Raw genomic sequence first — 144,179 nt, 5'->3', positions numbered from 1 at the left:
ACACACACACACACACACACACACACAACTGTAAACTGTAGTACATACAGCCCGTCTGTGCGTCCAAAAATAGATGCTGAAAGTTTTTGTCAGAAAACCAAATATAATGTACTATATGTGCATTAAGATGTATACATTATATATAGTAATATGTAGTATATACTGTATGTATATAAAACATATGTATTATAATACATTATAATGTAATACAGTACTCCTAATGCATTTTCCCAATGCCTCTCCTCAGAGATGCTTTATTTGATACAGAAATAACAAAGTGTCTTCTAAGCCAAGTCCGTGTGGTTTTGCAGGCTCAGGTTTTGGCCATGATGGGTCAGACAAAAGAAGCTGAAAAGATGACCAATCACATTGTGTCAGAGGAGACTGGATGCCTTGAATGCTATTGCCTATTGTCAGCCTTCTACAGCAAGCAGGAGCTCCACGACAAGAAAGCCACTCTTGGCAGTGTGTTTCGACTCCAAAGTAGAAGAAGTGACATAAATAATTCATGAATTTGCACATTGAAAAGTCTGAGCAATCTTGAATATTGTCGATTGGCAAATTGTTCTCTCTTATGGAAGCTCTTCGCAGATAAACTATCAATCTTAGATTTCCCTTTGAAATCTGATTTTTAGCTCACCTCTGAGCTAAAGACTTTATGTGGTATTATCTCATCCTGTCATCAGTGATCCCTATAATAAATAAAGACTAACACCTGTGCACAATGTGGCTTGTCATCTTCATGTTGATACATTTAATCTTGATAACAATCCTTCAAAGCTGATAACCCACCATCAGTAGAAGTTGTTATTATTTATCTCTATTTTAAAAGCCACACAAGCTAAATCCATGAATAAACTCAACAAATATTTGTGAATGTCTCTTATATACTAGACACGCTGCGGGTACTGGGAATTGAATAATGAGAAGAAGAAAAGACAGTGCCTGTGTCCTCATGGAACTTACAGTCCAGAGGAGGAGACAGTTATTAAATAAGTTATCGCAAAACCAATGTGGAGTTATAACCATGCTCTCTGATGTCATAACGAGTAGCACCATCCCTAAAGAGAATATAATCAGGGAACCTGAGTGGTCTGGGAGGTCAGGTTTTCCTGTGGAGTGATATGGAGGTGAGGGCTGGGTGATCAATAGAAGTCTCAGGAAAAACAGCAACCAAACAGCACATACAAAGGCCCTGTGGCAACAGCAAGAGGCCTGCTTGAGGGATGGGCATGAGAGAACAGGGTGCAATGTGAGATGTAGCCACAGGGGCTACTGGAAGAATCTTTGAGGTTTTAAGAAGAGCAACATGATAATATTTGTGCTTGGAAGGGATATCTGGCTGCAGGGGTGGGGCAGTAGGTACTGGGGGCAGAGTGGGTATCAGGGACCTAAGAGGAGGCTATTGGAGGGTCCAGATGGACACAGGTCAGGGCAAAACATCCAACACCAGATCTTGTTTTCTTTCAACTCTATTACATGACTTCCCTGGAAGGTGATTCAGGGACATTCTATTGTCACTGTAAATGGAAAACCTAGAGTAGAGGGAAATTATTTTGTCAGAGCCATATTATTTCTCAGTGAGAAAATCAAGAAGAATGAACAATGTAAGTGTTTTGACTCTCACCCCACTGTTCTATTTCACTTACCATGCCAGCTAATACATAAGAATAAGAAGTATGCATATTATTGTTTTAGCAGGTTTTACTGTAATATGTTTTCATTCTGTCTTAATTTGCAACCTCTGCAGCACTAATGTTATAGGCGTGGCTGTTTGGCTGAAATCAAGGTTCCCAACGTCCTATCCGAGCTTTTGTTAACAAAAAGGAACTCAAAGAGCATAAACTTCCTGACAAAGCTCTCAAGGTAGAAACATTTAATCGAATCAAGGCATTATGTATATGAATATCAATACTCCAATCTTTAAGTATACGCAGTAAAATCCAACATCATCGCATGTTTGCCTGATGAATTTTTTGGTTAATTGACATGATGGTTTAAATTTGTTTTTACAATTGACCCTTCAGTTTTTTATTTCCAGGCACCCATAATGCCTCAGGGTTATCGTGTTCAATCTCCTCTTTCTGTTTGCCTGCCAAAAGCCTCTCTTCCATCTTGACTAGTGTCTACATGTGCTTTGGCCATTTCTCCCTCTGCCTCCACACGTCTTTCGATTAGCCCACCCCGACCTAATTACTATCCATCCATGAAGATGCACCCTGTTTCTTCCACTCTTGGGAAGATTTCCCTAACCAGCACAGCCACCTCTACCTGGCTTCACCTGAGCTCTTAAAATACTTACTGTCTATGCCAGTCAATTGAAAGTCACAGTCTGCTGACCTGCGGGGTTCCGTCTCTATGTTAGTATATTTTACATCCCCTCCTGGATTGGACGTTCTTTGAGGAGAAAGTCTGTTTCGCTCTGTGTTTACAACACTGCACCTTGTATCCGGTAGGGTTTAATATTTACAGCATTAAAATTAAAAGTATACACAGTTTGCTCATTGATAATTTACTGTCAGAAACACTATCCCTTTTTCTTTGATCAGGCAAAGCCAGTGATTGGAATCTGTAATAACTTAAGATCATACCAATGATACTTGGGACCAAATTCCAAGTGACATAATTTTGTATGAAAATGAACAAATGACTTAAAATGTGGAAAAGCAAGTGCTAAAACATTAGGAGAAATTAATTTGCTGTTGAACCTTCAACAGCAATAATAATGTCCAATTTGAGATGGAAATTATCTGGATATTCTCTTATCTGGTAAACATTTTCAACACCAGCCTTCTTACCTTATTATTACTAATATCATAATATTATAAATCTATAACTATATATACTACATGTATACATATATAGACATATTATTAAAACTATAAAGACACTTTTTTGAAAATAAAGGTATTTGCTGATTGACCAATGGATCAAATGATCATCAGATGAAGGAAAATATATAGACTAGAACACTGAGCTAATAATAAAACTAAAATGTGTTGGGGACTTACTATATGACATACACTATTCTAAGAATTTTTTATGTATTAACTAATTAAATCTTGGCAACAACCCTATATACTGTAGGTAATATTATTATCCCCATCTTAAAAATAAACTAAAATACAAAAAAGACTAAGTAATTCATTCAAGGTCACACAGCTAATAAGTAACAGAGACAGGATTTGAACCCAGGATTTTGGCTACTACACTATATTCCTTTCCTGGTTAAATATTAATTAGTCTCAAAATACATACCCTACGAGCTTATTTTAGCAGTTCCTCTCAAGATCATATTTCTTCACTGTTTGCTTAATTTAATGAAATTAATATGATGAAGGGGTGGACCAGTTTTGGGCATTTCCATATTTATTTTCTGTTTATAAATGTCTTATCAATAAGCAAACTGTATAGAAATTTATTTCAATGCTATAGATATTGAACACCCACAGGATGCAACACACAATGTTGTAAACACGAAAACATGTATCAGTTTTTACATTACAAATAAATGTTCATAATTGAGGGCAACATTACTAATTGTTGGCTTCATTATTTTGAATTAATGTATCTATGGTGATTGCTCTATTGAAATTGAGTATTCTTTTGCTATAAAACAAACCATTTTTTAAAAATTCCTAACAGATATGATACTCAAAGGGATACTTATGTTTTCAGACAAAAAATATGGGAGGGGTGGGATAATACTCTTCAACCACTAGGAGCTTGTGGCAGGAGAAAATAATTTTGCTCTAGATAGACTGAACATCGAATTAAAACTGAACAATAGACACTAGAGGCATAAAACCTTCAGCTTAAAATACAGAGACTTTTTAGTTCTTTCAGTTTTTCTAGACTTTCTTTCCCTAGTGATCCTGTCTACTTTAGAAAGTATTAAGCACCCTGTCATGGAGATACTTAAGGATGATAGGCCAGGTGACCAGATTAGTGATATAATAAAAGATGTTACTGAACTGAGCTGGGTTAGGTAATTTTTGTAACATTCTATGATAATAAAAAGTTTTTCTAAGGTGAAATCTTCACAACATTGGATTTGGCAATGATTTCTTGAATCTGACACCAAAGGCACAGGTAACAAAAGAAAAAAATAGACATATTGGACCATGAAATTTAAAATTTGGGGGCATCAAAAGACACTATCAAAAGAGTAAAATTTAAAGCAACCCACAGCATGGGAGAAAATATTTGCAAATTATATATCTAATAAGGGATTAGTATCTAAAATAGAGAACTACTAAAAGTCAAGAGAAATAACTCAATTCAAAAATGGGCAAAGAAGTTGAATAGACATTTCTTCAAAAGAGATATATGAATAGCCAGTAATCACATAAAGAGATGCTCAATATCACTAATAACTAGGGAAATGAAAATCAAAACTACAAGGAGATACTACCTCACACCCATTAGAATGGCAACTATTAAAAAAAAAACAGAAAATAAGTGCTAGCAATGATGTGGAAAAATTGGAACTTTTGTGCTCTGTTGGTGAGAATATAAAATGTTGTAACTGCTATGGAAAACAGTATGGCCCTCAAAAAATTGAAAATAAAATTACCTTATGATCAAGCAATTCCACTTCTGGGTATACATCCAAAAGAATTGAAAGTAGGGTCTCAAAGAGATATTTGCATAGTAGTAGTAGTATTCATAATAGCTAAAAGGTATAATAGATGCAACCTAACTGTTCATCAATAGATAAATTGATAAGCAAAATGTGGTATATACATACAATGGAATAGTATTCAGCTTTAAAAGGGTAGGAAGTTCTGAGACATGCTACATGAATGAACCTAGAGGACATTATGCTAAGAAATAAGCCAGTCACAAAAAGACAAATACCGTAAGTCCACTTATAAGTCCACTTATATGAGATGCCTAGAATAGTCAAATTCATAGTACAGAAAGTAAAATGGTGGTTGCGAGAGGATGGGGAGAGGGTGGGAAATGTAGCACAACAATATAAATGTATTTAATACCACTGAACTGTACACTTAAAAATGGTTAAGAGGGTAAATTTTATGTTATGTGTATTTCACCACAATAAAAAAAAGTTGGGAGGGAAGAAAAGTTTTTCTTCCCAACTCCATTATAAGCAGTTTTTAGAATAGCTGAAAAGCACACTTTTCTGACAAGTCAAGGCCAGCAGGAAATGAGGCACTATAATAGAAATCCTCTGGATTCCCTGCAGGCAACTTCAGTCTCCTCAAGTTCACAAAATTATCTCTGCAGGGGAATTACATATTCCAGGTTCCTTCACTTTAGAATCAACAACTTGTGCTGGCATGGTATTTTGCAAAATAACAGTGACTGGTTTTCTATTATTAAAATAATAAAAATAATAGTGATGATTATTGTATTAACCATTTAAATGTTTCTATGTGAAGAGAGTGGTTTCTACAACCCTGTAGTGTTAAAGATGGTTCTCATTTCCTAACCTGTCGCTATTTCTTATTTATTTAGAATTATAAAGCAGCCATGGAACTAAATCCAGATCAGGCAGAGTCCTGGATAAACTTGGGTGGAATACAACAAACCAAGATTGAAGAAATAATCCACTTACGTTGTGAACTGAGGTTCCCCTTTGTGCCGTCTCTGTGTTTTTCTCTCTTAAATGATTAAAAACCTATACCTTCATTGAATTGTTTGAAGACCATTCATGGATGTTTAAAAATGAAATTAGCGGTTTGTGCTCTGCGTTAGTATCTCGATGTTGACTATCATGATTCCCTTGTTCTTTAAAAAAAAAAGAAAGAAAGAAAGTATATTCATGAGGCACCGTGATTTTATTGATCGCAAATAGAATCATAGGACCAGATAGTACACAGCAATTACAAACTAATTTATGTGAACTAAAGACCTATTAGAATTTGGTTGGCTTGTTTTTCGAGACATTTACTCAAATGTCAAGACTAAAAATTTCCTTTAAATATTGTTTTTCTACATCTCTTATCTTTTCTTTCCTTCCTGACTTTTTACTGGTAAAGAATCTTGCTTCCCCCCCCCCCCTTTTTCTTCGAGAGAAAAACTACCCTTGATGAATCTTCCAGTCAAGAAGGCCTGAAAATTATTTTGGATCTATCTACTAAAAGCAAAGATTCACTATCTTTTGTCCATTTTTCTCCGCTCTGACTCAGTACCCAGTCCTAGCCCTTCCCCCTCTCCCCCCCTTGCCTCCCTGCTCCGTGTCCCCCTCCCCCACCCCACCACGATCATCCCACTAAAAGGCAGGAGACTTTTGTTCCGGCTTCCTCAGCAGTGAGATCTGCACTGATGCCCTGACCCTCACCCAGCATTGGGAAAAAGAGAATGCGAGAGAATTGGTACTTGCTCTGGTTTAGCCTCTTGCTCATAGTATGGCCGTATACGTTTAAAGGCTTAACTGCTCTTCATTTTGGCTTGTCATCTTAGCTACTGCAATACCTCACAGCACCGCTGAGCTCTTGAGAATTAAGCAAAACAGATGGAGCAGAGGATTCTGGGAGACAGTAGAATGGAAAGCAGCAGGAATCAGTCTCCCTACCGAGACAACAATTGCGCTGGCAGAACCCCTTGTGGGACAATGCCGGTGCCTCTGGAAAAGAAAACAGGGATGGAGGTTTTGCTTTCACATCAGCAAGGGCACAACCCATGAAGCTTTCCTCTCGAATTCAGGGTGGCACATCGTGGGGCACATGCTGATAACTCTGGTGCCAAGAGATTTGCATTTCTGTGGCAATTAGGGAGAAGGAAGGGGGTGAGCACCCTACTGTTGTATCCATTTATACTTGGTTTCACTTCGGGTTTCATAGATACCTTTCTCTACAATATGCAACCTAGGGATTTAATTCCATTTCCCAGCCTTTAATGTCCAAAACTACAAAAGCATGGATGTAATGGAGGCAGAGCACTTATTATTGATGGAGTGAGATATTTCTACGTGGGCAGTTCCTGCAGGGGTAAGCCAATTGGGGAATGCTTCTGAGAGGAGGCTAATTTGATTCTCTACAAACCTGCAATACTTGCGACATACTAAAATACATCATTCTTTATCTGAAATTCAAATTTAATGGGGTGTCCTGCTTTTCACTTGCTTGTTGTAAATCTGGCAGTCCTTCAGCTTTGTCCCATGCCATGCAACGACTGGATGGAGGATAGTCAAGTCAGCATGTGTTACATTCCTACTGAGACTCTGGCTGTCGGGATGATGTGAAAGAAGTAAATTACATCACCCCATACTTGAAGACTTGGTACCTGGAGGACTTGCACAGCGTCTTGTGCATGGGGAGTGCTCCAGAAATTTCTGTAGATGCTTGGGATTGAGTGATGCCATGAGGCTTTCTACTGCAGGGTGTGTAGGAAACAGCAGTTACAGATCACAATGATTTCAGATTGTCTTTAGGGAGCTGAATGATGCTGCTAATTGTTTTTACTGGAAAGAAAGAATATTCTGCAGAGAAATAAGAATTCCATTTGAGGGAAATAAATTTGATTGAACTAACAAACCATAACAGTTTGGCATGTGTCCCACTGCAATTTAGTGGATTAGAAGCTACAGCTGCTGACCCATCATTCTTTTTGTTCTTCCTATTTGGATGAAATTTGCCACTTCTTCATAGGTGGTACCCAAACGGAAGGGTTTGGAGTTAAGGAGGAAAGTGTTGATCTGAGTATTTATCAGGTGTGAGGCCTGCATCAGAGTTTTAGGAGAAGTCATCAGCTGAATTGTGTTTCAGGCCCAGCAGTGTTGGTAACATACTGCTCTTCTCCAGTCTTTTTGAAAACATGTTCAACTTCAGTAAATTTAACTAGAGTTTATGGAGAACTCAACACTGTGGGAGATGATGGAGAGGACAGAGACTCATGAGAGTCTGCCCTAAGAAGTCCCTGAGGCACTAGGTTCCACGCACTCCTGCTACTCCGGGACCTCATGCCGGTGATTCCCGCATCATCCCTGACACTGTCACCTTCACTTATCATTCTCCTCCAGACTGAACCCATTGGTGTACAAACACATTGCTATTTCTCCCGTCCTACATTTAAAACAAAGCAAGACTTTTTCTGGACCCCACTTCCCCCACCAGCTACTGCTCTATTTCTTTTCACCAAAGCTTCTAAAAAGATTTTTCTGAACTCAATTCCTCATCTCCCATTCTCTCTTAAACCCACTCTAATCGGACTTTCCATGCATCCATCCCCAATCCCCTGATACTGTTCTTGTTAAGTTCACCAAGAACTTCAAGCTGGTAAATTCCATGTCCATTTCCAGTCTGCAACATAATAGATTTTTAACAGCAGTATTTGAAATGGTTCATTTTATTTACTAACTTCCAAGACCACATGTTCTCTTAGCTTTCTTTCTGATTCCTCAGCTTCTGGCCACAATAACGCTGCACAACAAACAATCCTAAAATCTCTGTGGCTTGCAAAAGTCACCATTTCTCACTCTCAGATCTGAAGGTGGGCTGTGACTCAGCTGATCTAAGTTGGGCTCAGCTGGGCCAGGTAGGACTCCAGGCTTCTGGTTTTGCTCTATAGAAGGATTCTTTTTTTGAAGGATTCTTTTACTCAGTGTAATGTTTTTGTAATTTACCATGTTACCACATGTATGAGTAATTCTGAACTGAATGAATATATATAATGTGTATATATATACACACACACATTAGTTCCACCTACTGAAAGGACCTTAAAGTGATGACACCCTAGTAGTGATGAGTACAAATACTAGTGCCCAGATCTTGATTTTTCAATACCATTCCCACTAAAAGGAACCAAAGCTCCTTGGACAAATGGCTGATTTCAAGATTGATCCAGGGAAATTAGACAGTGAATCTTGACTATTGTATACCGGAAAGCAAGGAAGTGCTTCAAGACAGATGGAGACATGTTAAAAGGAGACGGGAGCCACTTTAAAAAGTGTTCTCACGTAAGGTGTCAGATGACTACTAGCCTTATCGGGGTGATCACTTCCTAAGTTATACAAATGTCTGATCACTATGTTGCACGCCTGAAACGTATGCAATTGTATGTCAGGTGTAACTGAAATTTTTTTTTTTAATTTTAAGTGTTCTCACTTGCCCAATTAATTCACTGAATTTCTTTTTAAAATGTAGAATCATGACTAATGGGACCAACTCACAGTAAGCACTTCTTGATGAAATAGCATAGGAAGCACACTTGTGTAGGTTTCTTGCCAGAAATATTTAACCTCCATTTTAAGCATGAGGAAACAATCAGAATATCCAAATTATGAGATATTGTTTAACAGAGTTGACCTGAATTTGCCAAAATGTCAATCTCATGAAAGATTTTTCTTTTTTTCAGTTGAGAAAATGTTCTAGATCAGCAATTCTCAAAATGTGGTCTGTGGATCCCTGGGGGTCTGTGAGACCAGGAAGCCCACAAGGTCAAAACTATTTTCATAATATTAATAGATTATTTGCCTTTTCCACTGTGTTGAGATTTTCAGGGATGGTGCAAAAACAGTTGGTGGCTAAAACTTCTGACACCTTATCGTGAATCAAAGACATGATAGCAAATGGTACTAATAGTCATATTCTTCATCACCAGGCAGTTTTTTTTAAAAAGCCAGTTTCACTTAAGAATGTCCTTGAAGCAGTCAAAATCATTACTTTTGCAAAATTTCAACTGTCAAATACATATCTTTTTAATATTCTGTGTGGCAAAATAGGAAAGACACATAAAGCACTTCTGCAAACTAAAGAGCGATGGTTGTCTCAGGGAATAGCCTTATGTACCTGTCTGAACTGCAAGCTGAACTAGACACGTTTTTTTCACAGAACATAATTTTTATATGACAGAACTGCTGACCAACTCGTGGTTTTTCAGATTTGGATATTTGACAGACAGTTTCTCAAAAAGTAAACAGTGAGCCTGTCAATTCAAGGAAATCACCAATAGTATTTGCTGCCAATAATAAAATTCCAACTTTCAAGCAAAAATTCAAATTTTGGAAACATTGTATTCATTATTATATTCATTTCTATTTGACATCAGCTTTTCAATACTCAAAGACTTTTTCAATAAGATTGGTGGTGATGTCAATGTATGGGATTTTTTTTTTATGCATATACAGAATAATGAAATTTGCTAACATTGGGAAGATCTGCATAACTCAGTGAACTGATATTTTTTAAATGACCAATGCATGATGTCACAAAACCATCCCTGAGCAACACCTTCATTCACAGTGCACGATAGAGCAATGAATTTTAATGTGACAGAGTAGGAAATGTTTATTGGTATAGTTTTAGATTCCACATTATAGCTAACTTTTCAGAAATACCCCTTCTCCATGGTTGATATGTATCAAAGGAAACAACCTAACATTCATTGAGTACTTACTACCTGCCAGATGTTGTGCAAGATAGTTTACATACTGTGCTATAACAACTTAAGAGTTTCAACAAGCCTTTGACAGGGTTTTACCTCAAAAGCAACTGAAAACAAGAGTAATGCCGGAGTCATGTCCTTAAGTTAGCACAGTGGCTGGAATCTAGGGCACTGCAGATTTCTTAAGCACGGGATCTGCTGAGTATATAGTGAGGCCTCCATAATTTCTAATTGAATTTGCTGAATTCTCTATGTTCTAAAGAAGATGGATGGATGTTAACCAAACACTCCTGAGACCTGAGACACAATGCAGCCAGTGGCCTCTGCTAAAAATCTGATGAAAGTTTCATTACCTATCTTAGCTACTAAGTACCCAGCTCAGCACTTTCATCCTTAATTCCAAAACCTTCTGTTTGGACATGACCTATGAAGAAGCAGAAGATTTCCTCAAAATGGAACAAAAGAATGTTGGTTTAGCAAACCACAGCTTCTGGTCAAAAATAAATAAATAAATAAATAAATAAATAAATAAATAAATAAACAAATAAATTATATATATATATATATATATATATATATATATATATATATATATATTTCTAGTCCAATAAATTATAGCGCGACAGATGCCAAATTTTATGGCTTTTTAGTTTAATGACATTACACAAAGATGAAATTGTCATTTATCTGTCAGAAATAAGGCAGAATTCCTTTAGTCCATTAAAAATTTTATTGCTACACACATCATCCAGCTCCTTAAAATCATTCTACAATCATTTCGATCTTACAAACTCTTTTCATACCTCTGCCAAATTGATCTTACAAAAGTGCTGCAGGGCTTCTAGGAAAAAACATAGGAGAAAATCTTAGTGACTATATTAGTTTGCTAGGGCTGGTGTGACAAAATACCACAAACTGAATAGCTTAACCAACAGAAATTTATTATCTCACTATTCTAGAGGCTAAAAGTCAAGGTATAGGTAGAATTAGTTTCTTCCAAGGACTCTGAGGAAGAATAGACTAAATGCCTTTCTCTTCTTCTTACGCTTTGCTGGAATTTTTGTCATTCCTTGGTTTGTAGATGTATCACCCCAATCTCTGGTTTATGGGCAAAGGCCATTCTCCCTGTGAGTGTGTCAGTCCCCAAATTTCCTCTTTTTATAAGGATACCTGTCATATTGGATTAAAACCCACCCTAATAATTCATTTTAACTTGATTACTTCTATAAAGACCAATCTCCAAATAAGATTACATTCTGAGATACTTGGGGTTAGGATTTCAACATATTAATTTTGGGGGATAGAGGGAGATACAATTCAAGCTATTTAACAATGACCTTGGGTTAGGCAAAGATTTTTCACAAACTATGAAAAGCACAAACTAAAAGAAGAAAATTGATAAATTCAATGTCATCAAAATTAAATACTTCTGCTCTTTAAAAAGATTGTTAAGAAAATGAAAAAACAAGTGAACCATAGACTAGGTGAAAGTATTTGCAAAACTGATACCTGAAAAAGCACTAATGTCTAGAATATATAAAGAAATCTTACTCAATAACAAGACTAAATAAGAAAAATACAACTCATGATAAGAAGACAAGCAACCCAATAAAAATGGACTCAAGATGCAGACAGATACATAACCAAAGAAGATACCAAATGGCCAAGAAGCATGTGAAAAGATGCTCAAAGTCATTAGTGATCAGGGAAATACAAATTAAATCCACAAGATACATCTGCATACCAACACAATCTTTAAAATCAAAATACCAAGTGTCAGCAAGGATGTGGACCAACTGAAACGCTCATACGGTCAGTTTGGAAACCAGTAGGCAGTTTCCTATAAAACAGATTATACACCTACCATACAACACACCAATTTAAATCCTAGGTATTTACACAGGAGAAACAAAAACCTATGTTCACATAAAGGCCTCTACATGAATTTTTTAAGCAGCTTTATTCATGATAGCCAAACCTAGAAACAAACCAAACGCCGATCAACTGGAGAATTAATAAACAAATTGTGATATATACATACAGTGTAATAGTACTCAGCAATAAAAAGAATGAACTATTAACACACTTATGAAAAGTTTACAGTTCTATACCGTGTTTCCCTGAAAGTAAGACCTAGCCGGACAATCAGCTCTAAGGCGTCTTTTGGAGCAAAAATTAATATAAGACCCGGTCTTATTTTACTGTAATATAAGACCTGGTCTATATAATATAATATAATATAATATAATATAATATAATATAATATAATATAATATAATATAAATAGTATAATACTGGGTCTTATATTATTTTGCTCCAAAAGACGCATTAGAGCAGATTGTTCGGCTAGGTCTTGTTTTCGGGGAAACACAGTATTTACACAGCATTCTAGAAAAGGCAGTACTATAGGGAGATAAAATCAACCAGTGGTTGACAGGAACTGGAGGAGGTGGAAGGGAATTGACAGTGGAACTTTGGGGGATAATGGACATTTCTGTATCTTGATTGTGATGATGGTTAGATGACTGTACATTTGCCAAAACTCATTGAACCATACACTTTAAAAAGTGAATGTATTTTATCCAAATTATGCCTGAATGTTTTTAAAGTGCTACAATATCTTTCACTCCCTCAAGCACCTACAAAGATTTCTAGAGAAACCGCCCTCCCAACCTCCCTGCAAAGTCTTCAAAGACTGGGTGATGTGCTCACTCCTTTCAGCTCATGCTTAGAGCCAACTTCCAGGTAGGAACATACTCCATACTTGCTGAGTTTATCATTCTCCATCTAATCATTCTATGGAATGGAATAAAAATGACAAACCTATGGGTATTTCCAGCCCTTCTTCCTGTGAAATAAATGAGGCTCTGATTATGCCCACTGCTTAGTTTCTGTCCTCCTCATTCTTTGACCATGATTAAGCAAGATTCGGGTTAGGAGGTAGAATTAGGAAAAGGAGCTAAGGACGAGAGGCCTAGTCTCATGAACATAAGAGTGAGAGTTTAAAGGAGTTTCGCTTCCCAGGGCATCTCACACCTGGAGTTGTGGAGGGCCAAGGGCCAGGAGCTGGAAGAGGTAGGTTAGGGGTGGATTAGAGAGAGTACTGGGGTGGGCCAGGAAAGGTGAGGGAGAGAGTCCTCTGTGGGGAAACAGTGACAGGCCCAGGAATTGAAGGATGCTAGAGAATAAAAGGAAAAGGAGATTTTAGAAAGAACAGCTGTCGTGCAGGGTCTCAGCTCCCGCTCCCCGCATAAGAATGCAGGATATGGTGAGGCCCAAAAGGAACACCAATGAAGCCATAGATAGGGGAGTCATACTACTATAGCCTCGCTGGCGGCTGGGTTGGAGACACAGGAAGCAGGAGCCGCAGGATCCGCAACCTGCCGTCTGCTTCTCTGCCAACCAACCAATCCCACTGCTGGCTGCAATCAGCTTCTCGGAGAACCAATCAACCCCTTGCTAACTGCAATCTGCGCTTGCTAGCTCAGCCATGGCAGTTATTACAAGTGGCCAATGGCTAACTGGTTACAGCCTATGGCCATCTACTACCCGAGCCAGCATTTTCCCACATGAGGCCAAGAGCCTGGAAACTGCTCTCTAGGACCCTGTCCCCACAACAGCCTTAGAGTTCTGCATTTGATTTGCATGTGATTTGAATTCCTATGTGTACTGTTCTTTGAATGTGGCTCCACTTCTGAATGAACCATGAGGGTCCTGATTGCAAGATGATCATACATGCATCCAGCATTTATTAAACATCTTCTGGGGACCCACATCTTACTGGACAGCCCAGGGGAGGCAAAATATATAAAAAGACAATAGTGAAGACATTTAATTAGCTAAGAGATGAAACATAATAACATTTGTATAGCTTTTTACAACTTTCAAAAATCTTAGTATGCTTGATATGTTATGATTTTATTGAATCCTTGTAAGAACTCTACTGGACAGGCCGTATCTGAATTAAATGATCTGATTAAGTGAGCTGAATATGACTGATATTCAGCTCAGTGGCAAGAATCTGCACCCAGGGACTTCAGTTTATCCTCTCTGTTCTTTCGGTAACTTCTTCCTCTCTCTGCTCTAGGAAGGAACCTGAAATGCAGGCAGAGACCCTGAAGCAGAAGTCCAGTTTCTGATGCATAAAGTGGCTTTTCAGGATTACAGGAGACATGCCTGGTTACTTTCAGTGACAAGGGTCTCTCACACAGGGATTCAGGAGCATGTTAGGTCTAACAGGTCATCGTCTTCCTCTTGGCTATTCACTCAGTCTTGGTCCCAAAAACGTGGCTACACACAGCCCTCAAGGAACACCAGCACATATTTCAGCAAACATTGGGATATAACTTTCATTTCTGCATAGCTCCTGGAATCCATACTTATGATTTAAAAAGCATCCAATTGATCAATCTGTCATCATCCCCTATGAAGTTTCCCTATAGAGCAGTGTTTTACCCAATACCCCACAAAGGCATCTCACCTCCTTCGTTGTTTTCAGAAGAGGGCTGTGGGTGTGGTAGGCAGTGATGACAGGGGAGAGACTGTGACGGCAAGACAAATGATACAAGTTACCTGCTATCCTGCTGTATTTCCTGAAATAATAAATATGCAGGCTTGTGTTTTTTGGTTTGGTGCTTATTGGTGGTGATGGTGGTGGTATTTTGGCTACCTCATGTGCTCTTACGTTTTTGTTTTAAATCCTTTCAGGCATCATGGACCTCAGAACATGTATTTTTCATTCTCCCTACCCACACACGATTTCTCCATTATAGTCTCTCAGCTTTGCCACTTTGAGTGTGTTGATCCAGAATTTCAGCCAGTAAGGGAAGAGAAACATCCATGCTATTATTTTTTAAATGACTCTGAACCCAATTCGAAAGCAGCACTCATATGTAGGTATCACTTATCATTTAGAGATTATAAAGGTTCCTGAAATAATTATTTTTAAAAACTAATACAAATTATCAGTGGGTTATATTATTTACTATATTTTAAAGTTTCATGAAAAACCATGAAACAAACTGGTATACAACTCAAGGTTTGAGTGTTTTCAAAATAAAAAACGCACACTTTTTACATATAAATATAGTTTTAATATGTTTTTAATATAGTACAGACAAATGAATGGTCATGCCTGTTGTAAGCAAAGTAACCTAATGTCAGTCAGTGCTATAACATTGCCGTGGAGAAGGATTAACAGCTCAACAGCTGCGCTGGAAGTATAGCAATTGCTGTCATTGGAATTCAAGGGTCTACAAAGTACTCTATCACATTTAACTAAATTGAAGCATATACAGAGCAGTTTTGGCATCAACATGAGATTAAGAAAGGATTGTTGACTTTGCCCCACTTAAATCATAGATCTTAATCCCTATAATAAAGTCAACTATTGCGATGTTTGCAAAAGAAGCATGAGATCATAGGACTGACCTTTTTACCTAAGATGAAAGAATCCATCTGGAGATATCACATTACAGCAGCAGCCCTTGCTGTCACTCTCATACCCCCTCTCAGCATTGTGTGGTGTAGGCCTTCCCCTCTTGTCTGGGTGAGTTTATCAGGGGTTGTTAGAACTGGACTTAGGGGCCAAAAATCGGTAGGCAGCCATCTACACTGTGGTTTGGAGGATTATGGAAAGGATACATTTCTACAAATATATCTTCTCTACCTCCCAGTAGAACTCGTATCTGAAATCCAGGTCTTGAAGGTATTTTAGATTTCCTGACATTATTACTGCTAAAGTTGGTTTGTTCTTTCTCCAAAGCACAAGACTTGCAGAGCTGACCCTGTCATGTGGTAGATGGTGATGCATGCAATGTTAGTAATGCAATGAGTTTGCAATGGATACATGACACATAATGAGGTTCATAATCCAGTCATATATGCCTTTTCTGTTAGAATGAATACTAGTGAAATACACAGTATAACATAACAAGATTTAAAAGAATTACGTGATACCTCTTTACAGAATTTATTGATTGAAAACTGACTTACTCTTGGCTTATACACTTAAAATGAAATTTTTCTAAGAATATCACAAGGCTCTGAAACTATGTTTTACATCAAAAACCTATCTATCCACTTTCGGGATTGCTTGTCTAATCAGAGAAAGAAATCACTTTTTTTCTGGTCCCACTCATTAGCACAAAGCGTCTTATCTTCTCCATTTGCATCTTCTGTTCCCTTTGCAACATTATATTATCTTCTCACTTTCTTTGTTTGCATCTCTGACTTCTTTCCCCAAAATTAATTGAAGAAAATTACCAAAAAAAATATGATACTCTCATATTTAATGTTGGTTCTGTTAGAGGGTTTTCCCAATCCTGCTCAAAATTCAACTTAGACATGGCATCAATCTCCTGTAACATCACTCTGATCCACAACCCCCTTGAAAGTTGTGCACTAAAATAAACAACACAACAGAAAATCTGACTAAAACTCTGAGCTAACTTTGTTTTTGTCTTGTCCTTCTTCTGAACACTGCAAATAGATCTTGAAAATATGCTAGACATTTTATAACATACTTGTACAATATCTGGTATAAATATGACGGTAGTTTATTTATGAATCTTCCCATGACTTCTCTTAAAAACCACGGGAAAAACACGGACAGTTTTTTAAAGCCGCAAATTTAATTTTTATGAAACTAGGAAACAGAAAACCCACCAAATCTACATTGAATGGAAGTGTTTTTAAAGCAGCTGAGTTCAGCAGGCATCTGGCCATAAGGCAAAAAAGAGAATAATAAGAGAGCACAGAGGGATGTAGCAGCAACAGGCCTCAGAAGCCACCAGTGAAAGTTATGCTCCCTGAAGAGGATGACATCACCCTGAGTGAGACCTGCTGTGGAAAAGACTGAGTTTAAACAGGTTTCAAGGGCTGAAGAAGGGAGAGAGAGAAAGGTGGAAAGTGCCTAGGAGTATCCAGAGTAGCAAATATCAAAAACAGCAGTTAAAACACCCTCTGAAAATGAAGGGGTCAACCTCTCAGGTAGATGCAGCATTGGGTGAAGCAAACAGAGGAGTGCAGAAAAGGCTGTAGATACCATACCGAACCAGGTGAAGTTCAGAGGGGCATTCACAGAGGTGCCATATTTAAAGAGAAAAAAAAAAAGAAAAAGATTTGAAGTAGTAATGACTGAAAACTTCCCACATTTGATGAAAAACATTAATCTACACAGCCAAGAAGCTCAACAAACTCCAAGTAGTATAAATTCAAACAGATCCATATCTAGACACATGATACTTAAACTGCCAAAAAAAAAAAAAAAAATTTTTTTTAACATAGCAAGTAAAAAAAAAATTCACCACAGGGGAAAGGTAGCTACATTTAAGCAAAATCTACATACAGTATTACAGTTAAGTTAGTGGTATTCTAAACTAGATTGGTTAATGTTAAGATGCATATTACAATCCCCAAAGCAACCACTAAGAAATGAATTCAAAAAATATATAATAAAAAGAACAAACAATGGAAATAAAATGGTACACCAGTATATCTCTATTTAACACAAAAGAAAGTGATAAAAGAGGAGTGAAAAAAGACATGAACTAAGTAAAGAAAAGTCGTTCACTATACCAACAGAGGAGGTAACCCTTTTCCTTATTCATACTCATTTCCTTCATCATCTGCCAGTAGCTGGTTCAGAAAAGTACAATGCGTTCAAATATGAATGACAAAAAATAAATAATACTGCATCCATTTTTTAAATTCTATACAATAAGAAAAATGTGGGAAAGCACAGCAAACCTTTCCCATATAAAAGGAAATCCACCAGAAATAGTTGTCACAGAGCAGAGAAGAATGATATTCAGATAAAATCACAGTAATGAAGGAAGACAGAGAAGCAGAAATAGAAGAACTAGGAGAAGAAACTTAGAGACAACAGATGCTGATAGCACAATAGAAAACAGGAAGAAGAGAAAAAGGAACTGGCAGGACTCAGGAAAGAAAACCAAAAAACAAACCAAAAAAATCAAACATAAATAAAAAATTATTCAAAAGCACAAGGGAAAATAAATATTATGGAAAGCAAAGCAAGAGGTAGACAGGAAAAGAAAATGGGGAAAGCAAGCAAAATGAAACCAAAATAGAAAAAGAGGTTGAAGAAATTAGAGACAAAATTATAGATATAGAAGACAGGCAAAGGATATCCTACATATGCATAGAAAAAAGTCAAAAGAGTGGAATAAGACACATGATTGAAAATATAATTATAGAAAATATTACAGAAATGTAAGATATAAGTCTATCTATTGAAAAGGAACACTGTGCATCAGTGGGCTAGAGGCTTAGGATCTGGGCTTGGTCTAGACACAGGGTCTCTGATGGTGAGACAGAGAAACTCATAGAGCTTTCAGTGGGTATTCGGGACTGAAATGACAAAACTGGAAACCTGAGAGCTGGTCTCTTCCTTCAAAGCATTCCACTAATTCCAAAATGTACCTGGTGGGAGATTAAAAAGCTGAACTGAAAACCTCTGAAAGGCAGGGTAGAAAAGCAAGGCAGTACCCGCATAGCTCATTGGTGCTCAGGAAACAAAGACCTACCCATCTATTAACCAAAGCTCTGAAGGGTCTGCCCTAGGGCAAACAGGAAGTAGACTGGAGATCTGGTAAAGATGGCTAAGTAGGTAAACACACTGTGCTTACCTTCTCTCGTGACCTCATCAAAATTACAACTAACTTACAAAACAACCATCATCGAGAATCTCCTGAAATCTTGCTGAACCCAAGCCCTACAATTGCAGATATACAACAGAAGCCACCTGGAGACGGGTAGGAGGGGCAGAGATGGAACGGACTGGTCCCATACCCATGTGTGACCATTAAAAATCGGGAGGAATATCTTGGCAGCAGAGGTCCCCCCTGAAGGAGCAAGGGTTCCCAGTGCCACACCAGGCTCCCCATCCCAGGGTTCCAGTGCTGTGGAGAGAAGTCCCCAAACTTCTGGTTGTGAACAACAGCGGAGATTGTGGCTGAGTGAGACGGAGGGCACCTGGAGTCCCAGGTGCTTCTTTTAAAAGGTTTCCCATGGAGGAGCTAGGGACCCTCTCTGCAAACCAGTCTCCCCAGCCAAGAGTACTAGTGCTGGGAAGAGGAGGTCCCAAACATCTGGCTGTGAAAAACAGTGATTACAACCATCAGCATGGGATGGAAGGCTGAGGGAAACCCAGACGGCCTCTTAAAAGGCCCGTAAACAGACTCTCTCACGCACAGAGGAATGTAGCAGCAACAGGCTGTCTCACCTTGGGCTCCAGCGGAGGGACAGCAACTTGGGGGGGGTGTCGGAGACATACGGGGGGGGAAGGCTGAAGTGTGTGGCTTCGTAGTAAGGACTGGAGGACAGTCATCATTTTCCCTCTGAGGGTTCTTCTCTGGTGCAGCCAGCAGGCAAATGCCATCTTTCCTGTGATGAGGCCACCCCCACAAGTCAAATCTGAATCTGATTGGCCTGATGAGCTCTGATTATTCCTCCATGCTGACTCTCTGGGACCCTGCCCCACCCAACTTGCCCAACACCAGAGGCATTTTCTCTGAGAGCAGCCAGCCTTGCCCAATTGCACTCTTTCTGGGAAAACTATCAGAGGCCACAGGCTCCAGGTGGGTGGTGACTAGCGTTGGTGTGCTCTGAGACTTTTGATGAGTAGCTCCAGACTCAGCACTAGCACCAAAACAGAGTCTACATTAACCTGGTGGACATAACTCTTCCCACTCTAGTGACTCCTTGAGATGCTACCTCACCCAACTTGTGTACTGCACAAGGCTTTATCAGTGGCTGAACCTTAAGGGATCCAGCAGGTGGCAGCAAACCTCGGGTTGTCCTAGCATTTTGTGGAGTTACCTCAGGCTCCGTACTGGTGGCAGACTTCCTCGGTTCCCAGTATGGCCACTCCCACACACCTCCAGGGTTAGCACAGGCAGTGGACAACTGTGGATCACTTTGTAGCTCTTACCAGGTTGTGCTTAGCTGATCAGAGGCAGTGGGTGAACTGGCCTGTGCCCGAGCCCCTCACAAGAGGCCCCAGAACCAACATACTTGGAAATTGCCTTCAGATCCCAGCAGAGAACGGCCCAATTAGTCCCACAAATGGCACAACCAAAGGGTGGCCTCAACAGGCACCAGAGCCCAATGGGGCAAATACCACTGTGGGGACAGAGTCCCAGAGAGCAGTTTCCAGGCTCTGGGCCTCACGTGGAAGGGTTCTGGCTCGGTTGTTGAATGGCCATCTGCTGTGGCTGGTTGGCCCTCAGCTATAACCAGTTAGCCATTAGCCACTAATATAACTGCCGTGGCTGAGCTAGAAGGTTGATTGGTTGGTTGGTTGGTTGGTTGGTTGGTTGGTTGGTTGGTTGGTTGATTGGTTGGTTGGTTGCAGAGAAGCAGACGGCAGATTGCGGCTCCTGCTTCCTGTGCCTCCAACCCAGCCACCATTGAGAAGATAGTGGTATGACTCCCCTATCCATGGCTCTGTTGGTGTTCCTTTTTGGCCTCACCATATCCTGCATTCTTGTGCAGGGAGCAGGAGCTGAGTCCCTGCATGACACCACTCAGTAGGGTAAGCCCTCCCTCCACAGCAGCCTGTAAGCTGTGGACATGGCCAAACCCCACAATCAGCCTGAGGGTCAATCCTACCCAATCGAGGCTCAACTATAACAGGAGGGCACACACAACCCACACAAGGGACACTCCTGGAATAGGTGACCAGAGAGACTGTGCCAGGGCCCCACAGGGCACCTACTACATAAGGCCAACCAGCCAAGACTGGGAGACATAGCACATCTATCTAATACATAGAAACAAGGAGAGAGGCAGCCAAACTAAGGAAACAAAGAAATATGGCCCAAATGAAAGAACAAGAGAAAACTCCAGAGACAGAACTAAACAAAATGGAGGCAAGCAATCTACCAGAGACAGAGTTCAAAACAATGGTTATAATGATGCTCAAGGAACTTAGTGAGAACTTCAACAGAGAGATAACAAGCATTAAAAAAAGGATATAGAAACCATAAAAAGAAACAGTCAGAAGTAAAGAATACAATAACTGAAATGAAGAATGCACTAGAAAAAATCACCAGCCAACTAGATGAAGCAGAGGATTGACTCAGCAATTTGGAAGACAAGGTAGAAAACTCCCAATCAGAACAGTAAAAAGAAAAAAGAATCCAAAAAAATGAGGATAGTTTAAGAGACCTGTGGGACAACATGAAGTGCAACAACATTCACATCATAGAGGTACCAGAAAGAGGCGAAAGAAGGGATTGAGAATCTATTTGAAGAAATAATGACTGAAAACTTTCCTAACCTGGCAAAGGAAGTAGACATATAAGTCCAGGAAGCACAGAGAGTCCCATACAAGATGAACCCAGAGAGGTCGACACCAAGACACATTAGGATTAAAATAACAAAGATTAAAGACAAAGACAGAATCCTAAAAGCAGCAAGAAAAAGGCAACTAGTAACTTATAAAGAAGCTCCCATAAGATTGTCAGCTGATTTCTCAACAGAAACTTGGCAGGCCAGAAGGGACTGGTACAAAATACTCAAGGTGAAAAGCAAGGACCTACAACCGAGATTACTCTACCCAGCAAAGTTATCATTAAGAATCAAGGGACAGATGAAAATCTTCCCAGACAAGAAAAAGCTAAAAGTGTTCATCACCACCAAACCAGTATTACAAGGAATCTCAGAGGGACTTCTTTAAGATGGGGGGGAAAAAAAGATCAAAAATATGAATAATAAAATGGCAATAGCTACATATCTACCAACAATTACTTACAGTGTAAATGCATTAAATGTTCCACTCAAAAGACATAGGAGGGCTGAATGGATAAGAAAACAAGACCCCTTACATACTCTGCCTACAAAAGAATCACTTCAGATTGAAAGACACATACAGATTGAAAGTAAAACGTTAGAAAAAGATTTCTCATGAAAATGGAAGTGAAAAAACCACAAAAAATGGGGTAGTAATACATATACCAGACAAAATAGATTTTAAAACAAAGGCTATAACAAGAGACAAAGAATGACCCAGTAATCTCACTTCAGGGTATTTATCTGAAGAAACTGAAATGCTACTTCAAGGGGAAATGTGCATTCATATATTCATTGCAGCAATGTTTACAATGGCCAAGATGTGGGGGCAGCCTGGGTGTTCGTCAATGGAAGAATGGATAAAGAGGAGGTGGTGCATATATACAATGGAATATTGCTCGGCTATGGAAGGGAATGGGTTCCTGCCATCTGCAGTAGCATGGATGGACCTGGAGGGTACTGTGCTGAGTAGAGTATATCAGACAGAGAAAGACAGATGCAATGTGATTTCATTTATATGTGGAATCTAAAGGACAAGATAAACAAACAAAACAGAAACAAACTCACAGATACAGAGAACATATTGATGGTTGCCAGATGAGAGGGAGAGCTGGTGATGAGTGAAAAAGGGGAAGACATTAAGAAGTACAAATTTGTTGTTACACAGTAATGATGGGGATGTAGGGTACAGCAAAAGGAATATAGTCAGTGATTGTGTAATAACTATATATGGTGTCATATTGGTACTAGTGGAATCTAAACCTGCAAGGAAGCCTCAACCCAGCTCAGTCCCTGACTGGATTCAAATGAGTTTCCACCTTCTCCCACTCTATTTTCTAATTTGAACTTTCTCCATTAAAAGGCATCAGGCCACAAAGCTCATCTGTAATTTTGTTAACAAAAAATAAAGATAACTATATGATTGCTATATTCAAGTTGCTTGCTGTTGTGTCCTGCGCGACGAGGGTTGTGGGGAGCGAGGAGGACGGCACAAGATTAAGAAAAGACAGTCGCCATGAACAGAGTGAAGTGGGGCCAAGGGACCTGCAGCCTCAAGGACTGGGCTGGGCACCTAATCATCGGGCCTACGCATTAGCTTTTATTAGTTAGGTGGGGAAGTAAAGGAGATAAAGCTTATCAATCTCAATATCTGTGAATCCAGTACATCATAAAAGAAAATTGATTCAAGCCAATCACCCTTGCCTGCAGGCAGCAGAACCGAAAGTCTCAGGATGTATGTACTTCCCCAAGGGACAAAACCTTCATGCATATGAACAGATGGAGAGCACACCATTGAATCTCTTCCCTTGCAGGTTGTGGGAAGGAATGCAGCCACAGAGGCAGAGGCTTTTTTTAGCCTGGGGAAGGTGTGGGGCTGTGCCCACCTCTATGAACCCCATGGGTTCTCCTGTTGGTCCCCACTCGACTGCGCCTGGCCTGAGTTGTCTCCCCCATGGGGAATCTTACTCGTCATTGGCTCACCAGCCATCTTTTGGGGGCCAAAGAGGGAGACATAAGGTACAAGCACAAAGGTGAAGCAATGTTCCCAAAAGGATCCATCTCACAGACTCTCCTTTCTTTGGGGGCAGGTACAAGGAGACAGACGGGTGGGCTGCTGCGTGGCCGCAGTTTGCTGAACTGCTACCAAGTTGATAGCAGCCTTTAGCTTCAAAAGGAAGAAACCCTCCTAATACACTTTTTTATGTCTAAAATTTTAAAATTTTAAAAATTCAAGTCACCCTGCAGGAATTCATCTAGCATGCTCATCATGGACAAACTTCTCTCATACTTTTTCTCTCCACTTCATTCTAAGTTCATAAAAGTGAAATGCATTAACAAACGATGTGTGATTGTTAATTTTATGTGTCGACAGGGCCACAAGGTGCTCAGCACAAAGCAGGGCATTGAGGCAGGGGTGGGATCAAGAGAGGTACAAAGTAAGAAGGCACAAATCTTCACCCTGCTTCACCGTGGCATTTCTGCCTTCAGTTTCATCATCCCTCCACCACCAGCACCACCACCCTATCGCCACACACACAACACATGGCATGCCTTCAGAGCCTTAGGAACTGTGCAGGTCAGGTGAAGTTTTCATTGGAAGGATTTGACTTTGTGCCTAGCTCTCCAGATGATGGCACATGATTTATACCATGATCCGCTTTTTTTCCATGTCTACTCTTTTCCTTCCATCTTTTCCTTCCTTTATACCTAATAGTGAAAATATTCAGAGAGAACCAAACTAAGAATCACTCCATCTCTAAAACTTGAGTAGGTATGTAATGAGGTTGGCATGTTTCTAATACAAACTAAATTTTCAGACAAGAGCAGAGCAAGATGAAGGGGAATCTAAAGAAAACTTAGAAATTGAAAGGGAAGATAAATGAGGATGATGAAGCATAAAAGCTTTTGCCACAACTGGTGGCAATGACCTTTAAAAGTCATGTTGGGCCATAAACATAAATGTTCTTATTAAAGGTAAGAAAGAACATACCAACAATTAAGAATTTTAGAATGTTTTATAAACCATCAAGAAATTTGTGTGGGCAAAATAGTTTTTGAAAATCTGGGGACAGGAAAAACCACCCTTCCTCTGCCTGGTATCGGTCACAGAATGAAGGTGGCCCCCAGGTGAAGGTAAACAGCCTGATTGTCCAGTGTACATGAGCAAAGGCAGAAACTGGCCAAGGTCCAGCTCACTTCCATATTATTTTCTGACTTTTAGACATTTTCCTTAAGAGATGAAGTTTCTTTCTCTATTTCTTGTGACTTCTGTACATTTCTACAGCTTTCAAAAAAAAGCAGAGTTATGCAAAGGTGCACTCACTTGATGGGGATCAGGATATGCCACTCCAGAACATGCCACTTTGGCATACGGATTATTTTGAGCAGAAGGCAATTGAGGAACAGCAGTTGCAGGAAGAGTTCGCTGCCTTCCCTTCATCCATCTGAAAGCCAGGCATAAATTTCCCTTACTGAGGGTGTGCCCACCACCACCAGGAGGGGAAGGGCAACTCTTATCACCAGAGATAAACAGTCAACACCAACATAAGCTTGAATAAATAGACCTTACTAAAATAACCTTTATCTTCCATTAGTGTCCCCCATATATCTCCTAGTCACTCTCAGACTTAACATCCCTTGAAGCCCAAACCTCCTTTCCTTTGTTAAAATGATATATAAGCCCTTAAATAGAACCACTTAAAGAAATGTAACTTAAGTGAGTTTCACTTCTTTCTGGAAATTCCCATGCACATGAATATTAATAAAAATTGTGTATCTTTTCTCCTGGTACATATCTTTTGTTAGTTTAATTCTCAAGCCCCCAGTTACTGAACCTAAGAGAGCAGAGGTCTCTTCCCACCCCCCTCTCTCTACACACACACACACACACACACACACACACACATATAATCAAATGCTTTTAAACTTCATACTTAAACTTTGCTTTGAAACTGTCATAAGTTAAAGATTACTCTGAAGACCACATTTACAATCCCATAAAAGCATGCAGTCGGAAAATAGATCTACCATAAAGAAATGTACTTTACAGCATTTTAAAATTTTAGCTCTTCAATTACTGAGGTACTGCCAATCACAGTCAGTACCACTGGACCATGCTAATTTTATTCCATTACAAAATCTCACAGAGGTTTTGTCAAACCTGATTGACAGCATAATCCATTACTCGAATTTAGTGGTTCTCCACCTGGCAGAACAAAATTAACAGTGTCACCAAGTAACCATTGTCAAATGAAGCTCAACAAAAGACGTAGGGGAGGCAAATGCCTGTGTCATTATATTACACCAGCAATCCTGTTCTGGTGTTTAAACCCCACAGTCAATTTTAAACCCAGACATCTCTGAAAATCAGATTTTCAAGTTAAATATAAACATGAGATGATAAAAAATAGAGCCCAAGAGGCAGAGAGGCATGTCCAGGCATGTGAATACTTTTGAAAGAGACTGAAAAGTAGCTTTACGGCAATGAAAGGTCATCACGCATGTTAAAATGATCTGTTGAAGAGCTATCTCAATTTCGTGAGTTAGAAGAGCAGACCAATGGAGTCAGTATAACTAGAGATAATGCCTGAATATGTGAAAAATTAATTTGGCAATGGTTGCAAATGGGGCCTCCTGTCTATATAAATATAGCCTATAAATTAGATTGTGCCTTTTCATTTGAAAAACTTTTGCACATTAAAAACAAAGTTGACTAAAAATAAAAATGATAGTCCCCGCGAACAAATCCCTAACATTTGTAAACAGATGTAAACAAAATCTAAACTACAGATTTTGTCATATCTGTTTTTAGATATAGCTTAGCTTGAAAGTAGACAAGCTAAACTAATTTAGGAAAATTCGGTTATCATATTCACTTTCCAGTTTCAACCTATTGTGGAATCTTGGGATGGGGAGGAATCTTAACGATTATCTAATTCTTTCTCATGTCAGAGGCCAGCGCTCTCTCTCCAGTGTTCCTGTATGAGAAAGAACTGGTTGTCTTCCTAGCAATGCAGGGTGTACTATCTTTATTCAGATTGCAAAGTGAGGCGAGTTTTCTGAATAGCGTATTAATTATCTATAGTAGCATAACAAATTGTCCCAAACGTAGCAGCTAAAACCAACAATCATTTATTATCTCACACAGTTTCTGGGAGTCAGGAGTCCAGGAGTGGCTTAGCTGGGTGTGACGTAGGGTGCCTCATGAGGTTGTAGTCCAGCGGTCAGCCACACCTGATGCCTCTGAAGACTTGACATGGGCTGAAGCATCACCTTTTTAATTCACCTATGTGTCTGTTGGAGGGAGGCTTCAGTTCCTCACCATGCGGGTCTGTCCACAGGGCTGCTCATGACACCAGAGCAAATGGAGAGAGTGAGCGAGAGTGTGGGAGAGCTCAAGTGAGCCCAGGATATAAATCAGTGTTTTATAACCTAACCTTGGAAGTAACATATCATAACTTCCCCTGTATGCTAGTGATCTCACAGTCCAACCTCGGAACAATGTGAGAGGGAAGAACCCAAGAGATTTCAAGGATCACTGAAGGCCGGCCATCTTGGAGGCTGATGACCACAGGCAAAGAATAATCCATCTGCAGTCTCTAGATGAAAAAGTGCTAGTTGGTTTCTCACATCACTTAGCCTTCTTAGCTGCAAGCAACAGCCACCAGCCCTAGCTTACTTAAGCAGGAAAGGAATTTAACGGAAAAATCTTAGTTTCTCACAGAACTGAAAGGAAAGCTCACAAAGGAGGCTCAGAAAATGTCAGGAACCAAGAGATATTTGCTGAATGAATATATTGAATTCAAAAATACAGTATTTTACATTAGTTTAGATACTATACTATTATTAAGAGGTACATTAAACAATCACAACCTGTGGGATATAATCAAAATGCGTATTTATTTTTACCTTCCACTTGCTCTTTAAATTTTGTCCACTGGCGAAAGTTTTCCCATTTTTAGATAAAAGTGTTCTAGCTGGCCCAGTAATTTTCTGATCTCTCTTGGGTAGTAACAAGCCCCACAATCAATTTATACTGCAAAACTGTATAATGGGGGACACTAATGGAAGATAAAGGTTATTTTAGTAAGGTCTATTTATTCAAGCTTATGTTGGTGTTGACTGTTCCCCCATGTATCTCCTAGGCACTCTCACAACTTATCATCCCTTGAAGCCCAAACCTCCTTTCCTTTGTTAAAATGACATATAAGCCCCTAAATAGAACCACTTAACGAATTCTATCTGCAACCTTGATTCCCCTTTGCCATGTAGGGTTACACATTCACCACTCCTGGGGAGTAGGATTTAAACACCTTTAGGGAGGAGTGGGTGTCATTATGCTGCTTACCACAGGCGTAATATAGGTAGCAGTTAACCAAAGGACAACCACTGGTGAGGGTTAACATAAGGTGACAGCATCATGGAAGAGCCAGGAAGGAAACAGCATCTCCTGGCAGTTGGAATTGGTTTAGGTTATACCGTAGTCTTTAAACCTGGGTTGTAAGAGCCTGGAAGCCTGTCAGATGTAGGCACACTGAAAGAGTAAACAATCTGCTTCTGTAACTTGTTTCTGCTTCAGAGAATCTGGCTCTGGTTCCCAGCCACAACCCCATTAAGGCTGGTCAGCTGGTGAGTGGCCTGGACACCAGGGGTAAGGAGTGTTCAGACCTCACTGGAAAACATTGAAAATATGCTCCCAGGTAATGAAGCTTTCTAAATACTTCTAACTACTGAAATGAAAACTGCTCTTGTTCCTCACCAAAGTAGACAACAGCTTCATAAAGAAATAAACACTTCTTGCTGGTTTCTACCAATGTTGAACACTTTGTTTTATGTAAAAATGCCACCAATTCTCATACCACCCACCTGAGGGTTGTCTGATGTCAGCAGCTGCAGGGAGCTAAAAATTAGGAAATTGAATTTGTAATTTCGGTTATTGGGAATGACCAATACTGGGTTATCTGGTTTGGAAAACTGTGTAATAAATGCACACAATCAATTTCTTATTTTGAAAATAGAAGTATACACATTTTATCAATTAAAAAAATCAGTTTCTCCCTAACTTTACCAAATAAATGTTAAGCAAATATTTAAATATCACTAGACCAAAGGGGAGACCAAATTATTGACCTTTTTTATATAATTGTTTGACTAAAATTGGGCAAATAATTCCATTTCAAGTGGGATATTTTAAGTCCCACTGACTTCTCCAATTTCGCTATTACCAGTCTTCCTTTGGCAGGGACTTGGGTCATGCAGGCTACCAATGACAAAACCACAATAAGCGAAGCCCTATGCTAGGTGCTAGGTTTCAGTAGTGAGGAGGACATTGGTCTGGCTCTCAAGAAGCTTGTATTACACAATTAGTTCATTATAAGTGGGACACATGATTCCAAGTTAACATAGGTAGGGGTCCAAAGAGCAGAAAGCCTTCTCTAAGAAAATATTTATGTTCCAAAGTGAAGCAGAATCTATCCGGTAAAGAGTAAAGAAGAGAAAAAAGGCATCAGTGAACCTCCAGGCATAAGAAACCAGTGAATTGGAAGCAGTGGTAAAAGGCAACTGGAAGGTACTATGTAAGTAGCACATGATGCTACAAAAGTAGGACCAATCACTCAGGGCCTTTGGGGCTAGGTTAGTGATTTTATCTGTATTCCAAAAGCCACTGAGGGATCTTAATCTCTCAGGTTAGTGATACCATCATGATTTGCATTTTGAAAAATCATTCTGCCTATTTGGTGAAGAATAGGTAAGGGCAGGGAAGTGGGGCACAAGAACAGATGTCAGATCTCAGATTTGAGGATACGAGAATATTCTAGCTAGGCATGGTGGTGGTGGCCTACACTAATAAAGAAATAGACTCAAAATATTTTTTGAAGAGATAGTGAGACATGGCATGATGAAGTGGGAATCAGCAAGGATGATACTCACATATCTATCAAGACCTGGGTCACTGGTGCCAATCAAGAAACACTGGGGGAGGGCAGGGTTGGAGATAGAGGGTAAAAATCATGATTTCCATCTGGATGCCTGTGGAGTTTGAGATACCTGTGATCTTCAAGAAGAGGCGATTGGTTCTAGAAGTGTGAATGCCAGAGGAGAGGTCAGGGATGTTAACTAAAGCCAAGACAGTAGAAGAGGGCCTAGGATCGATCTTGGGAGACCTTTCTACACAATGAATACCTGATTAATGAAAGAACAGGTTCTTAAATATTAGGTAGAGGAGAATGAATCCAAAAGGGGAAAGCAGCAGCTGGAGTTAGGAAAAAGGGGTTCTGTCATGGAAACTAAAGGAAGAGCGGAATGAAAAAAAGAGGACTCAATTGCCTGGAATGCCACTGCTCATAAAACCTGTGCACTGGATTTAGAAATGGGAAGAGCAGTAAGGACTGCAGTGATCCACAGATGACATCTTACCTCCAGTGGCACATATTACTTCACTATCCAGCTGCTGCTGCTGCTGCATATTTATGTTTTCTCCTAAAAGCTAAGTGCCTCCACAGGAACCTACATGAATCTAAGATCTTATACGTGGCCTCTGAGATGCCTCTAAGTTCCAAGTTCATTGACAGTACCTCAAATGTCCATTCATTCATTTGTTCATATTAATTATGCTTGGTGACCATGTGCAGGGCATATAAAGAAGACATGTACAAAAGACTATGGAAAGCAGTCTCTGCCAATACTTACAAGGTGTGATCAAAAACTATGGTGAATGTTTAAATTAAAAATATATATTATTTGAAAAGACACATTGCCATTAGTCCCCCTCAAAAATACTCCCCCTTGCTTCAAACACACTTATCCCATCATGCTTGCCACTTTCTGAAGCATTTCTGGAAGTCCTCTTTTGTAAGTGTCTTTAGTTGTGCTGTCGTGGCTGCCTCGATGTCCTGAACCATTTTGACTTTGGGAAAGAGCCAGAAGTTGTATGGTGCCAGATCCGGTGAATGAGGTAGACGAGGAGACATCGTAATGTTTTTATTTGACAGAAATTACCGTATACCCGAAGCAATGTGTGACACAGAGCATTGTCATGATGGAAGATGATTTACAGCACACTTTAAAACACACCTTCTCTCAACTGTAGCTCACATCCGACTGACTACACCAAACAAGTTGAAACTTGTCCCACACTAAGGTCGATGCGCCGCTTCCTGTATTGAAGATCCCTGCCTTCCCATTGGATGGAACCTGGCAGCAGCATTCACTGTATTCTTTGAGCACAACGGAAAGGCTCCGTGTCACACATTGCTTCTGGTACAGCAATTTCTGTCAAATAAACACATTACGCTGTGTCCTCATCCACCTTATTCACCGGATCTGGCACCAAGCAACTTCTGGCTCTTCCCCAAAGTAAAAGTGACCATGAAAGGTAAACATTTTGAATTGACGCAGAACATCAAGGCAGGCACGACAGCGAAACTAAAGACACCCACAAAAGAGGACTTGCAGAAATGCTTCAGAAAGTGGCAAGAATGATGGGATAAGTGTGTTCAAAGCAAGTGGGAGTATTTTGAGGGGGATTAATGGCAATGTGTCTTTTACTGTAATAATTTTTAACATTTAAACATTCACCGTGTTTTTTTAAACCTCATATAATCAATGGCATAAGCAATTCAAGGTGCAACACAATAGAACAAACACAAGAGATATGAAAAAGAAGAGGAATTCCAAGGCCAGAGAAATCATTCACTTTACAGAATTCTAATTCATTGACATATGTAAGGAGAGATAAGACCAGTGGAATCAGACTGTCTGGAAATCAGCATATATGAAGCTGCACAAGTTCCCAGGAGAGAATGACTGCAAAGAAGGAGAAATAAGGGTATTGTCCTCACTCACTGGCCAGTAGGAATGACGGGTCACTCTAAAAACTAAGAAGAGCATTGTGTGGGACACTGGGTCACAGCTGAAACGTGCCATGAGGCCTTGCTGTGTAGTTCGCAGCTTCCCAACTTCCCTGGGTTTTCCCTTCATGCCCACGGAGGTCCTGAGGGGAAATTATCCATAAGGTCACTCCTGCCTGAGTTGCTGTTAGCCCCCTATAAATTCCAAACTCTTTGGGAAGCCTGCAGTTTCTAGATCTTAAGAGGCACCCATCTACTTGAGAAATTTTTTTCAAGTTGGGTGATCTACAAGGTGACCGCCCTCTCATGCGCCCTGCAGGGGGCACACGCATTCACTCATCTCCTCCCTTGATAGCAGTCTTGGCACTCTCTTTTTCCACAACACAGCCCTTCCTTCCCTCAGTACTGCTGTCTGGCCCAGACTCTCCTGCTTCCCAGCCACTCACTTTCTGTTGCATACACGCTTGACTTCTGGCTACAGGGTCAGCCACAGTTGTCTTCGTGTTTGTGCTTCTTCCTAAAGCATAATTCAATCCTTTGTTCATTGCTTTTGTGCCATACTCACAAGTGGACCACCCAAGACGTTTCCAACCCACCCAAGTTAGCACTTGCACACTGATCTCAAAACAAGGGCAGGAAAGATCACTGTGTAAGGTGCACGTACACACGTGCACACTCCCTCTCTCGCTCTCTCATTCTCTGTCTCCGGTGGTCTCTGATCACAAAGCCAAGTTTCCCTTGATTTCCTCCATGGATTTATTACAGTTTTCAGTCTCAACTGCTACACAGAAAATGGGAATGTAATTCAATGTATTACTTAAATGACATCATTTAAAATAATTGTTTTCTACCTTAGGAATTTTCACTGATTAACAATTTACTGGTTCAGTATGGTCTTAACATAAATTAGAAGTGGGGGAAAGAAGTTTACTGCCATGCTAGGTAAGTATTTGAGAAACAAAAGGCCAGCATTTACCATTCTGCTCAGTTTTGATGGCTCCTAATTTGATGTCGGTCCATCGAAGATGGCTCCAATTTGAGCACCTTCTCCTTTCCCTCAAGGTCCTGGTGTGGTTAAGTGGCTTTTGCTTTCTTGGAGCTTCTATCACACTCATGTGGAAGCCCTGGTTTATGAGACGGGCTCTAGCTCCCAACACACCCCACTCTTTAGCTGTTCCTGAAGAGCCTCTGTTACCCTCCCAGACCAGCACCAGCCACCTTGTTCCAGATCCCCAGAAGTCAGGAAAAACATACTGACGAGTTTTTAATCACTTGCCTAAAGCACCTCCACATTTCAGAAAACATTACACACAACAAAGGTCAAGGTCTTGGGAATCAGTCCGCATTTTACTTTACAGTACATTCATGTAAGTTCCTGCATTTCCAAGGTAACCAGATCACATTCAGATTAGCACTGCTGGTAACAAAATTATACAACTACCCTGGCTTCAAAAACAAGATAGGATGATACACATTAACAAGTCTTTCCCTTTAATACTGCAGAAGACAATACATCACAAAAATAAAATCACATGCCTTTTACAATCCAGTGTGAAGGCATATTACTTATGTTAAAATTAAACAATTTGGGACATGGGAAGAATAAGAACAGTTTCAAAGCTGAAGGTCTCTAAACTTTCCCCCAACGCCATCTTTCTCTTCTGACCACCAGTTGGCACGTTCAACATCAATGCCTTGGGAAGAGAGAGACAGTGGAAAGCAGGGGATCGTTTAACTCCGAAACTCATGGCTTCTTAGGCTACTTCTGTGAAAACTACGTAAATAACCTGAAATTCTAAAAAAGAGTGATATTAACAAGAGATGGTAATATAGGAAGCCCCTGGAGAACATTCCTCCAGTCACTAATGGGAAATATAAGCCGCAAACATTTCACAAAAATGGAAAACTGCATCACATAGAGTAATATATTAAGTTTTGAAAATACACTTTCACTTTACTGAATGAAAACACTGTGATCCATATTCTGGTCTCGAATCAGCTGAGAAAAACAGCTGTTACCTCCATCTGCAATATTTTCAATGGGCGATCTTCCATCATTACTATCTAAGAGAGCAGCTGACCAATAGCCCCAATACTTGAAAAACATAAGAAGCCAAACTGAACTATAATAAAGACTAGAATGGATTAGGCAGGAATAAATTCAGATGCGTGAGAAAGCAAGAAGTTAGGTTCGGGTCTCTTTCCTAGATAAAAAAGATGGTTACAAAACACTTTGGACCCAGGTCCAACACAGCTGGAATGATAAGGTATTAAAAATGCAAGCCCCCAAGCGGAACAACAGCGTGCTTATGTAGCACCTTTCTCCTAGAAGTTCAATGTGCTTTAGTATAATTATCAATTAACTGCATAATTAAGTACATGATTCAGAATATACTTGGACTTATGAATTCCAGTGACTAAAGAGTCCCCGCCACTTGCTGCTAAGAAATTTTTGAGTCCTGAACGTATCAGGTTATAAATGAAATTGATACTCATCCTTTGCTGACTCCGAAAGAAATACTACCCTTTCGGGGCTGAAAAATATGATGGGAGAGGGAATAAGACACTTCTTAGGAAAGCCACAAAACGGCGGATGAGAAACCAAAGCCAGTGCATCTTTTACGACCCCAGAGGAAAGTCCCCAGCAGCAGGCTGAGCAAGGGGAGCAGTGGTGTTTTTGAAACCAGAGTGACTTGTAGCTAAATGCCTAACAGTAAATTCACATAGTAAAATGCAGAATAAGTCAATGTATAGCCAAGGTTTCCATTATATCTAGAAATAGGTTTTATGCTTTAAAAAAAAATTGCAATGCACTCCAAAAAAATGTTTTCAGATAATTCATGTACAACAGAAGGCACTGTTATCCGCATAAATCCATTGATTCTGCATGGCAAAAACCTGAGACGTGCAATTCAGTCCTCTAAAAATCACCTTGGTCATTCATCCTTTGGAGCATATGATTTGTCCTTTTCAGTCCAATGATTTTGTTTGCCGTTAAACTCATACATACAGTAGCTGCTTAAAATACATATTTCAGGGTGAGAAAGGTCAAAGCGGAAGGGGAGAGTGGGTGAAAGTGCTGCCCAATGCCAGGCGGTGACTGGCAGAGCAGGAGGGCTCCAGAGCAGCCCCCACACTCCTCCCCGACCCCCACATCCCCTGGTGAAATAAAATGTCACGGTGACGCCTGGTCACTGGATGTTGCTTCTTTCAATTGTTGCTGGGCATCGTCCCAAAGTTAAACGCAGAGAGGACGCCTTTGTTTTCAAAGGTGAAGCCTCCCTGTTGTTCAATCTTCTTCTTTGCCTCTAGTAGTTATCGAGAGAAAGGGAAGAAAAGAAGAATATTTAAGGTGACAAAGCTAGAAAGGAGCTTAAAGGAGCCAGATTCTCTACACTCAGCACTGTGAAGGAGTGTGACTCGTGGTCCCAACTGAGCATTCACCTTTAACAGATGCAGCTCTGTAAGCAGCTGTGTTTACTCTCATGGGAAAACTGTTGGCTAACAATGTGCGAAATGAAAACAAGTCTCCAAGCTGAGTTCCACTAGCTCCCTATTCTCTACTCTTGAAAGGACGCCCACACCTCTCGTACCAAAAGGAGATTCTGTGCAGAACTGACAATCTAAGTCAGTGCACAAAAACTGGGTTCTAAACTCTAGATGCCTCTTCCGTGATGTTTCCCAGGAAAATATTTTTGTAATTACAAAATCCTTTCCATTGATTTTCTAGGAGTGACCATAATGATGTCTGCAGAAAACAATGTCTTTATCTCAATAATCGAAAATCAAGAAAAATCACCAACATGTAAAACCCAACAAATAGAAATGGAGACTTTCTAAAAATACAAGGTCCTTGCAAGAACTCATAAAGTGCCGTTGGTCCATCTGTGGTTAAGATGTGGAGGTGGGTCATCCAGCTGATTAACTCTCCCTCAGTGAGACTCATTCCAATCCTTACATCTTACATTTGGCTCCAAATAGGATAAGGAAATGAATGACACCACCATTACAAGAAACATAATACGTAATGCACAGTGTTTTGCAGAGCTAAGATATCACGAATGATTAAAAAGATCATACAATATAGACAGTTCCTTATTGTATTGAAATGTTAGCTTGTAACAATTTAAAAAACAGTATGTTGGTGCCACCAGGCTTATCAAATAAGACAGACTTTGGAGCCCAGTCCCCGGGGCTGACCTGCCACTGTCCGCCGGTGCTCGGCCAGCGTGTACACCTCCTGCAACGCTCTCCTCTGGTCCTCACTGAGTGGTGCCATCAGCAGCTGGTACCAGGCAGCATCCCGATTCTGCACAGCTGTTGCATTTAGAGGTAGGGGAGGGAGGAAAAGGGAACGCAGGGACAAGTAGAGAATAATAATGACAAATTACAATGAAATGATTGCAGACAGTAAGAGACAAAGAGTACAGTACTACGACAAACACAAAGTGATGAAACTTATTCCAACCAAGGATTACTTCCAGGTGCCCACTTAGTAGCCAACTATGTGGGGCTAAAGGATGGCTGGGACATCGAAAATCTCTCTTTGCCTAAGTTTCCCGCCTCCTTCGCCATCTCCTCTTCTTTCTAGGGTTTAGTAACTATGAATGCTCCCTAAAACCCAGATCTTGGGAAACACCTTTCCCCACTTTTCACCATTTCCTCCAGAATTCTCATATTACCTGCAGCTTCAGCATTGCTCTTACACCAAGAACTCAAATTTGTACCTTTAGGCAAAACTTTTCCCTAAGCCTCCTGGACTTTTCCATTTAGACAGCTTGCCTCAAACTCAGCACAACCAAACCCAAATCTAACATTTTATCTCCCAAACCTTCTTTATCTCCCCATTTCCATCATAGTCCTATCAGTCTCCTAATCAACCACTGTAAATCCCTAATATCCTTAACTATGCCTTCTCCACATCCAATCCTCTACTGGTTTCTTAAAGTCTTTCTCCTGTATGCGTCTTTCCATCAAATACCATCCTCCCACTCCAGGACCCTATTATCCTAAATCAATAACGTAATCTCCTAATGCTTTGTTCCAGAGTCTACACCCCACCCCCACACCCCCACCCACACCCACACCCCCGTCAGTTCTCTTTGCACATCATCACATCTCCCCTGAAGGAAACTACCACTTTCCTGAGGTCACTTCCTTACAGCAAAACATCCAACAACTCTCCAGCGGGCAATGGGATAAAGACCACCTCAGTCCAGAATTCAAGGCCACTACAATTTGGTCCCATTTTATCACTTCACAGAGATTTAAGCACTGGTCTCTATATGCTGATCCAAAGCTGGTTGCCTTTCTCTTGAGGAGCATTTTTAAATACATACCCTAACATCCCACCCAAGACCTAAAAGCTTCCTTGCTGCTTATGATGCACACCCACGTCTGGAAGCAATGGCCTTTGAGCACACCTTCCCCATTCCCATCTCCACATTTATGCTCTTATGTTCCCCGGGCTTTGGAATGTTATTCTCTGCACCCTATCTAGTTCCTGCGAAATTTCAATAAAACAGAGGTGGTTTTACCTTCAGTAATGGTATGTGTAGCAACACTAAATCATGCCAATATATGATACTAGCATTGCCTTGTTAGTAACAATATTTTATACACAAGGATATTCATTTTAATATTGCTTGTAACAGCAAAAAAAAAATGGAAATACTTTTATGTCCATCAATGGAAATGAATTATAGCATGACCATGGAAATAATATATAACTGTAAAACAATCTATATTAATAAGATTTTTTCATTGTAATTTCTTTATAATAGTTATATGACTATTTTCATTGGTTAATTATTTATTTTTAGTTCTATAAGTTTTCCATTTACATCTTCCATCTTTATACTAGGTTACTGGTCTTACTCATTTGTAGGTCTTTGTTAACTGTGAATCTTAAGCCTATGACATGTATGTGGCAAATATTTTCTCCCAATCTTTTATGAATCCTTTAACTGTACAATGTCCTTTACTATACAAAATTGGTAAATTGCTTATGTAGTAAAAAGTTACTCTCTTATGGCAACTGGACTCTGTTCCTTCCCATGGGGACTGTGAATTGCTAATAAGTTTATGGCCATAATTTTTAAGCAACATATGACTGAGTACTTCATTCTTTTTTGTAGAAATGCTTATCCATTGATCTCTAGAGGATGTACAACTACACAGATACTCTTGCCTGGAATTATGTTTGTGAGGATGACCTGCAGCCTCCCCTGCCACTCTGCAATGAAGAAGGTTGCTGCAACTGGGTGAGGGGTAAGTCACTGTTATTCTCTCTCATTTTGTATATGTTTGGGGATTTCCACAATAAAAATGAAGTTTTTTAAAAGAATCTAAGTCAATTTAGGGCAGATCCCAAAACAACTTCTAATAGGAGGAAATGAAGAAAAAGTTTAGAAAAATTATCTGAAGATTTAGGGAGTAAAGACATACTTAGTAGTGCTTGCGTAAAAAATTGGTATTCATCCACACTGTTGTCAAGGTCAAGTGGAGTACTGAATCCCTCAAGGGCAGTTTCTTCCAATACTTCTTCATCCCAGTCATCATCATCTTCCTCCTCATCTTCACCGCATCCATTATTAGACTGCATTGCTTGCGCAGTTACATTGGCCTCCTCTTCGTCACTTGAAATCTCCTCTGTGAATCCGTTATGTAAAAGGAATCAAAACACGTAAGGACAAAATATAAAATTCCATAAAGAAAACAGAAATTATAAAATTATATTCTGGAAATGAAAAAAAACTACCACGTAATTTTACATAAAATTATAAAAAACAATCCTTATCGTTAGTGTAGTTTGCTAAACTGAAAATGACTATCTTCCTCACTGAAAATAATTTCCAACTATGCTTAAATCTGTGGTCCAGCCGAGCACTGTTACTGTTTTGCTACGGCTGCCTCATGTTTATTAATATAAAACACTATTTAACCACAGATACCCAATTAATTTTTTTGTCAAAAAAATGACATAAAATAATTGTACAGTCAGTTCAGGTGTTTTAAATAACAATGCCCTCCCACTGAGAATTCAGGTCTCTTAACTATGAACTGCTCAGAAATGCTCAGGTGAAGAGATCATTTCTGCTAATAGAAACAGACAAATATAGAAATGTAAAGGAAAAATAAAATAGCTACATGTGGGTTGAAAAGTTAAAAGGTGAATTGTATATCGCCATGGATTCTGTTTCTATTTTCAGTGCCCGTCTGTTCTAAGCAGTAAGACCAGTATTATAAATAACCAGAAGACAGAAAATACTTGGATTAAACTGTAAGATAGTTTTAGTAATAAGGCAAGAAGCCATAGTTTTAACCACATACATTAATGTGTGTGTGTGTCTGTGTGTCTGTGTGTGTACACATGTACACATATATATACAGAAAAGTTATAATTACAAAGACAGCAAGAAATACCTTTGCTAGTTAATTATTCTATACTTTAGTAAGAAATTCAACAAGGAAGTCTGGGATATAACTAGAAAAATTTCCCTCAAGTCACATTAATTATAAGCTAATAAAAAGTGAGCAATATAAGAAATTAAAAAGAGAACATCATAACATACTAAAAAGGAATTCTATAATTATTGGCATCTATTTAGCAAAAAAAGGGCCAGCCCGGTGGCTCAAGCGGTTAGAGCTCCATGCTCCTAACTCCAAAGGCTGCCGGTTTGATTCCCACATGGGCCAGTGGGCTCTCAACCACAAGGTTGCCGGTTCAACTCCTCAAGTCCCGCAAGGGATGGTGGGCAGCGCCCCCTGCAACTAAGATTGAACACGGCACCTTCAGCTGAGCTGCCTCCTGATTGGCTCAGTTGGTTGGAGCACGGGCTCTCAACCACAAGGTTGCCACTCCCTGCAAGGGTGGTGGGCAGCGCCCCCTGCAACTAGCAACTGGACCTGGAGCTGAGCTGCGCCCTCCACAACTAAGACTGAAAGGACAACAACTTGAAGCTGAACGGCACCCTCCACAACTAGGATTGAAAGGACAACAACTTGACTAGGAAAATAGTCCTAGAAGTACACACTGTTCCCCAATAAAGTCCTGTTCCCCTTCCCCAATAAAATCTCAAAAAAATATATATATATTTAGAAAAAAAAAAAAGCTTCTAGTAAAGAAATAGTACTACAAAAAAATAGTGTTGCATGTACTCCTGGAAAAGTTCTGATTTTTCCCAATTTAAGAAATACCTGTTTTTAACCGAAAGAGGAAAAACTTCATTTAGAGTTGGATAATGTTTTACCTCCTGGGCCCCAGTAGTAATATTAAATATCATTAAATAAAATAAAGATCTAATATTCTTGACTCGAACAATCTTATTCTAACTCTTGGTTAAGCAAATCACCTTCATTTACGTACTTTATTCTAAATTCATAACATGTAAACTACAAATATCTCCCAATTATAATTTTTGATGATGAGTCACCTAAGAACTACGAAAAGAAAAACCAAGCACTCTCTACTAATCTGCTGTACTCTGACACTTCTCAGTCTCATGGTTAACTTAACTCATAGCTGCTGCCTTCATTGAGACTGAGCACCAAAAAACAAACAAAAAACACTAGGTTGCTAACTTATTTAAGACCACTTAATTCTATTATAAGTGTATGTCCCGGGGTGTAACAACATTTCACTAGGCTCAATAATAAATCTCTAAAGTGTCAAAAAATGAACAAATATAAACTTATATCAATGATATAATTAAGCCAACCAAACCCAAAGTATTTGTTAAATGTGCAACAGGCCAAAAAATGTACATTTGTTCAATGACTACAGATTAAAATTCAAAGAAAATGCATGCTCAAATCAAAATCAATTCTTGCATTCACTGCAGTTAGAAGACTTTACCATTTTCTTCCATATCAGTTTTCTCTGCTTTTGAGCGATCGTCCCGGTTTACCAGTTGTCTAGTAGCACAGACCTGCTTGAGGCCAAGGAAAAGGAAAAGAATTGAGGGCACAATCTGTCCCACCACAGCATCTACTGCAGGAGGTCGATTTTGCAATTCCAAGAGGATACTCAGTCCTATTATACACATCTTCCGGTCATGATGGCTGCAAATTATGAAGGAAAAAAAAATGTACACATAAGGAATGAGGACAAATTCTGAGGAAACTACAAAAAGGAATGTCCAAGGTGTACTCTAAGGTTCATTCACTGGAATTATACAGAGGTCTCTCCCATTTTGTACCACATGAAATCCTATGTAAATCGAGTTTTGTAAACCAATTATTATCCTCAAAGACTTATGGGAGTCTGCCATCAGTATGGTGAAATCTTGCTGTAATATCAATTTATAATTAATATAAATGCTATATCTGGGTCTTGGAATAACAAGTTGTATTAAATTAAAAACACCTTCTTTGACAGCATAAAATTCCCATCCAATGGAAAAAATGAAGAGTTCCTTAGACTTTGTCTTTAGTAAATTGGTCTACAAGGTTTCTTGGCAGATATATGGTACACTAACCCCAGGTGCCAAAAGCTATTTCAAAAACTCAGGATCTAATAAGCTGAATTTATGGCTGTAAGTAAATCTATTAAATGTCCTCTGCTATAACACAAAATAAGGAAAATTTAATTATGAAGGAAAAATTTGACCAATATACATTACACACATTTTTCTACTAAATTTTTCTTCTAAATTGTTTAAAACTAAAAATATTGAGAATGAAAAGACTACTATATTGCATAACACCTAAGATTGCAGACATGAACAAAAATTCACGTGCAGTAATTCAAGTTGTTTAAAATGAGTAATATACAACAAACCCAATGATGAACATATTACAAGCTTCTGTTATTCTTCATTATTTTCATTGACTGATTCATTCAAGTTACTACTGCCAAAGTAGTACGCTATAACAGGAACCGTACTCATCCTGAGGGCTTTCTCATCCGTGTTGACCCTAACTAATAGTGCATCTCAAGTGTCAGGAGGATCAAAGCAGGAAAGATGATTATCTCGTGGGACTCTTAAAAAGTCCAAGGAAGCACAATCCAAGCATGCCCAGTCCATGCAATAGCTGAAATGGACATTCCATCTCTGGAAAGCTGCTTATAGATGCTAATAAAGAGATAAGCGTACCAACTGCGTAACTGAGAATGACCAAACCTCTACTTCCTGAACCTTTGTCACAAAAGACTTTAATTAAGCACAATTTCTGTTTTAGAAGTATGTTTTTCCCTTCAAGGCTTTAATAAGAAATCTGAAACAGGGACAAATCCCAATCTCCTACAAATAGAAAAATTAGAATAAACATAGCAGCTTATAAAGATCTCCCCCCACTCGTACTCTACATCCCAATTCAGGCCTCCAGCATCTCCCCACCACTTAGCAGTGTCCTAACTACTTCTCCTGTTGGAATTCTTTTCCCCTCAGCAAATTTTTCTAAATGATCTTACAAAACTTAAAAAGAACTTTAGTTACTTCTAATGTGTTAAACTAATCAGTCAACAATCTAGCTCAAATTTTCTAACTGTCAGTACTATGTGTTGGGTCACTTGAGGAGGGTATATAACTACTATTTTGGAATCTCACTTTTCCTGTTAGGAAACGAGGAGAGTGTTTCCCATAAGGCCAAACTCTCCTACCAGGGCAGCTTCTGGGCTACAACCAATCATTCTGACCTCACATTTGAGAACAGACTCCCTTGAGATCTGAAAAGAGTCCACAGTCCAGGACAGTACATTGTATCTTTATCAGACTGGTATTTTCCTTAGAAATCTTACTCCATTTAGAATGTTTTTATCCACAGACACTTAGTAGTCATGGAACCAAGACGGATATTAATTTTTGTTACCTAGAGATATAACAACACACACAAGTCAAAAGCAAGTGCAGAAAGTCTATACCTAATTTTCAGAGGCTACGTTCTTTCCACTAGATTATACTGCTGAAACACATTCTTAATTCTCTAAAAATTAAATATGTTAACAATACACTATAAAACAGTTCTTAAGATATGAAAATTATCTTTCTATATGCTATTATATGTACATATTTTAAAAATCAGCTTTCCAGAAACAGAAAAGCAGTATAAAATGCAGAAGACACATACCCAAGAAAACAGTCTGTATCATTCATCCATTGATTTACAAATTGTACAGTTATAGGTCCAGGGTTGTGAGGCAACTGAATTCTTTCTAAGGTATGTAGCAGCAAATCAGGGTTGTAGTACAAGGCAGCAATTGCAACCTGAAGACACATAGTACGGAGCTCACTAGTTTTGACCCCTCGGGTTAATCTCTCCAAGACAAGTTGAACAAAAAGTGGAATGCACTAGAGGGAAAGAAAAAAAGAGAGAATCAATCACACACAGAGAAACCAAGTAACTTTTATAGAATGCTGAATCTTGGTAAAAGTATAATCGATAAATAAAACTATTTTAATGAAAATAAAACTTTTGCTTATTTAAATCATTTTTCAAGATAGTAAATTTATATTCTCATAAAAATCTGGAGAGGTGAAATGGCCAAAGAGAGTAGCACCAAAAAGTCTCCTTCCCCTTTAAGTGCAGATCACAGTTAGTTGGAGATTGGCCTACAAGAGTCCACACCCAAATGATGGCAATATCCAAATGTGAACTTAGCCTTTCCAAGTTTAAGATAAATGACTATGGTGAGAAATCAAATTAGGGAAATAAACAAATAAGACTCAGAATAAGCATGATGTGATCAGAACTTCTCTTGAGAAAGAAAATTCCTGTTCGTATAAGTAAAAGACTGAAGAGAAAATGGTGAACTTGACACATTAAAACAAAATCATCTCACTCCAATTCTAAAATAAAACATTGATGAACTAATTGTATTATAAATATTTGCCAATAGTTATTTGTCAATTGATATGGCTGGACTGAAGTTATTTATGTAGAATAAAATTTTGAGGTCTCCATGTAAGTTCATTTTAAAAGTAAATTTTTAAAATCAAGGTTTCAGGGGAGGATGAGATGAACAGGTAGAACAGGATTTTTAGGGCAATGAAACTACTGTGTGTGTTACTATAAGGCGAACACATGTCATTATAAATTTGTCCAAACTCATAGAATGTACACAAAGTGTGAACCCTAACGTATACTATGGACTTTGGGTGATAATGATGTGTCAGTGTAGGCTCGTCAGCTGTAACCAGTGTACCACTCTAGTGGGGGATGTTAGTAATGGGACAGACCGTGCACGTGTGGGGCACGGGTATACGGGAAATCTCTGTATTTTCTGCTCAATTTTGCTATGAAGCTAAAACTGCTCTAAAACATAAAGTTTACTAAACAATAAATTAAAAATCAAGGTTTCACGTAGAAATTTAAGTCAAATTTAGTGTTTTCTTTAGTAGGTGAAACTATAAAAACATTGGCATCAGCAGAATACTAGCCTTGTTTAAGATGACATATTAAATCAAAACACATGACTATACGAGTATTTGGTACTTTTAAGACTACGAGTTTATAACGAGATGACTAGTTTAACTCTATTGATTTCTGCTCATATTCTGATATAGAGGCATCTGTGTTCTGATTTGATAGAACAACATAAGGAACATATAGGCTAAGTTAAAAATTATTACTATGGTCAAAGAATTACTGTGAATCCATGAAGCAACACAAAAAAATGTAAACTAAGCTCGAAAAGCTCTTTTTGAGTTCTTTTAAAAATAAAGTTTTACTTTAACAAATATTTACTATTACATGCAAAGTCATTAAGAATATAAAGAAACCTTGAGGTTTTAAACTAGTAAAAACTAAAATTATCCTTTTATATTACATTGAAACAAACTCAATTATGGGAACTAGTTTAACAGACTACGTAAATCCACAAATATGGAACTATGCAGCTTCAAAAAGGAATGCAGAATACCTCTACATACAACTATGGAGTGACATGCAGGATGCATTATTAATTGAAAGTGTCAGGATTGAAAAAAAATATGTATGGTATGCTACTACTTAAGAAGGTAAGGAGAGAATGAATATATCTATATGCTTATTATTTCAAATGAAAGATAACTAAAAACTGGGGGCGGGGGGAAATGGGGACAGAAAGTAAGGGTAGAGGAGACAGGGATGTAAGCTAAACTTTCCTGAACATATCTGATTTTATAAATTAGGCTTTGGAACTATGTAAGTTTTATACATTCATTTAAGAAAAATTTTAAGCAACCCCTAAAAATTAAAATAAAATGAAACAAATTAATCAACCAAACAGGGATTATTTTAAATGACTTTAAAATTTAATGATTTAACTATATTTTCACTACACATATCCCTAGTACATGGACATACCCTGTGGATAAAAGGAGCTACTGAAAAATCTTAAACTGTTTCTAGTAATTATGTGTTGGTGATAACATTAACATAATTGTTCTGAGACTATATGTACATATAAGTGAGATAAAGCAAGTGAGTAATTATGAGGAGAACCAGGACTTTTGGTATGGGAGCTAGAGATTAGGTTAAGTAAAAATAATGGAGTCCTGAATTTGAATTGAAAATTTCTGCATGTACTAATGATTTATTAATCTGAAAAAAAAAAAAAAAAAGACACAATATGCATTACCTGGCTCTCGTATGTAGAAACAATAACCAACTCAATAGCAATGAATATCTCCTGTGCTTAGTCTTGAAATACCACTTCCCATTTCCCAGGGTAGGGCAAGAAATGTCCAAGATGAACCTGAACATCTAGTCACATCAGATAGCAAGGAAACTACCAAATACTACTAGGGTCACATCAAAAGCACTCATATGACAAACTCAAGAGGCTCCCCACTGGCCAAACGGTGAAACGACTTTCTTTCCTCACACTACATATAAAAATTAACTCAAAATAAATTAAAGACCTAAATGTTAGGGCTAACAAGGAATCTTTTTGTTTTCCAAATCCAAGGAACATGTATTAATTGTTGTGATGGTGCTGTTTGGATAATGCGGTAACATACATTGGTTCTTCAAAAGATCAACAAAACTGACTCAACTGACCAAGGGGGAAAAAATAGAAGACTCTAATTACTAAAATCAGGAACAAAATAGAGTCATTACTACTGACCTACAAAAACAAAAAGAAATACCGGTGTTTTATGAATTGCATGGCAACGAATTAGTTAAATGAAAAGGACAAATTCCTAAAAAGATGCAAACTACTGAAACTGACTCAAAAAGAAATAGAAATATGACTAAATCTATAACAAATAGATTGAATTAGTAATTTAAAAACGACTCAAAGGAAAAGCTCAGGCATAAACGGTTTCACTGCTAAAGTCTACCAGACATTTAAACACCAAACTCCACAAACTCTTCCTGAAAATAGAAGAGGAGGGAGCACTTCCTAATTCATTCTGTGAGGCTAGCATCACTCTGATACCAAAGCCAGACAAATATATCACAAGAAAAAAAAATTGCAGGAGTGGTTGGTTAGCTCAGTTGGTTAGAGCATGGTGCTGATAACACTAAGGTTGCCGCATGGGCCACCGTGAGCTGCGCCCTCGTTAAAATAAATAGATAGATAGATAGATAGATAGATAGATAGATAGATAGATAGATAGATAGATAAAACCTATTTACTCTGCTAGCAGGATGCCTACACAAATTGTCTTAAAAAAAAATTGCAGATCAATATTTCTTATGAGTATAGACACAAAACTAATTTTAAAAAAACACCAGCTAACTGAATCTGGAAATATATAAAAAGGATCATACTCCATGACCAAGTAAGATGTATACCAGAAATGCATGGTTGATTTAACATATGAAAATCAATTAATGCGATACACCATTTCAATAGAATAACAGACAAAAACCACAATTATCTCAATAGATGCAGAAAAAGCATCTGACAAAATTCAACACCCCTTCATGATAAACACACTCAACAAACTAGGAATAGACAGGAACTCCCTCAACCTGATAAAAGGCATCTATGAAAACCCACAGTTAACATCAGACTTAATGGTGAAAAGACCGAATGCTTTCTTTGTCCCCTAAGATCAGAGACAAGACAAGATGTCTCCTCTCACCACATCTACTCAACATTGCATTGGAGTTTCTAGTCAAGGCAACCAGACAAGAAAACTAAAATAAAAAGCATCCAGATTGGAAAGGTAAAACGCTATCTGCAGATGACATTTAAGAAAATCCTATGGAATTCACTGAAATGTTATTAAGACTAATAAACAAGTTTGGCAAAGTTACAGAATACAAGATAAATATACACAAAAAAAAATGTATTTCTACACACAGGCAATCAGCAGCTTGAAAATGAAATTAAGAAAACAATTCCATTTACAATAGCACTAAAAAGAATAAAATACTTAGGAATATTTTAACAAAAAACTGCAAAACTTATACTCTGAAAACTCCAAAGCGTGTTTGAAAGAAATTAAAGACAACCCCCCAAAAAAGGAAAAACATCCCATGTTCAGGGACAGAAGGACTACATATTCTTAAAACGACAATACTTCCCAAAGTGATCTACAGATTCAGCACAATGCCTGACAATCACAGCTGGCTTCTTTACTGAAATGGACAAGCTTATCCTAAAGTTTATATGGAAATGCAAGGGACCAGAATAGCCAAACAATCTTGCAACAGAACAAAATTGAAGAACTTAAACTTCCTAATTTCAAAACTATTACAAAGATACAGTAATAAAGACACTGCAGCCCTAAATTAAGGACAAAAAAAATTAATCAAGTAGAATGAGAAGCCAGAATTACAGTCAATTGATTTGATAAGGGTGCCAAGACACAATTCAATGGGGAAAAAATAGTTTTTTCAAGAAATGGTGATGAGACACCTTGATATCCACATGCAAAATAAAGAATTTGGACCCCTTCCTCACACCACATACAAAAAATACCTAAACATTAGTGCTGAAACTATAAAACTCTTACAAGGAAACATGAAATCTTTGTGAACTTGGATTTAGAAATAATTTCTTAATATGACACCAACCACAAGAAACAAAAGGTTAACTGGACATCATCAAAATTAAAAACTTTTGTGCTTCATAGGACATCATCAAGAAAGTGATGACAATCCACAAGTTGAGAAAAAATTTTTGCAAATTATCTGATAAAGGACTTGAATTTAGAATACATAAAAACTCCTATAACTGAATAATAGACAAATAATTAAAAATGGGCAAAGGATCTGAATAGACACTTCTCAAAAAAAATATAACAACATTATTTATAATAGTCAAAACATGGAAATAATCCAAAAATCCATCAACTGATGAATGGCTAAAACTAAATACAATATATCCTTACAGTGGAATAGTTAAGCAATAAAATGAAGTACTGATACATGCTATCACATAGATGAACCTTTGAAACATGCTAAGTGAGAGAAGTTATTCACAAAGGCCCACATATGATTTCATTTATATGAAATTTCTAGAATAGCTAAATCTATACACTTTAAATGGGTGAACTGTATGGTCTATGAATTATACCTCAATAAAGCTGATATAAAAAAATTACAGAACTAAAAGAAAAAAGACACAACTCCACAGTTTTACTTAAACACTTTTTTCTCAGTAATTAATATCACTCCACAATAACATCAAAAATAAAATTAATCCTATTGAAAATTTGTAATACTGTTTAAATCAGTAAACACTTCTTTTTGCACAGTATCTTCATTTCTGATTAAAAAAGATAATATGGGAATAGTGCAATAGCACACACAAAAACAAAGGGAAAATGCAAATCTCTGGAAATTCAATTGTGCAGAATTTACACATTTATCTCCTTTATGATTTGCTTGATAGCCCCGTAAATTATTACATTTATTTCTGTGTATCTTCTTCTCAGCTAGAATGCAAAGTACAATTTCCAAATTGCATGGGTATTTTTCTTTGTCATTTAAATAGAATGTGCACCAGCAAGCACAAACTGTAGGCTATCTTTTTTATTTTTCATCATAATATAAACAAGTGTTCATCAGGCATCTAAATCTTAAATATAAACATCAAGCATGAGATTTTCCATAGAATATTAAATGTAAACATTAAGTATGAAGTTTACCTGATCAATTCCTCTTCCTTTGCACTGAAGAATGATGACTTCAAGAAGTTTGGCTGCATGACATTCTGCATCTTCTCCTGCATCTCCACACAGCACCTGCCGTAATTAAAATTAGCTCAGCAGTGAGTGGCACTGCATAAAACTTAATTGGGTCCACATGAAGCAAATAGCCCATAAAAATTCAGCAATTAGAATCATAGATCTGCTTGCTTTTTAAGTTTACCTTGCCAACCCAAAGAGGGAGGGTCAAAATAAAGTCCATCTGTCTTCCTTATGTACTCAGATTCCTTATAAGGAACAATAATTCACTCACTTAAGCTTGGATTAATAAAGTAGGCTATATGAGTTAATTACCTAGGTAAATGAAGCTTCCCTTTAAAGGCACCAAAACAACAAAACAATACAATGAAATTTCAAAATAAATAACCTTCCTTTTAAACAATAAAACTCTGTATTTTTGATCCTTTTGAATTCTTGTCCATATGCACCCACTTATACATGATAATAACCATAATTTAATACTATACACTTTTTAATTTCACCACATAGACTTTATAATTAGAAATACTTTCCATGGACATTATAACCACTTAGGACTTCCGTGTTGCCCCGAAAATAAGACCTAGTCAGACAATAAGCTCTAATGCGTCTTTTGGAGCAAAAATTAATATAACACCTGGTTTTATTTTAATATAAGACCCGGTCTTATAAGACCAGGTGTTATATTAATTTTTGCTCCAAAAGACACATTAGAGCTGACTGTCCGGTTAGGTATTATTTTCGGGGAAACACGGTATATATATATGAATGTAACCAACTTTACCATACTGTTCCCCTACTGTCAATTCTGTATCTTCACTATTATAAACAATTCCACAATGTACATGTTCATATGTTAAATTTGGAATACAGTTGCCTTATAATAAGGTCCCCAGAAAAGAGATTTGTAGAGTAGACGCATGCTTAAGTTAGAAATTAAGCTCTTCCCATAAGCAGCCTGAGGTGACCTCTGAAAATGTTTTGCCATTCATTTGACCCAGATAACCCCACAAAAATCATGCAAAATCTTCGTGTTCACTTTGAGAACACTTGTGAAACTGCCAGGCCATCATGGATATGCATATCCAAAAAGCCACCAAGTACGTAAAGGATGTCACCTTACAGAAGCAATGTGCCATTCCATTGTTACAATGGGGGAGTTGGTACGTTTGCCTAGGGCTAAGAGTGGAGCTGGATGCAGGGTTGGTGGCCCAAACAGAGTGCAGAATTTTTTACTGCACATGCTTAAAAACGCACAGAGTGATGCTGAATATAAGGGTTTAGATGCAGACTCTCTGGTCACTGAGCACAGTCAGTGAACGAAGCGCCCAATACACTGCGCAGAATTTACAGAGCTCACGGGAGGATTAACCCCCACATGAGCTCCGCCTGCCACTCTGAGATGATCCTAATGGAAAAAGGGCAGATTGCTCCAAACCAGAAGAGGAGGTTGCACAGAAGAAAAAGATCTCTCAGAAGAAACTGAAGAAACAAAAACTTAAGGCCCGGGAGTAAATTCAGCATCAAATAAATGCTAATAAAAGTTAAAAAAGAAAAAGAAGAAAGATGGAATAATTAATTAAGAGTTCAAACAAGACATAAAAGAACACTTTACCCAAAGAATAAAGGTGAGACAGAAATTTAAAATACAGACAAAAAGAGGTAACAGAGAGAAACCAAAACCAGATTTATTGGAAAAAGACAATGAAATAGACAAGTTTTATAAAAATTATTTTTTAAAAAAAGCAAAGAAAACAAAATTTAAAAATATTAGGAATGAAAAATGTATAAATATAAATAAAGGAGAGACTGAAAAGAGAATACAATGGGGAACACTCTGTTCCTTTTGTATTTATAAACTTAAATGAACTGGATAATTTCCTAGATAAATACAATTTAAGAAAACTGAATTAAAAAGAAGTTCCAGGTAAGATAACAGATTGAACACTCCTGTTTAATTTTATTTCTCCCCAAAAGGCCATTAAAATAAAAATAAAGAGACTTTAGAGGCATATATCCACAAAGATGGAGAAAAGGAAAAAAGAAGACAGCTTTAAAATTTTGGAAGCTAGAAAACAGATGGATCAATGAGGTGAACAGCAAGCAGGTGGTGGCCAAAGCCAAGAATCAACCCTATGTACATAAATTTAAAATTCTACCTCCAGGGCTGTGTATCTAGATTCAAAATGTGAATGGGCACTGGAACCAAAATGCTTGCTTCAAATCCCAGTTCTACCACTTACTAGGTGTGTTTTTAGAAAAGCTACTTAACCTCTGTGTCTTAATGTCCCCACCTGTAAAAGCAGGACAATAATACATCTACCTCATGGGGCTTTACGATATAGACAGAAAAAAAATCACTCCCTTTTCCCAAAATTGCATTTACTTTTTTTTCAGTTTGCTGATTTTGTTCGCCCCTCGTGCAAATGAGAACAAAATACAGCGAGTGCCAAAAAAAGATGTATATATATTTTAAGAAAGGAAAAAACTATTAAAATTGTAATAATATATACCGATAACAAAAGATGAATACAAATCACGTTTGACTTCTGCAATTACAAGAGGTGCTCAAAGTGGTTACCATCAGCGTCCAGACACTTCTGATTACAGCAAACTACTGCTTGAGCAACATTGACCAGTCAGTGTCCACTTGTATACATTTTTCTGGCACCCCCGGTATATTTCAATAATTTAAAAATTAAATTAAAAGTGCAGGACATGCTTACCTTTCTACACTACCTGGGTTCAAATCTGGCTCCAACACATAGTAGCTATGTGACTTAGGACAATTTACTGAACTTCAGGCACAATGCAAGAAACTGGGGTTCAGTCTCCTCTTTGACAAAAAAGTGATACCTTCCTCAGAATGCAGTCAAGATTAGATAAGTTTACCTGTATAAAGCGCTAGGAAATACCTGGTATATGGTTAAGAGTTCAGTAAGTATTAGTTACTATTAAAACCAAGAATGTGAAATATATTGTAACTACTTGACAAGTATAGTGACATCATTGTAAATATCACTTTTACTCTAGCTGCTATAACACAAAGCACCTGTCAGTTACTAATGGAATATGTAGAACTGTTACGTTTTCTGCTTGTCCCTTTCTCGTCCCCTTTTCCTCACTAGCTGGTGTCACTATAACTTAGGAAAAATTGAAGACTGCCAGGTGATTATGATTTAACAAGCTGGGCTATTACAGAGCTAAATGAATCTTTTAAAAATTATGATCCTACTCCTACAGTTTATACGTGATGAAACTTAGTGCGTTCACCAAATCTCTCAGGCTCTTTTTAACTTAACTGAGATCTAAATCAGGTGCACTGATTATCAGTGCAGTGCTCTTAACAGATCCTGGTACGCATCTCTTCCAGTGAGGAAAACAAGTTGTGCACTAGTATTTTACTCCCAACTCCAAAGCCAAACTTTGAGGTCTGGCTATTTGAGCTTTCTAAAATCTGCCAGCTCTAAGCAATACAGTTTTATATTTATGTATATACACATGTTCACCTAATGGAGAAGGGAAGCATTATTTAGTCATCAGTGATTCCAAGCTATAACCAATAGAGGGCCAAATCTAACCTATGACAAAGATAACATAGTAGACAATCATGTTTGTGCATAAATATAACAGTTGCCATTATGTGTGTGGTTTATAAATTATCCTGGATTGAGCTAAATGATGCTGTTTTCCCAACTATTTCAATTTTTTGTCTTACATTATTTATATTCAAATTACCTATACCTAGTGACTTCCAATAAATACATTCAATTAAAATAAAAATCAATGATCAACAAATTGTGTGGCTATTTTCCTAACACTTTCTTTAATCAAGTAGCAAGTTTGCATTTTTGAAAGAAAAAAACACAAAAATTATCTACCTTGAACATTATAGACAGCTATAAAAGTGGCAAACATTCTTAGCATAACACACAATATGAAATTTTCAAATTATATCAAAGCTCCATTAAAAAAAACAAAATGACAAAAATATGCTGATGTAGGAAATACAGAACTAAATGTATAGGAAACAAATTGAGAGTGTCCTGCAGTAAAATATTCAAATATTAGTAAGAACCATTAAAACAACTGATTAGGACATGCTTACCTTTCTACACATTGTAAAAAGTATTTCTAAATGCTTCGGATTTGATAATAAAGTATTTGTATCTATTGTCACATAATTATGCAGGAGAGGCATCATGTCTGGAAAAAAATTTCAAAATCCCAATGAGACGTGAGTAACAGGAGTAGAAATAAATTATTGCCATTGAAACCAAATTTCTGTTACACCCACACATTACTATTTTCCTTTACAACCACAAAACGCTAGAAACAAAAGTGATAAATCTGCCCTATTTATAGATGAGGAAAATGTGGACCAGAAAGATTAAAATCCTCATCATTTATTGCAGTGATTGCTCTGAATTTTCCTTGTTTCCACAGCACTCGTCATCATCATCTGACGTGCTGCATATTTTCTTGCTTGTCTGTGTGTTTCCTCACTTCTTTTCTCCCCTCACTAAAATGGAGACATCGAAAGAGCAAGGTCTATTTAATTCACTGATGTGTTGCTGAGCTTAGAACCGTGCTTGAAATATAACCAGTACTCCGAAAATATTAACTGTATTAATGTATGAAAAATATGCTCTGATTGCAAACTAATTTAAGATACAATAGAAAATAGTTACCCATATCCCTGAGGCTGAACAACACTGCCATTATAGCCCCACCCTTCATTCGACAGGGGAATAAGAACAATTATTTTCTGATTAGCAGTGGAATCATCTGTCTCTACTTCAAGTGTCTAAGGAAATAATATCTAGACATAGAAAAGCAAAAATGTTGAGTGGTCAAAGCCATACCTGTAAAATATTCAAAACAATCCTGCTGAAACACCTTATATAATATACCTAGAAGCTGCCACATTTCAGGGGAAATACCATGGCAGGTTAAACTATATGCCAGTGAAAGAATTTCTTCATAGAATTCTAGAAAGAAGAAAATCTCTAGTTAGAATGCGAGGAAATAGCAAAAATTAAGCACAAAGACCACATGGGACAGGATTTAGGCTATTCGCTAACGCATATTAATTACTCTTATATCCAACGTATTTTTGAGCATCCCTTTCTCAATATTTACGTCTTCAGCTACATATATTTTCCACCTTTCATTTCTTACCAAGACTTGTCCCCTACTCAGTAAGACAAGGCAAAGATTTGTTTTTACTAAACTTACTTACTCTGCGAAAACGTAATTTTTTTAATAATTTGTGATATATAAAATATAGTTTATACTTATAAAACTATAATAAAAATGGATACACATTATCATATATATCTCATGAACAGGATTTTAAATTTAGAAATAATTAATATTCTTTGCAGAGCTTAACTAAGCTATGCTAAAATATCTGCCCGTCTCACATATTTCTACAAGCTATGTACACTGGACAGTATTTTGTCAATTTACATAACTTGTAGAAATTGTACAGTATTTTTCAATTTACCTCAAGACAATTATACCCACTATAAAGCATTATAGAAATGGGGTCTAAAGGGAATGTTCTGGTATTTGAATATATATTTCTTATTACTCTCAGTAAAAAGGAAATTTTATCTAAACATACAATCAGAAAACATAAACCTCAACATAAAAATTTCAAATAATTCCTACTATCTCATTGAGCAAAAATATCTAACTTCAAAGTTTTTCTTTTCCTCTTATTAAAAAGAACTGGGGCAGGGAGGGAGAAAAAAAAAAAGAACTAATATTTGCCTTGGAAACCTGAATTAAGTTTTTTTTTCTGTAGCGTTACTTAAAACAATATATTCAAAAGCTAGTTATACAGATATTTGCCTTCCTGAAAGCAAAATAAGAGGGAAATCACAAATAATGGGAAATAACTGGTTATGTAAGACAATCGCTTGGAAAACAACAAATTATCTGAATATAAAATATCTGAAAGTTCTGTTCATCATCACCCCACCTTGGAAGATGAAAAAAGAAGAGCAAATGCCGCTTCCCAACAGGAAGCCTAAAGACAGAAGAGGGGCCCAGTATTTCCTCTCACACCCTTGACAGCTGCAACACGTGTATGACCGGGCCACTCAGATGCACAAGAAGAGGACTCTGAAGCTTGAGGGAGAAACTAGGAGGATGAAGCTGTTACAGATTATTTTTTGTGACTATCGGAGTCTGGACCCAGTGCTGACAGAGACAGCACAGGCCTTCTAAGTGGACCATTTCTATGGCAGAATCGGCTGGCTCTAGCCACCGCCAGCCTTCCCACTGACTCAGTGAGCTACTAACTATCCTTCCACTAAATTCCATTTATACTTCAATGGACCAGAAGTTATTTCAATTTTTCTCAACCAAGAAGACTATCTGTTAGGGTAGGATAGCTTTACTAAGTTTGACTTCCTATATAAGACCAAGCAGTTAAGCAGTTAAAGCAGTAATAGTTAAGCCTGCCTTCTAATAACAAAATTATTATAAGTAAATTAGCAAAATGAAAACAGGAAAAAGAGGCAGAAACAGTGGGATAATGAAAAGAGACTGGACCGAGGATATAAACATGGTCAGACTGCTGTGGTGGGGATTCTGGAATAACAGATCCAACCCATGGCATCTTCCAGAACAGTATTTTTTATCTGAGATCTTATACTGCCAAACATTGGTTCAAAAAGGGCCATGAACACTAAATGCATCACAACTAAAAACACAAAAGAAATCATCCATCACTTTGGGACTTGGGATGGGATATTAGAGGGAACAGGCACTTCTTTCCATGGTTTTCTCTTCTGCCCACTCACCCAAGAAATAGGTCCCTTTCCTTTTCTTAACATTCTAATGTTGTAACTGCTCAAATCAAATAGCTGGCATAGGCAGATTACAGAAGTTTGGTATAAACTATTTCCCTTTGCTTTACTTCAGTTTTCCTCCTCAAGATTACTTTAAATTTAAAAGGAGAATTTTCAGTTACAATCTCTTCTACGACTAAGGATATAAGTCAACATATTCTTTGGAGCTTATCACCTTCCCAATTTTAACATCTTCTCCAATAACAATAATAATTCAAGATCTGAAAAGTACAGATGAGTTATCACAAAATAATTCTTCTCGCTACCGAGAATGAAAACAAATATTTGTAGTTCTAGAACACGTAAGCAATTGAAAGATGAAAAACTTCTCTGCCTTCCTTTTTAAATGCATTTTAAGTATATAACAATTTTTATATCTCTTTTCCTGTGTCTTAGTATAATACTTAAATAACTTCAATACAGTAGTACTCCCTTATCTATAGTTTCAGTTACCTACAGTCAACTGCAGTCTGAAAATATTAAATGGAAAAATCCAGATATAAACAATTCATAAGTTTTAAATTATGCGTTGTTCTCAGCAGCATGATGAAATCTCACACATTCCAGTCCTGCGTCGCCTAGGACATGAATCATCCTTTTCCAGAGTATCCACACTGCATATACTCCTTGCCCCTTACTTAGCAGCCTTCTCGATTGGTAGATCAACTATTGCAGTGTCACAGGGCTGATGTTCAACTAACTCTTATTTTACTTAATAATGGCCCCAAAGCCATTCCCATAACTTTTATTACAGTATATTGTTACAATGATTCTATTTGATTATTGTTGTTGTTAATCTCTTATTGTGTTTAATTTATAAATTAAACTTTATCATAGGCATTCGTGTATAGGATAAAACATAGTATACATAGGGTTCAGTGCTATCCGTGGTTTCAGGCATCCAATGGGGGTCTTGGAACAATATCCCCTGAGGATAAGGGGGGACTACTGTAATATCCTTACTTGTATAATCTTTATGCAAACTGATGCTTTGCTAAAGTATAAAAGTTGACCTTGGGAGCTATAAGGAGTAAAATAAAACAAGACTCCAATAATCTCACATATATCATTCCATTTACTAGTGTAACACTTTCATTAAGAATTCCTTTTGTTTCTATAATAGCAAGGGCTTAAACATTAGTACCTAATTTCCTGCAACTACTAGTGACTATTCTTTTCTCGCTACTAGATTATGCTACATGTTTTGTATGTGCTCTAGTAAGAAAGTAAAGAAAAGCACTTGTCTCCAAGGATCCTATTAGGAGAAAGCACCTCCAAGTTACTGTTTCACTTGAATGAGAATCACCTGAAATATTCAGTAAAAATGCAGATTCCTGGGCACTGCCTCAGACTAAGAATCAGAATCTCTGGGGTTACCGTCCAGGAATCTTCATTTTAACTAGCTCCTCGGTGATTCTTATGCACACCAAAGTTTGAGATCTACTGCTTTATAGCTGTTTTATAGCAATGACTTCAAAAGTAAGGGGTATGAACCCTAGGCAGTGTGCAAGATAATCCACTGAGATGGAAGAAGATCATATTAGGACATTTTTAATCTCACCCTTTTACATTTCTATCTGTCTGCATACTACATACTGCATCTTCCTCCTGCCTAAATGCCTTAGGGCTAGTATCTGCAAAATGCTTGGATACTATGGAAAAGTAGCCTCCTCTACTAACTCCCATCAGTTTATTATACCCAGCATTAGTTACTGATTCTATTCAGAAGTCAGGCACTACAATAGCTAATAGAACAGCAATTAAGTCACACTTCTGATAAGCCATATGCCTATCATTTCACATTTTTCAATCCCAGATTAAAATAACCTTGCCTAAACTCATCCCAGTTCCTGGTTTCTAAAAATGTAAAATTTTAAATTATCTGCCCTTTAAAAATTCTAAGACCAGAAATTCATAATTGGATATATTAAGTTTCTCTCTAAATGAAGATACAGATATTAGATAGTATATCCAAAAATTGAAGCGAATGCAATCTTCTTTCTCAAAACTGTCAATCTTGTTGAATTTAAAGGACTAAAAATGCACTGGAAGTTAATCAATTTTTTTTAAATTCTCAATTTACCTTTTTACTCAAACGTTAAACTTACCGATTACATGTTTCTGTAAAACAAGATCAATGATCCGTAGACAGATATTCTCTAACTGCTGAGTAACCTAAAGACAAGTTTTAAACATTTAGTTTAAAATTCATCACAATAACCCTTAAGTTAATCTATAAATTTTAACATTATTCCAATAAAAATACCAACAGGACTGTTTTGAGAGAACTTGAAAAGTTACTTCTAAAGTTCATGTGAAAAATTAAACATGCAAGAACACCAGAAAATTCTGCAAAGTAAACCAATGATGGAAATGGGAGTTAAGTCCACGATAAAATTACAAATTAGTCTCTTACCTTCATATTTCATACAAAAATAAATTCCTAATGGATCAAAGATTTCAATGTTAAGACTTAAGACATAACTAGAAGAAAAAGAATGTGTGTATAATCTTGAAGAGGGAAAGTGACTCAAAGTCCAGAAAGCAGAAATAAACAGTCACTTAGTTTCAAAAATTTTAAATCTCTGCATAGAGCAGGGGGAAGTCAAAGATAAATGAAAAATTCAGTGAAATATTTTCAAATGGTATCACAGACAAAGATAAAAGTCCCTTCACATGAAATCAAATCAACAGAAAGGCAAAGATTAAGAAAAAAATATAAATGGATTTTAAGATTATAAAGGATGTTCATTCTAATACATAATAAGAGTACAAATTCTAAGCACAAGATTAACACTTTTTGCCTATCAGACTGGCAATAATCAAAAAGTGGGAACTTTGCATTGATTTGGTGTAGATTGGTACATATTATGAAGGACAAGTTAGCAATATCCTTCAAACTTGTACATATACCCTTTGATCCAGCAATTCCATTTAAATGAATTTGCCCTCTAGATATATTATTACATGTGCAAAATGCCATGTAAAAGGCCATTCATTTCAGCAACATTTGTGATTAGTAACAAGCAAATTTCTACTTAACAAGAGATAGTTAAATTACATCCATTAACAAGGGACTAGTTAAATAAACGATATAGCATACAAAGTGACATTATGAAACTATTAAAAATATGTAATTTTATTGACTAATATGGAAGGATCACCAAGATATATTAAGTTAAAAATGGCAGAGAAAAACTGTATGCTATCATTATCATTAAATATATATATATATATATATATATATATATACACACACACTCACTTTTTGTCTGGATATTATAATAGAAAAACCTCTGAAATTATACAAAAAACCTGGTAAAGGGGTGCTACCTCCTTGAGAGAAGAATCAGATGACTGGGGAGCTGAGTGAGAAGGTGAAATTCCACTAAATATCTTTTCACCCCTTTGGAATTTTTCAACATGTTTGTACTAAATATTCTTTAAATAAGTAAAAGTTAAAATCCATTATGGGTTACATTTTTCATCTAAGAATCCTATTTCAACTTTCAAGCATATTCTTTTAATATTCAGCTTAAACTATTGTCTTCAAATTCAAATGATCCAAGATTTCCCAGTTTAAAAATGTGTCACTATATTTAAAACCATTAAGCAAAACTGCATATGCTTAAGCATCTGCTTTAAATTTTTAATTGTTCTCTTCACACATTAAGTAATTTTACATGTATTCATGCACATGTGATTTTTCCTTTTTAGGAAAAATATTTTCAAAGCTTGCTTTTAACAAGCTAAAATTCAAACTCATAGGAGAAGCAATTAGGAGACCAAGATTCTAGTCCTTGTTTTGCTCTAATTATCTATGACCTTGGTAAAGCCATGTAGCAGAAGGCTTTAAGTTTTTTCATCTGTAAATAAGGAAGCTGGGTTTGATTAGTGTGTCTCAATTTTAACCCTTGCCTCTCTTGATATTCACAATAAGTTCGCATCCTCCTTTAACTTTATTTGATATCCAAAATAAATGTAACATCAAGGGTAAAAAAATTAAAACAAAAAGATCAAACGCTGTTTAGTTCTCAAAATAATCCTGCTGCTCATTCTACTACTGGTCATCCTCCACACACACACATACTAGAGAAAACTGACTATGTGATTTCTCTTCAAATTTAAAATACAAGTTCTGTGCATAAGGTGAAAGAATTATCCTTAAGTATTCTTGTTGTAATTTAATTTGGAACATCTCACTGTTTCCAAGAGGCCCATACAGTTTCAACATGGATACAAAACTAAAATAATGAATACAGAAATTAAAATTCACATTAAGGCTTTTAGGTGAAAGAAGGTCTGCCCAGGAGAAGAATATCGAACTGTGTTTAAGAATCTGGTAATCTTCCACTGGTGTGTGATAAACACAGGAAAAATCAAGAGCCACAGGGTTTAACAATGCTATTTAAAGAACCGGCACCTGCTTCCTAAGTCCTCACTGTATAAAACAAGAGCTGCGATCACTGCCAAACGAGTCAACTTGAGCTAATAGAAGTAACGAACACAAATCTGAGTTAAGGAAAGGCTATATGATACTTGGGAAGGAGAGCAGCAGTTTTTAAATGGGGATAAACTGATATATTATCAGAATAATTTGACTGCAAACTCAAAATTCTGTGACCATGAACAAGTCTCTTGATATTCTACCTGAACCTTGTTTTTCACTTCTGCCAAAGGACACTACTATTACCTGCTCTATCTATGTCATGGTGACTTAGGTAAGATTCTATCAGCTAATGAATGTGAAAGCACCTGATGGCTGTCTAAACAAATTCTTATCCCAATACTGGTCTGGAATTCAGTTTAGGTACGATGATGTTTTAAGTTCTTCTTCCCTTCCATTCTCATAATATTTGTTGCATCAGAATTTTGTTCTATGCTTTAATATTTGCCACTGTGACTAAATGGCTATCACTCTCTACCAAGAAGACTAAACTATGGGTTCCAGAAGGCAGAACTCATGTCTTACTCAATTTGGTATTCCCCAAAAACCCAGCCTGGCACATAGCAGATGTGCTCAACTGAACTCAGATATACTATATACTCTACAACCACATATACTATTTCCCTGAAGTCATTTAATATGTGTCTTTAAAATCTGAAGATAATTTTCTAAATCCAGCAACATAACTAACTAGCAATTTAAAAGTCAAGACTTTAAAATGTATGCCCATTCTTCATATAAGTTTAATGTTACTATAATGAAAAACCAAAATAAAGAAATCCCACCTCTTTATGATCTTCTACAACTGTCAGGATAGTATCAATGGTGTGTAAAAGTCCCATAGCCATTACTGTTTTGTCTTCGACTTCTTCATATTCGTCACTTTGAAGAACTTTACCAAATATCTCAGCCTATGAAAATAACAAAAACATATTCAACAAGTAGTACTGTCATATCCACCCCTCACTATTTAAGTTAACAAAAGGACTGTATCACACATGTAAATATCAGCATTGCTCAAACTTTAAGTTATGCACATTGTCAAGTGAATCAATGCTAGAACCTGTTATGTTTTAAATACCAGTATAGCTATTTTTTTCCTCATGTAGTCACTGGAGTGGAATGTACATTAGCTATTGAAATCAGATAACCAATATTTAAATTCTGTTTGTCATTAAACAAATAAATCCAAAATCTAGGAAAACTGAAATCTAGTAATATACTCAATTGAAAAATTGGATAGAAGGTTTAGAAGACAAAGTTAAGGAATCACCTAGAAAATGAAACAAAAAGAACAGATAAGGAAGACAGGAGAGAAAAGGTAAGGAAATTAGAAACTCTATCCTGGCCCAATATTCCACATCACAACTATAGACTAGAGAAAATGCTAGGGAGAAATTCATCAAAGAAGTACCACAAGAAATTGCCCAGAAATGAAGAAAATGCGTTTCAAGATTCAAAGCTCAGAAAGTGAAAATTTAGAAGCTTCACATTAAGATCCATCATTATAAAATCGCAGAATATTACAGATGAAAAGAACCCTAAATGTGACTAGATTTCAATCTAATTAACTATAAAAATTAACAACTGCCAAAATTATAAGAGCACACACCTTTTTACATTAACATTACAGTTACCTATAAAACTGAATTCCAAATTTTGGAGTTCAATTTATTTAGATTATTCAAGGCCTTTATACCCAACTAATATAACACTGCCCCACTCTTACCAAGTGTTGGGTCATATCAACAGCAATTGAGGCTACTTCTTGACTGTATTCACATATCATCTTCTGGATAACATTAGTTACGTCATCATTTTCTGTCTCTCTAACAATGTGTAACAGCTCCTGCATAATAGGCCTCACATGCGGCTTCATATATTCTTTAGCTAATGCAATAAAACAAACAAAATCAGTTAAAAAAAATTTAGCCATTCACAAGCAATAAAAAGAATTAACTTAGTCACAAGGTAAAGTGATACAGGGTAACAGGTTCTAGATAGATACTTGCTCTGTGGTGAACACATTACAAAGCTGTACTAAAATAATCTTCACCAATATTTCAATTTTCCCATGAGTAATATAAGGATAATCAGTCCTGCACAGGAAAGAACTGTCCAGCCCAAAATGCCAACAACCCCTACTGAGAAATTCCAATTACACATATGCTCTGTTGCTGACATGATTTATAGAACATGAACATGATACCAGGATACAAGCATAAAAGATCATGTACATAAAAACTATGCCCAATACTATGGCGCCCATTCCTTACCCCACCCCATCTCTATTCACCATCCTCCCCCCACCTTCTTATACAATATTCAGACCTCCATTCAAACATTGTTGAACAGAGGTAACCTAGGTTCACGTTTCCTTTCAAAGGTTTATTTGAACTTTGAACAGAATATTCTTCTAACAAATGATATATCTGTGTTATCACTCACTAGAAATACAACTTGCTACTTTCAGAACTAGCAGAATCACAACATCTTAGAGTTGAAAGGAACCTTGAAGTCATCTAGTCCCACCCACCTTAAATTTAAATGTATGGAAATCCAAGCCTTGGCAGATCATGTGCCTTGCCCAGATTTACATGGGAAATTAGGAGTGCAATCAAAACGAGACACCAGGTCTCTTGATTCCCAGTCTACCCTAGTGCCCAACAATTATCAACCTGTTTCCTAATCTAAAATATTTCTGGAAACCACAGTCAAAAGTAACTCCTCTAAAGGGCAAGAACAAACTCCTATAAAATTCTGAGGGAGCAAAAGCTCAGAAATCCAAACTCTAAAACTTCAGACTTAGAGAATCATCCTTATTAGGGGAGAAAATTAACAAAACTATTTGAGAAGACCATGTCAATAAATAAACAAACAAATCTTCTAAAAGGTAATTTTGGCTTTACCTTGTGTCTGGTTAGAAATTAATGACTGAAGGGCAAGGGCAGCTTCAACTTTGACAGGCATCTCCTTATCTTCAATCAGGCTCTTCTTTGCTAATTCAACTGCATTTCTTAGATTGAGCTCATTATGAAACTTCAAAGAACTAAATGCATGAAGCACCCAACAGGACTATAAGAAGAAAGTAAGTAGGGAACTATTAGGATTATGGCATTCTGTAATAAAGTCGTGCACACAAGAACTTCTCATTAAGTGAAATACCATTAATTCTACCCAGTACTGCTTGTTTTTGGAAGTAGCATATTAACGGTAGTTGCTAACTTCTGGATTTCCCAGTCTTTTTATTAAAATACAGTTCTATTACTTCTAAATTACCTATCTAAGATAGTATTTTTCACAGGAAAAAGAAAACAGAGCCAAGTTTAAGTGTCTCTTAAAAAATAAGGCCTATTTACACTTTCAGTAAATATTACGATTCACAACTAATTTATTACTTATATGTAAAACGCTACTACAAAGCAATGTTTGACATTCATTTGCTGGCCTTTACAGCAAACAAATGAAATATTATTTTCTCTTACACTAACTGGCTTAGCAAACTTCCTTTTTTTCAGTCACATAACGTATGAAGAAGTTTAAATCCTATAATAGATTACCAAATTTTAAACTATTAGACCACATAATCATATTATTACTTTTTAAAATTCTGTAAGTACATAAAACACAATCAACAATAATTAATTTGCATTACCACAAACTTTCAGCAAGAGAATTACAATTCACACAGCCTGCCAAAGATAGCAGCAGTTCTGTGCCCTCAGCACCTCTAATCTACCTTTGCCCAAATATTTCTCCAGTGACAATTTCTGTTTGTAAAATGCTTTCAAGTGTATAAGGCATTTTTAATATATGTTGATTTTAGCAAGACATTTTTTTGTGTATTGACATAGTTATAAAGATACATACTAGGCTCCTGAATTAAAGTTCTATTTTTATTTCTCCACACTGATTCCAGAATTAATGTACACTTAGAACACAAATAAGTTTACATGGATTATTTTCTCCATTTTGCTAAGGCCTATGTACTTAATATACTAGAAATCATAATCAAGTTTTTAGCCAAACCAGAATTTCATGCCATTTTTGGACTCTGAAAATTAATCAGTTTATGAACTTAGATTTCATAAGCATCCCGTGCACGGCATGTTTTACATATGCAACAAGTGAGGCTAGGGTGAAAAATGAAAACAGCTGGAGTTAAAATCCATAAATCCCTTTACTTACTAGTTCATTTTTTTTCTTTTCTTTTTTTTTTTTTTTAAGATATTTTTATTGGGGAAGGGGAACGGGACTTTACTGGGGAACAGTGTGTACTTCCAGGACTTCTTTTTTCCAAGTCAAGTTGTTGTCCTTTCAATCTTAGTTCTGGAGGGTGCCGTTCAGCTTCAAGTTGTTGTCCTTTCAGTCTTAGTTGTGGAGGGTGCAGCTCAGCTCCAGGTCCAGTTGCCACTGCTAGTTGCAGGGGGCACAGCCCACCATCCCTTGCCGGGAGTCTAACCGGCAACCTTGTGGTTGAGAGGACACGCCCCAACCAACTGAGCCATCCGGGAGCTCAGCGGCAGCTCAGCTCAAGGTGCCATGTTCAATCTTAGTTGCAGTGGGCAGAGCCCACCATCCCTTGCGGGACTCGAGGAATTGAACTGGCAACCTTGTGGTTGAGAGCCAGCGCTCCAACAGACTGAGCCATCCGGGAGCTCAGTGGCAGCTCAGCTCAAGGTGCCGTGTTCAATTTTAGTTGCAGGGGGCGCTGCATACCATCCCTTGCAGGACTCGAGGAATTGAACTGGCAACCTTGTGGATGAGAGAATGCGCTCCAACCAACTGAGCCATCCGGGAGGCAGCTCAGCTTAAGGTGCCATGTTCAATCTTAGTTGCAGGGGGCAGAGCCCACCATCCCTTGCGAGAGTCGAGGAATTGAACTGGCAACCTTGTGGTTGAGAGCCCACTGGCCCATGTGGGAATCGAACCGGCAGCCTTCGGAATTAGGAGCACAGAGCTCTAATCGCCTGAGCCACCGAGCCGGTCCCTAGTTCATTCTTTATTCAGCTTATTCTTTATTTAGAATGACCATAAGGGACATTCTAATTGATTTCATTTCACCCAATATATGTCAATTTATCCAAAAACATTTAGTTCAATAATGACCTTACAAATGAAGATTTTAAGATACATAATGAAAACGTGGAAAACTTACTCTAGCTCGAAGATATCCCAAGTTAGACAATAATAATGGAAATACATGATTCTGCAGTAACAACTCCATTTGGTCCTTGAATAAACTTTTCTGTTAGAAAATAGAAATTAAATTTCAACTTAATGTCTTTATCATATATAAAAATCACATCCTAATAAAGTATATTATGATTTATACTTACTTCTATTTACAATTTTGTAAAATTACTTGACCTACATATTGCATGTTTTAAAACAAGTCAGAATAGTACCTTAAATATAATTTGATATACTGATTGATTTTTGTTGAAATAGTCATAATATTCCTTTCTTACACAGCAACAGTTTCATACTGAAAAACTAGCAAATTTTCATTTGTCAAATATTCATTTTAACTAAAGAAACAGGTGACAGAAAAAAGGATATTTACAGTCAACTCAATTACGCAGAAGCAGTTTCTAGCTTTAAATTACCCATAACTTTCATATTCTCTCATTTGCCTGTGCTTCACAGTTTTAAGTAAATTAAATTTTCAGTAGCTTAACCTTCAGTAAAATATCAGCTAGGGAACCAATCACATGCAGGGCTCCATCTTTCTTCCTAGGATCAAAGTTCGGGTCTGTTAGGATTTGATAACAGAATGCCATCATTTTGGGCAATACCTAAAGAAATAGAAGAATCCATTTTAGTCTATATTAGCTTTCATTGACTTACTATAGTATTAAATATGATGCACAAATTTTCAAAATTAAAGCCATTTTACTGTGTTTTACCAAGCAATTATAATTAATAAAACAAAACAACTATTTTCCCTTACTAGGACAGAAAAATATTCTTGAAGTGACACATTATAGCTAATAATACAATTTTTCAAATACTAGGGTTATATTACAGTGTCAAATCAATACAGGCCACTTTTCAGTTTTGGGTTTAAAAAGAATAACTATATACCTCTTTTCTTTTCTTTGCAGCAGTATATAAGAGTGTCTGGGCTGCTGTGGTAGGAGAAGCATAATCTTCAAAAATATCTAAGATTTTAAAAGGTTAAACCATGTTAGTAAAAATGCAATTACTTACTATAGATTTTAAACCTGATTAGTCACTATTCCAAAACCAAGAAATAAAAAAGTCTACAGATGACACTGGTTTACAGCATAAAAAAGCTAAGGATGTATCAGTGTTTTCATGCACAAAAGTATTTATCAAACTCTATAGGCTGTCTTCTAAACAATCATATTAAAGGAAACAATACATTGTAGGCATATCTTTTGTCTGAGGACAAGAAAAGTGCTTTATCTCTATCAAAAAACAACAAAAATGTATTTAGTGCTTGCTATGTGCCAGGCACTGTTCTAGGCTCTGGGGGACACAAAGATCAAACAATAAGGTTTTCATGGAGCTTATGAGGTGAGAGAACGAAACATTACACACACACACACACACACACAACAGGTCAGGCTAAGAACAAATGTACAACAACAGGGTACAGAGGAAGAGAGAGAGAGTGTGAGCTGCTAGTTTAAACAGGGTGTCAGGAAAGCCTCTCCAATTTTCCAAGAAGGTAACACTGAATGAATGAGGGAGAAATCTCTACATGGAAATCTAAAGATAAAGCTCTCTAAGCAGAGAAACCAGCAAGTGTAAAAGTCTTAAGGGACTACTAGGACAGCATTTGGCTCTGTCAACAGGTATATTTAGCAGGTACTCAATGGGTATTTGTTGCAAATACACCTATTTAAAACATATCACTTAACTACAATCAACATTTTCAAATTTCAGAATAAGCAGTTTTATACAAGAATATGAAAACTTGAGAAGTATCTGATATATCCATATTTAAATATAAAAATAAAACAAAACCTAAGTCTTTGCCTGAAAATATAAAATGCAAACATTATAATACTAATAACTAACATTTTTTGAGTACTTACTCTGTGCCAGGCACTATACGAAGATTTTACAAGCATGTGGTATTGTACACTAAGCAGTTAAAGCAGTTAGTTATGTGCATTATCACACTTTATCCATCCAGTACTATTACCATTGCCCATTTTATAGCTGAAAACATTGCATCTCAGAGAAGTTATATAATTTGACAACAGTCACACGAGTTAAGCAACCAAGCCAGCGTTCAGTCGGCCTTAACATCAAAGCTCTTGTACTTTTTACCAAATCTAGAACTTTATTATCAACATCAGTCAATACATTAAGATAGGAAAGTTTTGTTCATATAAATAATTGCAAGTGACAAAAACATAAAAAGAAAAGTACTGCCATAATTGTTCTTCCCTGTAGTTATCCAAAAGTAAAACATACATATCAAACAATAGTCACTGTACTCTAGTCCAGAGAAGGAAGTGGTTAAGGGAAAAGTACTTCGGCTAGTCTTGAGTTATCCATATTCTCTTTTAATCAATAACATGCAAATTCTGCCAATCAACACTCACAGCTCTTAATTATTTTATTTCTAAAAACCGGACACTATCTTACTTGATATGAAGAATAAGTGAAATAATGGTAGCTTTCTGAAAGCTAAACAAATACTGTGCACATTCAAAGAACACAGGTTTTAGAAAAAACCTAAATATTAAAAGAATGCCTTGAAAAAGACAGAAGATTGGCTAACCATTCTGCTCCTAGGAAAGCAAAAGCACTAGGAAGAGGAAATAACAAATCATGCCCAGGTGTAATGATTTTCAAAAGGAAACTGTAGAATGGAGGGATAATGCAGATGGTAAACACTGTTTCTCATTCATTTGCTTTTCCTGTACTTTGTCTCCAAGAGAAGAGACACTTCCTCACTTCCTGAATCAAATAATATTAAACACAAAGAACTGTAATAACAACATAGTCCAATAATCTAGCATGTATACCAGCATGCTTAACTCAAGTAGCCAGAGACACCTGGCCCAACAAGGAAAAAGCACTGTTACCACAGCACCTTCAGCATGCCTTGGGCAATGCTAGTTTTATCAGTTATTTATTTCAACACTTATTGAAGACTAAAGCCAAACACTAGTAGAAGAATATAGAGGTGTAGAAGGGATGGAGAATGCAAAATAAAACAAATAAGTAAGATAAAGCCCCTGACCTCAGAAAGCTCTAAATTGTAGGAGAAAAAGAGGTGCACACATAACATTTTGCTGTGTTAAGTGCCTGAGTATTCCCTGAAGCAATTGATTTAAACCGGGGATAAATGAGAATGAACTCTGGCAATCTACATAGTTCAATAGCTTCCAGGAAAAGCTAAGCTAAAAGGACCCCGAGAGAACTGAGCCACACAGTGGGGCCATTGCAGGTAATCTCATTCCTTTGTGGAATACTTAATCTCTAGGATAAGGAGGCAAACTAAATTGGGGTGCTCCTAAAATATGCAGAAATCCAAGGGTCTCCTAGACTGAACACAACCCAATCTACGAATGGGTATCCCAAAAGGCACAAAAAAGGGTCAGCATCATAACAGAAAAAGTTACAGATGGCTCCATGACTGCTTCACCATCCATCCACAAGAGGAATGAATAAAGCGGCTTTCCATCTCCCACACCCAAAGGTCTCAAGTCCATTGGTTCAAAAGAACATCAAACTCTACTGAGTTTCAGAGTTTATCATGCAAAGTAGAACTCTGGGAATTTAACAAAGTAATAAAATCTGCTTTAAAATATGAATTTAGTTCTATTACTTTACATATCCAGGAACTGATGAGGAATAAAATCATCTTGATTACCAAATTTCATCCTTATATACTCATATGGATCTTCTTGCCACAGCTCTTCATCCTCATCTTTATAACACATCACAGAAAAAATCACATCTTCAGAGATGTTCTAAGAAGGGAAAAAAACAAAACAACAAATGGGTATTGTCTTCAAATTTGGGAAATACTAATGATGTATTTACTGACAGCTTTTGTGACATTAGTTTTCCAAACTGCTATATTAATCTTTGCATTAAGCTTGCATTGGCTAAGGTGAAAGCAAGAGCCTAGGGTGAAGGCAGGGAGGGGGTGAGGGGGTCTATTAAACCATAAGATTGTTTTTAAATAACAATTGATAAAAGATATAGAGGAAGAGTTAAATGTAAATGCTATTCTTTGAAGCAACAGCAGGGATAATAAAGTTTTACTGACAAATCAATATTAAACATACCTTGATTCTTTAAGGAAGAGAAACAAATATCAAACCAAGGTTACATTTACTATTATATTTCTTATTGTGAACATTTTTACATTTCCATTTTGGTCCTAAATGTCAACATATCAACAATATTAAAATTTTCTTTTCTTCTTCCATTTTCAAAAACCTAATTTCCTACTCTACAAATGCAAGTTTCAGGGGGAAAAGAAAAACCTACATCTAATAGCCTCTATATACACTGCTAATGCTCTGCTAAGACCTTTCGTGCTCTAACAATTACATAAGTAAGAACAGGATCATCTCTTAAATAAATTAAATATTTCTAAGAGAAAAAAGGATTGGCGTTTTCTTATTGGTACATTACAGCCATGTAAAAATAAGGCCAAAGGCACCAACTAGAAGGAAAAATGCTATCACAAGTTCCTTTACAGGAACACAGTAAGTAAATCAGTTTCTTTATAAACTTCAAATAAATGATCCCTATTTTATCCAAGAGATTAGGTAAATATTAAGATATCCACAGAAAACAATGCAAAAGATACTATATTTGTAAGACCTATAATACGAAAACACTAAACAAATTCTATCCTGGACACCAAAGACAAAGAAAAAGAATTTATTTTCCTTTTTAGATACCATTTTAGATTAGAAAATTTAAAAATTTATAGTTTAAGAGCAAAAAAAAATTTATAGTTTAAGAGCAATACCATCTTTGAATTACCCAAATTATCTGAATAAAAATAAAAATTTATTAATGGTTCACAATTTTTCATTCTCATTTGTTCTTTAACAACCTTTAATTTCTGAATTCTACCTTCGAATAAACAATTAAGCAAGATCAACTGAATCCAAGTCTTCCAACTCATAAAACTTGAAGTTTTCACTCTTCTCACATATTTAAATTTCCAAGCCCTTCGTATCAGATACAAGACTGCACATATTTAAAATTAATAATGAAAATTAAAATATATTCAATATAAAATATGGAATTAGTAACATTTACTTTGCCTGGAAAACCTAATTTAACCAGAGAATAACTTTGGAAAACTGCTCCCTGACACTAACCTGTATGTGTGGCTTCATCTGCTTCCACGTGACAGAATGAACAATTCCTTGGTTGAGATAGTTGAATGCTTGCTGAAGAACACGGGGGGCTACATACTCTTTCTGTCTATATTGGTCTAAAATTTTTAGCAGTACCTATAGGAAAATAGAAAGAGAAAGTATAGGAGAACATGAACAATTTTAAGATGAAAAGGAGGGGCACTTTAGGCATATAAAACCCAGAATCCATAAAGATAAAAACTAACAGATTTTTAGGGAAATCAATATTTTGTGAGAACGCTCATGGGAAGATTTAATTATTAGATAGGTCCATGTTATATTGAACTGAAGAGTATCTCACTGTAATTTCAAATCAGTTCCTACTTCCAACCTGTAGAACTCAGAATAAGTCTAAACTCATTCTACATACTAGCTCTTCAAATAAATTAAGACTGCTGTTAAAAAATAATAACAACAACAGACTTGGATAAATGAACATTAAAAACACCCATACAGCAACAGATATCACAAACAGATTTTAATATTTGATAACATGGTGCATTTCAAATTGGAAGAGAAACAGTAAGTGATTCAAAAAGTAGTATTGTGACAACTGATTAGCCATCTGAAAAAAAAAAAAGAAGTTGGTTCGCTAACTAAACATCATACCAAAAGAAATTCCAGAAGGGACGTATTTCAATAACAACAAAAAAGAAAGCATGAAATTCCTAGAAGAAAACCTGGAAGAATTTTATTTTATAATCTTAGACTACAGAAAGTCTTTGTAAACATAACACAAAACTGAGAAGTTATTTTTTTTAATTGATTGAAAAAAAAAGATTTTTTTATAAGGAGAAAACCATGCCCGAAGCAGCCATGATTGTCCCCAGGGCCTTCAGTCAGAGGTGGCACTACAACAAAGCCCCAGTCTTGTAATTCCTCATCTCCAGAGCTCTTCACTACAGCAAACTTATAACTGAACTACTGAATAAATAAAAAGAGTTCTTTCAACACATGTACTGAATTTGTAAATTCAGAACATAAATTCAGTTCAAGTGACGTAAAATTCAGGTTTATAAAAGTGGTCAGAAGTCCTACCCTCACCTAGACGCCCCTTCTGCAGCGCAGGATAAAAATGGATGCTATTGAACACGATTCTTCCTAATACAGTTGTGGCTCATACAAAGTGGTGGGAGATGAGATATAAGACTAAAGAAAAGAAAAGTGTTTGAAAAGAAAGCTATTTTTAAATACTAGGACTATATACCTTAAATAACCAAGGTACAAAGTTTATGACATGGATGCGATGGTATGAAATTCACGGACACTGGAAAAACTCTACTGAACACATTTCAAGAAGGCATCAACTTTAGGATGTTTAATGAGTTTAACAGCAGTGGAAAGAGCAGAAGACAATGCTGACCAGCTTCCTGATTATGTTAATATCCATAGTGAATTGCTGGACATAAAATTTTATTAAAAAAAAAAAAATTTTATTCATTACTCACTACTTTTTCCTACAGACTGCCTCACAGGCCAACAAAATAATTTGTGAGAAAATTACAGCCATAGCTTTCCTGAACTGTTGCAAGGTACTTTTTAGAAGTGATAATCCATAAAATGATACTAAACAAAATGATAATCTATGAAAGGACGTATTCTAAGACTACAGGTTTGAAGTATTTAACTATATCACTGACAATGAAGAAGACTAATCTGCATAACATTATAAAAATCTAGAAACACCCTCTCTATCATTAAAGTCTTGTACTATGATTAATCTTTGCTTCTTCAATATGGTCCTAACACAGAGAGTGCTCAATAGTTATTAAATTTTATTTGCTGAAATATAAATATGATTCAAATGGCAACACAGACCAACCAATCTTCATGCCCAAGTTTTTAAATATTAATATCAACCTAGATTATTTCTCAAGAACTCCTAATTTCCACTGTATAGAATAGTTCCCAAACTTCCGCAAAAAATGTTTTAAGCTCTCAGCTGAAGGTCTTAACTTCTGAGCTCAACTCCTTTGGAAATAGATCGATATGTATTCTATAATTCTTCTGATATAAAAAGACTGGAACAAAGAAGTGAGACTCAAAGTTTCTCTAATAAGAAACTCATAAGAGATCAGAGAGTTAATAAAAGAACCCAGTTTAATACTGGTGACTGCTATACCAGTGTCAACAAACTTAAAAGGTTTGATTGGATCCGGCCTCTAGGAGTCTGGAAAGTCACTTCTTGTGGTAGCTGCCCTAGGCCACTTGGTTCTGATCGCACTATATTAGATTCCCAGAACTGCCCTATAAATATATATCGTATTAATATGTTTGTAACCTATGTTTAAATGGATAGAAATGACTTAACTGTCAGTAGTAACTATCCTTCTATGTGAAAAGCATAAAAGTTTATTACCTGCTGAATTCCTACTGCATAGGTTTTCAAAAAGAATTCAGAAAATTCAAAGTATTCTTTTGTGACATTTCCTGGGCTTCCATATCTTAAAATACAAAGAAAAAAGTGTTTAAATACCAAGAATTTTAAAAACAAGCATGTCCACTAGTTTAAATACAGTGCCTTGTTGAAAAATGTATTCTATTGGGGCAGAAAACTTTCCTCTTTTTTCACAAATTCCATAATGAAATCATGATGAGCTGTATTTAGATTCTGGGTCAACTTAAAATTTCAGAGAGAGGCTTCCACCTACTTAATCAAGAGCTCATAAAGGACAAATATTACAAATAAAACTGTTTTATCTGATGTATACATTTTTTTAATAAATGCCTCTGTAAGTAAATTTGAATAGCCAAGCTCCTTCCTGTACAATTCCTGGATATTTCCAATGAGTTTAACAATGTCACTTTTCCATTCTTTTTACAAAGAATAGAACAATTCAGAGAAGATCAACCACCTCATTATGATCTCAAAGTCAATGATCACAGTTAAGCCTACTTTAAAACAAATAGAGGGTGACTTTTTGCCCTCTATGGCTCTAAAGACAAATAATCATATACTATGGCACATCAAGGGATCGAGCATGTTTCCCCGAAAATAAGACCTAGCCGGACCATCAGCTCTAAGGCGTCTTTTGGAGCAAAAATTAATATAAGACCCAGTCTTATTTTAAAATAATATAAGACCAGGTATAATATAATGCCGGGTATAATATAATATAATATAATATAATATAATATAATATAATATAATATAATACAATACAATATAATACCGGGTCTTGTATTAACTTTTGCTCCAAAAGACACATTAGAGCTGATGGTCCGGCTAGGTCTTATTTTTGGGGAAACACGGTATCCAATTTTATTATATCCAATACTGAGATACTGACCATCAGATTGTAAATCTAATAAACAGAATTACCGTTCAAAAAGACGAGCTACAATATGTAGTGCCCACTTCTTACACTTCCACCAGACTAGTTCTGGTCTATCATCCTCATCAATTTGCAGGGTCTCCTAAAAGGACAAAAACACCCAGATTAAATTTCTCCATAATAAAAGGGTTTATGTGAATGACAAAGGCAGAAATCTTGATCTAGATTAAGTGATATTAACTGAATTTAGATAGCCACACAAATGTAAATTCCATCTTATAGAGTGGTAGGTAGGAATTAAATAAGCAAAGCAAATTTCAATTAAACAATGTTGTTCACATTTATCTCCTAACTTCAAAAGGCCCAAATAAGTAGAAAACAAAAACAAAATATCATGTCATATGAGGAAACTCTGGCCTGACAGAAAGGTTCTATATCTTGATCTGCTTGATAGGAACACAAGTGTATGTTTGTCAAAATTCACTGAATTGTTCACTAAGTTCTGTGCATTTATGTAAATAAATTAAACTTGAATATAATTTGTCCCAAGATATGAATAAAAGAAAAAAATACTGCACATTTGAAGACAAGTTTAAATTTTAAAACATTTGATATTTTTAATTTAATTTGGTTCATTATTTCAGTTAATTTGATAGGTGAAATAAACCATTATTACTACAGATAAATGATTCACCATCTTCCCCCATCAAACTGGCAAACAGGATTTTATATAAGAGATATTCTCAATCACTGCTTATTAAAGTACAAGCCAGGACAATGTTTCGGGAGAGCGCTTTTGCAAGATCTGACAAATCCTTGAATACTTCTAGAAGTCTATCCAAGGAAAATAATGATGTGTGTACATAAAAATTTTACTACATCCTTATAGCTAAAACACTAAAAAAACTAAACCTAAACATCCAGCAAATGAAGCTACCAACAGAAATGATATTCATAATTATAAAAATGTATACCATTTTTATAAAGTACATACACACAGAGAAAAAAAGGCTAGAGGAATAAATACCAATTTTTAAAAATGGTTTTATCATTTTTAGGATTAAATATAGTTATTATTTTATTAGTTTTACTTATCTGAACTTTCTAAAAATAATTACATATTATTTTTATTATAATTGTAATTTTCTCTCCAAATAGGCTAGGATAATAAATCAGTCCAACACAAATATTCTAAACCCAAGTTTTCCCAATTTTTCTTAGGAAAAGAAGCCGTTTCTTACAGGAGGAACTGTCCTGTCAATAATAGTTCGAAAGATCTCCATCCATGCTGTCATGGTTTGGTTATTCACCAGTTGAAGAGGCAACGCATACTGAAAACAAAAGAATAACATCATCAGTAATTCCTCTCCTCCAAGAAAATCAGCAATTTCATCTATATTAGAAGGTTGAACTATATAAAATGGCTCACATTTGACTATGAAATAATAATTTCATATGGTTCAAAGTTTAATTTAAAATAGATCTATAAAGCATGTAAATTAAATGTTTAAAATATAGAAGTATATATGCTATGACTTGTTTCTCTGGGCTCCTTTTTCAAATGAAAAAGTATTTTTAATACAGTAAGGTCTCACTTATTCAGCATGAGATTTTAGATAAGTGGTTTTTACCATTTACCCCTTGGTCAAACTTTTCATTTTAACAACTCCCCCCCCAGCTTTATTGAGATAGTTGACGTATAATATTGTGTAAATTTAAGGTACACAATGTGATGATTTGATACGTGTATAGACTGTGAAATTAGTACCACAATAAGATGAGATAATACTTCTATCACCTCTCATAATTACCTTTTTTTGGAGGTGAGAACTCATTTTAACCACTTTAATGAAAATCTTTACCTCATGAAACATTTTTTCAACTACTGTCCTCCACACTGTGGCATACTACCACAGTCTGAAGTATTACACATAATACCACAGCCACTGTATTACTGTGGGTCCCCCTTGCTACACTGTGAGTTATAGGAAATGAGGCACAGCACCTATGCATCCATGCATTCCCAAACCTGCTACATGCTAAGGACGTAGTGATAAGTAAGAGATACAGTCTCTGGCCTCACTTAGCTTACACTCTAGATGGGGGAAAAAACATATGTAAACAAAGAATTGCAATATGATGTGATAGAGTGTATGTCTAAGCAGCACAATATTGATAAAGGCACACAGGAGGACCACCGCATCCAGCCTGGTAGTACCAGGGACACTTTCTGGAGGAAGGACATGCAAGCTGAGACCTGAAGAAAGAGCACAAATCAGCCAGGGTATAAAGGGGAAGAAGAGTGGCCCAGGCAGAAATACAGTATTTTAAAGGCTCAGAAAAGAGAGCATGACCTGTTCATGAAGCTGAAAGAATTTCAGTATGGCTGGAGTGTAAAACACAAAGGTAAGAATGGTAAAAGATAAAGTGACGGGCAACATGAAGGGTTTTATAAGCCATGTTAAGAAGTTCACACTTCATTCTAAAGTACAATTTGGGCAGTCATTTGGGCTTGAGCTAGGGAACAGAGGAGGAGCAGGCTCAGGGTTGGGGGAGAGTGACGATGAGCTCACTTTTGGACAAACTGAGTCCTGATGTTATGTATGAAATAGCCAAATGTCCTGTACACAACAAATATTTAATAAATGCTACTTAGACAAAGTCAATTTTAATTGTATCAGACTTTTGAAAACATAAATTATTTTACCTTTTCCCAAATTGTCAGATAATTACTTTTTACTTACATTATCACTGTAATTGTGCCTCTTAAAGCCTAAATTTTTGCTTCCAACATTTCCAGAGAGAGTGTTGGCATATTACTTTAGTGGCATATAACAGATTACCAAATGGTTTAAAATTCTAAGGTTTTTCATTGTTTTTTTTAGGTTTTAGCATGAATATGTTAAGAGAAAACATTTTTTTTTTAATTGGGGAATATTGGGGAACAGTGTGTTTTTCTAGGACCCATCAGCCATTGTTTTCAATCTAGTTGTGGAGGGTGCAGCTCACTGGCCCATGTGGGAATCGAACCTGTGACCTTGGTGTTATGAGCACTGCGCTCTAACCAACTGAGCCAACCGGCTGCCCAAGAGAAAACATTTTAGATTTTGCCCTTTTAGCAAATCAAGTAGAAGTAAAGGCTTTAGGAAAATTATTTCATCAGCCTCTGTCTTACTTCCAGATTCCTGGCTACGCTTCTCCCAATGGGAAAAGGAAATCTGACCTCTGCATAAATGGAGTATTACTATTTTTAATGGCAAAACATCTCACTGATTAAAAAATGTTTGCCTCAGAGTAAAATGATTCTCCTGAGGAAAATTTCTGAACAGTGCTTTAGTAAAAAAGCAAAGGCATCTTCCTTCCTTATTACTTTAAAAAAAAAAAAAAGTGAGGGAATATATTTTCCTAGTACACCAGTTTCTTCTCTCTTCTCTGATTTGCCTCCTTCCCTCTTCCCTCTCCACCAAAAATAGCTGAGCTGAAAAAAATCTACCTCAAACTGTCTCTTAATTATTAAAAAGTTTAAAAGATGAGGTTAAAAGTATAAATCTTTATTGAAGTAAAATATTCAAAAACATTACAAAAGTACTTAAGTCATCTATAAAGCCAAGAATAAAACCAAACTCTCAGCTCTCTAGCTCGACATGCCCTCTTGCAATGACTAATTTAACTAAAGAGCATGTAAGAGAGGTTTAATTCATTCATCATCAAACAGTTTAGACTGACAATAATTATTCTTCCTCTATTCATATCTAAATAATTTATCCATGTCTTTCAAGGATTAAATTTTAAATACTTTTATATTTAAAATACTCCTTTCTCCATCATCTTCTAATTACATTTTAGGTTCCCATATTCTATTCTTTATATCTTCCAGATAAGAAAAAGGAAGCATTTTAAATAAAGGAAAATGAGGCACTAAATCTTTTTTAGCTTTAAATGAGGTCAAATGCAAAGAAACTACCATAACTATGATTTCCCAATAAAGAAGAACTCTCTTCTTCTCCTTCCTCTTCTCCTACAATCATAACTAATCCATAGGCAGAACGCTATGGACAGATCAGTCAAGCAATCAGGCTTGAGGGCAGTTAACAACCCTGGTTTTTCCATACCCAGCAGTTCAGACACTGGAATAAAAGGAATACAAACACTGGATCTCAGCTCTGCCACTCAGATAACCTTGGACAATCAAATTAATGTCTGTGAGCCTGTTCTATCATAAGGAGTTTTAAGAAATATTATGTGAGAATATATAATAATTTTTAACAGTAATTGACTTGTTGAGCACTTTCCACATGTCAGGCAGAAATATAAGTCCCCATATTTATCTTCTGCAATAGAAACTTACCTGAACAAGTGCATAAAAGATTTTCAGAATCTGTTTCTGTAGTAAAACAGAATAATGCGAGGAATCAGGAAGGAGCTGCATGATTTGTTGTTGAATACGAGGGAGAAATATTTGCATTGCTGCTATAAGAGGTTCTCTTTCTTCTGCTTTCTTATATCTACATGAGCAAAGACAAAGAAGAAAAATAATTTCTCCCCTTACAGAAGAGCTATAAGTAATGAATGAAAAAACACATTTTTTAAACTACATAAAGCTAACAAAACAAAAACATTCCAACCATTGGCTTACAACTTGTTTGGATTGTTAGAATAAACTTAGAAGAAACTTTAAAAGAGCACATTCCCATTTTAGGCAGAATGCCTAAAGTCTTTCTAGAAAGAATTAGGCTAGTTCAAAAGAATCCAAGACTATTTTATAACTCCTAAATACATTTTTCTACTACTTTTTTCATCATTCTGCAATTCTTCCTATAAAATACAAGTTGACATGTCTGTTTAAATAGACATTCCTATTGTAACAAATAATGTGTGGGGGAAAAAATATTTTTTCTATCCACTATTGAGAAATTAGGATAGTTTACAAACTTAGGTGCTTTTAGAACTCATGAATTGCTACAAATCTAAAATATCTTCTAAAAATCCTACAGAGTATGAACTAACTGGTTTTTAAAAAGAAAAGCTACAGGATTTGCATGTACAAGTAGAAATCCTCTTAGAAACCAGAAAGCAATGCTATTACCACGTTTCCTCGAAAATAAGACCTAGCTGGACCATCAGCTCTAAAGCATCTTTTGGAGCAAAAATTAATATAAGACCCGGTCTTATTTTACTATAACATAAGACTGGGTCTTATAATATAACTAATATAATATAATAAATATAATATAATACCAGGTCTTATATTAATTTTTGCTCCAAAAGATGCATTAGAGCTGATGGTCCAGCTAGGTCTTATTTTCAGGGAAAAACGGTAAATGGTCCTTTGAAACCAACAAATAATTTTGAGAAGCACTACATTATCATATCACGGCCTCAGAGATTAGCAATGTACATTGGCAGATGAAAGGTTCTTTGAGTAACTGTAGTAAACATGTTTATGTTTCACTGCGCTTAACCCAGCATTTGCCAATAACCTGATTCTGCAGAATACCCAAAACAGACCCCTCTATGAAATTTAGTTCTTTCTAAGTAACAGAAGGCTGGTATTTTTCAACCAATAGAAATCAACTTACTCATATGTCTTCACCAGTTGATACAGACATAATAAACTGCCAAGCCAGCTTCCACTGCTCTGTGATTGCAAGTAATAGCCTATCTTGTCGACAACTGCTGGCCAGTGACCAGGGAAATCGTATTTAATGATGGCACGGAGACACATTGTTAACTGGACTCTATAAGGTGGGGGGAAAAAGTCCAAAAATCTAAGTAGTTATAAATACCAGGTTGCAAAGACCTCTAATATTTTACATAAAAGCACTCTAACTCCTATTTACCTACATTACATAGTTATATACCTGGGGTGGGAGGACAATGAGCGGTCCCATAAAGAAAAAACTCGTCAGTAGCTCAACTTACTGAAAATAAACAGAACAGGTGATTTCCTAAAATAAATAAAACTTTTCAAATGGTCTTATCCTAAAGACAGCTTTGAAAAACTAATGAATTTACAATCAAATTCATAAAAATGTTCCAAAAAAGAAAGACAATGAATCCACCTCAGCACTGCAAAATTTCCCAGTATTTTGGTTATCATATCCTAATGGAGAAACAAAACAAAACAAAGAAAGTACTGTATAATTTCAACTGGACAAACAACCTAAAAATGGTCAAAGTATGTAAAATGGAGGCCTACATAATGGTGGGAAGAATTTCTGTGAGCCAAAACCTTGAACCATCCATTATCAGTTAACAGCCAACACAGTATGCTGCACCTATCAAAGATTCCTGAGATGCTAAATTTTGTTTCTGAGCGTAAGACACAAGCTTGCCATTCTTGAAGAGGAAATCTGAGAGCTATTTCCAAAGATATAAAGGAAAAAGCCATGGGAAAACCACAAAAGAAAAAAAGAGGAATCCCTTTAATAAAATGACAAAGTTAAATAATAAAAGATACGATGTCAGAACACTTAGGTCAGTAATCATTTCTTCAACAGGATCCCAACTGTAATTGGTGTTGAAAAGAAAATGAGGGAAAATAATCTCCTCTACAAACTATCGATAGTATGTCCTTATGTGTTCATTTGCCAATGGTTAGAAAGTGAACCTGACTAAATTAAGATCCACAGTGAAAAAAGGAAAAGTGTGTGTGTTGAGTTGAACAGCCAATAACTTGGATTCTTTGAAATGAAATAAACAAAATAATGTCTTTTCCTTATGTTACCAAAACTATTTGAACAATTTCCTTTGCAATACTCTTAAATAAACTTTGAGAATATTTCTTCAAGAGTGATTACAGTTAAGCCTTCAGGACACAGAAGAAACAAGGGCATAAAGAACTGTCTAAAAAGATAAAGGTTTCTCCTGTGCCACCGGCAGCTGTTCCTAAATAACCAATAGGTCATATTTGGGTGCAATAAAACTGAGATTTTTCATTTTTTAAAATTTCATCTTCAGGTTGACCCTCCCAATCCTTTCTCATTCCAACCAAGCAAAGGATGGCTATGAACAGCCATCCTTTCACACACTGCTGTGTAGAGGCACTGCAAGATTCAGAGAGATCTGAACATGTAAAGATTTTGACAAGAAATGGATACACTTGCCAGGGGAGTCACTGCCACGTTGGCATTTGGACAACCAATGAGAATAATGGTTTTCTTTAATGAGTACATCCATTTTCTCCTCTTCACTCACAAAATAACTACACAAAGAGGAGTTCAATGTTTTTTTCTCCTTCCTCACTGTTCCCTCACACTTTCTTCCCTTTCTCCTGTTTACGTCATAATGTACATTAGACACCCAGGGAAAAAGTTATATCTAATTTCTTGACATTAATCCATTTCATTCCCCTACCTGTTTCACCTACTTCCCTCCTCATTTTTCAAAAGAAACCTAGTTACTAGGTCATGTTGAAAGAATTTGTTTCTCTTATTTTAGTGCAAAATGTTTATGACTCTACAGCTGTGCTATCCAATAGATAGGGGCAGACACTAGCTACATGCACACACTTCAATCAAAATTAAATTAAAACTTCAGCTCCTCAGTTATACTAGCCACATTTCAAGTACTCAACATCCAAGTATGCCACATGGCTAAATACTGGACAGTGTAGACACAGATTTCCACCACTGTAGAAAGTTCTATTGAACAGAGCTGCTCTATAGCACCTGATCTGAATTTGAAAATCCAGAGATAATTCTTCTAGCTTGTACCTACTCTGTCCTGTCTTCTCCAAAGGAAAAGATACTCAGTTCGTAAAAATGAATAAAAAATAGGTAAAGTGTTAAGAAAAATGTTAAGTTAAATCTCCCAGAAGTCAATTTCCCTATGTCAGGAAAAAGAAAAGCAGACAGTAAAAAGTCAGGAAATCGAAACTAAGAACATAAGTTATTTACATCGTGGGAATTTATATAATTTTAGCTCAGTATGAGTTTTGCATTAACTCTTTTTGTGGCAACTTAAGGCAACTGAATCTTTTCCAAAATATTGCAAAGGATTACAAATGCCAAGACAAATAAGTAAAACAATATTCTTTGACTGTCCATCTTCATTAATTTATCTCTTTAAAAAAACAAACTTGAGGCTGGTGATAAAACCAACCTCCACTCCCCTCCATCCATGTATTTTGTGCTTCCTACTAATCTCGCAGATAACAGACCTCACTAAATCTGGAGATCGAATTATTCCTTCCACAATGTTATCACGTATTTGCTGGCGATCATTTTCATGAATGTTAAATGGAAATATTGCTTCTCCAGGTGGAGGTTCTCGGTCTGGCCAGTACTGTGTCACCATGTTCTTCAAGTAAATGGCAGCTAGGTTAGAGAAAAAAATATTAATGTAACAGTATCAAAAAGATGGCTTTAATTCAGCTTTATAGAGCATGACAGGCTAAACCCTTCAATAATATGACACCCAGCAAAAATGGAAAACTTGCAGTTATAAATAGCCAAGTGGGGAGGGAAAATGGATAAGAATTTAAAGTTTCTCTTTAGCTCGTCATAAAGAAAGTCTAGGCATAAAACATTTCATTAAATCAAGCTGCAGCGTTTATATGACCGAAAAATGATCTAGGAATCAAGTATGTATCCTTAGACTAAATACAAGATGGTCTACATGAAATGCTACTCAATGTACTTTGAGATCGTAAGGGTCACAATGTTTATAATGCCCAAACTGAGCTGACAAACAGCTGAAATGCTGTCCTTCATCTAGATTGCTTTTCGGGTTTATTTTCTTTCACTGCACTACAATTTTGAAATATTTATGCTTTTTGTAGTACTGGTCATTTTTATCTAACCCTTTTGAAATAAACATAATAGAAAAGGACATCAGCCTTCCAATATTTTTGGAAAATCTCAGGAAATTTCTTATTTGTTTATTTCTATCAAATACATAATCAATGACGTATTTTTTTAACTCAACTTTAACATTCAACAAAAGGCCTCTGAAAGAAACAAGCTAACATACTGCTACAAGGTTTTGATAGGAAATGTGAAACTTTCTAACAATCCCAGCTGAACACTGTATGTAGATAAATACATATAATGTTGTGTTCTTATATACCCGTAGAATATAAGAATAAGGAGATGTGCTCTACAAAGCATTATAACTTTCTTCCCTCAAGTTTCTCCTCTCCCTTCTTACCCCACCCAAGCCTCCCTTCATCCCAATTTTAACATACAACTAAATTGCCTCCTAAAAGCATTGTGCCCCAGAGAATAAACCAATATGTTCTACATTGACATTATACAACAGAAATGTAATAAAATTATGAACTTGACACCCAATAAGCTCCTCTTTCATCAGTTTTGATTCAACAAAGGTCTGAAAAAGATAATTGCACCTTTTCATTGTAATTTGATTTTTTTTTTTTTTTTGGATAAAAACAAAATTATCTGTGAGAGACAGAGAGATTGGATTTTTGTCTTATTTGTTTCTAATTTAAACCACACAGGCTCTGTACTAACTACCATCTTTGATCTCAGTACATTTATTATATTTTATAACAGTGATTGGCAATAAAAATTTATAGACTTAAAAATGAATAAATGATCTAAGACTATGGTCTAATCTATTAACAGTTCAGACGATTTCATGAGATTAATCTTTGCAAAAAGAAAAGGCACCTATATTATACACAGAACTATTTTAATCCCTTTAGAACTAGTCTTAAAAATTAAAAACAAACTTCAGACAGCAAAGATACACACATGGTAAAGTCATGGACTTACTTATAATTCAGTCAGTAAATGCTGTTAATTCTATAACTAAAATGTTTTTGTATTATGCGGCACCATACAAGATGGCCTATATAAAACGAACACTGACTAATTTGAGAATGCTGTGCTTTTTGAGTTGATATTTCTAAGCTTCTCCATTTTTCATTGTAATTTGGTAGGTCCTTTCCCTTATTTTTATGTAATCTGTAAAGGCTAGGAAATCAGATAACGTGTGTATATTTCTAAAACAAGATTAACTACATTCTGAGTAAGGAGCGTCCTACAAATAAGACACAGGAGTTTTAAATTAATAAAAGATCTTCCTGAAGTGCTTCTGGACTGGTAAAAGGCATCATTCTGTTTATTTCTAGGTTCTGTGTTCTAGAACACTAAGGTTAACCTTAATAAATAAATGACCTGTGAATAGCTTAACTATAAACTGAATTTTTATATCCTCTATCATCCCTCTTTTAGAAATACATACCCCCAAAAAAGTCAGAATAACAAAAAGCAGGCAACTTACAGAAAACAGAAACCATGCTATTTTTCAAATGATGGTCCCACATCAGTCACCAACAATGACTTCTTCAGGTCAAATGTAATACCACCTATCTACCACTTTTAAATTCAAACTACTCTTCTGCTCACAGCAACTCCAAACTGCACTAAATAAAGTACTTTTCTGAGCCTAAGTTTATTAGAGTGTCTCTTCTCTTCAGTGGTAGAGAGTAAAAAAACTGGAAACAAAGCCACTTGAGAGTCCTGATCATAACTATCCTAAACTGAAGATGGGACAACTTCTCTGTATTATATTAATAATGCTATTAAACTTATCAATACCATAAAAGGAAAACAGTAGAACAAACACCCAAATTTATTTTGTTTTGCTTGCCAATATCAAAATACTATTTTTTTTTCCTATTTCTTCACAGTGAGGTAATAAAAGACATTCATGAATGAGCTTGCTTGATTATAGCAAGAATATCTCAGAATTGCCCACAAAAAAAAAATGAAGAACTTAATATTTTGCAGAACTGTCTTTCTACTTAATGTTACATCATATTTTACAGCTTTATACAGCCTAACTTTTTTTTTCATTAAAGATAACATCATCCTTTTTTAAATGTCATATAAAGGTAATAAATTATCTGTCTGGTTCTTGGGACATCCTTGTATTTTAATAATAGATTAAATAAGACAGAAGATTTATAAATGGCACTTAAATTTAGGATAGTTGTAGTGTAGAATTTTACATGATGTACTTCAGACTCTGTTAAAATGGATGCTCTAAGATAGAAGTTGTCCTAATAAATTAGAAAATGATCAACCACCAAGATAAACTCTGTCCTATGGCTAACAGAGTTGAAATCTATATAAATTATGAAGAAACAATTTGCCTGTAAATGCTCTTTACATTTTATTTCAAAACTTAATTACCTAAGTTATTAAGATTCAAAGTTGTATAGAATTGGATATGATATAGGGAGCCTAGCATTCTAATGCACTGTTAATAGATAAAGCAAGCAAAAGAAACTTGGTGGTAAGATTCAAAATTCTAAATGTTAATATCACTAATAGCCATTGACCTAACATTTCCATTTCTCCTAATTTATTCTATGAAAATATTCCCATAAGTATCTAGAGATATATGTCCAAGGATGGTCATTTTAGCTTTGCCTCTATCAACAACAACAAAAAGGGACAATAAAGGAAATGTCCATTAATATCAATTGTTTAAGCAAACTATGGTAGTTCTACATATACAAAGAAATACTGAACAGTTGTTATAAAGAGTTAAGTATATGCATATGCACTGACATAAAACAATCCCCCAAGGGCACATGGTTAAATGAAAATAAGGAAATTATAAAATAGCATGTGTAATATAAATAGTTTGTTGTTACTTTTTAAAGCCAGCATATCTATAGCAAAAAAAAAAAAAAGAGAAAGAATTGGAGAACTGTGCACCAAAGTTGACAGCAGCTATCTTTGGGGTGAGATTAAGAGCAATCTATAAATTCTGTATAAATGCTGTGTTTTTGTAATGTTTATATGCTATATAAAGAAGACATACTAGTTTAATAAACTGTTTTAAGATCTTTAAAAATATTATTTTCTCAAAGCTTCATAGGAACTTTACGATGGCCCTATAAATACTTAGGTTATTAAAATAGGTTCCACTTAGCAAAATGTGGTTTCAGAACAGCTTGTTTTATAAAACAAAGATTAAGTAAAACTGAGAGCAACGATTTCAAAAAACTTACAAAGAAATCCTATAAACCTTATTAAAGTAAAAAATAATTGAATGTAATATGAATGTTTAATCACACGTTTTTCTTATCTTAACCACAAAGGAATCTTTCAGGAAATCATACATATCATTATAAATATTTTCCCAAAGCTTAATGATTCCTTACTTTTTTATTCCGCTATGTTTAAGTAAAATTCAGTATTTTTATCTAATATAGAGTATGATTGCATTTCTATAAAATTGTTCACCTATCTTTCTACCCGAACACATGCAAAGACTAACATTCACCTCATGCTAATGATGGTCATTTCTGAATGATGAATGTTGAGTAGTTTTCCTTTCTTCTTGGTATTCTTCTATATTGTCCAAATTATTTATAATGAGTATATGTTACTTAATTTTAAAAGTCTTTTTAAATATATAGAGAGGGTGCCAAAAAATGTACACACATTTTAAGAAAGGAAAAAACTGTATTAAAATTGTAATACTCAATATATACCGGTAACAAAAGATGAATACAAGTCACATGTATACATTTTTTTGGCACGCCCGGGATTTTTGGAATTAACTATTATCATTTTACCCCCTTTCTCTTGAAGTTACTATATTTTCAGGACTCATGATGCTCCAAGGCTTTCTCGAATTTTTTATCTTTTGGGCTCTAACGACCAGCTCATTAAAAAAAGCAAAAGCAAAAAAATAAAAACACACAGCATCATGGAACTAACATAAGGTCCCATATACTTAAAAGTAAGTTTCATGTTTAAAACAAAAGTCCCGCTCCCCAATCACGTGGGGAACATCGGTGCAATACATTACCTCCATGATTTGATACATGAATAGAGCTCCACGTCATATAAATTCACGATTTTAATCTATGGGCCCAAAGGCTATACCACCAGGAATCATAAACAATTCGGAAGATTAAGCTATTAAAATTGGGGAATGTAAGGGGGACAACAGCAAAGTTACAGAGACAAGGTGTTGGTGGGTGGAAGGGAGAGGAAGAAGGAAAAAGCTAGGGGACATTTAAGAGCTCAGTATCTAACGCTAAGTTTCCAGGGGAAAAACAAGTGATTTTTTTAAGCCATTAGAAATACCTCTTGTGTGTTTCCTGTTTTTTCAAGTAATCACAGATATTTAGAATTAAAATAAAACTCTAGTTCTACTTTCACCATAAATAAATTTATAAAGGATAAAAAAATCAACTCACCTGCCTGGCGTACTGGGAATTCCACATGGTCAGAGACTATAATCCGAAGTAAACTGGGGGCAAAATTGATAATCTTGTAGGACTGAAATTACAAAGAAATATTTTATAGTAGCACCTGTTACTATATACACTATTGTAAGTAAAAGAAAAACTTTTAAAGTGAGAAAAACTCTCCAATGCAAAATGAAGATTACTAAAATACTTCAAGTCAAAAAAAAATGTTTACTTAAAATAAATTGGTAAGAGTAAGAACATTTTTATTTTTTATTCTTTTTACATATGTGGTCAAAATGCTGTCCAGAAAAGGTGTAGCAATTTACACTCCCAAGAGCAGTATATGAGTGTGTCCATCTATCAACTATAGGGATTACCATTATCATGCCTTCAAAATTTTTAAACATTATCCATATTTTAAATTACATTTCCTCTAGGTTGATTTTTTTTCCTGTTTGATGGCTATTTGTTTTTTCCTGCAAATTCCTTATTCCCTTTATCCTTTTGTAAGTGGAATATTTGTCTTAGTCTTAATAAATTCTAAGAGCTACTTATAAATTTACAACCTCATCTTTTTATCTGACCTATACATTGCAAGTATTTCTACCCAGCTTATTTGTGCTTCAATTTTATGTATTTTGACTAACCAAAAACAGAAAAACATGCTACAGGAAACAGAAGATCCGACACAGGCAAATGGACAAGGTAATGTTAACTAGGCGTGCATGCGCTATGGAGAGGAACCAGTCCAGATTGGAACGGTGTGCTTCACAGTGTGAAGAGCTGTCATCAGCAGCTGCCCGCTATGCTGGAGTGTCTTTTAAACTTAACAAATGTCCAAGTGAGCTTGTGTTGACGAAGTGCCTGCTACCTGGGTCATTTTACCCCACAGAAATGTTCTACTTTGACTTACTCCTGAGTACGGCCATGACTTTAGAAGCAAAAAAAAAAAAAAAAAATATATAGATCAACCCATTTCTTCTGACCATATTCCCACCAGATGTCTAGTACCTACACCATATTACAGCCCTGCCACATTCCCAGAGCTTATACTTGGCCTTGCCTGCTGACATTCCCAGAAAAGACCCATAAATTCTCAGGAAGGCTAAAGCCAGACAAATGAAGCACAGAGTCTGTTCAGGTTACCTTCTCCCAGGAGCCTGAATCTATGGTGGCATCCCTTTCAATACACCACTAGGTTCATGCACGCTACTTAATTTTTCAATCTGTCACCTTTCCTACTTATTTTTATTTATTTATAGTAACATTTATTAAGATAACTCTTCGATTAAAAAAATTTGGAGAAAACTGTCATGTTTAAAATACTGATCCTTTCCATCCAGGAACATTATGCTTTCTAAACATTTCTATATTCTTCAGTAATGTTTTGAATTATCTTATTAATTGTTCTTCCATCCTGTATAAACCTCAGAATCTTAAATCTGCTGTATATGAAGTAAATTCTGTTTTATCCATTATTGAAACCACCAGAGTTTTAAAGTAGTTTTTAAGAAAATATTTTTCTTTTTTTTTTAAAGATTTTTTTTAATTGGGGAAGGGGAACAGGACTTTATTGGGGAACAGTGTATATTTCCAGGGCTTTTTCCAAGTCAAGTTGTTGTCCTTTCAATATTAGTTGTGGAAGGCATAGCTCAGCTTCAGGTCCAGTTGCCGTTGCTAGTTGCAGGGGGCGCAGCCTACCATCCCTTGCGGGAGTCGAACAGGCAACCTTGTGGTTGAGAGGACGCGCTCCAACCAACTGAGCCATCTGGGAGCTCAGTAGCAGCTCAGCTCAAGGTGCTGTGTTCAATCTTAGTTGCAGGGGGTGCTGCCCACCATCCCTTGTGGGACTCGAGGAATCGAACTAGCATCCTTGTGGTTGAGAGCCCACTGGCCCATGTGGGAATCAAACCAGCAGCCTTCGGCATTAGGAGCACGGAGCTCCAACCGCCTGAGCCACCAGGCTGGCCCAAGAAAATATTTCTTTTAACAGCAGTTTACAGGAGTCAAAATTAATACAGATTTAGCCCAATCTTCTACACTTTCTATATTTACATTATTATAAAATCACTCGTATTTATAACTTTTGAGGTCTTGTGGCGAATCAAATATCTATATAGTTTACTATACAGCCAGTTTTTATTTTAAAAATCTTATTACACATGAGTACAAAATAACCTTTATACTTAGATTAAGGCTACTGATTTAAAAGTAGTTATTGACAAGATTACTTTTATTTCAACACTGTTACCATTGTACACATTTTGTAACTCTTTTTTCTGCAACTGTTTGCTATTCAAAGAACTTCTGCAACTTTTCGTTTTTTCTCCTTCCAGCCTTGATTCAATCTGCGAAAATTTGGCCAGCTAAAACATTCGATGGTAAATTCAGATGTAGTCTCATACTACTTTCCTCACAAAAGAAATTGGATAATTTCTTTTTCCACCCTGGGCTTCAGATTTCTAAGGGGCGGAAATAAGATTATTTCTCAATGATTTCTTGAGGATATTTACTTGGTATCTGTGAAGTTTTCTGGAAATAGTTTACTTGCTTAAGTAAATTCTGCATTTTATGAGACTGCATTTAAAGCAAAGATCTGATGTTTTCTAATTCTCTGCCTCACTGGCCCCATTACACTAACTTTTCTGGTCCTCCAAAACGCAAAGCTGAGGGCCTCTGCTGAACTTGCCCTTCCCTCTGTTCCTCCCCCAGTTCACCTGGTTTGCTCCTTCACATCTAGGTCTCTGCTCAATGTCATTCTTCAGAGAATGACCACGCTATGTCTACATCACAACACACTCTCTCTAGGGCTTCAAATCTCTCTATAGCACTGATGACCTGAAATTTTATTATTTACTTGTCTGCAGTCCCCACTAGAATGTAAGCTCTATTAGAGCTGAGTCTTGTACTAGGACCTTCAATATAACTCAATATGCTATTCATATAAGCAAACTCTCTTAGATTAAATAGCAATAAAAAATGACACCTACAGATACTTGGAAAAGCAGGGATTCCAGAGGTGGGCAATGAAAGTACATATCTTTTGCATGTACTGCAATGTTCATTGCAGCATTATTTATGGTAGCCAAAACATGGAAAGTACCAAAGTGACTTTCAATAGATGATTGGACAAAGAAAATGTGGTACATATACACAGTGGAATACTAACTACTCTGCCATAAGGAAAGATGAAATACTGCTATTTGTGACAACATGGATGGATCTTGAGATGCTAAGGAAAATAAGTCAGAAAAAGTCGAGAACCACATGACTTCATTCGTATGTAGGATATAAAACTGAAAGCAACAAGTGAACAAGATAAACACATGAAGAAACAAAAACTCATAGACATAGACAACAGTTTAGTGGTTACCAGAGGGTAAGAGGGGAGGGGGGATGGTAGAAGAGGATAAAGGGGGATCAAATATATGGTGATGGAAGGAGAACTGAGTCTGGGTGGTGAGCACACAATGTGATATATAGGTGATGTATTACAGAATTGTACACTTGAAACCTATGTAATTTTACTAACCACTGTCACCCCAATAAATTTAATTTTTTTAAAAAAAGAAAGTACATATCTTTATTTCCCTATTGAGGCAATGTGGAGAATGATTTATTAAAAGAAGACACCTTTCTGGATGAGTTACTGGAGCAAGATATCTACCCATTCCTACTTCCCTATGCTACTGCTAAAGGGAATTCTGGACAGTGAGGAATGTGTACAGGACACCTTCTTTACATCTTGAGATAAAAATTAAAATGCATTTTCACACAGAAACAATATCACAAATAGCAATCAAGGCATTAGTCACTGGTGACTGAAATTATGTTGGCCACAGAAAAACACAGCTCCAAATAAAAATTCATCCTTTGGAATACAGGCTTTTACGTTTTGAAGCTGACTACTCTTCTAAATGGCATTGACAAGTCAATCAGTACCCTGTAGAAGCTCCCCCCATTTCCTATGCAGAACGTATTTGCTGAGGGGGGACACAGACTAAACTAAATGAGCTGGACCCTGATCACTTAGGGTAGATTACGCACCTGTGTATCCCACAAAGTAGGGTGGTAAAGGAGAAGCATACAAACCCTTACATTATCACCACGTTGTACTATAAGATTATGACGTCCTTTAGTCTTCTACTTACAAACAACTCGAAAAAATATCCAGTGGGAGCATATTACTACCCAAAGCACTACACAAGAATATAAATGCTAAATGAGTGGCATAACGATCAGCTACTTTTACAAGTTGCAGAGGGAATTGTGTACTGTGAGGACCTAAGGGAATATGGGGCAGGGCAGAGTGAGGATGGAATGGATTCGGATTGAAATACCATGAAGAAAAAGATAAAACTGGGTCCTAAATGTCTCTTCTAGTTCTAAGGCTCTCCCACCTATCTTTTCCACTTCCTAAACGTCAACTGCACATATATATTGATGAATCAGAAATAAAGCAAGAGTAGGCTAACAGAGGCAGAAAAGTACAACGTAATATCAAAGATATGATCCCTATCAACACTATCCAAGTAATACCTGGCCTCACTGTGAGGTGAGGGACTCACAAACAGGCCAGTTGCTCACTCATACTAGTTTGCAAGTTCAGCTCTTGCTTTGTTCCTTCTAACCAACCCCGGGATTCCTATTTTTCTAGCCAATCAACGTATAGTACTTCTACTCTGCAAAGTCTGGGATAGGTACCGACTTTAACTTTTTCTTCTTCTCCGTGAGAGTCCTGTTCTTTTTGAGGCACCAATACGTTCCGTTTGGGCTTCAGTTCAACTCAACCTTCTCGCCAGGGTGGGTGTTTTCACTCTCCCTCTTATCTCCTGGGAATCCTGGATGCACACTTACTCCAAACTCCACCCAGATTTCTCATTCAAGTCATCCGTTTCAAAGCATCACAGCGCATACCTGCCCTTGAAAGTCAACTCCAACCAGGGAAAACCTTAGTGAACGCCTACGGAAATGTTTCCTTAGGACAGTCGTTCTCACACGTTAGGAAGCATGGAATCACCTAGCTAGCTAATTAACACCCTCCCCACCCCCACTCCCAGAGTTTCTGATTCTTTAAGTCTGGAGCAAAACCCCATAATTTGCATTTCCAACAAGTTCCCAGGTGATGTTGTCGCTGCTCATCCTGGGCAACCCGTTGAGAACCACTCATTTCGGAACCTTCCTTCACATTTGAAGGATTACCACCACCTCAAACGGCTGTCCCTCTACCCTGAGGGGTAGGCTTTAATTCGTACGTTTCAGGTGACAGGTCGATCATTCATTCTTACAGGTGAAGAGGGAAAAAAATAAGCTAGAGTTTGGGATCATTAAAAATTTCGAAACGTCGGTAGTAACGCTGGGCTAGGGCAAGGCTAGGGAGCAAGCACAGAGGATGAAGAGGGACAGAAGGTCCTGCCCAGTTTCGCGTTCGCGAGCAATCCCCCCACCACGTATAACTCGGTGTGTCCTTCGTACGCAGTCCCCCGGGCACACCGCCTGCTGTCCCCGGAGGGCTCTCTCTCCGCACAGCCTTGGCCAGCGCGCCCACAAAACTCTGCCACTCACTCCGGGGCCGCACAGTCCTGCGGGACCCACAGCAGCAGGCGATGGGCAGGGTGTCCCGCAGCAACACCTAACAAGGGCCGGGTCTGGAGAACAGCTGAACTCAGACCTGACCTGTAAGTGCAATTCCCCACCCGCGCCCCCAAGTCGGCGTTCTTACAGAAATCACGCCCTGAAAACAGTAGCAAAGGTTGCTCACGCTGCTTTGTGGCGAACCAGCGCGGCTGAGCAAACTGCGCTGGGTAAGGACAACGACGTGAGAAGATGCAAAGGTGACCAACAGGTGCGAGAGCTGTTTGGAAAGGGATTCCGGGAGCGCGGCGCGACCGGACCCGGGGTGGGGGCGCTGCAGGCCGGAGCCGCGCGGGTCCGGCGCCCCGCGGGGGTGGGGATCGGGGCGCCCGGGAGGGAGAGCCGGGGGCCGGCGGGGGCGCCGCAGGCCCGCTCCTCACCTGGTTGAGCTCGTTCTCGGCTGCAATCCGCAGCTTCGGGTCGATGGTGCCCTTCAGCGCTTGGATGATCCGGTTGAGGTCCATCTCCCCAGGTGGGGGCTCCGCGGCCCCCGGACCAGTAGGCCAGACTGCAGCTTTAGTTTTTCTTTCGACCCTCTCAGCCTCCTCCTCCGTGACCCCTGCACTACCTCACTTTTCACCCCCCGCCCCCGTCGCCACCTGCAGCCACTTGCTGCGCCACTCTGACTCCGCGCCCCCGGTCCTCCCTTTCTACCCCCCACAACTCGCTCTCCATTCACCCTTTTACGACGGCCGGTGGGAGGCGGGAGAAGTAAGAAGAGGAAGCGGCGCCTCCTTTACGGCAGCCTCTTCCCCCGAGCGTAAAGCTATGGCGGCCTCCTGCAGGCGGCCGGCATGCTGCTGTACGGAAAGTAGTCTCGGCTTCTCCGAAAGGAAGCTACGCTCACTACGTCCCGTAGGCGGCCGCCATGCTGCGTACGGAAAACAGGCTCCCCGCCACTCTCCCCAGTCCGGGAAAAGAACTGATTAGGTGTCTCTTTACAGCTGCTTCCCAATTAAGCATATATAGATGGAGTGGCACTTTTTGTTAGTTCGAGAACTGTCTGGGCATCACAACTGAGCCTGTTCCAGGGCAGACTTTAGGGAACCTTGAAAATCTATCGCACAGGAGGACAGGGCTCCCTCGATCTTTGGGAGCCGTCATTCGTTCACTCACTCATTCACTGAACATTTGTTAAACATATTTTTGAAACTGAATACTGAAATATTTAGGTACCACATTATAATTAGATGAATTTGATGCACGTTACTACGAAGGAACTTACAATCTGATACGAGAGAAATGTAAACAGATATATTTACAGAGTAACTCTGGAAATACAGAGATCAGAGTAACTATGTGCCGAGAGTTACTGAAAAATTTATGGACGTTCTCAGATAAGTAGTGAAAGACAAAGAAGGGTTATACTGTTTACACTCACTATGGCCGTATCTTCTTAATGGCATAAAAATGTTAAGGAACTATTTCTTCCTGAGGTTAACCCAGAACCGAGAGTTCTAATTACACTTAGTAAATAATAAATAAGATGACTGTGGGAAAAATACATCCGAGGGGATGTGATCTTTCCAGAGCAGAAAATTCAGACAGACTGGTCCAATTAACTGAGTTCAATCAGTTGGGTAGAATACACGTAGCAGAACACTTGGCTGCCTGGAAGCTATCCCCTCTGCAGAGGCTGCAAGTGAGACACACCCCTCAGCTGGGTGCAAAAGTGCCTAGCAATATGTCTCTGATTGCTTCCAGTTTTGCCCTTCTTTAATCCATTCTCCACGCTGCCATCAGAGTAGTGTTTCTTAAGGGTTAATACTGTCATGTCCCTTCCTTGATGATTTCCCATCCATTTCAAGATAAACTACAAACTCCTTAGCACTCCAGGGTCTTAGAAAACATAGTGCTTTTCATCTCCACCCTATTTCATTAACCCACTCTCTTGCTTATGATCATCTCAACCTCCTTGACCCTGAATCTTAATTCCAATATCCTCTTTTCAAGTTAGGACCTATTCTTCTCTCTCTCCTTCAATAGTTATACATGTTTTCCAACTCAATCACTTTTTCAGTTTTCCTTAGTTTATCGATCCCTGACTACACATCTTTCTTTGCTATGAAACTCCAGATTCACTTCTCAAGTCTACCCTGACCCACTGTGTAAATTGACATCATTACAAATGTGTTTTCTCAGACTCAACAATAGGATTCCTTGTCTTTGATCAGTACCACCTCACATTCCCTCAACTGTTCCAACCCTCAAAACTCTTTTCAAACTGCCTACGCCGTCTCACAGAGTCCTGCAAAGATGAGCAAAGCCCTAGGCTCAACTCACTCAAACACAAATTTATCTCCACTTACCTTCTCCATTTTCTCCCTCCAATCTGAACCCAATCTTCTCCCATCTCCTTTAGAACCTTGCTCCATAAATATCTCTCCTTGCTTCTATATATTTTTTCAATATAATTAATTTTGAGTATTATTACATGCTCATTGTTGACAATTTGTAAAACTTTTTCCTATATTTTCAGTCTCTTTCTCTCCACTGATTCAACCTCAGCCTAAAAACATTTCCCCTTGTTAAAAAACAATCTTTCTTCAGTAATGCTTTTGAATTATTGTTCATTCTTTTTCACTTTTCATTCCAAAGAATGGTCGTCATTCATTGTGTCTACTTCCTTATTTCCTATTCATGCTTCAGTCAACTATCCCCAGGCATCTGCCCTCATTTCTCCCACCAAAATTTCCAAGCACAAAACAACACTGATCCCTTACATACCAAATGCAAAAGACATTTTCAGCTTTCATCTTAAAAAGTGTCTCTCTGGTATTTGACACCATATTATATGCTCTTCTCTTTTTAATATCTCTTTCCTGTTTTCTCTTGAAGAATATATTCATAACCCTTTGATTACTCACTTCATCACCTAACTCTCAAACACTGGTGCTTCTCAGAATTCTGAGAAGTTCTTTGCCACCCATTCTACTTTCGTCATTTCATCCACTTACATAACTTTAACCATCAACTCAGCAGGGTTGACAAAACCATGACTAACCAAGATCTCTTTCCTTAAACTAGATGTATCCCAGTGCTTACTAAGTTTCTACCTGAATGTACCCAAATTCTTTAAGGCACATGTCTAAAGCTGAACTCTTGTAGCACGAAAGATGGTTTGGAGTAGGGAGAGAATTGATGCAGTCATTCCAATAATGTAAAAGGAGAGATTTTAAAAAATAGTTATACTACCAAATGCTGGCAAGGATGCAGAGAAACTGGATCACTCATATTTTTGGTAGAAGTGTAAAATGGTACAACCTCTCTGCAAAGCAGCAGTTAAGCAAACTGTGGCACATCGATACCATGGACTACTATTGAGCAATAAAAAGGAAAGATACACACAACAACCTGGGTGAATCTTCAGAGAATGATGCTAAGTGAAAAAAAGCCAGTCCCAAAAGGTCACATACTATTTGATTCCATGTATGTAATGTTTTTCATATATAACATTCTTAAAATAACAAATTGTAGGAAGAACAGATGAGTGGCTGTGAGAGGTCAAAGGAGGTGGGCGTGACTATGAAAGAGCAACATGAGGGATTCTTGTGGTGATAGAAATGTTCTGTATTTTGAGACTATCAATCTTAATATCCTGGTTGTGCTATTGTCCTATAGTTTTACAAGATGTTACCATTGAAGCAGATTGCATAAAAGTACACAGGATCTGTTATTTCTTATAACAACTATCATCTATGTTATTTCTTATAACAACATGAGAATCTATAATTATCTCAAAATAAAAATTTTAATAAAATAATAATTAAAAAGAGAGTGGATGTTCCCATGAAAACTTCATGTGCTATGGATTCAATGAAGAAAAGTTACTAAAAAAAAAATGCTGTCAAATTAGCAGTGTCTGAGACAACAGAAAAATCATGATTCTGTTGTCAGATTTCTTTGCAAATGTTTTTAAAGTTTTCCCTAAAATATAACTATGTTTAACCTACATATGGTCCATTGTTTGAGTCCCCTTTTTTATTGCATAATATGAGAGGATGTCTATATTTATTGATAACCTCACCTTGTTCAAGGTAGAATTGTCTTGTTGCATTATCGTGGTTTACATATGCCTCACCTCTCAGTGCCTGTTTCCTCATCTGTTTTCAAGAGCTGTTGTGAAGACTAAATTAGATGAGCACATTGCTCATGGTACAAGCTCAATATTAACTATTATATTTTATTTAAAAGGAGAGACCTTATTCAACATTTGATGAATGTGACATAGTGAGCGTTCACACTATGCCTGGCACATAATAAGCAATCAATAAGTACTGTTAATGAATAAATGAATACATATGAGAGAAATAGGGGGTGTGAAACAAGATATCCACAGAAGTAATGAAGGTAAGACAGCAATGAGACATTTCCCAGGTTGAATAAACAGGAATTTGTGATTGATTGGATATACAAAGTAGTAAAAAGAAGTCAAGAATGATTTTAAAGTTTTGATGACCTATGGAGGTCATTAACCAGAGAAAATAGAAGGGGTATTAGATTTTGGAGGCGAGATGAATTTGCCTGTGGACATGTTGAACTAGACGTGCTTATGGGTTATACAGCTAGAGACGTCCAGTGACAATTGGAAGTCCACATCTGGCACTCACAAAAGAGCTGGGTGAGATGGCAGGAAGGCATGGCAGGGGAAAGAGGAAGAAATTAAAGGATGCAATTAGAAAACCATGAGTCATCTGTATATATAGGTTAGTTGACACCATAGAAGTGGATGTCATTACTCAGAAACATAGCATAAAGCATGATTATAGCTCAAATTACAGAAAGAAACTTTTTACTCCAAGCACTTCCACTGTGGCTTTTGAGACTTAACATTTTAGTCATCTAAACGGAATACCACACAGCTGTCTTCCCCATCTGTTGGCAGCAGCTCATCTGCTGGTACATGTTAATAGGCTTGAATCTAGTCCATATGGTAAAGAGAAAATGGGAGCGAAAAACCCAGTGCACAAAAATCCCTACCTGTAAGTTTAACAATACATCTTTTAAACTATATTAAATAATCTGTATGTGAATACTGAAAAGTTTGTGATTAAATACCTCTACTCCAGAATTATCGATACTGGCAGAGCACCTGAAATATATGCAAGATTATATATGTACAGCTTATAAGATCTTTAGTATTTTGTTAATAGAAGTCAACAGTTATCTCCTTTAAGATGTCACATGTAACAAAAAGCCCTGAATAAAATTTTCTAACAGAATGTGACAGACTGCTCAGTTAAAGAGGAATTTAAAAGAAAGGAAGGAAGGAAGGAAGGAAGGAAGGAAGGAAGGAAGGAAGGAAGGAAGGAAGGAAAGAAAGAAATCAGTGATATGTAAGTTAAAGTAATAGGGAGTTAGAGAGTTTCTGAACAGAAGCCAGAAACTTCTTTCTCCAAGAAACTAAAGTGGTAGTGGTGGTGGGGAGGGACAGAAATTAAAAATAGTAGCATTAGCTAAAACTAAAGAAGAAATATCTACTTTCAAATCATTTTTTTCCTCAAAATGTTGTTTCTTCACTTCTGAGGCTTTCTACATTTCACACTGGCTAAGGAGTCATCCTGCCTCAAGGTCAGGACCTATGAAAAATTATAACTTATGACAGTCAACTGAGTCCACTTTGTCCAGTTCACAAAGAGTTTAGTTGGCCATAGCAAAGCTGAGTAGTGTACCAAAAACAACTGTGTGTGCAAAACAGCAGTGGAAAACACAGTGAAGGAACAGAACCTGAGAACTGGAGAAGAGAAAAAACGTACTGTAGAAAATGCTATGCTGTATTTGGACTTGAGAGAGCTAAGTCTGGCTCAGGCCCTTCTGCTAGTGGCCTTAGGAAGTCAGTCTCCTAGTCTCCATTTTCTTATTCCCTAAAACAGTATCTACCTCACAAAGGCCATTGTGAAGATCAAGTAAGATTATGTAGATGCGATTACTCTGTAAATTACGAGGGGAAGTGCAAATATTAGTGAAAGGTGGTTAGGTTTTTATGGTAAAACTCTTCCATGTGTTATCCCAGGCTTAATGATAATTAAAACAAACCCTCAAGCTCTATCCAAGGTAAGAAAAGGAAGGGTAAATACCATAGCAATCTACCACTTTAAGATTTAAAAAAAAAAAAAGTGATAATGTACGTTTCAAATTCTACAGTAAGATTCAGAATGAAAAGTAAGTCTTCCCCCCTCCTGTTACAACCTGTTGGCCTTTCCTTAAGGCCAACACTATCAGATTTCTTACACATATTACCAGGAAAAAAATGATCCAAGTAATCACATATACATGCTTTTAGAATTTTTTACACAAATAATGTTGCGCACTCTGTTCTGTGTCTTTCATTTTGACTTATTTAACCAATTCCCTATTGACAGGCATCTCCTTATTGACTGGTTGCTTCTCCAATTTTCCTATTATAATTAATGCTATACAAAATATCTGTATGCATGTACTTTGGCATAATTCCAAAACTATTTGTAAATTTCTAGTGCTGGAATTTCTGGGTCAGAAAAGCATGTAGTTTATCTTGATAGCTATTGCCAATGTACTCTTCAAAAATGTACCAATTATATTCCCATCTACAGTCTGAGCGGCCATTTCCCCACATGCTTGCCAAAACATGTACTTTAAACCCTTACATATACTTATTGATCTTTTTTTAATGTGTATATTAATTGCATCTTCATATCTGTTGGCCTTTTTGGGGCCATCTTTTTCTTATTGATTTCCTCCCACAGCGAGTGATCATTTGTCTTTTGACATTATTTCACCTAAACAGAAGTTTTAGAGGAATAAATTGTATGTGTCAAATTTGTCCATCCTTTATGTCTTCTGGGTTTTGTGCCCCACTTAGAAAGCTCTTCCATTCCCCTACTTCGGTGTTCTCCCTCCAAAAGTCAACAAGTACCACCTTCGCATTCAAAGATTCCAATCATTGTTTTTGTTTCCCCTTCATAAATAGAAACAGTCAACCAATTATCACAAGATTCTAAGCAAATAGATGAGACTAAACCAAACAGGAAAGGTGTAGGAAATAAACTACAGAGGGAAGAAAATTTTTAAAACTTTATCCTTAAAATTAGAAAATAATTCAATCATGAAACAAGAACTGAATACATATATGTAAGGAATGTTCGGTTAACATAAGTGTAGTATAAATTTTAAATGTAGCAGAGATTTAAGACTCTAAAAAAGGATGGAAGATGAAATCCAGGAGCTCTCCCAGAAAGCGAAAACTTAGAGAGAAAAGATGGGAAAATTAAAGAACTGGTCCAAGGAGGGCTAGCTTCTGAATAGTAAACATTCCAGATATAGAACAGAAAAACCAGGGGTGTGATAGAAAGCAAAGAAGTAACTCAAGATTTGCTCTCAGCAGATGAAATTGATAAACCTGATACCTGATGTGTCTGAACATCTGAATGTCATTCATCCTTGTAGCCCCAGAGCCAGGTACAAATCAGATAACCTACATATTTAAAAGACTAAATTTGTCATTTATTTCAAGGCATGAGGCCCTTGAAATAAAATGAATAAAGGAATAATGCTTGTGAAACAGAATTAGAGAGCCCCAGGCCTTTTGGTATTGATAATGGGTACAATATGTTATAACCTGGCATTCAATATCTTGCGCTGGTAGCACGTTAGCTGTACCGATCAGTGTCAACGCTTGTCCAAAGGCTTGAAAAATTAGAACGAAGTTTATTGGCCTAATCATTAAAATGGTGGTTAAGAATACCCCTGAGATAGATTAGCAAGCAGAGGACCTAGAGAGAGAAATCTAAATTTTTCATCAAAATAAAATGTTTGGCAGGGAGAGTGGAATTCATATGAAAAAACTTGAGCGTCTGTATGCCAACAATTATTTCACCTGGTAACATACATGAAATAGCGTCCTAGTTATCACAAGGATCACAACAGAACATCAGTCATAAAGCTAAGGAATTAAAACTTTGCAAAAAGAATCAAAGTATTAAAAATACAGTATGTGATGTCAAACCACGGTAAAAACACAGTCATTATGGAGTTGAGAAAGTTTAACAAATGAGAAGGTTGACAGATCTTGGGTACAAGAGGCAAGTGAGCCAACTTCTCAAAAAACATTTCCTGCTTTAAATACCTGCATTGATTCACTAAATCACTGTAGAGGAGGTAAGAGTCAGTAGTAGCTCACAGTACCTGGGGGGAGAATTCATTGAACAAAAGACTAAAAGAAAGAAAGTGAAAGAAAACAAGTAGGGGGAGGATTTAGTAAATAGAAAAACTTACTTTATCTCCTCTATCTCCATCTCCAGTAAAGACAACTAAGTATCTGTAGCCTCGGGTACTACATGGTAATTATAGGGAATGTGTTTCCACTTCTAGTCCCATTTACAAGATCTTCCCATTAAAGCTCTTTACACAAGGTCCGCAGATGAGCTGTACAGATCTATGGATCCCCACTCCGTCTCTTGTAAATGTAGCTAAAATCTGTGCATGTGTACCTTTTTCTGTAAAGATATCCAGACTATTTTTTACTAACAGCTTCCAGAAGAACTGTCTTCAAAAAGTTACTATATTGCTTCAGAATGAAAGATCTTGTCCATGCATTCTCATAAGCCTAAGAATACTTAATTTCCAGTTCATTGTCTTTACATTTAGGAAGACAGTATTTCATTTAAAATGCTCTCCCAAAACATGACTACTATTATGACAGGATACCCTAGTTAATGGATCTTTCGTGTGACAGCTTTAAAAATATAGAGACACTCACAGTATTTTAAATAAACATTGATTGTGTACAGGAATAAAGACGAAGCTAAAGATGCTAATGTAGTACAAAACATAATAGTTAAAAAAGGCCTCACTGAACTTGAGCAACAACCTTTTCTTTCTTTTTTTTTGAAAGGAGGGCGCAGGTCACAGTGGCCCATGCGGGGATCGAACTCACAACCTTGGTATGATTAGCACTACACTCTAACCAACTGAGCTAACAAGTTACTCCAACAACCATTCTTAAACCTCACATTTCCCCTCAATCATTTAATCATAGTTCTGCTTTTCTGTATACTTTTCAGTTTGTATTCTGGACAGAAAGCCATGAACTAATTTATTTAACTGGAATTCTAATATCCCTAGCCTGCCAAGTACCCACTAGAAGTTGAAAATTTCTGTTAAATTGTGCATCACATTACATCCTTTATCTTGAGAACACTATACTAACATTTAATACCACAGAGAGCTACACATGGCTTCAGGGTTTAACTGCAGAAGCCACACCCAACTCAAAAATGTTAACTATAATAATTTAAAGCTCTTATACCATCCTCCTGATATTATTTAACACCTCAGAGTGAGAGGAGGATCAAAACAACTTTCTGCCTTTGCAAGGGACATGCCTTGGTTGCATTGGAAGAATGGCCCTCTCCCTAACATATTCCAGAAAACTGCAATCAAAATGCTAACTTTAAAAAAAATTCCTTAATTGAGAAATAAAATATTCATAAGTTCTCATTAATGAGAAACATACACAAGCTTAAATAGCAAAGTGTGAGAATACATGTCTAGAACGGACACTAAATTCAGGCAGTGCCTGCTATATTGCATAAGACAGGATATGCACACACACACAGAACCCTCAAGTTTTCATAAGGAGAGCAAAACAATTACAGCACCTAACATTTATTAACCACTTAGGTGCCAGGCACTGTTAAGTCTTTTAGATATAGTCTTAGTTGAACTTAACAACAGCTCTATGAGGTTTATCTATCATCATTCCCATTTTACATTTAGGGAAATGGTCTTTTAAAAAAACAAGGAGAGACCTCTGAGAGGTAAAGTAACTTTCCCAAGATCAGTCACTAAGTGGCAAAATCAGGACCCAAACACAGCATTGCCTGACCATAGACCTAAGCTTTTTGATGACTAAACATTTTGCTATTCAAATTAAATTGTGAATCCACTAGAAAGCGTAAGCATTACTGATGGTGGACCAGTGGTATCACCTAGGTATCTCCTATTTTACTTGTATTATTATACATGTGGTAGGTACTTAATAGCTAACCAGGACAGCAAGTCTGTGATTGGGCCAAAGGAAAATAGATGAAATCTTGATGAATGACATGTATAATAGTAACATTAGGTTGGAGCAAAAGTAACTGTGCTTTAAAAGGTTAAAAATAATTGCAAACACCACAATTACTTTTGCACCAACCTAATGATAGAGAAAATGTGTAATAGAGAAAAGTAACTCTAAAAGGAGCTGTTATATATAAAAGGCTTTGTATTTTCACATCATAGTATGAACCCATAAATATCCTTATTCAAGAGTTATCAGTCATGAATACTAAAAATTAAATATTTTACCTCTCAACTAAATGTTTAATCAAATAAGAACAATGAAGGTGCGTGTAACTTTTTTTATTGAGGCACAACAAGGCATTATAACTTGCCTGAACTTGAGGCAGTCAGTTTAGTAAGCTGAACATTACTACAGTTAAGGATTAAGTGCAAACAATATACATTCACAGCTTGACTAGCAAGGCTACATCACAATTTATAAAGTGCCAGATTAGTGCTAGTTGTCATCAGCTTGGAATTTTTCACCTTGGAGAGGAAAACAAAAAAGTAAGGACCTCCTCCTTCCTCTAGGAATGAAAACATTTTCCTAAACCAATCAGTCACAAGGTCCAGGACTACTTTTCCTTTAATCCCACTAGTTAGAACTCCATCCTTCTGTTAATTCTGTACTGACTTTCAATCTTGATAAAGAAGATAGCCTGAAAACGTAGAATATTTCCAGCTACTTCCATAAATGGCTCCCCTGTGCAAACGTAACCATATCTGGTCTCCCTGGAAGAGCTGAAGAATCGCATGATTGCTGGCAGTTTCATGGTCTGGAGCTCCATCATTGGCATAGGCAGACACCAAGACCTCTTCATTCTTCATGAGGTTGACATACAGGGGCACATTTACTGCCAGCTTTAGCATATGAAAAATGAAAACGTAAGTGCCATTCACGGGGCAATTAAATCTACCAAGCTGAAGATCAAAAGTTTCTCCCAGGTTGTTCAGAAGAAGATCAAACACGATAGGTTGGTCTAAAGTTCCAGGGGCGAGATTAGAGGTTCTGGCTGCTGAAAAGGCAACTCGCATCTGCTGAGGCAGGGGATAGACATGCACTGGCAGTATGGTGGCGGCTGCATTTGTCACTGGCACATCCACAGGGGTCACGCTACGGGAGTCTCCTTGTCCAGAGTCACCACTGTTAAAAGTTTCGTTGTCTCTTTCTGGGCTGCTCACCTGAGAAGAATCACTCCACCCTGCTGTTTTATTAGCAACAGTGAGTTTCTCATAATGAAGCAGTTAGCTTTGAACACAATATTTAACATTAGTTGGCTACTGAAACACACATAAAGATACATTTTATAGTAAATTCCAAAACAAAAGAAATAAAGTATCGCTACAGTACACTTTTCTAGATTTTTCTGGCAACAGGCTTTGATATCACTATTCAAGAGGCAGAAAGGACCTAAGATGACCTTATCTAGGAGCATCATTTTTTTTTTAAGATTAAGAAAATAAGGCCCCCAAAAGATTGGATAACTTACCACTAGTGAAGGTTAGTTAGCAAAGTCTAAAAGCCAGGTTTGCACATTTTTTTTTACTTCTTTATCTTTTTCCCATAATTCTCACTCTGTTCCTAACTCCTCAGTGATAAACCTACTCAAGGTATAATAATATAGAAGGACTCCAGGAAACTGAGATTACATAAAAGAACCAACTTTTAGAACTACTAGGCATTCAAAGACATTTTGTCATGGTACTAAGCCCCATGATGAAGGCTTGTTCTTTATTTCCAAGTTAGTGTGATATCACGAAATGCTAATGCTTTAAGTACTGCACATAAAACACTGCTCAGATATGAGGCAAAGGACATGGGAACATTGGCTACTTTCTTAAAAGGAAAAGATTATTTTCCTGTGACAAAGTTAATCTTCAGTAATTCTTGATTTTCTCAGTTACACTGAATCTTTTAATAGTACCTTCACATTTTTAAAAATATTACAAGTATCCTGCTTTTGTTTCAAGTTTAATTGTTTCTTAATTGTAGCTTATCCCTATCGATCACAGTAGTGATATTAGAGTATCTGGAAGTGCCCACTATTACAAAACCCATCATCCTGAAACATCACATGAAACTATCTGAAGTCATCATTGTGAATATATATATATATATATATTCTAAGGTTAAATTATGCTCTGGTGTCAAGAGAACTGAATCAATCTCTGTCTCTCTGTCTGTCTGTCTCTCTCTCTGTCTCCCTGACGGAAAACTGATTTCCACAGCCTTTCTAAGTAGTCTAATATCTTCCTCAGGTCTCAGAACTACAAATTAAGCAAACTGAAAACCTCAACAAGACAAATGCTTTGGGGAGAACTTGCAGAGGATGAAGAAAGACCTAGAGGTGTGTATTAGATACATAACTTCTCAGTTCATTATCCTTACCTCTTGAATTTGCCCGAGGACCACCAGATGTGCCTCCTCGCTTGTAACACTGCTGGAAATTATCCTAAAATAAACACATAATATTTACCTCCATACCAAATATGTAAGACAATAATTAGTTATTACTCAGGATCATTGGCTGGTCAATCTGTAAGACTGAGGTCCTCTTAGCCCTTTATCTGGGCTTCTCCAGCAACCAGAGTCTCAGATGTCTCCAAACACCAAGAAAAACAAATCACACAAGGACAACAGTAGTGATACTTGCTTCATCTGCTAATTAACCTGACCAATTAGATAGGTTAATACTTGCAAAAACAATCGGCACCTAGAGAACACTATGTAAAAGATACAATGCTAGGTAATGGGAGAAATTCAGAAATAAGGCATGGTCCTCTGTCCCGCATCTCAATATAAAAGGAGATAATAAAGCAAGAACACAGACTATTTAAATCTTGCTCTATTTATAAATCAAACTGTAAAGACAATTACAAACTATGCTAGGCTTTGTTTTGTCTTGACAAGGGAATTGATGAGAACTACATTGTATGAATGTATTATTGCCTGGAAATGTAATCTATTACCGTCAAGAAAAAAAAATGTTCAAGAGGCGACATTTCAAACTGACTCCCAAGTCCAGTAAGAGTCCGCCTCCATACAACCCATGGAAAGAATAATTGGTGGTGTAATTAGATTAATGCATGTAATAAAAAATTTAAACAGTACAAGAAGGTATGAAAATGAAAATAATAAGGAAGTCTCCTAACCAGACTCCTAGTCCTGTTTCCAACAGCAGCCACTATTATCAGGATCTTACAGTCTTTGGTCATATGTAGTAAAGAAAATCTGTGGAGCTATTCAAATCAGAAAAAAATAAATTTAAACTTATAAAGAAAAGAAACAAAACAAAAAAAAACGGATTTTGTTATCCTTGACATCTAGAAGTTAAATTGAAGGCAATATAGTCTAGTGAAGATCATCGGCTCCGGAGTTAAGCAACTTGCATTCTAATCTTAGTTCTACCATTTACTTGCTGAGTGACCTTAGACGAGTTATTGAACTTGTTTCTGAACCCATTTCTCTTATAGGGTGGAGAAGTAAAGGAGTTAATGCAAACAGTGTGATTAATAATGTCCTTAAGACCTTCTAAGTTGTCATTTATCCTCCATGGATTATTAGAAAAGCTTCCATCTAACTCTCCACAGTACTTACAAGTGAAAACTAAGAGCGCCGTATAACAAATTATGAGTCTGCTATAGTTTAATCACCAGCTTAACATCCAACTGTACTACTACTATTCAACTATGACAACTCTTCTTACCCTTTGGGAATAAGGTGTTCCGGGATACTCTCTAGCTTGGAATTGTAGCTGGCTATAATTTCCATTGGAAATTGAAGGAGGTCCTCTATAAGTATCAAAACCTAGTAAATAAACAACTTACATAAAATTATAAGCAAAATTACACTAAACGTTTAAATAGCCTACTTCCATACCATTTTAAAACTTCAATTGATCCTATAATGCCATCATTAGATTTACGCCTTCTTTAAGCAAACTCTACTAATATTGTTTACACAATAAACCGCACATTTATAAAATATCTCTTACTTCAAATAAGCCAACTGTAGAAATTTACTATTGCTGGGATGCAGGTGGCGTTGGGAAATGGTGGTAGAATAAGCAGGTAGTTAAGGTTTCTGTGTAGAGGTACTTTGCTAACACCAAGCAATGACTGGAATACTTGGAACCACATTTAAAACGAAAGAGGATATCACTATTATAGTCTCAAAGTTTATGTTTTTATCTCTGGTATACTCCGGTACACAAATAACTAGAAAATGGGCATTGTCTAATTATGACACATTTTGAGCAGTCAAGTCGATTAATAAAAGAAATTATTCAAATATGAAAACTAAAATTCACCCTTCAGAAAAAAACGCTGCTCAACATTTCTCTTTGGTAATAACAGGATCAATCTGCTTTTCATACAAAAAGTTCCTCTGTTATATGGAATAAGTATATTAGAAATACAGTATTTTGCAGAAATAAGAAATTCTCTACTGCATTATATATGGAAACTACAAAAAGGAACAAGGTAAAGTAAAAATAGTTTGAGTCAAGTAAGTATACAGATAAAATAATTTAGTATAATTAAATTTTATTGAGCATACCTTTATACCCACCAGGGGACCGATACATATTGGTTAGTAATCTCCCACCACGAGTACATCCTCTAACGGATCCCCGGCTATTGACAAATGGTTGAGAGGGTCTGGGAAACACATTCGTCTGTGCTGGGTAAAAGGCAAGGCTACCATTGTTTACTTGAACAGTTCCATCAGGATAACTTGCTGCTTAAGGAAATAGTTTTAGAGTCCAAGAGTTAACTGGTAATAATGATTCAAGATTCTTTATACTTAAAAATCACTGTATATCAAAACCTTTAACATAATTTCTCCTTAAAAATAAAGCTGGTGCTGTGTATATGTATGTATATAGAGAGAGGTTACATATCTTTATTTAAGTCATATATTTAAATAATAGAACATTATACAGCCTTAAAAAAATAAGGAAATTCTGACACATGCTACAACATGGAGGAACCTTAGCGACATTATGCTGAGTGAAATAAGACAGTCACAAAATATTGTATGATTCCACTCATATGAGGTAAGTACCTAGAGTGGTTCAATTCAAAGAGACAGAGTAGAATGGTGATTACCAGGGTTTGGGGGGAAATGGGGAAGGGGAGTTGGTGTTAAAGGGCATAGAATTTCACTTGGGGAAGATAAAAGAGTCCTAGAGATGGTTGATAGTATGGCTGCACAACAATCTGGATGTACTTAATGCCACAGAACTTATAACTGGTATACTTAAAATTGGTTAAAAATGGTACATTTTCTGCTATATATATTTTTTGCCACAATTACAGGAGAAAAAACAGGCTAAGTAGTTCAGATCAAAGAGAAAATAAAATGAATTTCCATTAATACTGTAATTGAGAAGGCATATGACAAAAATATTCTTCAAGTAAATCACCTGCCCTATGTTTTCACAGAACAGATGAGAAGAGAATGCAGTCACTTGTGGCTAGGTCCAGGGATTTATATTTACTACCTGTTGTGATTAACCAAGTACCCAGAGTGCACAAATCATCTGCTCAGGCTTAAGTTTTAGAAGTCTCAATAGGAGTCTCAAATACCAACACTAAAAATCTACAAGTGCTTCTTAAATTAGGAAATCACTACAAAGTTGCTTATTTCTTTTATTACTTAGCATAAGAGATCAAAATAGTCTCCCATCTCTAAGCAAACAGTGGAATAAGCATACTAAATTATATCTTCACACTAATCAATGCTTTTGTTATAAGAGGAAAGAAAAAAGGCCAAATAGCCATCTGCCTGTGCTAAAAGAGTTAACAGAATGATTTTGAACCCTTCATAAAAGCAGCTAGACAATGCCCAATCTACCTCTATCACTGCCTATGGCAATCACAGTAATCGGGTTTAAAAACGAGCCTACATATTCATATAAATCAATCGTCTAGTAAGTTCTACCTCTACAAAAGTTAGAATTAATGGTGAACTTAACTAAACAGAGGAAAAGGCATTAAGTGTTTGTCAACACTTGGATGTGTAAAGAGAAACTGCTTACTACTCAGGAAAAAACCTCTAAAGCATCACCACAGAATTGCTTTCCATTCAGTTAGCTGCCATCTAAGTTTTCAAAACAGCATATGCAAAGATCTTACCAGTCTCTTGAGAAAGAACAGTTTGTTCTATGTGTATAGTTGGCAGTTGGCACTGGGGTGGTGTTTGTGTACTTGCTGTAGTAAAATTTTGATTGTAGCCAGGTGAGTAAGGGGCTTCTTTTATTTCTTGTTCCTTCCGCGGAGGCAGAGGTGCGTTAACATTAAATACCTTAAAAGACAAAGGTGTACTGCATCATTTGTGGAGTTTCATAGAAAATGATTAAGGGTGACATCCAGCAAAACTCTGCAACATTTAAACGTGTCTATTTGATGGGTAAAGGACTTGACTTAACATTTCTTTAAAGAAAATAAATAGCCACATGAAAATATACTCAACACCATTAGGTACTAGGGAAATAGAAATCAAAACTACACTGAGATACTGCTTCATAATATCCATTAAGTATTATTTTTAAAAAAATTTAAAAGACAGAAACAGAAAACTTAAGTGTTGGCAAGGTTGTGGTCAAATTAGAACCCTCATGTGTTGCTGGTAAGAATGTAAACAGGTACAGTCACTGTAGAAAACAGTATGGTAGTTTCTCAAAAAGTTAAATATAGAACTACCATATGATCCAGCAATTCCACTTCTAGGCATATGCTCAAAAATATTGAAAGCAGAGATTCAAGCAGATATTTGTACACCAATGTTCATAGCAGCATTATTCATAACAGCCAAAAGGTGGGAACAACTCAAGTGTTTATCAACAGATTTATGGATAAACAAAATGTAGTATATAATACATACAATGGAATATTATTTAGCCATAATAAAAGAATGAAATTCTGATTCATGCTACAATATGTATGAACTTTGAAACTATTACACTAAGTGAAATAAGCCAGATACAAAAAGACAAATATTGTGATTCCACTTACCCTGTTTCCCCGAAAATAAGACCTAGCCAGACAATTAGCTCTAATGCGTCTTTTGAAGCAAAAATTAATATAAGACCCAGCCTTATATTATGTTATATTATATGTGACCCGGTCTTATATTATAGTAAAATAAGACTGGGTCTTGTATTAATTTTTGCTCCAAAAGACACATTAGAGCTGATTGTTGGGCTAGGTCTTATTTTCGGGGAAACACGGTATATGAGGTGCCTAGAACAGGTAAATTCATAGAGACAGAAAGTAGAATATAGGTTACCAGGGGCTTCAAAGAGGGAGGAATACGGAGTTATTGTATAATGGGTAGTTTCTGTTTGGGATGATGAAAAAGTTTCGGAAAGAGACAGTAGTAATGGTTGAACAACACTGTGGATGTACTTAATGCCACTGAATTATACACTTAAAAATGGTGGAAACAGTATATTTTATGTTATGCATATTTTACCATAGTAAAAAAAAAAAACCTTCTGTCTGATTCCTGACAGAATTTAAACCCAAGTACAAAAGTTAATCTTCCTACTATTATGCTGCAACAATCACGCTCACTGAGAATGAAAGCTAGATAGAACAGGGTACTTTTTCAAAAACTAAAGATGAATGAAAAAATTTGACTATTTACTGAATTTCTACCATGTGGCAGGCAATAATTTGTCCAGACTCCAGCCACCGTGTATAAAATAGCACTTCTATTACTCTCTAGCCTCCTCATCCTGCCCCGTTTTTCCTCACAACACATAGCACCTGATGTATTATATACCTATATGAATATTTTTCTTTCCAGTCCCCCACCTCCATAATACAATGTAAGTTTCTTGAGCATAGAGACTAGTCCCTTTTTTATTGTTACAACCCCAGGGATTTAAGAATAGTGTATAGCTTCATAACTACCTGTTTGTTGAATGACTAGATGAATGAATGAATGAGTGAATGAACAAACGAACGAACAAGAACCAATTTGTACTGCAGAGAATTCAAACAGGTGGATAAGTCAGATAGGCATGAGTGAAAAAGGTACTGTGACAAGAATGTACAGGCAAGAGGACAAGTCTGGCAGGTTATGTCACACTTCAGAAGTTATTGAGTGTCAGACAAAGGACTTTCAATTTCATTCCATAATGGACCCCTGTTTGCTTTTAATTAGGAATAGGAAAAAGTTAAAACCAATGTAGCAATAGTGGGCAGGGATGGGCTGACAGGGAAAGAAGCAAAGAAACTAAGCTGTTCTGAGTGGCCAAGCAGGAAGTGATAAGATTAGTGAATTCAGGTAATTCACCAGCCTATCTCCCCGCATTGTGCCTGCTTTCCTTGTCCACTCGCCCCACCCCATCACTGTCACTCAAAAGTACCTGGAGTGGGACATTAAGCACCATCAGGAAAGGTACTTATAGGCTGAGACTTTTTTTTTTTCCCTAAAGAACCATTTATTACTATTTTGTGTTTAGAGAATAAACATACAAACCTAGTTGTCATATTACCTTTAAAAAATTTACACTACAATTTGTAGAGGAATATGTAATCCAAAAACTAGCATGAGATCAAGATGAAATCAAATGAAAGTTTCAACAATGAGAGAACACCCAGGTACGCATGTGTCCTGTACATCCGGTTAGTAACTCTATGGAACATCCCCAGTGTGATATTAGCAATGGTTAGTATTACTAAGCTGTTTCTGACCCACATGTTTCATTCAATAGGGGTCCTCAGCTTTGCCTGCTACTAATTTTCAGCGAGGATAAAATGCTCTGATAAAATACCGATTCAAAATTCTTGAGGCTTTGGATTTCATACTCTTCCACCACAAACAGTATTTCCACTGGACCAGTGTAAATTCTACCGGCCCCAAAATAGGAGTAATACAAAAAGCAAATTTTTTTCCCGCATAGTCCCTGATCACAGAGGTAAAAGACACAATGGCTTTTTACCAGGAATAACAAACTGCAATCATCATTCACGTTTCATACTCACTGTCTGCATGGCTTGGAAGGGTGCTGTGTTAATAGCTACTGAATTGCTACTTGCTGGAGGTGACTGGAAGCCCTGTTCAGAGCCCTTTGACATGGGTGGGTTTGGAGAAGCGAGTGAAGACGGTTGCTTGCTTGGGGGAACTGCTGCCTGGGGAGGAGAAATGCAGGATCAGCCAGTCACCTACCGTTTAGCAAGCAGTTAACTTACACTACCCCCCAGACCAGCATAAGTCAGCAGGCTCTGTAGGATGACATTTGGACATGGGAATGCAAAAGAATAGCTTTTGCTTACAATTTAAAATCTCAATTGCTGAGCATGCACAATAGCATGTGCTTTCCACAGCTTGCTGACAAAGTGAAAAAGTCTTACTAATAATCAGTCTAACAGATGAGGGACTGAACTTTTTATGAGTATCTAGTCCTTTTCAAACCCTGAGATGGTATTTTCCATTAGGTTAAGAATCTAACATTATTTCAAACTTATACAGCAGAATTGGGCTTACAAAAAACCTTGGGTTAGTTGCTTAGTCAGTGTTAATTTTTCCCTATTTTAAAATCTTATGAATGGATTTCTAAGTCAGCTGCCTAAGAAAAAGAACCAAACTTGATCTAATTTGAATAATCCTCATTAAGGGAATAAGCAAGTCCTTGACTTAACAGATTACAACTCCAAAGGTTTAAAAAGATACCCAAATTCAGCCCCAATCAGATTATGAAGCAGACAGCTGTGACTGATTTGGTAACAAATATTGCCTCTTCTTAAAATGAGGAACCAAGTAATTTCAATTTAGACCAAGTTAGTACCATAAAAACTAATGCTCATCTATATTTTCTCATATTCTATAAGGAATACATATTCTTGTATAAGTTAACCAAAAATAAAATCAATAAAACCTAAGAGTTGTTATATTAATCCAAAAAATCATCTTATCTTGCTATACCTACCTCAAGGATTGGCTCAAACTTAGCAAAAACTATCACTTTAGAATTGAAAGTACAAACATAATACTGTAAAATACTTTTGACAAAGTTAGTCAAAAAGAGAATGTAAATCATTCCCATTTGAGTGAATGCTAACAGTAACACTATAGCGTTGTTGAGTCTTCAGTTATATGACTAAAAAGATTTTTCTCCCAGGGATTCATATATTGAGAAACTTGATCTAATCCTACCTAGAACTTTTCATCTTTTTTGCCATTAGCAATTTGGACATATTTATTGTATCTGATGAAGCAATATACTATGAAGTCTACTTATTGTAGCAAAGTCACAATAAAGTTACATGTATGAGTTCCAGGATCACATCTACAGAAAGCAACGCATTAATTAGTAAAGTATCAATATTAAATCATTCAACTGATCATGCCTGTAATTCATAAGATAAGCTGGTTCTGCTATCCTTTAAGATGAAAAGAAATTAAGACAAATGGTCTCTTATTACCTCAGGAGTCTCTGAGGTCATAAACTCTGTCTCAGATCCTGAAGAAGGCTGATCGGTAGTAACCAAGCAAGCATTTGAGCTACAAGTAACTGGAGAAGCAGCAGCCTAGACACAGGAAGATATAAAACATTGTGAAAGGCCACACACACACACCAGGGGTGCCAAAAAAAAATGTATACAAGTGGACACTTTGGTCAACATTGCTCAAGCAGTAGTTCGCCATATTCAGGAATGTCTGGATGCTGATGGTAACCACTTTGAGCACCTCTTGTAATTGCAGAAGTCAAACGTGATTTGCATTCATCTTTTGTTATTGGTATATACTGAGTTTTACAATTTTAAGTTTTTTCCTTTCTTAAAATGTGTATACATGTTTTTGGCGCCGTGTGTGTGTGTGTGTGTGTGTGTGTGTGTGTGTTCAGAATGGTTCTAGGGGTTTTCTTCTACCAGGAGTTTTGGATTGACAGAGAATCATAGCTGAGAAACAAACGTGAAGCACGTCCTCTCAACTCACACTGAACAAGTAGTGTCTGTGTACTACACAGTGAGAAATGACTTATGTGTGTTATCTCATTCCATTCTCTTACTATTCAATAAAATATTAGCATATCTGTTTTACAGTTGAGAAAATTGAAGCCTAAGAAGGTTAAAAATGTTTCTTGGGTTCGCACAGATAGGAGATAGCAGAGATGGGACAGAAATCCATATTTAGCTGAAAATCTATAACCTTAACCTTAACTTTGACATTAAAGTGCCTTTAACCAGGTAATGTTTACAGTGGGCCATTAGCAGTTTTCTTTTTGGACTGGAATATCTAATTAGGACAGTCCTGGTCATATTAAGGAGGAAATCTATTTTACTCAGCACTATTAAATTAAAGTTTAGAGTACCTCCCACCAAAAAATATCAAACACAGGAGAGAAACAATCCCTGAACTGCAGGACATGGCAATCCAATTGTTGCTATAATTTATGGTGTCTCAGTTATTGGATTTGAATAAAGCTCGTGGGGGTAATGGCAATGTTTTAAGTGTATTATTATCAGTTGTACTACTAACATTCCTAAACTACGTATTTACATTGTAAAAAAAAAAACATTGTGAAAGTCACCTTTTGTTCACTTTATGTTTCTTGGGCTATGAGCTAATATGTTACTCTTATTGAGCACTCACAAGTAACAAACACTATGCTAAACACATCACACATATTAACATATTTAATCCTAACAAGAACCCTGTGAGGTAGGTACGACTATCCCCCATTTTACCGACAATCAGGCAGAGGCAAAGAAAGGGTAAGTTATTTACCCGAGATCACACAAAAATTCAGTGGCCGAGCTGAGATTCAAACCCAAGCAGTCAGCTATAATATCTTTCCAGGCAGAGTCACCAAAGCTGCACATCTAATCCCATCTTCACTTATCAAGATTCTTGGCCCTGGAAAGCTGGGGCTTGATTTTCAATCTGGCACTCAACAGCAGTTCCCTGGAAGATGAGCTCTGGGCACATTTAACACTGTAAGCACAGCTCTGCTGGGATCACAGTACATACTATGCTTTCACTCTAAGTGTGCTGAGTATCTTAAAGAGGTAGGTAGAGTTATAAAAAGAAAGTATAAGCTCTATATATCACAATGGCACCAAAACTCTTCACAAAAATGTAAAGCTAATAATACTTATAAAATAAAAACCTGGAGAAAGCACAGTAGGAACTAAAGCTGTGACAACTGTGACAACCAATAAAAAACAAAGAGTGGGTCAGAATTTTCCGGTACAACAGGTATTAGCTATAATGTAGAAAGACCCATAAAAATCTAGCAGTCACAAGGTCTGAAGTATCAGTGAATCCACTCCTTTATTCAAATGCTTTGATGTGGTTCTCAGCAGCCCAAGTAATAAAATAGGTGAATCAGAAACTAATTAATGGTAATCAACTATCAGAGCAGTTATGTTTCAGTGACCATCTAGAAGGGGTCATTATGATATATACCACTTCTTGGGAAGGAGATGGGGACCAAGTTTTAAAAAAGTCTGGTGGAAAAAATTTTTTGATATCATTTAGAACATTTTATATAACTAAATATATAGGTATAATTTAGATCTGACCAAAATATTGAAACTATTATGAGATTGGAGTGTTTCTAAAACTAGGTCTTTCTTCTGGCCTTCTCATTAAAATAATGAGACAATGCCCAAAATAAATGGGACTGGCTGTTGTGGGGACATAACTAATTCTCTAGCCACAGAAAGATTCACAGATGCTAAGTTAAGGCAACTCAGGTCACTTGGTAGTTAAGCTTTAGAAGACTTGAATTTTAGGTAAAAGGTTAAAAAAGATAAAGACACATTTTTTACACTAGTATTTCTTTAGAAATTATGGCGGTTCTTGATTCCAAATTATTGCTCTTTAAGTAAACCAGCCAGAGATACTTTTAAGTATTGGGGAGTAAACATGATGCTAGGGACCAATGGTTCCCAAAAAACGGATGTGCAAATTCACCCAGGGAGTTTATTAAAAATATAGTTGACTAGGTAACACCCCTAGAAATTCTGATCCAATAGGTCTAAGGGGCTATCTAGGAATATGTATTTTTATTAAAATGATTCTGATGCAGATGTTCCACAAGCCTGCCCCTGAGAACTAATAAACTAGATCAGACCAGTGGTTTTTTTAAAAAAATTTTAATTTGTCAATTGAAAATCTCACATAGAACCCTAATAGCTAGAACAGATAAAACGGAACTCTTTAGTTACAACAGTGAGTGGGGTGAGGGACCTTGCTCAACAAATACATTTTGAAAACTGAGCCACACCTTATCAAAACTAAATATAAACCGGTAAACAAATAGTATTTACTGAGAAGTTTTTGGAAGGGAAGGCAACAACTGTTGAACCACCTGGTCAAAATATTTAACCTACTGTCAAAGCAGCTACTGTCAAGAAAATTGCCATTAAGTCTTTCAGAGGGATCTTAAGAAATTTTTTTAAAAGGTAATAACTAGAAAACTAGAGAACCTTGAACTTTTAATGGAAATGCAATGCGGCATTTAGAGAGCTCAATGATTTGGTTCCCTTTATATCTCTAAGTATGGTCTGTGAAAATTAGTTCCTCAGAATGTCAACTATTCTGTGTATGCGTGTGTGTTGGGGGGGGCGGGAGGGAGCTGGCTAACCATGGGTTAAATTAGTTTCTTTCTTTAGACCCTTTACTATACTGATATACTAAGTGACTTAGGTAGCTCAGTAGCAAAGTAAGATTCCCAGACAAGATACCTCAGAATTCTTCAGGTTTGCTCTTTCCTTACTAAAGTCAACTAGCCTTCTCTATTATAAGAGATATCGCCGCATGGTCCTTAGGGAATGTTTTGAGCACTGATTGTACTTAATCTAAAAAAAACTAGACATTTAGAACATTTTCAATAACTTAGGTGTATTAGAATCATGAAGTCTGATCATTCTTGCCAAAGCCAAGAGTTCCTTCCCTGAATAGCAAAGAAATGTGAGTGAAAGATTAATTTGGAGAAGTTACCTGTAATGGCTCTTGAAGAAAATCACTTTGACTGGATAGGTTTTGTTCTGTAGATGCTGCAGAGAGTGAAATCAACAGTAAGCTACTAAAAGAGGAAAAAACATTATGCCTATCAACTAGGTGGAAACTAAAGATTACACTTTACAAAAAAAAAAAAAAGCAGCAGCTGCAAGGACTAAGTCTCAAGTCCATCAAGAACTTTTGATTAGAGCTCGAGAAAGAGTCAGAGAGAATTGTAGAACAGGATACCGGTTCCATCTGTAATACCTAATAACGTTTTAAGGTTAAACGGGCAAAAGCAGCATTTCAAGGCTTCCAAAAGAACAGAAATAGAACTTCTAAAAATAACTGGTAATAGTCATCTGGTAGATAAAATCTGAGCTATCATGAATAGTAATTAACTGATACACTTAAATTTCCAGTTTCAGAGTAAATCATAGCTGGGTCCTCTGTCTCCAGTTTTCTTTTTTTTTTTTTTCCCTCTTTGAACATGTGTATTAATATACTTCTCAATTACATAGTTTCATTTTGGTTTCTTCTTCTTAATGTCTATTGCTTTTGTTAATTATTCTCCTTACTTCACCCAGGAATTACTGCATAGTCTTCTAGTTGGTGTATACTGCGTATACAGCTGGACTATGACTGATTATATCACCCCACCTCTGAGATAAACTAGTATAGAGCTAAAAGCCTAAGTTTGAAGTATCAGATTAGATTCAAATCTAGGCTCAGTCGTTAACTACTATGCCACTCATTATGCTAAGTATCACTGAGGTAATTTCACTCATAGACAGGAATCAAAAGCCTCAACACTAGATTTATAGAAAGGAGTCAAGCAAGTTCTAGCCAGAATTTACTCCAGGAACATAAAAATTGCAAAATCATTCACCCATCTGGAGACTTTCTCTAAAATGCAAACAAGTCAGTTCAGTACACTAATATAGCCTAATGGTAATTTACCCATATTTAACTCTGATAACATATGGATACATGTAGAATAAATTAACACATAGACATAGTTTAACCCTTAAGATATCTAGAGTCAAATTATTCGTAAAAGAAACAATTGCTAAATAGATAGCTGTTTGTTCCACATCTTAAGAAGGATTCCGTACCTGCTGGGCTACCTGGAGGGACTGAAGGCGGCTGTGATGATGGAATTGCACTTGAAGGTTTGTCAAATTCCAGAATAGATTCCTAAAGCCAAGATTTTAAATAATGAATAGAAAAAAGGTTATTCATTTCAAAACTATTACCATTAAGTTATTTATGATGTTTTCCATGGCTTATTAGTGATAGAAATCTATCTAAAAAGTATCCCAAGAGGGTAATAACTTAGTCTTTAAAGAAGCAGAAATTAAGAGTTAAAAATAAAAACTAAAGTAACAGTCATATCTTAAGATTGTGTCAAGTGTTAAAAACTACAATACTAATAGAAATCCTAAAGTGTAACTTACAAAAGGAAACTCCTGACTTGAGGTCTTAAACATAAACATTAATCCTAGTGTAGACTGAACCCTAATTTTTATTAGACCCAACCAATGAGGGTCTAATTACTTTATCTCAACCACTAAACTAGCTCATGCTATTAAACACTTTCATGATGAGAAGCCATTCTCTTCTCCCATCTGCCTACCTTGGTTCTCCCAGAACTGTTTCCAACATTTTGAGTACTTAAGCGACACACTTGTTGTGATCATTTTAGTTTTTATTTATCTTCAAATAATCTGTAGGGGTAAGCAATTCCCTCATTTTAAAAGGAGGGCTGGAGGCTACATAACTTGCCATAGATTATACAGCTGGTAAATGGTAGAAGTGGGATTCAAATGTGAGCTAATTCTGAAGCTCAAGATCTCTTCACTACACAAAAATATCGTATTTGTCTACTTCATCCCTCAGTAATATCACACGATTCTAAAATTCTGTAAGAGTCCATGTGACACAATTTAACATTTAACTACTGACTTAACACAAGTTCACAGTCTTATACAACTGGAATATAAACTCCTTAAAGACGATGAGTGTCTTATGATCGTCTGTACACAATGGCACCTACCAGCAGAATGTCAAGCAGAGTAGGTTCTCACAATCTGAGTGGAAATGACTGATGAGCTATAGCAGCAATAATACTTGAGCATTTTAAGCTTTTTACATGAAAGGACAGCAAAAGGAGACAAGTAACTCTAAAATTCTCTTCCCATTAGGTAGACTGAGATAGGGGTCATTTTATTACAATAAACAGGACTGGGAACTACTATCTTCATTTTTCAAAAGAAACTAAGGCAGAGTTAAGTAACTTGCCTACACTCTCAGAACTAGGAATTGGCAGAGCCAGGATTCATACTCATTCTGAACATCAGAATCTTTGCTCTTAACAACTTCATTATAATGCTTCAGATCAGAAGCTAGTAATCCCATAAATATCATTTAAGATTTATTTAATAATGACTCATACTTGCATAAAGTTACAAGTTCCTTGAATCTGGGTCATCAAATCCTGCAGTTTTTCTTTCCTCAATACTGGATCCTTTGGAAGGGTAGAGAAAGAACCTACAGGCTGATGCATAGGCTTAGGCACCTACAAGATAAGCCCACAATATATTAAGAGTAAAATTCAAATTCAGTAGCCTAACTCAGGACACTTAGCTTATCGCTACCTCTTAATGAAGTCAAAACACACAGCAATGCTTATTTATCATATTTATCTCAGGTAAAGAATTTCCACATAAATGTATTTTTTTCTAAATAATTTAAGCAAACTTTAAATACTTTTTTCCCCTTCAGAACAACTTTAATGGAAATCTTTCTAAAATATCCTCTTTTTTAAGGGAAGACCCAGAATAACAGGACTTCCTTGATAGGAAGTTCTTTCATTATGGATATTAGTTATCATATATCCTCTAAGATAAGATGCCATTGACTAGAAGACACACCAACGATTTATTTTTCTATGGAAAAAAATTACTACTACCACATTAAATACCACATTCCATTTTAAAGATGCATCTGATTTCAGAAACATTCAGATGTAAGAATGTATACAAATACACCCTAGAATTAAGGAAACACACTACTGTATTTTCTTATAAAGTAAGTACACTTTGAGGGGCTATTGGTGTTTATAAGTTGGTTAGCACTCATGCTAAATTGCTTCAGATTGCTGCACACCCTGAGTTAGACCTAACGGGTATAGTTACTTATAGCTGTCAGCATGCCTCTCCCTACCAGTTCTTCTTCTCCACCGTGTAATTCATTTGGAAATCACACAACTAAGTTTGTCTAAAGTGTCATATAAGAGTTAACAGACTGTAAATACATGAAAGGCTCTTTTAGGAGAAAAGTACGAGCTTTAGTGATTAACCTAGTATTTTGGCTTTGAACTCTATTTTGCCCTTGACTGTACTTACTCATATTCTAGACAGCTGAGATTGCAAGACAGAGAGACAAATATTGTATTATATAGAGAAGTCTTCTCTCAGTCACTGAAAGACCTTGCATCTTCAACATAATGCTGTCTGTGCCATAAAAGCAAATTAAATATGAGTTCCGACTTTTCCAACTAAGCACCGCAGATTTTAAATTATTCAGCAAATAGCAGGGTATCAATATTCTGGTATGGTAAAGGCTTGGCATTGCTATACCTAGTGGAATTTTAAATTGGGTTTTTTTTACAGCTTTATTGAGGTATAAAATTGAGGTTTTTAAAATGTAAGTTTCTCAAAATAGTTGATATAGTACAATTACTTTTGTGTGATATCTGGTTGATGAAATAAAGCTATCAATCTTCCACAGGGTCAGGAAGAAGCTAAAATTAATATTAGCACTTAAAAAGAGGAAGAAAGGACAGCAAAAGGAGACAAGTAACTCTAAAATTCTCTTCCCATTAGGTAGACTGAGGTTGGGGTGATTTATTTATAAAATGCAATGCTTTGCTTTCCCCAAGCAAAATGTTTTTCACGCTGTTAGAGGACTAAAGGTTTATCAGAAAACCTTGTGCTAAAATGGCATGGAAGTGCCAGGAACACTACTACATAGAGATGGAGAATCCTGGGAGTATAAAAGGTTCACCTTTCTTAGCAAACAAGGTGGTAACAAATTTGCATTTAAACAGTGGTAAATGGAGTATAATTCAATAAAAGGCAACACTAACTAACTAGCATTGTATCCAAGCATTATTCATTATAAGCCTTCTTATCTTCCTGAAATAGGTTATCATTAACAGAAGGAGGCCTTACAATTGAACTAAATATCATACTTCAAAACCTAATTCCAGAATATTTAATGCTTATAGCTTCCATCTCCAGAAAATTCTTAGTTTGAAACAGAAATGAAAAACTACTTCAGATCCTCCCCCAGCTACTGGAATGTTTGCAACCATGTCTTCTTCAAAGACTACAGGCTAATCTGAGTGACTACAAATGAGTGAAAAAGAAGAGAATACAGAAAAATGTAACTTGTCAGAAAAAGTCAGAAAAAGAAAACAAGTGAAATATAGTATAACAAGTCTGCTACCCTGTGACATGCATGTACATTTCTCACTTGTTCACACTGCTGTCTTGTCTCCACTACCTACTATTTTGATGTCATATCTGTCATTCAAGTTTTGGCATTAAAACAGTATTTTCTTATTGTGGAACCTGCATCTCAGCTTAGTCTCAAAAGACAATTTTCAATTTTCAAGGGAAAACAATATATTATACATTGAAGAGGTAAGTGAAATACTGTCTACATTAATTTAACATGGGTTTTGTTGATTTTTTTTTAAAAGAAAACTAAAAAGTTATCGTTACCGCAACTCCTTATTTATGCCTACACAGGCAGAAGCAGACTGATACAGATCAACTCACATCTTTGGGTTCTGTGTTAAACTTCCTGGGCAGCAGCTGGTCATTTGGCATGAGGCTTGCTGCAGCCACCCCCCAGGACTTTGGAGGAATCTGTGACTGTGGTGTTACAGGGTGTTTATGATTCTCAGCATTGTTTTCCCAGGATTTAGAAGCATCTGGATGTCTTGAATCCTGTTCTTTACACAGGGGAGTGGTCCATGATACAGTGACGTTCTGTTCACTCTGCAGAGAAGAGTTCCAAGACTTTGGAGGTGGCTTCTTTGGGTCCTGTTCTTTCTGCCGCTGAACTGGCCATGGCTTTGGTGTCTCCTGCTTCTTCTGTTCCTCTTGAATGTATCCTACTTTGGATTTAGGAGTTTCTTGCTTCCACTGGCTAGGAGTTGGCTTGGGTTTGGAGACATCCTGCTTCTTGTGTTCTTCCTGCAGAGGGCACCTGAGTTTTGGAATCTCTTGCTTCCTGTGTTCTAAGGAAACGGAAGGCTTTGCTAGCTCTTGCTGCTTAGCAGGAGACTCCCAGGACTTGAAGGATTCCTGTTTCTTCTCCTCGCCATCTGGTTCAGTAAGCATATCCCAACGTTTGGGGAGATTCAGTTTTCTTGCATAATCTGCTTCCCAAGATTGTTCTTCCTCTTTTTTGCTTGAATAATCTACTTCTGTCACGTATCGTCTGTTAAGAAACTAGGCCACAGAAAAAGTGTGCTTGAGTCACAAAATTTGTACAAGACCTTGAAGGGAATACTGACCTGTACTAGTATTCTTACGTCCACTGGTCTGAGCCATCGAGCTAACAGAAAACTTCTGTCCTTATACTACTTGAAAGGACTGTCCAACTTTTTTGTCCATTCCTCTTCCCTCAATTAACAGAAACACAAACTTTGATACTTCAAAAGTAGCAATCTATATTTGACTGGCAGAGGCAGAATCATCTTGATAAAAGAGCCTGAATCAAGCAAATGTGACACCGTAATGTGCAGTTCTTAGCAGTCTTAGGTGAGTCAAGTATAGATTGCTACATGAAGTATCAAAGTTTGTATTTCCGACTACCCACCTGACTCAATTAAACATGGGCTTAAGGTTCAACCGTTCAACTACACAAAGTTAAACTGTTGAACCTTAAGCCCACGTTTCCTGAATTAGCAGCTTTTTCTTTACTGCCATTATATTATATCAACATACTGTGATTTTTGCCTCTTCCATTCTTTTCAGCTTCTATGAATTTCAATGTCACTTCAGAAAGAGAACAAATACCCTCTTCTGTTGCTAATGGGAGTAAATTTTGGAGAGAGCAAAATCCAACCCATCTTTAAATTCTAACACAAGGGCCCAAAACAACAGTAACATCTAATGTGAGCACTGCTTGTGTGCCAGGCCAGATTCTAAGCGATTCAGAATTTAACTCCATTACGCCCCACAATAACCACAGGAGGCAGGCATTATTAACCCCACCTTAGGTGTCAGGATAACAGACACAGCTGGGCTACATATTTTGCCCCAAGTTGCTAAGCTAGTCAGCTGCAGAGCCAGGATTCAAGCTCAAGTGGTCTAACTCCAGGGCATCGACTCCTAACCACAACACTATACACAAGTCTCAAAACACAAAATCGGCAAATTACCTTTCAGTAACCTTACCTCTTGTGGTTGTATCTCTGGCTGCGCAAGTTCCATAAGAGACTCTGGGAAGAGAAATGGAATATCGAATAAACACTAGGCAAACTGTAAGTTTTCAGACTGATTACAACTATAATTTATTCTGGCAACGTATTTCAGAAGAATAACAGAAAAAGAATGTACAATTATATGCGTAGCAGGAGTCATTCTCACTGTTGCTTGTTGGTCAAAAGCATGTCGCCTGAGACTAGTTGAACCCACTAGCTCTCTTCATATAAGATACTTTTGTGAAGGCAAGTTGCAGTTAAAAACTGATTTCTGATTGAAAATAAGCCTATCTCTTCTTACCCACAAACACAGCTTCTTTCAAAATGGAATTCCAGTTTCAGTCCCACGGGGTAAAAATTAGTCATGTCCGCTTGAAATACAGCCCTTCCAGGCCTCCGACAAGCCAGTTTAAAGTTGGGAAGAGGTTAAAGGAATGAAGATACTGAAGCACTGGACTTAGTATTAAAAACGCAGAGGAAGTAAACATGAGATGTGACTTGAGCAACTGCGACCATGGGACTACGGGATCCAGCCTGGATTATCTCTTTACAAGTGACATTTCTTAAATAAATCTGGCCTCAACAAACAAAAGTAAAAGTGCCATTTACTCAAAAGTATTTCTTCCCCAAGAAAAGTGGAATTTTGAAGAGTATATTTCCTTTACTGGAAACATAGTTACTTTAGCAACTTTTTTTTTTCCTGAATCAATATATTAACCTTATTGACATTCTTGTTCTACTACAGTATTGGATGCTACTATAACTTACATTTTAAACGATTTTAAATATAATTATCCTACTAATAGTTTAACAAAGAGGCTCATTCAAACTCCATAAATGTCTCATTTTAACAGTGTACAGTACATTGTTACAAGTTACGCTCTTGTAACAAAGCATAACCTAATGTTTCTATTAAGGTTCACCCTTAATTGACGGTAAATCATGGTAATAAAGCCTACAGATGTTTTTTAAACATAGGCTTATCCTGCAGCAAACTAAGATTTCCATGCATGCAGAAACTAACAAATTAAAATAAGGCAATCATTTCACAATGATTTGACTCATTTTGGGTAAGTGTTAAAAATGTAACCATTGTAAAGAATTTCAGAGATCACAACAAACCTGACTCTTTGACAGATTCAGTCTTCAATAACTGTTTTTTCTTCTCTGGTTTTATTAGAATTTCTTCCTCCAATGATGATTCTTTTTCCTTAGCATTTTTTGGAACTGGGATACTTTCAAAATAGCCTGAGTTCAGCAATTTAGACAGCAGATCCTTCACGTGTTTGTCTAAGCAAGAGTGATTAAGACGTAGTTATCATATAATCTAATAGTTAATGGAAAATTATTTGGAATAGAAATCCTAATATAATTTTAGCCTAATTATAGTATGTCTTTATAACATTCTATATTAGAGAGGATTCAAAGAACCAGTCAGAACCATGAAAAGTAAATATGCGGTCCATCTTTTACATCATACTGAACCAATATAATCTTTCAAGGTCAGAACCCCAGAGTTTATCAAGTCACCTAAATTTCTCTGGGCCCCCATTTCCACTATTTAAAAACATGACTAAAAATCAAGGACTCTAATATGCTACAAAAGCACATATTATTCCCTGAGCTGAGAGAAACGGCATTATCTCCCATCTGCTCCCAAGACATCACAACTAGCAATTAATCTATCTTCCCCAAGTAATTAAGGCTTTAGAGAAATCAAAGTTCCCCTAATACAGCCATTAGGAAACCCTATGTAGGATAATCTCAAGGATTTTTAAACTATAAAATCCATAATTAAGACTTTACTCTTCGCCTGAAACTAATTTAGAAAAAAAATTTGCTAGGTAATAAAAACAAAAAAAAAGACTTTACTCTTAAGTTATGCTTTATGTCACTCCTAGCACACCACCCTTTGATGATCAAGAAAAATCTTAAAAGGATATTAAAGTCAGTGTTCCATAATCCAGTCTAAAATCTATTTCATTTTTAATATCCACTAAAAACATAATTCCCCAATTAAGCAGAGTTCCCATACTTAACTTGCGTCTATTACTCCTTTCATAGAGAACATAGAGTTTGCCTTTTTAAAGAAAATGAACTTAGAGGTATAACTTACAAACAACAAAATTCACCCATTTTAAGTGCACAGCACAGTTGTGTTGTTTCTGGTGTTACTCCCACCAGCACAATGATACAGAACATTTTCATCACCTCAAAAAGTTCCCTCATGTCCCTTCATTGTGATTATGTCTTTCCTATAATTTCATATAAATGGAATCATACATGTGTCATACATATGTCCTCATTTTTTAATCTGGTTTCTTTCACTCAGCATAATTATTCTGAGATTCATCCATGTTGGTGCATGTATGAATACGTCATTCCTTTATTTTAACTGCTGAATAGATTCCGCTGTATGTATATACCACATTTTGTTTTTCAGGTATCAGTTGATGTACATCTGGGCCGTATTCAGTTTGGGGCTATTAGGAATAACGCTGGTATGAACATTCGTGTACAAACACTTATGTGAACATACCTTTTCCATTCTCTTGGATACTAGAAGTATAATTGCGTGGTCATATAGTAAGTGTACACTTACTATATTTATTTCTTGGTTTTATAAGAAACTGACAAGCTATTTTCCAAAATATTTGTTATCATTTTGCATTCTAACCAAGAAATAAATTTCTGTGATTTAAACTTGAAAGGACATAGAAATTTTGAGATTGCTACACATACTTATTTTTTAAAAGGAAGCAATCAGTATTACCAAATGTAGCTTTAAGCTAGTACACAAAATTATGCCTGGCCATTTGTACTTGGTTATTTGATGAAAGTCTATTAAGGAAGCCAAAAGAACGCTTTCTCTCCAGTTCATTTTCCAGATCAATTGACAACAATGCTTCAATAGACTATGTAGCCAAGCCATTTACATTTTCTTAGGCAGATCTGGTAGATAAGTCTTGATATTAGCAATATGTGGATTTAAGATTCTTAAATAGGACAGGTACAACTATGCAGAATAGAGAACTGAACCCCAAAATGGTCGAGCCGGTGTTGAAGCTAGCTTTAACCCTGTTTCCCCAAAAATAAGACCTAGCCAGACAATCAGCTCTAATACGTCTTTTGGAGCAAAAATTAATATAAGACATGATTATATTATGTTATAGTAAAATAAGACTGGGTCTTATATTAATTTTTGCTCCAGAAGACGCATTAGAGCTGATTGTCTGGCTAGTTCCTATTTTCGGGGAAACCCAGTAGTCCTTAGCTCTGGTTCCTAAAGCATAGTGACTTTCCACTTCAAAACTCTCCCTAGGTTCCATTTTAATGAGTGCAGTTCTATAACAGCTGCTTTTAATAGAACTAAACAGAGATCACTCTCTCAATGAATGTATGAATAGTATTGTCAGACATGTGAGTTCTGATGGACTAACACAGTTTCGGTCCTCAGGATCATTCTAAAGACATAAAGTTTAGTATTTACTGCATAAGCTCAGAGTAGAGAAAACTCACATGTCGTTCCTACAACTGCTTTCTCACTACCTTCCAAAAGGTCCCAAAAGTACAAGGATGACTGCTCCATCTGGTCTTCCACACTGACGAGGAAAAGGAAAAGCAACAGCAGAACAAAATGGCTTAGAGGCATCCATATATATGGAGCAGTACAATTTACACAATATAACCCATCAACAGTTAAGACACTCAATGTTAATTGTCTTTTTATGCTTTGGAAATGAAACATTGAAATTTTATAAAAGATGACTACCCATTTATGGATTTCAAATGCAAATGCAAGCATTTTTCCTCAAAACAACTAAAATAAATATTTTACCAAAAAACAGCCATTAAGGAATAGACCAAACAGAGCTTAAAGCTGTAAACGCAGTATCAGTCATTATCAAGCATATGTCCTAGAGGAAAGACAGTGGAATGAAAATATGAAGAGCTGCATTCGACTTTAAAGAGAGCAGCTTATTTTTCTAGTTATGCTTCACTTACATTTTACATATTAAAGTAAGCGACATTCCCTGAGTCCGCCCAAGTGAAGTAGGAGAAGGAAGACACCAAATAAGTAATGATGATGAAGTAGGTTATCAGGATAGGAAGGAATAAAGATATGTCAATATGTAGGTAATTAATAGTTTTATGAGGTTTCTTCCTGATACAAGGCTGATTTCTAATAGTTGAAATCTCACCCTGCTTTAGCATGGCTAACAGACAAAACACTAACAACCTATATCTAAACACAGCAAAAGCATAGAGATCTGCTCGGTAGCTGATTTAGTCCATCAAAACAAAAAGAGCAAGTAGATAACTTTGGGGAGGGGGGGGAATTGAGTAGCCTCAATTTGCTGGTTTTGTCTTTTAAATTAGATTTATTTCTCAGTATTTATTCAAAGCACAAGAAGAACACCAAATAATTCTCACTTTGAAATTTGGATGAAATTGGCCAAGTTAAATTTTATTTACCTCCACCTAAGTACAGCAGTAGCTAAGAAGGCAAAGACTCAGGTAATACAATATCCTGAGATAATTACAAAAAAAATTTAACAACATACATAATTAGTATTATGGTTTATACTTGTATAAGGTTAAAACTTGATGATCAGACATTATTTTTTAAAATAAGCATTACAACACAGAAGTATGTTAATGAGGTTATGCAAATTCACTTTCCTCCTAGATAGGCTACCAACCCAGTCAGAATCTAGGCTGGCCAACATTTCCCATGCTGAATCAAACTAATGTTTTCTTAATTACTAAATATATACACACACACACACACAAACACATGTATACATACATATATACACACATATACATGTATACACACATACGTGTGTGTATATACATATACACACGTGTGTGTGTATATACCTATATATAACCAAAAAAGCTAAAGTGTTGTGTGTTCTAGTTCAGGAAAATATTTTCATTAGCTTACCTCAGGCTTTCATTTCTTTCAGGGCAGGTCAGTTTTGAAAATTTAATGAGGTAGTCAAGTTCTTTTAAAGGCAAATACACTGCACCATTCAAGCCCTCTTTCAAGTCTTTCTGTACATGTTCCTGTGTCAGGTTCTGTAATACATACTGAACTTGAAGGATAGTGCGAAGTTTTTTCTTCTCAGCCTCAAGTTTTATCATGTTCTCCCTTCTCTGGGCCTTCTTCTGAGCTTTAAGTAGCTGTTAAAACAAATGCTAATTAGGGATGACAACTCTCCACCACCCCGATTAGCAATTCGTAGTCTAAAAAAGTCTAATGCCAAAGAGTTGAAATGATAAATCTCATATACATAACACTGACTGTGAAACTGACAAATTCATTTAAGCCCGCTTCCTTTTTCAGCTAATGAAGTCACTGAATAATAAACTTGGCCAATGGAGCCCAAATATCTGACACGCAACTCCAGGCTGTATCTAATACCTCTTATATCACCATGATGAAGAGGCAAAGTACCTAGCTATCACTGATGTCCGTATTAACCCCAAGGGTTTACTTTTCTATATTTATGTATATCAAGCCTTTTTAGAACAAGCCTTTGTAATATTTCAGTAAGAAAATGCTTCAGTTTCATTTTATTTTTTGTTTTTTAATTTCATGTTCCAAGGCAAGAATATTTAAACTAAAATGGTCAGTTTTCAACTAACCAAAGAGTGATTAAAACCTAAGGAATTAAAAACCAAACAAAAATAAAATGTCTTACAAATGTAGTGCCCAAAAACAACCATAGCAAACATATTTGTTTTAGAAGTAAAATTAAGAGATATTTTCATAATTGTCTGTCAGTCTGGATAGAGCTGTATCTTCCAGTGTTTAACTGACAAAACATTTATGGAAAATTAGTGAAACATAAATTTTTCTTCAAATAAATGTGTGTGTAGACTAAGCAGCCTTGAGTCTACTCTAAAGCTCAGAACTCTAATACCTTAAAGTCTGACATAATACTTGGGTCCCAGAGGTGGCTTCCCATTTTTAAAAAAAAAAATAAAAATTACCATTTATTTCCACTAAGAAACCTAAAAGGTTTCTTCCTATAGTTGTTATTCTGATTGTAATGTTTCCATCTTAGTGGATATCTTCCAAGGTATGAAGATTAATGAAAAAAAAATCTAAAAGAAGATTTTTTTCCCTATAGATGGGTTAAATTACTTTGATATAGCGCCAGTATTTAAAACTCTACAAAAGAGATGTGTATATTCATAGAACCTAATAGATGAAGACTGGGGGGGAGGAACTCAGGAAAAAGATTCATTATGGCATTTTTAATTCCTTTCTAGCAGGTATGAAAGCAACTTAATAAATTTGACTTGTGCTATTACCAGCAACAAGAGAAAATGCGTGAAGATAAAAATTTTGAGAATGAGGAATGGACTGGTGAATGGTGAAGGGTTATGTGAGAAAGGATATTTTCTTCAGGATGGCAATGGCTCAGAAAATCTTTTCCAAGACCTCAATATGGACTTACACCAATAACACTTACTAAAACTACAGGATTCTTAGTTTCTGCTTGAAAGGAGGAAAGAGTAAAGGGTGGCAATTCTAGTTATCCAATTCCATGGGACACTCTTGGGCAGTTTCATGATATTAATATGGAAAGGCAATTGATGCTAAGGGCACCTTCAGGACTATAGCACATGATTACCTCAGATCTCTCTTTAGCGACCTCCCAAAGTTGGATTAGATGTTCTTATGGGCTCATGCCACCCTGAACTTCCCCTAGCAAAGTATCTATTACATTAAATGGTTATCGTTTTATTTATTCGCACCTCCCCCTTCAGCTTCAAATCCGTGATGACAGGGACTATATCTCTGTTGTTCCCAATATATCATTAGTGCCCAACACAGAGCCTGCCACATGACAGGACCTCAAATATTGGTTGAATCAATCAAGTATCAAGTAAGAAAGCATGTGGAAACTGAGAAGTCAGGTTACAGTTTCTTTTCTTTTTCCAGTTGAGGGCTGGTTTGGAAAGAAGAAGTTATGACATATAGACTATTATCAACCAATAGTATTAAAGAATAACATTTATTTTCTGAACCATGATGTAGGATGATAAATCTCCACCAGGGACAGCACTCATATCATGAAAATGAGAGATGTGGCTGAGCTGAATAGGCAGGCTTCCAACTTCAGTTTGAAAGGAAAGAAGAAAATGTTTCATAATTTGCAAAACTGGCTATCATAGAAGAAGAGAGACTTTTGGGGTCTTGACTCATTAAGGCACCCTCCAAAATACTTTAGCACCTTGCCTAAAGTGAAACTAAATCCACAGTACAAATAAGAAAAAATAATCTCATAGATAACAAAATTTGGTGGGGTTGTGAGCTACCTCTGGATTATAACAGTAGAAGACTATGTAAAGAGATACCATGTCTATGGTATACAGTAAAGAACACAATTTTTAGGAGTGAAAAGTATCAATAGTAAGGGCACTACCTTAATTCTACTACTTATTGGCCATGTGACTTTTAAAAGGTTCATTTTGTTCTGAGACTCAGATTCCTTCTCTGAAAAAAGTGGAGCTATTTATATCTAATCCTTAGATTACTTTAAAAATCAAGTAGACTTTCATAGGTGCCTGGCACGTGAAAAGATTTTTGGGGTTGTTTTTTTTTAAAGAAAAAACATCATACATTGAAAAAATAAACGTGTGAATGGAAAACTAAAATTTGATAGGGTGACTGAGTAAAAAATGTTAATGGAAAATTTTTTAAGTATTATAAAAGTATACTTACAATCATCCAAACAGAGGGAAGATATGAAAAATCTTTTTATAGTGAAATGGACCAAAACTAAATAAACTTAACATATTGGGGTGGGCGGTGTTGTGGAGAATCAATCATACAAGAAAAAAATTGACTTAAAGGTATTATCTAAAATAGCCTAGAAATATTTAATAACTGTGGAATTAACAGAAAGTATGAAAATTAAGTGATATATGAGTGAACGTGAGTTAAAATATGCTATGGTTGACAAAAAGAGCTTATACCATCTCAGATTTACGTTAACAGAAGGTAGTGGCTCTATACCAGGCTATTTTAGATTTACACACTACCTTTAAGAGTTAATTAAGCTGGACATCCAGAAGAGAGTAACTCAGGACTGTAATTACAAGGATTTAGATGGCAGATATCTTCAGCCTAGAAATGATGCTTTGGCTTGCTGGGAGGGTAAGGAGAGGATGCCAGAGAAGAGAATTTCAGTTCACCATACAAGAAGAAAATATCCAAAACATAGAAGAGACTATCTTGTGAGACATGCTCCCCATGCCACAAATGAATTTATAAAAAAATTTCCTTAGTTGTTAGAACATGACCTTTAAAGGGCCTTCTAACTAAGATTCTGGAACAGTGAAGGATATTTCATTAACGAATGCTTAAGACTTCATATTGGGCAGCCAGATGGCTCTGTTGGTTAGAGCGCGAGCTCTCAACAACAGGGTTTCAGGCTGCCGGTTCAATTCCTGCATGGGATGGTGGGCTGCGCCCCCCTGCAACTAAGATTGAAAATGGCAACTGGACTTGGAGCTGAGCTGTGCCCTCCACAACTAGATTAAAGGACAATGACTTGGAGCTGATGATGGGCCCTGGAGAAACACACATTCCCCAATAAAAAATTTTTTTTTTAAAAAAAGACTTCATATTAATTATTGATTAAATTTGTCAGAGATAAAAGTTTGAATTGCCAACATAGAGAACCTAACAAGCAGTGAGGTCAGACTAACTCTAACATGAATCATAAATTTTTTATTTATTTATTTATTTTTAGTTTCAGGTGTACAAAAACAATGTAATAACTGCCATGGTCTCAACAAGATTCTACCAATTCTGTTTCCTAATATGTTAAACAATGATAAACTTACACACCTGCAGTATGTAAATTTACAGGCCTATATCCCAAAATATCTTTAATAAATGCATCTATAAAAACAGTTTTTATTCCCTTCTCAGTGATTTTTCTATAATTCCATACTGAAATAATACACATTAGATAACTAATACTTTATTCACAATGTCTCATATTCAGATACCATTTGTGTTCTCTTGAGGCTCCAGAAATTAGAAAAAACTAGTTCTGGAGTAGCTATCGTCAACCCCCATCCACAACAAAATATGAGCAGGAATCAGATGGATGGTAACCCAACACCAATATTAGATCCTGACAATTTCTTCAAGATCAGTGGTTAAACTGGTTTCAGGAAAAAAAACAAAGAAAACATACTCACATCTTGGCTCAGTCCTGAAAAGGTTTTCTGAAGCTCCTTGGCAAATTCTAAGTTATGTAGCACTTCTTCATATTTCTCTACTGCTTCCTATCAAACAGGAGAAGAAAACATCAGTTGTATGAACTTCTAAGTATAAATATGTCAAAACAGCGCTCCTTAAAAAACAGAAGACGAGATTTAAGACTATGAGCTAGCCATTTACTATACATACTCAATAAAGTAGGAAGAGTATTTAGTACAAGTTATATAAAGTTGAATTTAAAAATTCAATTTTTATACTAGCAATCTGGACAATAACAACAACAGGGCTGAGTCCCTATCTATAAAGTGTAAAGTCAGAGAGGCTTGTGAGTTTTAAGAGCACTGAGCCAATAGGATTTTTGTCAACATTCATTTACTACTCAAATATGTTACACAAGCAGCAACATGAGGATCACACAGATGAAGAAGCAACTTCAAGACATTTATACTATGTTATAGGTAAACAATGACCTATAACAGACAAAAGTAATTAAAATTTTAACAGAAATATTATAAATTTAAAGGGACAAATTTTTTTTTAAGATTTCACAGATGAACAAAGTTGATGATTAGAGAAGGATTAGATTTTTTATGGGACTTAAACTAATTCAAATCCATATGGAAGAACAAAGGGCTAATATGAAACAGAACAAGGTGGGGAACATATCCAATCCGATAAAGATGTATTATAAAGCCTCCATAATTAGAATAGTATAGGTCTCCACTTCCAGATATCTGCCCAAAGGAAATGAAAATATTATGTCCACATAAAGACTTGTATGAAAATTTTTATAGCAGCATTATTCATTATAGCCCAAAATAAAAACAATCCAAATATCCAGCAACCAGTAAACGGAGAAACAAAATGTGGTAGATCCATACAAAGAAATAGTAGTCAGCAATAAAAAGAAATGAAATTACTGAGACATGCTATCACATGAGCAAACCTCAAAAACAAAACGCCAAGTCAAAGAAGCCAGACACGAGAAGACTATTTTACGTGAAATATCCACAAAAGACAAAGTTATAGAGATAGAAAGCAAGCAAGGGCACAAAAGGTAACTGGGCGGGGTTATGGAAATGTTCTAAAACTAGATTGTCATGATAGTTGCACAACTCTACAAATTTACTACAATTCATTGAATGCTACACTTATAGTGGGTTAATTTTCTTATATGTATATGCCACCTCTATAAAGCTGTTTTAAAAAAACAGCCTGATGATACTAAGTCTTTACAAAGGTATAGAGCAATAGGAACTCCTATGTACTAACAGTATTAGCCAAAATTGGTGCAATAATTTTGGAAAACAGATTGGCATTTTAACCTATGTTCACTATGATAATTGTATAACCTGAAAAAAATCTTGCACCTGTGTCTCAATAACACCTATGAGATTGCTCAAAGTAGAATACCAAAAAAAAATAGCAAGCAACTGAAACATCCATTTACAGACTACTAAGTAGAGAAAAGCAAATGAAATACAGCTATTTGCATCAACATAAAAAATGCTAAATGTGAGTAAAAACAAGGCAAACTACAGAATATATAGTATGATACATTTACTATAAGGTACAAAAGAGCAACTCTAACAGATTTAAGAGCAACAAACAAGTGTTATTAAAATAAAAGCAAGGGAATGAGGGGGGTAAAATTCACCGTCAAGTTATAGGAAAGAGAAAGTAGTGGGAAGGAGCTTCAACGGGGTTGGTAATGTACTACTTCCGTGGTGGGTTCTGATGCTGCCTTTATTATGCGTTATAACTTATATGCAACATTTTGTTTGGAATATATATTTCATAATAAAAAGGTAGAGAGGTCTTCCAACTACAGAACCAAGAATGCACAGGTAACACAGCCATAGTACAGTAAGTCTTCACTTATCATCATCAATAGATCCTTGGAAACTGCAACTTTAAGTGAAACAACATATAATAAAATGAACTTTCCCAAAGACTAATTGACATAAACAAGTTCCTACAGCATATTTCTGATCACGAAAACATAACCAAACTTCTAAATAACTACTTTAACATTAAATACTGAAGTAAATGTGAACTACACATACATTTAAGAAAGATCAATAAAAACAAGTAAGAGAATGATGTTGCAACCTGCTTATTCCAGTTCAGGGTCCAGGAAGCTGGAGCGTATCCTGGAAGCTCAGGGTGCCAGGCAGGAAGCAACCCTGGCCAGATGCCCTTCCACTGCAGGGCAGACTCACATCCACACCCACACTCAGACTGGGACAGTGGAGACACGCCAGTTCACCTCACGTGCACATTTCTGGGATGTGAGAGGAAACTGGAATACCAGAGAAAACCCACACAGACATCGGCAGAACATGCAAACTCCAGGCAGTGGCCCTGGCCAGGAATTAATTTTTTTTCTCATCAACGTTATAATGAAACAACACTGAATGAAACACTGTTATTCGAAGACCCGTTCTTGGAGGGATGTAAAACTTCTCTGTAGACCACACTTCTGTATGCTCCAGACCTGGATCTTAAATACTTACTCAACATCACCACTTAATGTTTCACAGAAACATTAAAATCCAAAATTGAGCTCTGTATCCCACCCTCACAAAACTTTCTTCACCCCCAGTGTTTCCAAGCCCAATAAAGCATTTTGCCATCTATCCAACTGTTCAAGCCAGAAACCTGGAAACCTCTCTTGGTTCTTCCCTCTAATCCTACATCCAGTTACCAAGCTACGTTGATTTTACCTAATCCCCTACTTTACTCAAACCCCTCTACCACTCCCTAAGTACCAGCTCCCATCATCTCTGACCTAGACTACAACCAACCTTTATCTAGTCTCCTTACATCCACACTTACCATCTCCAAACAGTCTTCATACAAAACTGTGATTTTTTTTTTAAACTACAAATCTGTCAGAGTTTAGCAACATGGGCACCAAATCCTCATTCTTTAACAATAAGAACTTCAGTGGAGCCGAAAGCATCAGTGCCCCTCGCCTTTTGCTCAAGCACTCACTTGAAATCTCGGTTCTCCATTTCAAATCCAGATAAGAACCAAAATAGATATTAAAGCTACAAATGGAACTCTGAAAAACATCATTAAGACATTCTCCTTACTATTTAAAAGGAGAAATCTAGATTTATGTTTGCAGTCTTAGTGAAATCGTATTACTCTATAGCTTTGCCTTGATAGATTACTTAACAGTTGCTACTAAAAGAGGTTACAATAACCATGCAGATCATAGAAAGCTTTATTTACAATATTACAAATATCTATTGGGTTAAAGAGTAATTACAAACTGAAATTACAAAATTTCTAGCCAAAAATATTGAAAATTCAATATCAAACCTATAGAATACACTTAAAGCAATGCCTGAGGGAAAATTCACAGCCTTAAATACATATCAGTGGGGGAAAAAGGAAACAAATGAATTGAGCACTCAGCTCAAAGTTAGAAAATGAAGCAAATAGATCAAAGAAAAGCAGAAAAACAGAAAAAATAAAATAAATCCAAAAGCTGGCTTAAATTAAAAAAAAAAAACCAAACCATTAGCTGACTTAAGAGTAAACTCAGGAAATACACCACACAAAATTAGAAATAAACAGAAAGTAACACAGAGACAGAAGTTTAAAAATTACTTTGTCCCATTATGGGCAAATACATTTTTAAAACAGAATGAAATAAGTGAATTTCAAGGAAAAGTTTTGAAAAGTTGACTCCAAAAAAAATTAAAAAGAAACCTAAATATATAAATATCCAAAGGGAAAAAAAGAGAGAATATTTTCAAAGAACTCCCACCCGCCCCACACCAAAAAACAAACAGGCCCAGATAGTTTCACAGTACAATTCAACCAAACTGCAAAGACCATGCATTATGGAAACACTGACACAATATTTAAAAAGGAGGGGGTGGATGACTAGGCAGAGCACAGAGGAGTTTTAGGGCAGTGAAAATACTTTGTATGTTACTATAATGGCAGATACATGTCATCATACATTTGTCCAAAGCCATAGAATGTACAACACCAAGAATGAACCCTAATGTAAGCTATGGACTTTGGGTGATAATGTGATAATGTAGGTTCGATTATAATAAATGCACCACTGTGGTAAGGAATGTTGGTAGTGGAGGCAGCCATGCATATATGGCGTCAGGGGATATATGGGAACTCTCTATACTTTCTGCTCAGTTTTGCTGTGAACCTATAACTGCCCAAAACTAAAGTCTATGCTTTTTTTAAAAAAAAAAAGGAAGAAGCAAAAATAAAAGCCCCAATAGTATCTATATTAAGCTAAAGTTTATAGAAAATGGAAAGAGAGAAGGCAAGGAGAAGAATATTTGTTTATATAGGCTTAAAGAAACTGGACAGATATATAAGAATCTATCAGCAATCAATTATTCTGTAAGATAAGAACTGAACAGAGGAAGGACAAGGTGAAAAAATACTGCATCTTTTGTAATATTTCTTAATTTCTGAACTATGTAAATTATTATCAATTTTAAAAACTAAAATTAGAGTTCCTTAATTAAATACTACACTACTGATGGCAGTTCCCTGAGAGGTCAGATTATAGATTTTTCTTCTTCTGATTTATCTGCCTTTTCTAAATTTCTACCTTAAATATATCCTGCTTGTATGAGGAAATGTTATTTCTCACCAGTGCCACAAACTATACATTTAATCACATTTAAAAACCTAATATTCAATCATTTTATATTTAGCAAATCTATATGTAATAATCTATATGTTTACTATATGCTATACACTATTCTAGGCACTAGGAAAACAGCATTGAACAAATGTTCTAATAGAACTTCCATTGTAAGGGAAGGAGAGACAGCGTAAAACTTTACAGTTTGTCAGAGAAGTCTTCTATAAAGAAAATTAAAGCAAGGAAAAGAACTAAGGAGTGTAAATGGGGAAATGGAGGTATCATGTTGTCAGGACAAGCCTTACTGAGATGACCTTCAAATTAAAAGCTGAAGGAAGGTGGGAATTGAGCTATTAGACATCTGGGGAAAAGCATCCCAGGCAGTAGAAACAACATGTGCACAAGCCCTGAAGTAGGTGTGTGCATGGGACGTCTGAAGAACAACAAGAAGGCCAGTGTAACTGGCTTGAAGCTAACAAGGGAGAGAAGTATAGGAAACGCAATAAAGATTTAAAAGGAAGTGGGAACATATCTGGTAGGGCTTTCTAGGCCATAGTAAGGACATTCTGCCACCCTGATGGGAACCAGTGGGGACTTTCGAACAGAGGAATGACCATCTGACTTGCATTTGAATAGGATTACTGAGGCTACTATATGGAGAATCGACTTGGAGAGAAAGAACAGCACAGCCAGGATGGGAGCTATTACAGTAATGCACATGAAAGATGATGGGCTGGGATCAGGATGGCAGAAGTGAAATTTATGAAAAATAATCAGTTTCTAGATTTATTTTGAAAGTTGAACTTATCAAACTTGCTGATGGACTAGATGGAAGGTACGAAGAGCAAGATGAGAAATTCTCCAGGGTTTTTGGCAACTCCATTTTCTAGCCCATCAAGCCATTAACTGACATAACTAAAATTAAAGCGGGTACAGGTTTGGGGCGGGAGGGACAGGATGACATCAGATATCAAATAGGCAACTGGACATAGGAATCTAGAGTTCAGAGAACTAATCTATTGATAATGTAAACTTGGCAGTTATCAGCATATTTCTCAAAAGAGAAATCAAAGTTAATACTATGGTTATGAAGATGGTAATGAAATATTGAGATTAAAGTCTGGAGCTCTGAAATATAGCACATCCTTGGCATTTCTTAGAGAGCTACCTGAGCTACGACCAACCTATCCACCCACCACACCATACTTTCCAAAAATCAACAATACTACTTGTAACAGAACACTTCTTTCAAGGATATTTACACAAAGAAAAGTTTTATCACTTTAAAAGTTATTGAACATACGATGACTACTTGAAAACAAAGCCATGTTGAAATGCTGAAAGTTCAGCTAAGTTCTCTCACCAGCTATGTAAGCACATTATTCTCAGAGCTCACACAATTCAAATCTGCACCTCAGCAAAATTGTAATTTACTACATTACAAAAATTCTGGGCCAGTGAAGAAGAGTCAATATGGCAAGGGAAAAATCCTTGAATGCCAGTATCTATGATACACAACCTAAAATCTTAGTTGAAAAAGATAAAAGACAATAGATGTACAAGCTAGATCAAATAACTTTTAGATTAATTTTGTCCCTTCTTAGCCAGGAGATGTGATCAGGTCAAAAATGGCAAACATAAATGAAACATTATTTTTTTAATTTCCATATTGCTAATACGCTCCTCCACCAAATCAGATAAAATTTGCAATTACCAGGTATACCATGGACAAGTTAAACAATGTTTTTAAAAGTTTTAAAGGCTAATATTTATAGTTAAGTTAGAAAGAAATAAAGGCCAGCTGTCACTTATCTTTTTTGGCTTATCAAATCTTTGATCTCACCAAATCCACCTAGAGTTTTATTAAGAAAAGAAAACCAGCAAGTCTGACCAAAGGATCATAAATCACTTACCAACTGGTCTGGATTAAGTTGTTCTCCATTTTTCAGGCGATCCTTGTAATCTTCCAGTTTGAGCTACAAAAGAGAAACGTGTATCTGTTATCTAGCCTGATATAAAATTCCGAAACAAATACTAGACTTTGTTTCTTATGAAAACAAAGTTCTTGAAGTAAGCTATCAGTCTTCAAAAATACCATTTTACCACAAGGCAGGAAGTAATTGCAAGTGAGTTCCATTCAGGGGAAAAAACATTACATACAATTACATTAGTCTGGAATTATAAAAGTCAAGCAGTAATAAAACCCTTCTCTCTTAATAGTCTCCATGTATATTTAGATGATAAAGACTTAAGTAGTCAATCATAAGCCCCTAACCCAGTGGTGCTCAATCAGGGGCAATTTTGTCCCCCAGGGATATCTGTCAACATTTGGAGATACTTTGGGTTATCACAGCTTGGGGGATGGGAAGGAGATGAGAATGCTATTGGCATCTTGTGTGTAGAGACCAGGGTGTTGCTAAACATCCCACAATGCACAGGCCAGGCCCACACAACAAAGCATTAACTGGCACAAAATGTCAATAGTGCCGAGGCTGATAAATCCTGCTCTAATGCCATGCTCAAACTATTAATTACCTGTTGAATTATGTGGCATTTGTCCTATAGGAAACTTCCTAATGGAAGTACGGAAACGTAAACAATTTCTTTTCTAGCATTGTAGTAGCCTCAACTTGAAGCTATTTTTCATATTAAATTTGATATTTAATACATGACAAATAAATTGCATTTATTGTCCCCATAAAAATGGCATGACCCACCATGGTATTCTCAAAGCAATGTTTAGGTGCCTCCCATTTGGCTTTATAACTTTAAAATGCATTCCCAGAAGTTTGAAACAAAAGCATTGGTATTGTCAGACAGGTATTCAAAGAGGTAGTGTTAAATTAAGCTAGAGAGTATAAGTATACATATACCAGTGGTGCCAAAAAAATGTATACACATGACTTGCATTCATCTTTTGTTATCAGTATATATTAAGTATTACAATTTTAATACAGTTTTTTCCTTTCTTAAAATTTGTACACATTTGTTTGGCACCCTGTGTATATGTAGTTCCTCCCGCTGGGGGAAGATATTAATGATTCACCATCAATAGATCCTGCTTTGACTAGTTTCCCATAGTGGCAGGGAATTTGTGCTGACCCAGGCACGCTCACCTTATCACATTTGTGATCAACTACATGCATTCAAAAAACAACTGGTGAGAGCTAGGGCTACAGAGAAGCTACTAGTTACTGGCCCTTCTTCTACCTTCACTGCCTTCCTATGTGTATTTTTCAAATTTTTTTAAAAAAAGGAAAAGAAACAGTCAATCAAACTCTTAAAGTCTCTTTATGCTCCTCCATTAAAAGCAACTCTCCTAAGGTTTAACTAGGTCTTCTCAAAAAAGTATTTAAGAGTTCCTAGATGCAGAGTAGTTAATCACCTGCCTTATTATCACAAGCAAAGAGAATCACGACACAACAAAGCAACGTGCAGTACTGTTTCACAGGCTACATGACTCAGGAAATGAGAGGAATGATTTGGATCTTTACATCAGCATTTACTGTCACGTTAAGCTGATTATACCCTGAGTCTCTTGCAAGGCTCTCTACAATGCTTTCACCGACTAATCTTAAATGATCACCTAGCAATACAAAAATCAGTGTTAAAACATGTTCTGGCTTTACCATCGTTAACGCTTCCAATGACTGCAGCAGCTATACTGCAAAATCAACTGCTGCAGAAAGTCACAAGCAAAATAAGTTTAAAAAAAAAAAAAAACAGGCGATCTATGAAAAGAAACATTAATACTACACTCAAGGAATGAATCTGGTCTAAAGTGGCTAGCTCTTCAAGTATTTCAATAGTAACATGCATAATTTTACCAAGAAGAATATTTTTATTCAGTTATGCTGACAAATCAAACACAGAAAGTTTAATATATCCAACATTTAGCTTGCTTATATGTTTTCAGCTAGCTAAATCCCAAGGTTAGTTAAATCTTTAAGAAGTAATACCTATGAGCCCTGATTGAAAGCCAAGATATCAGTTCCTTAACCCTTATTTAAGATGGTGCATATATATACCCAGGTGGATTTAAAACCAAAAAAGTTACCTTCTTTTTCTCGATGTTTCTAATTTTGTGTTTAAGGCATATGAGTCCATTGTCAATATAGGTCTCATATGCTTGGGAAGGAGAAGCAGCGGAACTGAGAGTGGACTGTAAGGGGCTCACAGCCCACTGGCTTTCCCCATGCTGACTGTGGTTCACTTGGGGCTTGGCTGACTTCATATTGCCCTCTCTTCCCTCCTCTGAATGGCCTGAAGGTGACTGGTAACCAGAAGGAGATGAAGAGAGTTGCACCATTGAAACAGATGAGGCTGAAGGAGGGAAGAAAAAATAAAAAGTTAAGTAAATTAGGACTAGAGGGACAGCCAGGCTTTACCGTCCCTGCAAAGTCTAGACCCATTCCCTCAAAATTCTCTTCCACAGAAGTGAGCTCAAAACCCGATGGTGCTTTAGATACCGCGCTTCATCTCACTACTTTTACAGCAATTAGTGCCAAGCACTAGCGCCTTTGCGCAGGCAAGATCTACAAGATGGGGAATGTTTCCAGAAACTCAATTTTCCACATACGGAGGGAGAACTGCTAATCAAGCAATGGCTTCTGAGCGCCTCTCTTCTCGGGACAGTAATCTGCATTCTGAATAATTTCTGTGGTCAAGAAATGACACACACAAAAAAGCTCTCCCCATTGGGACCTCAAGGCAGCCACTGGATCCCCTTTACCTTGTCCCTCACCGCCAGCCCGAACCCCAATCACTAACAACATTTAAAAGAAAATCCCGAACACACGATTTTTTCAGCGTTCTCATTCACTAACTGAAGAGTAGCTTCTTGAACAAGAATGCTAACTTCCCTCGGATTGCTCTGGGGCCTACAAACGAAGTCCATCACTGCTGGACATTTGTAGCGAGGTACTCTCTCAAGCTGCGAGCGCCGCAAGTTGGTTATGTTTTGTTTACACTAACCCATCACCACTCACACCCAGCCGGTTTAAGGGATCATCCTGGCGAGCCAGGCACAGCCCTAGTCAGTGACCCTCGCACCTCCTTCACCCCCGCGCGACGGAGGTATCCATCCCACTCCCCTTAACAGCACTCCCAAAGCGAGGGCATAACGGGTCCCATGCACGCCAGCGCGGATCCCAAATCCCCGCAGGGACCCACGCGAGAGGCGCCTCCACGGAGCGGTCACTCAGCATCCCGAGGGCACCGACCCCCGCCCTGCCCACAGCCCTCCGACGCCAAGGCACCTGCCGGGGCCACTTCTGCAGGTGCCTCTGGGGAGGCCGACCTGGAGGAAAACGCACGAGCTACTGCCTCGGGAGCACTGCTCGGAGGATGCCGAGACGCCCTTTCACCTCACCACGGCGTCGGTCGCCAGCCTCTCCCACCCTCGCCGAGCCAGCCGCCTCCCCACGCCGCCGCAGCCCGGCGTCACCTCCGAGGCCGCCGAGGCGCTGCGGCTGCCGCAGCCCGGGCTCGCCTCCGAAACCCGGCGGGAGCCAGGAGAGCTGCGAGGGTGTTCCGGCGCCACCCTGCACTCGCTGCTCCTCCTCCTCCCTCACCCCTCCGATCCTCGCGGGCGGCGTCTGCGGCGCCCCGCGCTCCGCCGACTCAGCTGCTGCAGCCCAGGCCAGGTCTGGCAGCCGCGCGTGGCTTATATAGGCGCGCCCGTATCCCGTCCCCCTCACCCGTCCGCGCGCGCAGCTTTGTGCCGCTGGACACCGCCTCCTTCCGGTGCCCCCGGCCGGGCTGCAGCGGGGCTCGGCCCAGGGGGCGTTTGTTCCAGGCCCAGCTGCGGCGGGAAATCGGTCACGAGAGGGCGCGTTCTCCCCGCGATTGCGCGGACCGCTGGGCACCAGGTGGGGCCCGTGTGACGGCGAGAGCCGATTCCTCGTAGACCACCCCCGAGGCCCTGTGGAACGTTGCTGATTGCAAACTGTAATAATAATTGCATGTGCGACCTTGAACAGGTGATTTCGATCACTCGAAAAGGGCCGCGCGCCCTTTGTGGAATTGCCAGTTAAACCGAGCTTGAGCCTCTGGTGGTTTAGGTGGGCATCCTTGAAATGTAGGGTCTGTCTCTACACCCTGTACTCCCCGTCCCCCCGTTATTCCATCCTTCACAGTAGGATGGGGAAAATCCAAGTTTCCCCAGAAAGGACTCAGCCTGTGAGAGCAGACTGCCCCAACTTTTCCATATAAACGGAAGGGTGACTCCGCAAACTTAGATAAGCTTGTGTTTATTTAGACCGTTTCATTTGTTGTAGCTTTGAAACAGACGGATCCGTTGGCACTCAGAGAAAAAAAGCTGAGAAAAATCTTGGTAAGGTTGCATAGAAGGCTAGAAATACGTAAATGTTTCTGAAGAAGGGGATTCTCAGACCAAATGAATCGAGTTCAAAAAACAAAACAAAAACAAAAAAACAGCAATACCCCGGGCCCCTGTGTCCAGCCATTACACCAGGTAGAATTGTTTTAGGTCCTGTCCCTAAGACTGGTAAAAAAAATTAGACTAGCAAGAGAAGAATAAACTCAAATATAATCAAGGAAACAAAGGTCCAGTTTAAAAAGTGTTAGCCGAGCCCACACAAAAATTACCATGATTTTTATCATCTCTTGATACCGTATTTTTCAGTTATTATCTGTGTTCTTTTCATTCCCTGGTGGCATAATGTACCTTAATGTTGCACTTTTGCTTTGGTTCTCTGAATCCCACATGTATTCTTGAGGGTCAGATAAATATTAGATCGTCCATTTGTTTTATTGCTTATAACTAGAGAAAGAACAGAAGTGGGTGAATAACGGGAGGAAGACTATACCTTCACCCTTGATGGAACAAAAACGGCAGACATAGGTTTAAAAAAATGTAAAGAACACACTTTTACATCAATGAGTAGGCACAAAGTTACAGTACAGGTTGAGGCACAGGTTATGCCTGTTGTAAGCTGAGCTAATAATGAATCTAAGAATGGTATTTGTCACATTAGCCATGAAATGTTTGCCTTCTAAATGACAAAGAAGAAACACTATCCCTTGGGTTCTATAGATCTGGCCATAGATGAATGCTAACTATTCCACTAAATGGAATAATTCTGAATAAATCTATAGATTTATTTCCCATCATGGATTCAGAAAATGAATCAAGAAAAAAATGCAAAAGCAAAAATAATTATATTTCAAGTCCAGTAAGGTACAGTCTGTATAAGCAAAACATTTGCAGGAGATTGTACCTTAGTAGATAATGTTGCCCTGATATCTTACAAAAAAGGTGGTTCAGAAAAAAAATCTTTCCTACTAGAGAAGATCTTTAAAGCCAATGATCTGGCTTATTTTGAAAACACATGTCCAACCCCCCCCCCCCCCC

The 144,179-nt window shown here is 36.8% G+C and overlaps 2 protein-coding genes across 22 annotated transcripts; both read right to left on the bottom strand.

Annotated features, from left to right (window-relative positions):
* Nucleotides 1-32,846: 32,846 nt before the first annotated feature.
* On the bottom strand, nucleotides 32,847-93,065 carry IPO8 (importin 8). 3 transcript variants are annotated; one of them, XM_019737141.2, is made up of 25 exons: nucleotides 92,745-93,065; nucleotides 86,737-86,818; nucleotides 81,709-81,865; nucleotides 79,127-79,285; nucleotides 77,896-78,052; nucleotides 74,789-74,878; nucleotides 73,595-73,689; nucleotides 72,632-72,716; nucleotides 70,234-70,368; nucleotides 68,760-68,859; nucleotides 65,987-66,063; nucleotides 65,581-65,697; nucleotides 65,058-65,147; nucleotides 62,809-62,974; nucleotides 61,629-61,789; nucleotides 60,685-60,810; nucleotides 57,561-57,627; nucleotides 53,455-53,580; nucleotides 52,698-52,795; nucleotides 48,551-48,646; nucleotides 42,591-42,811; nucleotides 40,378-40,583; nucleotides 37,968-38,171; nucleotides 35,721-35,837; nucleotides 32,847-34,828 (listed from the first exon to the last, which is right to left on the bottom strand). In XM_019737141.2, the coding sequence occupies exons 1-25, from the start codon at nucleotides 92,826-92,828 to the stop codon at nucleotides 34,731-34,733; spliced, it is 3,114 nt and encodes a 1,037-aa protein (XP_019592700.2). In that variant the 5' UTR covers nucleotides 92,829-93,065; the 3' UTR covers nucleotides 32,847-34,730. The 3 variants fall into 3 exon arrangements, with proteins under 3 accessions (XP_019592700.2, XP_019592711.2, XP_074181960.1); XM_019737152.2 differs by lacking the exon at nucleotides 65,581-65,697; XM_074325859.1 differs by lacking the exon at nucleotides 79,127-79,285 and having other exon boundaries at nucleotides 92,745-93,049.
* Nucleotides 93,066-102,732: 9,667 nt separating this feature from the next.
* CAPRIN2 (caprin family member 2) lies at nucleotides 102,733-142,646 on the bottom strand. Of its 19 annotated transcripts, none has more exons than XM_074325848.1 (19): nucleotides 142,504-142,646; nucleotides 140,862-141,127; nucleotides 138,718-138,780; nucleotides 132,147-132,233; nucleotides 127,864-128,102; nucleotides 126,432-126,514; nucleotides 124,035-124,202; nucleotides 122,887-122,930; nucleotides 121,258-121,935; nucleotides 118,866-118,988; nucleotides 117,526-117,607; nucleotides 116,411-116,466; nucleotides 112,885-112,989; nucleotides 111,445-111,591; nucleotides 108,586-108,754; nucleotides 107,006-107,185; nucleotides 106,155-106,255; nucleotides 104,837-104,900; nucleotides 102,733-103,652 (listed from the first exon to the last, which is right to left on the bottom strand). In XM_074325848.1, the coding sequence occupies exons 2-19, from the start codon at nucleotides 141,111-141,113 to the stop codon at nucleotides 103,084-103,086; spliced, it is 3,210 nt and encodes a 1,069-aa protein (XP_074181949.1). In that variant the 5' UTR covers nucleotides 141,114-141,127; nucleotides 142,504-142,646; the 3' UTR covers nucleotides 102,733-103,083. The 19 variants fall into 19 exon arrangements, with proteins under 19 accessions (XP_074181949.1, XP_074181956.1, XP_019592574.2 ...); XM_074325855.1 differs by having other exon boundaries at nucleotides 106,155-106,239; nucleotides 142,251-142,507; XM_019737015.2 differs by lacking the exon at nucleotides 142,504-142,646 and adding an exon at nucleotides 142,378-142,496 and having other exon boundaries at nucleotides 107,006-107,188.
* Between the last annotated feature and the right edge of the window lie 1,533 nt (nucleotides 142,647-144,179).

Source organism: Rhinolophus sinicus, linkage group LG02 (assembly GCF_036562045.2).
Source record: "Rhinolophus sinicus isolate RSC01 linkage group LG02, ASM3656204v1, whole genome shotgun sequence".
NCBI lineage: Eukaryota > Metazoa > Chordata > Mammalia > Chiroptera > Rhinolophidae > Rhinolophus > Rhinolophus sinicus.
This window is presented reverse-complemented; position numbering and strand designations above follow the sequence as displayed.

Excerpts from the sequence above, each read along its gene's own strand:
- IPO8 (XM_019737141.2), bottom strand. The coding sequence starts at position 92,828 with ATGGACCTCAACCGGATCATCCAAGCGCTGAAGGGCACCATCGACCCG. Across the intron at positions 62,975-65,057 it reads TGGGATATCTTCGAGCTAGA|TCCTGTTGGGTGCTTCATGC; the intron begins GTAAGTTTTCCA and ends TTCTTCTTATAG. Across the intron at positions 42,812-48,550 it reads AAGGAAGAGGAATTGATCAG|TGCATTCCACTTTTTGTTCA; the intron begins GTAAACTTCATA and ends CTTTCCCTCTAG.
- CAPRIN2 (XM_019737007.2), bottom strand. The coding sequence starts at position 141,113 with ATGGTGCAACTCTCTTCATCTCCTTCTGGTTACCAGTCACCTTCAGGC. Across the intron at positions 132,234-138,717 it reads AACTTAATCCAGACCAGTTG|GAAGCAGTAGAGAAATATGA; the intron begins GTAAGTGATTTA and ends CCTGTTTGATAG. Across the intron at positions 122,931-124,034 it reads TGAATCTGTCAAAGAGTCAG|AGTCTCTTATGGAACTTGCG; the intron begins GTTTGTTGTGAT and ends TTCTCTTCCCAG.